The 109,934-nt window shown below is 48.4% G+C and overlaps 5 protein-coding genes and 1 long non-coding RNA gene across 11 annotated transcripts; 2 read left to right on the top strand and 4 right to left on the bottom strand.

Moving 5' to 3' along the window:
* The first annotated feature begins 2,470 nt into the window (after positions 1-2,470).
* On the top strand, positions 2,471-27,115 carry BRPF3 (bromodomain and PHD finger containing 3). 5 transcript variants are annotated; one of them, XM_048327727.1, is made up of 14 exons: positions 2,471-2,596; positions 2,722-2,777; positions 7,835-9,237; positions 10,165-10,321; positions 11,739-11,870; positions 13,817-13,945; positions 14,299-14,611; positions 15,684-15,947; positions 16,103-16,606; positions 18,187-18,280; positions 19,348-19,445; positions 20,814-20,911; positions 22,397-22,551; positions 24,919-27,115. In XM_048327727.1, exons 3-14 carry the CDS (start codon positions 7,853-7,855, stop codon positions 25,100-25,102), a joined length of 3,513 nt encoding a protein of 1,170 aa, XP_048183684.1. In that variant the 5' UTR covers positions 2,471-2,596; positions 2,722-2,777; positions 7,835-7,852; the 3' UTR covers positions 25,103-27,115. The 5 variants fall into 5 exon arrangements, with proteins under 5 accessions (XP_048183684.1, XP_048183686.1, XP_048183683.1 ...); XM_048327729.1 differs by lacking the exon at positions 2,722-2,777; XM_048327726.1 differs by lacking the exon at positions 2,471-2,596 and having other exon boundaries at positions 2,663-2,777.
* Positions 27,116-28,349: 1,234 nt separating this feature from the next.
* On the bottom strand, positions 28,350-46,631 carry TBC1D22B (TBC1 domain family member 22B). Its single transcript, XM_048327731.1, has 13 exons — positions 46,516-46,631; positions 42,606-42,662; positions 41,353-41,669; positions 40,319-40,498; positions 39,750-39,820; positions 39,222-39,350; positions 38,749-38,814; positions 37,747-37,861; positions 30,982-31,088; positions 30,559-30,634; positions 30,150-30,277; positions 29,829-29,924; positions 28,350-29,396 (listed from the first exon to the last, which is right to left on the bottom strand). Exons 1-13 carry the CDS (start codon positions 46,569-46,571, stop codon positions 29,268-29,270), a joined length of 1,527 nt encoding a protein of 508 aa, XP_048183688.1. The 5' UTR covers positions 46,572-46,631; the 3' UTR covers positions 28,350-29,267.
* Positions 46,632-59,981: 13,350 nt separating this feature from the next.
* On the bottom strand, positions 59,982-71,692 carry PHTF1 (putative homeodomain transcription factor 1). Its single transcript, XM_048328139.1, has 18 exons — positions 71,550-71,692; positions 71,429-71,485; positions 71,275-71,344; positions 70,415-70,573; positions 69,889-70,048; positions 69,467-69,592; positions 68,505-68,664; positions 67,231-67,404; positions 67,073-67,150; positions 65,921-66,130; positions 65,465-65,593; positions 64,766-65,038; positions 64,128-64,259; positions 63,919-64,005; positions 62,829-62,984; positions 62,344-62,439; positions 61,621-61,746; positions 59,982-61,273 (listed from the first exon to the last, which is right to left on the bottom strand). The coding sequence occupies exons 1-18, from the start codon at positions 71,586-71,588 to the stop codon at positions 61,253-61,255; spliced, it is 2,253 nt and encodes a 750-aa protein (XP_048184096.1). The 5' UTR covers positions 71,589-71,692; the 3' UTR covers positions 59,982-61,252.
* A 96-nt stretch (positions 71,693-71,788) lies between these two features.
* RSBN1 (round spermatid basic protein 1) lies at positions 71,789-90,615 on the bottom strand. The gene is made up of 7 exons (XM_048327999.1): positions 90,246-90,615; positions 85,991-86,661; positions 79,771-79,908; positions 79,216-79,358; positions 78,194-78,361; positions 77,179-77,287; positions 71,789-76,612 (listed from the first exon to the last, which is right to left on the bottom strand). The coding sequence occupies exons 1-7, from the start codon at positions 90,598-90,600 to the stop codon at positions 76,151-76,153; spliced, it is 2,046 nt and encodes a 681-aa protein (XP_048183956.1). The 5' UTR covers positions 90,601-90,615; the 3' UTR covers positions 71,789-76,150.
* A 130-nt stretch (positions 90,616-90,745) lies between these two features.
* On the top strand, positions 90,746-92,423 carry LOC125338108. 2 transcript variants are annotated; one of them, XR_007208191.1, is made up of 3 exons: positions 90,746-90,788; positions 91,298-91,368; positions 91,523-92,423. It is a non-coding gene; the product is annotated as an uncharacterized LOC125338108 (long non-coding RNA). The 2 variants fall into 2 exon arrangements; XR_007208190.1 differs by lacking the exon at positions 90,746-90,788 and adding an exon at positions 90,795-91,096.
* Positions 92,033-109,485, bottom strand: PTPN22 (protein tyrosine phosphatase non-receptor type 22). The gene is made up of 21 exons (XM_048328456.1): positions 109,333-109,485; positions 106,309-106,417; positions 105,233-105,309; positions 104,248-104,343; positions 103,822-103,860; positions 103,322-103,393; positions 103,188-103,247; positions 102,660-102,802; positions 101,800-101,866; positions 100,697-100,774; positions 100,082-100,174; positions 98,642-98,718; positions 96,943-97,670; positions 95,821-95,907; positions 95,546-95,676; positions 94,823-94,850; positions 94,383-94,463; positions 93,986-94,089; positions 93,344-93,374; positions 92,510-92,587; positions 92,033-92,209 (listed from the first exon to the last, which is right to left on the bottom strand). Exons 1-21 carry the CDS (start codon positions 109,417-109,419, stop codon positions 92,145-92,147), a joined length of 2,331 nt encoding a protein of 776 aa, XP_048184413.1. The 5' UTR covers positions 109,420-109,485; the 3' UTR covers positions 92,033-92,144.
* Positions 109,486-109,934: the final 449 nt, after the last annotated feature.

Below are 109,934 nucleotides of genomic sequence, written 5' to 3'. Positions count from 1 at the left end.
AATGCTAATTCACTTCCCTTTTTAAGTATGTTTTATATGCTTGAATAAACATGGGGAAAATTGTAATATGACTGAAGGTGCCCAATTCTGTTTGAGGTGTCTTGGCTGCTGCTTTCATGTGAAGCAACATCAATAATTTTGCACTTGCACCCTTTAAAAACTGGGACAGCAAAGAAATTGAATTAAGCTGTGCCTCTGGGATTTGAGAGAGGTTCAGAAGGTTTTTTTCAAATAACACATTAGTTCCACAGCTTTGATACAAAACTAAATGATGAATAACTTGTTTTGATGTTGTAACACATGGCCCCCAGTCATCAGAGATGTCTGGACATCTCTGTGCACAAGTCATCCCACTGTTCTTAATAGGGAACCTAATATGATTATAATAAGCTAATTCCAGTGCAAATTTAAGAGTATAAAGTTTCAAAACTGAGGTCAAAATGAAAGTGTTTGCAAAAGTTGGTCATATTTAAAAAAAGAAAAGTAAAAAAAAAAATTCAAGTAAAACCCAATTAAAATTCCCACATAAAAGAAGGAAAATCATAGAATGGCCTGGATTGGAAGGGATTTAAAGAACATCTGTTTGCAATTCCCTGCTGTGGGACACCTTTCACTAGAGCTGGTTCATCACAGCTCCATCCAACCTGGCCTTGAACAATTCCAGGAATGTGGTAGCCACAGCTTCCCTGGACAACCTGTTCCAGTGCCTCACCAGCCTCGAAGGGAAGAATTTTTTTCCTATTACCTAATCTGAACCTACTCTCTTTTAGTTTGAAACCATTCCCCCTTGTCCTGTCCCTACATGCTCTTGTAAAAAGTCTCTCTTCATCCTTATTGTAGGCTCCTTTCAGGTACTGTAGGGCTGCAATTAGGTCACCCCAAAGCTTCTCTTTTCCAGGCTGAACAAACCCAGTTCTCTCAGCCTTTGAAGTAGCTCATCAATTATTGAAATTATTTTATTTACTGTTTAACTAGGAAGCAAATGCATCTATAGATTGTTTTGGGTTTTGTTTTATCCTTCATGGCTAGGACCATACTCTTAAATAGCTGTTCTTTTAAGGGTGAAATCCTTTGTAAAACAGTAAGAGTATTGAGACTTTATTTCTAAATCTTGGATATGTTATTTTTAATGCAAGACAAGGATAGATTATTATTTATTTTCAAGTTTTGATATGTAAATAGTAGATTTGAAAAAAAGTATATACCATATATACACAGTATATACTTCAAAGGTGATATATGTAAAGACTGTTCAGCAGTAACACATTTTCCTTTGCTTTTAAAGCTGCAACAAGCTCTGGTCCAACCTCAGTACTTTGCGAAACAGACTGTCACAGATTGGCTGCTCTCAGATTCCATGGTTAACATACGTTAAGAGACAAAAGATCTCCAGTTGGACTATAAATGAGGGAAAACAGCATTCATTGCTTCCGTCTAAAACAGTTAATTCTATAAATTCAGATGGTGATATTATGCAATACTCTGCGCAGAGTGGGAGGTGGAACATACATATGCCCAAGTATGTGGCATGCTCTATAAAAAGTAAGTGTGGGAGCCTCTGCAATTCCTATCTCAATGCTTATCTCAGTTGCTAACTTAACTTTTTCCTTGTTCAATCCCCTCAGTTCCTCTCTCACTGTCCTTCCAGCCCATCACACCTCTGCATGTGAAGAGGCCATCTGGACGTGAAGTATTGGTCTAGAAAATAAATACAGGCTCTTGCTATTTACACCGTTTGTTTGATGTTGCTTGTTTAGGCTAACAGTGGCAGGCAAAGGTTCTCTGGGAGTGTAGCTGGGTTGGACTCTGGCACCTGGCGATGCTCCAGGGTGTTTCCTGGGACCCCATGCTTCCTACAAAAAATAGTGGGTTGCAAGACGAAGACACCCCAAATGAGCCTGGGACAAAAATCCCACATTTGCCGCGGTCTGAGGGCGCCCGTCTGTGAGGTACCGGCCTGGGATGGGCCCGCACGGCCGTACCCGAGCTCCCAAACCCCAATCCCGCGGATGATGTGGGGGGCAGGGAGGCACAGGAGTAGTAGCCCCGTCCGGCCGAGGCTCCCCGGTGCTCGCTGCCTCGTCAGCCGCGGAGGGGGGACACGGGCGGTAGCGGCCCCCGCCTAAGCCATGAGGCCAGCGCGGAGGGACCCCCCCCGCCCTCCCGTCACCACCAGCCCCCGGGGGCCTCCCGCTCGGCGCGGCCCGGGTGTGGGAAGGCACCGGGGAGGGGCGGGCGGTGCCTGCCCGCGGGGGGAGCGGAGCGCGGAGCCCCCTCCCCCGCCTGGCCGCTGGCTGCCGCCTCTCCCCGCCGCTCGACCGGCCCGCGCCGCCGCCACCGCCGCCTCCATCTTGAGCGGGTGTCCCCTGCTCCCCCCCCCGCCTCCACAGCACCGAGAGCGTCGGGGGCGCTGGAGCCCCGGGGGGGAGGTGAGGGTGGTGGGGGGCGAAGCGGCACCGGGGCCGGAGCGGCAGCGGCGGGAACAGCGGCGGGAGCAGCGGCGGCAACGGCAATGAGGAGGCGGCGCTGAGGAGGCGGCGGTAGCCGGAGCGGACGGAGCCGACATCTTGCGCCCTCCCCTCCCGCCGCCGGCTGGGTGAGCCCGTCCGCCCCAGGGGGGAGGGGAGGGGGAGGCGGAGAGAATTAAAAAAAAAAAAAAAAAAAAAAAAGGAAAAGAAAAAAAGGAAAAGAAAAACAAAAACAAAAATTCCCCCCCAAAAGGAGGCGGCGGTGGCAACGGTGGAGAAGTCGCGGCGGCGGCGCGCTAAGCCGGCCAGGTAAAGCTCTGCGCGGGAGGCCGCGACACCCTTCAGGGGTCTCTCCTCCCTCACACACCCCCGCGCCGGGGTCGCGGGAAGGTGACCGGGCGGGCGGGAAGGAGCTGGGGGAGGCCGGTGCGCCGCAGCCTGCGGGCCTTTCCCGTGTCCCCGCTCTGTCTCCGCGCGGCGAGAGCGGCCCGCGGTCCCTCGCCGAGGAGGGGACAGCGGCGGCGAGCGCCCGGGGACGGGGAACAGGCACCGCCGTGTCAGCCGGACCCCCCCATTGCCGCCATCTTGGCCCCCCCCTCTTCGCGGCGCGGCGGGGGCGCCGCCCACCTTCTCCCACGCGATTGGCCCAGGCGGGGCCGAGCGCACCCGCCTTTAGCCCCGCAGAGCCGTGCGTTGCTATTGGTGGTGGAGCTGTGATGGACGGCGGCGCCAGCCAATGGCCTTGCAGCCCTGCTGCGCTCGCGCTGCTCGCCCCCGCCCGTTCCCCCTCTCTGGGGACTGTTGCGGGTCCGCGGGGAGAGGCGCCCGTGCCTCGGCCCGGACCGGCCTTCGGTCCCGCCGTGGTTAATCGCCTTTTCCTCCCCCCCCTCCGCCCCGGGGACGGCTTCATTTTTGTCCGAGTCCTTGTTGTGCCTTGGCCCAGATCGCTGGCTGCTATTGGAGTTCCCTGCAGGGAGCCCTCGGTGCGCAGGGTAGCTCCTGAGAGGAGCTCCCGCCGGCGCCTGACAGCTGAGGGCATGTCACAGTTCCTTCAGTTGCTGCTGAGGCCGGACACAGCTCGTGGCATATCACAGTTCCCTCGGAGCGCTGCTGCTGAGGTCAGACACTGCTCATGGCACATCCCATCTGTTGCTGAGCCCAGAGAGTTTACCTGGAACTTCATCCACAGCCTGTCTCACACCCTCCCCATTCCAGAGGGAGGGCCTCTCTCGAGGCCTGCTGCATTTCCCATCATCTTGACTTGGTTACGGAAGTATCAGGGCATTGATAAAGATGAAGATCTCTGCATGTGTCAGGGCAAGCAGCTCTTTGTGACATACGTTGAGCACTGACATTTCATTGTAGGCATCAGTGCAGGTGTGAGGCGCATAAACCCTTGGCAGGTGTGTGAAGGGAGCCCATATGGGCCCATGGCAAGCACAGATGTGGCAGGAACATGAAGGGACGTTGTCGAGGGCAGCAGGAGTTTCGCTGGCATTTTGGTTGGCAAAAGGTGGAGAGGGGGCTGCAGCTGTCCCAGGTTGTTTCTTTCCTCTGGCATCCATTGCTTTTACTTTACAGATGTGTTTCTTAAATAGTTCCATGGGTGTCTGTTCCCTGTTGCACAACAGTGGGTTTTAAATCCCAGTTGCTGCATGGAACTGAGTGGCTGCTTGTGCAGGAGAGCAGTGCTGAGGAACATCTCCAGACCTTGTGTTTGGCTTGATGTCCCAAAGAGGGACAGTCTCTGTAGCCACTCAGTGGCTGTAGCCACTGCCAGTAGTCATGGTGCACCAGAATCCAACAAGAGCCATGCCGTTCCCATCTGCTGCTGGACGCCGAAGTCCAGGTGGCCTTTTTGCTGCAAGTCACTGAAGTTCTTCATTGTTGAGGGACCTAGTTTTTCGCTGGGATCACCAAGCTATCCCAAAAGAAAGGGCAAGGAAACTCCCCCAACAGCACTGCCTCGAGCTCCAGCCTTGCGTCCTCTGCACATGAGAAACCTGGTGCTGTAAAGTGAATCCTTGGTTGTTCAGCATGGGAAGGCTGGAAGGAAGGACTGCAGCATGAAGGAGAGTTGGGAAGGAGACTGCGGTCTTCTGCAGTGTGAGAAAAGGACTTGGAGATGGCCAAGGCAGCATTGCATGGGTTGAAATCATGGCCTTTCCTTTGGAGGACCCACTTGTGTTCAATAATCCAGGCTGTGCATATAATGGGGCCTGTACTGTGATGTTGTTCCATACATGTTGATCTCTTTGGTTTCTTCAGGAGAGCTTTTGTCTTCTTTGCAGTAAATTTAAGTGTCCTGATGATGGGCTTGGTTTTTTAGTCACCTATTTCAGCCCTTCCAGGCAGCTGTTGCCCACAGGTGTGAAAGCTGCTGCTCAGAATCAAACCACTCCTGAAGGAACTCCTGAGGTAGAGTTAAATTCATTCTCAGCGGCTTTATGGGTTGCAGCCACCATGTTTGCTCAGTTGTGCTCTCTAGGAGCTTCACTCCCTGCTCCCATTGTAATCCCCAGCAGAAATGGGCCATGGGAGCTTTTTAGGATGCCTTGAGCATATTGTGGCAATGGCCAAAGGATGTCTGTTTGAACTTTCTGCTTTCCTATCAGCAACCTTTGTCCATGGCAGTACAGAATCATCGTGGGCTGAAACAGCATTTAACCCCACTGATGTAGAGTATCTTTAGCATTTCAGTGTGCACAGGTGCTGTTTGCAGAGGGATTCTTTTTTATGTGTAGCTGGGAGGTGTTTTCAAGTGTGCCAAGGGAATCAAAACATTCCTGGGTTGCTGCTTAAAAGTTCCTGTTGTTGTAGACAAGGTCACAGTGCTCAGCTCAGTGTGTCTGAGTTGATTTTTTTTTGCTGCTTTCAAGGTATTTTGGAGGCGTGTCTCCTAATATCCAGGTGTATGTCTCATTCCAGGCACTCAGCTCTTGCTGGCAACAATTTCCATGCCATTTTAGATGCTTCTTCATAGTGCTAAGTAATCGTGTGTGTTACAAATGGGTTGTTTTATGGCAGCTGGTTGCTGTGGTGCAAAGCCCACTTTGGGGTAATTTTTCTAGAAATACACTGATTGTTTCACTAGAGGAACCCTGCACACTTGTTTTTTCTCATTAACAGATAAAACAGGTACTTGTTTCACTGAAATTTGCTTGTCCCTCAGCATTCCAAGCAATTGGCTATTGCCTCATTTTTCCTGAACACAATATTAATGAAGTGTGTGGTCAGCTCATAATAATTACTTTATCCTCCATATATCTTTTTACCTCCAATATCTTCTTTGCTTGTACCAGCCTGAATTGTTGCAGACCTAGTTGTAGGCAGGATTTTCTGTTTGTTGCTTTTTTTTTTTTTTTTTTTTCATTTCATGATCAAGTTGCCTTTATACCCTCCTTTTAAAATTCTTTTTTCCTGCTGATTGAAGCCATTGGAGCTCAGCTAGGATGAGTGCAGTTGGGTGTCTGCAGTGTGTGGATCAAGTGACTGATTAAAGTTTTAAGGCAAAGGTACCACCAAAATTTGTGGTACCTATATTTGCAGGTAGAAATGATGATCTTTTATTTTACATCTGAAGTAAAACTGCATTTACAGTCTCCATCATTATGGGTGTGCATACTGAAACTGGCATCTGCAGCTTATTTCTGTCGATGCAGGGAAGAGCTTGGAAACCTTCCCCAGAGCCTGTTTGTTTCGTAAGACACAGGTGGTGTCGTGGCTTAATCTCATGGTTCACAGAACCAGTAATGAAAAAAAGTATTGCTCCTGGAATTTGTTCCTTCTTTCTGGAATAAGCTTGGACTTCTTGTAGGTCCTGGTCCTGTGAGATGCTGCTTGCTGTGGCACACAGTTGAGAGTTTCTGGAACTGTGTCCTTCATAAAACACAAATACTGCATTGGCTGAGTACAGATTGTGGGTTTGTAGTGTTTCTTCTTGTCTGTGGGTCCCAAAGAAAGGAACTGAATATGTTGATTGCTTTAAATAAGGGTGAGGTGCTGGTTCAGGCCTCTGCATAGCAACAGATAAGCTCTGAGCTGGCTTATCTGCTCACAGAGAATTTACATTTGCTTTTCTTTGTCTCCTTTCCGACTTCTTTCAGCCTCAGCTCGTTTATTCCCATAAGTCATGTTCCCATCCTTGACTCTACCCTTCTCTCTTGCATTACTCACTTGGCTTCCTCTCTGCTTTCTGTCTTTGCCAGCTCCTTCCTTCACCCTCTGATCACCGAGCTGCTGCCACCATGTCTGAATCCTCCCCCAGACCACCTCCCCAGGCTTCTCCTCTGCTCCCCTCTGACAGGCACCTCCTTAATGTCAGCAGCTGACTCTCAGCTAATTATCTGGGTTGCTGATTAGCAGTTTGCGAGGGCAGAGCTGGCTGGGGCTTTTTGTTAAGGCTCTGAGCAAATGCCATTGCATGGTTCCTGGTGCTGGAAGCTGTCTTGCTGTTCTCCTGCTTGTAGCCCTGCAGAGTCTCCATAGGCAGCTGGCTCAGGTGGATGAATGGGAACTGTGGCCTAACGCCAGAGCCTGTTAGGCCATTGGGATCCATGCTGCTTGTTGCCATGTTTATTCCTCTTTGCTTCCTCGTGGAAGAGCAGAAGAGATGCACGTCTGGTCTCTGCTACATTGCTCAGCTCATTCTCTGGTTCTGCTTGTGACCCTTGAGAGAAGGAAAAGCAAAGCTGGAGGATGATTTTTCATTATGGGACTTTTTTGCATCTGCAGTGCCAGAATGGAAGGATTGGTGGAGGCAGCACTGAGCTGTGAAACTTGGAGAAGCTCCCTCCTGGACTGAGGGAGAACCACTAGTTTTCTCATCTGGGGCTGACAAAAAAAAAACATTGGAAACTGCTTTCATAAGACCTGAACAGTGCATTCCTTTTCACCTGGAAAACATCCAGGACATTCAGGGATATAGAAGAAAAGTCACAGGCAAAAGAGCAGAGAAGAACTCATTGGTTTGTGTGAGCTTAATATGTGAATGGTGCCAGCAGATGTGAACAGTGTGTGAATTTCAGGGGATCTGAATGGTTTGCTGATCTGGGTACACAGCAGACTGCTTGTATATTGTGCTGTCAAATTGAGTTTTTGTCACTGGTGGTATGGTGGAATGTATATCTGAGGTGCAAAGAGAGGAAGTTGGAAGGTGCTGTGCATTGCTCTGATACACATTGCAAGAAATGGCTGATATATCAAATACCTGCCTGTATCTAAGGTGTGGAGATTCAGTGAGCCTGAAGTTTCTGGAGTCTCTGGTAGAAATTTGCTCTGTTGCAGCATTGAGTGAGTTTTTCAGTCTGTGCTGCTTCTTGCTTGTGTCCTTGTCTTACACTGTCCTCTGTTGTGTTATGTCACAGCGTCTCTGGACCACAGGGATGAGGAAGCCCCGGAGGAGGAGCCGGCAGCACTTGGAGGGGAGGCGTTCTCCCTCACCCTACAGCCTCAAGTGCTCCCCCACCCGAGAGACGCTGACCTACGCCCAGGCCCAGCGCATCGTGGAGGTGGACATTGACGGGCGGCTCCATCGCATCAGCATCTACGACCCCCTAAAGCTCATCACTGAGGACGAGCTGACAGCCCAGGACATCAACGAGTGCAACAGCAACAAGGAGAACAGTGAGCAGCCCCTCTTCACTTCCAAATCTAAGAAAACACCTTCCAAAGGCAAGAAGAAGGAGTCCTGCTCCAAACATGCACCAGGGATGTCTCTGCACTTGCCCCAACCCAAGTTCCGTGTGGTGGACTCCTTCAGCCAGCCAGATGCCCCTCCCCTCCCTGCTGCCTACTACCAGTACATTGAAAAGCCTCCCGAGGACCTCGACGTAGAAGTGGAGTATGACATGGATGAGGAGGATCTCGCATGGCTGGAGATGGTCAACGAGAAGAGAAGGGCTGATGGTTACGGGACAGTTTCTGCTGACACTTTTGAGCTGCTGGTGGATCGGTTGGAAAAGGAGTCGTACCTTGAGAGCCGGAACAACGGGGCTCAGCAGTTCCTCATCGATGAGGATGCCTTCTGCTGTGTCTGCATGGACGATGAGTGTCACAACAGCAATGTCATCCTGTTCTGTGACATTTGCAATCTGGCCGTGCACCAGGAGTGTTACGGTGTACCCTACATCCCTGAGGGGCAGTGGCTTTGCCGCTGCTGTTTACAGTCCCCTTCTCGCCCTGTGGATTGTGTTCTTTGCCCAAACAAAGGGGGAGCCTTCAAGCAGACCAGTGATGGCCGCTGGGCCCATGTGGTCTGTGCCATCTGGATCCCAGAGGTCTGCTTTGCAAACACTGTGTTCCTGGAGCCCATCGAAGGGATCAATAACATCCCTCCAGCTCGGTGGAAGCTCACATGCTGTATCTGCAAGCAGAAGGGCATGGGAGCTGCTATCCAATGCCACAAGGTGAACTGTTACACTGCCTTCCACGTCACCTGTGCACAGAGAGCTGGTCTCTTCATGAAGATTGAACCCATGAGGGAGACCAGCATCAACGGCACGACGTTCACCGTGCGTAAGACTGCCTACTGTGAGAGTCACTCCCCGCCTGGCACGGTGAGAAGAGGGTCTCCAGCTGCTGGTGGTGATGGGCAGGAGGTCACTGTGAAGGAAGAGGAAGAGGAGGAAGCCAATTCTGGTTCTCCCAAAGGGTCTGTGAAGAAGAACCAAGTGAAATTGAAGCAAAAGATCAAAAAGGAGCCTGGTGATGTGACCAAAGGGCGTTCGTCCATGCCCGTGGTGACCGTTGCACAAATTCCCTCTTACAGGTGAGTGTTGCAGGTTTAAGGAAAGAGTTGAACAGCTGGAGCTGAACAGGGTCTGTTTTAAGGACTCAGTCCCTCTCATTGCTGACCTTGGAAACACTAAATCTTCAGTCAAGGCTTAGCAATAACTGTTCAGAGTGCTCTGTAGCATACTTCGTGGCTGGGTTTCTTCTAACTGAGTGTCACTGAGGTTTTCTGGCTTTGCTGAGCAGCCATCTCAAGCTGCATTGTGTAATGCAGACTCTGTGGTGGTCCCTAATGGCAAACACCCATATGCCATGAAGTATTTTTAAAATAGGGTAGGGGCCATCCCACTATTAAAATTTTTGAGATCTCATTTCATAGTTTCTTAATTCCTCCTTTTATTACAGAGTGTGTCAAACCTGACAGTGTTGCAAGCAGCTTTGACTTTGGCTGTATTTTTGTATTTTTTTCCTCCCAGCTCTTCCTCATGCAGAACTAGGTAGTGCTGAATTTTTATTTGGTGCCTTAGGAAGTGTGTTGATGTGTCACTGGTATTTTAACAGATAGGCTGCTAAGGCACCATGTATAATCTAAGAATGGTAAGCAAAGGTCAAAATAAGTGATATATTATTCTTGGACTCTGTAAAGTTAATTTCCCAGGCTCCAGCTTAGTAACATCAAACTTAAACAGCCCCTGGAAAGTTCTTGCTACAGGAAGTAGTTCTGAAATTAAGGCTTGGAGCTGAATTGATGATTTCATACTTCATGCTGTGGCAAGTGCTTGGTGGGACCCTCCAGTATGAAAAAGGGGCACATCTGTCTGCATGTGAGGAGATCCCAGATCGTCCCAGTTCATGTGGTTGTGCACACCTCAGAGTGTGCATTGACATAACACTGCAAAGCTTCTTCAGGAAACCCAAGGGTCTGCAAAACAGTTGGCTCCATGACACTCTCTGCTTCCTTCAGGCTGAACAAGATCTGCAGTGGGCTCTCCCTGCAGAGGAAGAACCAGTTCATGCAGAGGCTGCACAACTACTGGCTGCTGAAGCGGCAGGCGAGGAACGGGGTGCCCCTGATCCGGCGGCTGCACTCGCATCTGCAGTCCCAGAGGAACGCCGAGCAGGTACCGGCTGCTCCCCAGCTGAGCCCATGTGGGAGGACACAGAGCTTGGCTTCCAGGAGGAGATGAGCTTAACACATGGCTGGGGAGGGGAGTGAGGGTGAAAAGATCAGGTTTAGGTCTCTTTTGGTCTCCTCTTGGCATGCTCATGCCTGAAGAACTGAGTTAGTGTATTAGTGGGATATCCATGATGCCACTAAAGTTGGTGTTGGGGAGACAGCAGGTAGGAGGGAGTTTTCCCCCTGAGTCAGGAGACCCAGGGTTGTGCAAGGGTGTGATGGGCCCTTGGTGGCCTGATTTCTTAGATGAATGATAAAAATACTTCCCTTGTGAGTGAGTAAAGAAAATGGGTTTTAACTCCAGAGTTATGGCCAAATTCCAGTTCGAGTCATTCTTCCTGGAGCTTCAATTTCTGTTCATCCCAGCACATTTAGACATAATCATCAGCTCTGGACTCTTTTGCTTCCTCTTTTGAGCTGGCATCTGGAGTCACTTGATCTTGGTGCTATTAAGCAGCACAGCATTTGGCATGAGAAGTAGTTGGTGGAGTAATGAAGCAGTAGGACTCTACCCTCTTAACACAGCCTGTCAGTAGGGATTGTATACAATGTACATGTATATTTTTACTGTAGCTGGAGGAATTTATAGGCTTTTGGTTTCCAAGACTGCTTTGGGTGCTAAATAAAAAAATGATTCCCCACTCATCAGTGCAGAGCTTGGGAAAGTGCAGCGTTTCCTTGGTGTATTATGTTGGCAATTTACCATAAGTAAGTTCTTAAAAACAAATGTCCTATTAATATAAACCATGAAGATCTTGTGAAGCAATTGTCCTCTTGGCAATCATGTGAAAGTGCATGCACTTGAAGTATATTATCCAAACCATTAAAAAATCTACAGATTTAGGAGAGGAAGGTTGATTGTGTTGTGAAGCCACTGAACTGTGTCTTGGAAGGTGTGAGCTCATCTCCCAGTGTTGGCCATTCTTGGCAAACGTCTTTCCATGGCTCTATTTCTTACAGGTTACAAAGAGGATAAGAATAGTTCTTCCCTCCTCTACTTTTGGTTGCCTTCACTTTAGACTGTAAATGCTTTGGGATGCTGCTCCAATGCACAGAAAGATTTCCAGCCTCTGTGATAAACATGGATGTAAAAGCACGGAGGGTGTAAATGAGCAGGCACTGAAGTGTGTTCCCAGGGTGAAGCTGCAATATAATTTGGGGTAATTTCACAGATAAGGTAAAATCTAGAAAATCTGATGTTCTCTTTGTTAGACAGCTAAATGCTAGAGGAAGGAGGGGACATGGTCTGACAAGGGAATAAGAGGAAGACTCTGAGAGCAATTCCCAGAGGATTCCTAGAAAAAGAAGGAAGCACAGGAAGCCTGTTGTGTTTTTTATCTTGCCCCACTTTTATCTTGCAGAAGGAACAGGATGAGAAGACGAGTGCAGTAAAGGAAGAGCTGAAGTACTGGCAAAAGCTCCGGCACGACTTGGAGCGGGCTCGGCTGCTCATCGAGCTCATCCGGAAGAGGGAAAAGCTCAAACGGGAGCAGGTAGGAAACTCTGGCTTTGGAGTTCCTGCACTCAGTTTCAGTCCCATGCAAGCTCTCTGTGCTGCAGGAGGCACAGGAGGAGCATTACAGTTTTTCTTGAGCCTTTTCTTCTTTTCATCGGTTCTCACTGTTGGGTGTGCAGAGCCACCTCTCCCTGTGCCAGTCACAGGTTTGCACTGTGCAGCCTCTGCCCTCAGAACCAGGGCTGGGCTCCGGAGTGCTGGGAAAATGTATTTCCATCATTAATACTGGATTGGATTCCTGACCTACAGAAGCCCTTCTATTTCTGGGCATGGACCGAGTGTTTTGCAGAGTAGAAGTTAGGTCTCCTTTCATGATTATTTCAGGAGTTTGGTAACACCTGCTCCAGGGAGAGGTCTAAATCACAATTCAGTTCGTAATTTATAAAGCTAAAAATTCATGTAGTTTGTCCTCTAAGGACATTTTTAGAAGAAAAAGTTTTAAGATGGAGACCATTTAGTAAATTTTCCAATTTCTTCTTTGACCTATGTGCACATCTCCAAAGTTTCACTGGTTGCTTCCAATGCTTGCCAGCCTTGCCTGTCTTTGCTGTCCTTACCTCGTTGGTCGCTGCACCCACAGCTGTGCTCTCCGTCTGGAGTATCCTCCAGGGCAGCTCCAGCAAAGGCTCACTGGGCACACAGGGAGTCCATAAACATCCTCAGGCCTTGCCTGGATGCTTCCAGCCTCTCTTCAGGGAGAGGGAAAGCAGCATCCTCTGTGATCACAGCTCCACTGAGAGCAATTTTTTCATGACCAGAAACTACCCACAGCTTTTTTTGAGTCCTCTTGATGGTTCATTGACTGCATTGTCCTTGATTTACATCAGTAGCTCAGCCCTCATTGCTGCGTGAACATATTTTAGGTAGGAGGATGGAAAAAAAATCATTCTTGGGCTTTGTTTGCTTTTGATATCTTGCTATAACCTTATCACAGCTGGCTAAATCCATAAAAGCTTATGGAAACTATGGTGTGCTTTATAAAAGGATAAAATACCACAGAAAGCTGTATCTAGTTGGGCTCTATCCCAGCACAGCTTTCAGGTGAGTGAAGAAGGATTCTCCAGAATCATGCATCTCTGTTTGGCTTTTTTCCTGTTCTGGGGAAAAAGTGTGGTCTTTTTATCTGTCTGTATTCGTTCTCTCACTGATGCTGTCTTGTTGCTGAGCACATCAAATACAGTTTGCTTTGTGTAAACAGACTTGCTTACCTTTATTACTGAAGTGTTGATTTAATGACATAACAAGTGATTATAGGATCAAAGAAATGAAGATGTTAAAGGATGAATAAATACTTTTATCCTGTTCCAGTCTTCTTTGAATAGATTTTCAGTGTAAGAGATTTTCTGTGCTACAACTTGTTTGCTTAAAAACAAACACTATTGGAGACTTCCTAAAGGATAGAAGAAACTGTATTAGGCATTTGCAGACATCTAACCACTGTTGTTTGGTTTCTGCCTTGAAGTCTGAGAGCTTATGTCTTAAACTTTGTTTTTGCTCTCTAGTTTAATTATGGATGTTGTTGTTCATGTAAATGCCTGCATACTTTTAATTTTTATATAATGTTGATAATTGGCATGATAACAATATCTTGAGGCAGGGAGTTCTCCAGGATAATTTACCAGGCGTGAAAAGCCTGTTTTCATTTTTAATTGTAGTGTCCTTTAATTTCCTGGGGTTTCCTCTTGTTTTGACTTTGTGAGATTGAATAAACAGGAATTCCCCATGTGAAAGGATTGGACTATGCAGTTAGACTGGGCAATGTACATCCTGCACCTGAAGAGTGCAAGGTGTTTGCTGGAAGTTCTACAGCAATGCTGGCCTGAGGTTTCCACCACTGAGTAAAGCTGGGGGGATCATTCAGAAGAATCTGGAGGAAGACACCACTCCCAGATCCTGTCCTCATGGCTGTGTTCCCATTCCCAGGTCAAGGTACAGCAGGCTGCCATGGAGCTGCAGCTGACCCCTTTCAATGTCCTGCTACGCACAACCCTGGACCTGCTGCAGGAGAAGGATGCTGCCCAGATCTTCACAGAGCCTGTTAACCTGAACGAGGCAAGTCTCTTTCCTAGAGGTGTTTAATGGGTTGTAGATGAGATATTGCTGGGCAGAAGCACAAACCACCTTGTCCCAGGCTGCTGGTGGACTTAAGAATATCTCAAAAAGGACTCGTGATGTGTGTATCCTTCCAGGGCAAAAAAAAGGTATTTTTTTCTGGAAGTTTTAGCACATCTTGGACGAGTAATGTTTTGCAGAGCCAGGGTGTGTCTGCCTTGCCTGGGTGACACAGAAATGAACATCTGTTGCTGCCCCTTGCCAGTGGAAAGGGCATTAAGAGTTCTTGTGCTGGGTGCGCTCTGGTTGGCTAGTAAATGGTTTTTGTAATTGTACAGGTTTTATATGTTTAGGTTCCAGATTACCTGGAATTCATTTCCAACCCAATGGATTTTTCCACCATGAGGCGGAAGCTGGAGTCCCACCTGTACCGAACCTTGGATGAGTTTGAGGAAGACTTTAACCTTATAGTTGCCAACTGCATGAGGTATAATGCTAAAGACACGATTTTCCACCGAGCAGCTGTCCGGCTCCGGGACCTCGGGGGAGCGATTTTGCGTCACGCGCGGCGCCAGGCCGAAAGCATCGGCTTTGACACTGGCGTGGGGATTCACCTGCCTGAGTCGCCCAAACCCCACGACTTTTACCGCTTTTCTTGGGAGGATGGTGAGTAATGATTAATGGTTTTTTCTCTCAGGCAGATCATAGCTTTAGTTCTGAGCACGTCACTCAGCCTGCATGGAAATCCTAGCCATTCTGCATAAGAGAATTTTCCTATCCATCTGTTTACCTAGGCACATTTCTAACTCCCTTAGAACCTCAAAGAGTGGGATTTCAGGTGAGCTGGGCACTCAGAGCTAGGTGCAGCTTAGCTCCAGCTCTCCTAGTGCATGTCTGTGTTGGCACAGCCTTGTGAACTGCCCGTGCTCTTTGATTTGTGGCAGGAATGTCGTACGAACTTGCTATTTTAAAGAGCAGTGCAAAGGTGGGTCTGGGATTTTTTTGCTCTGGGGAAAGCTCATACATTTCATTGTAAACTGGCAAGATGTACAGCAGCTGGGTTAGGAGGAGCACTGAGGGCTGAAAGGGGGTGACGAGGGGTCACCTAAGCCATCCTTTTAGCTGAGACTTCCCATTCCCAACATGACCCCATCCATTCCCACAGCCTTCTTGAGATGCAGCTCCAAAGCATTGGTTGAATAACTTGGCTAAACCTAGTACAGCCATCAAACACACAGAGCTTGCAGTGTGCCATCTGGTTCCTGAATGTTGAAGCCCTCTTGGGTGCAGATGGACAGTCATTATGAAATTTGTGTTGGTGTTCAGCTGTCTGTCTTGCTCCTGCAGATGCCAGCCCTCCAGCAGAGCCAGAAGAATGGCAAACATGTTATGTTTCAGCCACTTCTGTTTGTGGTCTGATTTTGTCATTTAATCTGACAATGAGATAGGTTTCCGACAAGAGCCTTGGCCACAAGCTGTTCTGTGTGCAGTACAGACATGTCCTTTTACTGTTGCTCCTGGGGCAGTAACAGGAACTGAAGGACAGTGCAAGTTAAATCAGCTGCTTTCTATCCAAAGGAAGGAACTCCAAGCTCCAAGATTATTGACTGCTAAATCCCCAGGCTAAAGCGATTGATTCATGGATAGCATCAAAGGGAATGAGGCCTGGCACTGGCCCCAGCTGCTTCTCCAGGAAGCCTTACTCCTTTCCTTCACTGTTCCATCTCTTCTGCTGCAGTGGATAACATCCTGGTCCCGGAGAACCGGGCTCACCTGTCCCTGGAGGCGCAGCTGAAGGAGCTGCTGGAGAAGCTGGACACGGTGAGCACCATGCGGTCCAGCGGTGCCCGGACGCGGCGCATCCGGCTCCTGCGGCGCGAGATCAACTCCATCCGCCACAAACTGGCCCAGCAGCAGAGCAAGGCCCTGCCCAACGGGGACACTGTGCCACGGGAGGGGCTGGAGACAACGTCCAGGGAAGGGGATGAGGAAGGGGAGAAAGGTGAGCAGCAGGATTTTGATTCCAGGTCTCTAGTGCTCGTCAGCAGTCAAAACCTGCTGTTTCTCCTGTGACCTTAGTGAAGGCTGGGAATGCCTGTTGGTAGTTTTGGGAATAACTCCTTTTAAAATGTTCAAGCAGATTCTTTATTCCTTTAGCAGATGGTGCCAAGCTCCCGTACCCTCCAACCCTGGAGCCCACAGGACCCGCACCCACCCTCTCAGAGCTGGACTCTCTGCAGGATCCTCCAACACTCAAACCCATCAGTGAAAGCAAGTCCCTGAACCAGCTGCAGAAGAGGATGGTGTCGGACAGGGAGCTCTTTGACAAGAAGGCTCTGCAGCAGGAGAGCCAGGCTTTCCAGCGCCTGCTGTCCAACAACGGCCTCAACGGCCTGGCCCTGCCCCCTGCGGACAGCGCTGCCAGCCCCGCCCTCAGCAGCGTGGGCCGGAGGACATCTGTCCTTTTTAAAAAAGCCAAGAACGGTGTGAAGCTGCAGCGGGGTCTGGAGTGCTCCCTGGAGAACGGGGAGGAGCACCGGCAGGGCGGGCAGCGCTCACCCTCCTGCCCTGACGGGGAGCGACAGGCGCGGAAACGCTCCCAGAGCAGGAGCTGCAGTGACAGCAACGGAGAGAAATCACCCAGGCAGGCAGGACAGAGAGGTGAGGAAAGGGCTGGCTGTGACAGTGCCATGGGGTTGGGTCCTAGGTTGTACTCGATGATCTCAGAGGTATTTTCTAATTGATTCTGTAATTTCTTGGGATTTCTTTTCCTTCTGGAAACTCTGGAGGGGGAAATCCTGGGGCTTTGTAAAAACTTCTGTGTCCAAACTACACGCCTGGAAGTGACTTTATGCTTAGGGGAGAACACAGTCCTCATAACCAGATGTGCCTGGTGAAAGCTGCATCTCTTCACGTGTTCATAAATAGGGCAGACAAGACATGTCCATAATGAGTTGCACTTCTCTGCTGACTGTACACGTTGGTTTTGGTATCTTAGCTCAACTCTAGTCACCTCCATTTTAGACATTTAAAGTTACCAACATGAAGCCCAGGGCAGTCACCAGTAATTTTCCTCTTTGCCAGGCTGCTGTAAGAGGGAGTTTCCCATTTTTTGTAGGGCAAGCCAGTGTGTCCAGCTGCTTAGGAGGCTGTTGAGTGGCCTGGCTGGAGACTCTGGGCTGAGGTGTTGGCATTCCTGCCCTTGTGGAAGGGTTTGTGGTATCTTGGTCACTCTTAGGAGAGTTTCCTGTTGCAGAAATGATGCATTTGGTTGGAAGTGTTCACAGTGTAGAGTAACTGAAACATTAATTTGAAATCACTTCTGGAATTTAAATAAAATCAGTGGGAATACCAAGCAGGTTTCTTTTCAAATTAGATCTGCAAATGAGAATAAGCAGCTGAGACAAAATTTGGAAAGACAAAAGAGGAAAGGAATGTCTGAGTGACAGCACTGTAATTTCTTTTTAGTTCCTTGTGAACAGTCATTATGGGACAGTTCCCATCTGGAAGGTTTGACTTAGCCTACACCTCAAATATTATCTTATAGTTATTTGGCTATCATAAGGTTGCAAGCATATTGAGAGTGAGAGGACAGCAATGGAATGTGGGGATTGGCTTGTCAGGACAGGTTAAAGGAAACACAAATGACTTCTCCAAAGAGTGGAGGGACTTGCCATCATCATGTCCTGGTAATGAAAGCAGAAAGTTGTCATCCACACTGGATAGAGGTCAGAATGAGAGGCTGAAATTAAAAAAAAACCAGGGAAAATGAAGGCAGAGTGCTGGAAAATCACTGCTAATAGGCAGTGACATTTCTCCTCTGCTGAAACAGCACAGCTGGCTTTTTTCGGAGTTGCACCATTGCCTTTGGGATTCAGCTCCAGTTCCTTCCACAATTTCAAACACAAGTGGTTTGTCCTGACTGGAGGGAGTGTCTGGTGTGATGAGTCTGTGTTACTGCTGAAGCAGGTCAGTGTGATGGGGATTTTCACAACAAGGTGTTTCCCAGAAATGTGCTCTTTGTGACAATCCCATATTTACAGCTAGAAAAAAAACAACAGAGGCTTTGCCATGAATTTGCCCTTTGTGTGGCTGTTGGACTTGTGAGCCCATGGGAGTGTGGGTGTGCTGGGTCCATGGATTGGGGGAAGGCCACGGTCACCTGGCTTCTTGTGCTTTCTCAGGGCTTGGGGATGCTCTCAGGGGTCATTCCTTGTCATTCCTGTTTGTCTCCTCGGCAGGAGTGACCAATGGCTTTGCAAAACACGGAGAGAGTGGCTCTGACTCCGAGTGCAGCTCTGCCCTGGGCAGTGGGCTGGTGTTTGAAGCCTGCAGGTAAGTGCCCCAGGCAAAACTGGAACACCTGCTGGGTTTGGATTAATCTCTGGTTCTGTTCTTTGACTTCTTAGTTTCAAACCCAGCCCAGACTGTTACTTACTTGTGTGTTGACTATAAAAGATGAAAAGCTGCTGAGTTTTCATCCTGTCCTCTTCAGCTGCAGGTCCCAAAACCAGTGCTTGATTTTTCAAGCAAGTGGGTGTGTGTTACACTTCTCTTTCTCGGTGCATGCACATCGTCTCTGCTGAAGCATGCCTTACAGTTCTTGAGACATAAAACTGGAAAAAACTTGAATTCAGTTTTTCAGTTCAGCACTGCAAGTAAAGCTCAACTTTTACCACCTACTAAATAGCTGCTTTCTTCCTCTCAGAAGTTTAAGAGCAGAAATGGGCAGTTCAAACATGACTGAACAGACTTAAAGCAAGCACCTGACATCCTCTGATGTCTCGTGGATAACTTGTACAATTACTCTATTCAGGAACAGCTCTTTTTACTACTTTTTCTCAAGTCTTTCTTTTCCAGCACCAAAATCACTCACAATAGGTTGCTTATTACAAAACTGTGAAAGAAAAAAAAAATTACAATATGTGAAAAAATACGATTGCTCGAGGTGGAGGTGGTCCATTTTCTGAAATGTTTGTAGTAATGGGGTGAAAGGATGTTCAGGATATGGGCTGACAAAGTCCGGTGTCATACTGGAGTTGTACTGGAGGGCTGCTGTGTCATCTCTCAAGTCTATACACAACTGGTGTAGCTCATGCAAGCTCCAGGCATCATTGCATCAGCTCTCAGGTGTGAAGTCTTCCCTGGGTTTCTCCTCATGTTTACAGCTTGGTTTCTGTGAGGCCTTTTCATGGCTCCTGGGAAAGCTGGGATAATGCCCAGTGTGCTTTCACCAGAAGAGATCACATTTTGCACAAGTATTCAGTGTTCTTTTCATGTCAGTGATGCACCAGTGCAGTAACTTTCCGGCATTTTAAACAGATTTGGGGAATCCATTGTCTTTGTTGTCAAGGATAATCTGTTTTCTCCTAATGCCCTGCTTTTCCATATCTTCCTGACAGTGGTTTGATGCCTCCCAAGCGGAGTCGAGGGAAGCCGGCTCTTTCTCGGGTGCCCTTCTTGGAGGGTGTGAATGGAGACTCTGATTTCAGTGGCTCAGGTGAGAATTGCTGCCCAGCACCCCCTGCTCTGGGCCCACCTGAACAAGGGGGAGCACATCTCAGAGCACACCAGGAACCATTTCTGCACAAACTACCCAGGTTGGACCTGCCTGGGCATTATTACCTGCTTTGTTACAGATTTCGGTTATTGCATGTAACGTTTTTCCTGCTTCCACCTGTGCCCTGTGTTCTCCTTGGAGGGCTGCTTTCTGTAGGGCTCGTATGTGTAGCGTGCCTGTCACTGTTTCCTCCTGTTTTGGTACTAGTACTCTTTAATGATGCTGTAACACAAACAGGAAATCATAATTATAAGAGGGGTCTCTCTGGAGATGACTTCATAGCTGTTCCCTCTTGAATTGCTTGCAGGATCTTTGTAACGAAATTGTCTTTGTCAGGCTGTGTTGTACATCTGTAGAATTGTCACATTCCTGTAATCAAGGCACTGCACCATCTGCTCACACGACCAGACTGTTGTGTTTCATGGGGTGTGTCAGTGATAGAGTTATTGCAGGTTTATGCTGAGATCAGAATTCAGCTTTGAGGCCCTGGTACTCCTGTGCTTTTCTGTGCAGCTCCATGTGCTGGCTCTTGTCGTGGCTCTCTGAGAACCTTATCCTGGACCTTGAGTGCTCAGCAGCCTGCTCTGAGATAAGCTCACAGAGTGAGGCTGGTGCCATGAGAACTGGAATCAGTGGGACAGTTCTGGAGTTTGGAATATGATTTCATTAATGAAAGAATACATCTGGAGTGGAGTAGTGGAGAAGCACATCAGATCTGTCCTGACAGGGTGCTCAGCTGGGTTGTACTCAGCATTTTCTGGATTCAGTTTTCAATGCCAATATTTGACCATTTTCCCTAGAGCAAGCACTACGTGCTGTAAAATTTTCATCAATGAAGATTACTCCTTTTCCAGGACCAGGAGCTGGCCCATTTCATATCTGTGACCAAATCCATCTCTTGTATGGCCATTTGATTTCACTGACTCAATCAACATTCCTGTATTGAAGAGTTCATGTGAAGCCACATGCATGCACAGACACACGATTTAGGAGACTGTGGCTTTATCTTAATGCTGAACTTGACTGTACTGATAGAGCATAAAGCAGGCTGGGCATCCCCTGTGGCCAGGCTGGAGCTTGGTACATGCTGAATTTTATCATAAACACCAAGTGCACATAGATACAAACAGTAAGTGATCTTCCACTTTGTCCTGTTGAGTGTGCTTTAAGTACTACAGTAGTTCATCTGTTTTAGTTGATTGCTACTGAGACAGTGAGGCCTGGGTTAGATGACAGTGTGGTTCCTTGTGTTTTCATAACCCTCTTGCTGGTAACAGCTCCTAAGCTCTGTCTCCTGCTGTCCCTTAGGCAGGCCTCTCCTGATGTCCTTTGAGAGCCAGGCTGAGCTGGAGCCCCTGGAGCTCGTGTGGGCCAAGTGCCGTGGTTATCCCTCCTACCCTGCCTTGGTAAGTGCCCTGTGGCTCTCCCACAACCTGACCTTGCAGCTCAGGTAGCCCAGAGCACAGTGCTGTTGTGCAGTGTAACCAGAAAGAAAAAGAAAACTTCCCAAAATAATGTAATATGTGCTTTTTCCCCCCTTTCCCCTTTTGCAGGATTTTTGTGAATTTTCCCTGTGCTCATTGTTTCAGAGCTTTGCAGAGGATTTATAAAACATTGCTCTCTCATTGTCAGGGCTAGGAGCTCTTTTCACTCCCCTCTCCTCTGAGGAAAGTCATCAGTACTGTGGGGATGAGAAGACCTAAATTTTATAAATGCAGGCACCAGGCTCCACTGCCTGCACGATTTCCTGTTCAGTGAGCACAGCTCCATCTGTAGGTGCCCAGCTGGCCCTGTCATGTCTACATCCTCTTGCAACAGCCATATGTTTGATTTAAATCTGAGCATATACGCATGTGTCAGTCTCTTGAATGTTATTTCTTCCTGTTTATCTGTCTTTGGATATTTATCTATTAATGCCATCAAAAAGGGCAGATTCTGCTGGAAGTGTGACCCTCACCCCTGCTTTTACTCCAAGTGGGAACCCGGACTAGGGAACATCCATGGATCTGCTGGCCATCTTGGCCAGCCAAAGCAGTTTTAGTTCTCCACGTGGCTACAGCCTGAGTTAAACTGTGCCTTAGAATGGATTTAACCCCTGAGATTGCCTCCAAAAAAGGCTTTTTTTAAAGCAGCCTGTTGTGGTGGTAAAGTGTTTTAATAAATTCCTACAGATGGCCAATGTCAAAGCCAATCTACTTTTTCAAGCCCTTAGGAGGGGAAGAAGAACAGACTGAGTACTGCAGCCACCCTCTGCTGTTTTCTTTTCCTCCTGTGCTGACATAGCACAAATGTGGATATGGACATTTCTGCTTCATATGGGGAGAATTGATGCATCTGTTGTGACTTCAAAATTACTGTAGTCTCTGTTCCCCTGGCTTGATGCAGCCAGCACTGCTTGTCAACTCTCAAAATCTTTGGCCTGATTCTGATCTAATTCAGTGTAAATCTGAGCAATGCCACTGATGTCAACTGAGTTGCTCCAGAATGGAGCTGTTGTGAAATTGCATTTTGCCTGTGGAGTACAGCAGGAACATTACATTTATTGCATGAGTTTGGAGTGAGGGAGGGAAATCCTTTCCTGAACACACTGAGTTTGTACTGAGTTACACATTAGTGTAAATGCATTTACAGCCCCACAGAACCACACAGTTGCATCCCTTTTTCAAGATGGGGTGCCTGGCTTTTGGACTGGCTGGCTTCCCTTCCACAGGGGAAGCCTCAGGCTGACATTTTTTCGGAGGGAGACACTGAAAACAAGCAATTTTGCTTACCCACCCAAAGCAGACTTAATTTGCCTGGCTTGGATACACTGAAAGAAGAGGAAAAAAAAATGCATTCTGTTCATTGCTTGGAAGGGTTTTGTGCTAAATGTCCTCTCCCCATGTCCCCAGATTATCGACCCCAAGATGCCGCGCGAGGGTTTGCTCCACAATGGAGTCCCCATCCCTGTGCCACCCATGGATGTGCTGAAGCTGGGGGAGCAGAGGCAGACAGAGGCAGGAGAAAAGCTCTTCCTTGTCCTTTTCTTTGACAACAAAAGAACTTGGTGAGTGTGTGCAGACGGGGTCTGTGGTGAGTGTGTGCGAGAAGATTTAACATAATCTTTGGGATGTGGGAGCAAACAGGGATTATGATGGTGTTACATGTAAATTGGGGAATTTAAACACGCAGCAGTCGAGGAGTCTAAATAAAGAAGACAGCCTGCTTTTCCTGGCCCAAGAGCACAACATCTGACAGCTCCACTTCCACAGTGAACAGCCCAGCATCCTTCACCCAGAGCTCACATCACCACAAAAATACTGAGGCACATGAAGAGCCAGTTTGCAGCAAATTACAGAGAGCATTTGACTTCAGAACACCAGCAGCCTGTTCCAATGCTGCACAAAAGTTTTGTCAAAAATTTCCAGGCTAACACTTTCAGAATGCTGGGTTTATTTCATTATTTAGACTCTGCTGATTTTTCAGAGGTGCTGAGTACCAGCAGTTTAAAAATCAAGATCTTTAAGATGGAAAAGGTACGTGTAAGCACATAGGTTCAAAGCAGGAAAAATATCTCAAGGCCTTTTGTTGCTGTGCTTCAGACAGGATGAATCTGCTGATTTTAGCATTAGTTACTGACCATGCTCATATGGTAACAGTCAACCAGCCAGATATAATAAGCCATAAACCAGTGAAGGGCCTTAAAATTACCAATAAGTCTTTGAAATCTGTGTATGAAATGATGGGAAATTTGTGAAATTGGAGATTTATGCTGGAAGAGGTGACAGCTGCCTGCTGAGCCCACTGGATTATTGAACCAGCAAATACCACATGGGAACATGAACCAAGTAACCAGTGACACAGGAGGCAGGACCTGTGTGCAGCTGGGGTCACAGAAACACAGTTTATGTGGATGCTAGACTGTTGCGATGCTGTGGGAACAGAAGAGAGGTGGGCATGCCTTTTCTTCTGCCACCTCTATAAAATAACATTATCAGGAGTTTAAAAAGAAGCCTTGTGCTGTTTGAAGAGCCCTTCTTCGACAAACCCAGGGACGGGTTTGTGCTGGCATTCTAGGAAGAGCAGGGAAGCTCCAAGAGATCAGGGAAAGGCTGGAGGAAGGGGGTGAACATTGCCTGAGGGTGATGCCAGGGCTGGAGGGAAGATAGAGCAGAACCAAACACACAGTGGGGTAAAGCAGGGGGAGGAGGGTTCCCCTTTCATGTGGGGGCTGCTGCAGTGTTTTATGGGGTCTGAAGAGATGGGAACAAGGTGCAGCAAAGAAGAAGTATTTGCCATGTGCTTGGGAAGTTGGGAAGGGGATCACATTTACATCACTTGATGAGGGTGTCTGTGTCCTCTGGGTAAAAAAGGTGTCAGGAGACAAAACTCCTGAGGCTTTTTATTAGCACGCTGACTGCATTGTTCCCCTGTTCCTGATTACAGGAACCACTTGATAAAGAGCATGTTCTGCAAAGAGAGACTAATGATTTGTAGCAGAAAATCAATGGCACTGCCATGCTTCCTGTTGCTGTAGTCATTGGTTTTCAAAAACTTAAATCCAAGGTTGTAATTGAAGCTATCTTCCCAATAGAAGTAAACATTTCCTTGGCTTTGCCCTGCTCTCGTTGAATACAAGCTCTGCTGCATGTTTACACTCTTAAGAGGCCACTCAGAGCCTTGTTTGCAGTTTGTGGGAAGCTGAGGTGCCTCAGGAAAGAACTAAAATCCCCTCTTGGAGTCAGATCCAATTTTGATTGACTTCAGTGATGCTGTGGAAGGGTGACAAAGACTGAAATTGTCATCTTTGTGCTGAAGATCAGCTGAGCTGCCCTGGATTGCCCATAGTGGCTGAGTGGGAGGTGCATTGAGCTGTGCCAGCAGTGGCTGAGGTGGAGCTCCAAGGGGCTGGATGTCCTTAGGAGAGGTGGGTGACACATTTCTCAGTGTCCAGTTAACCTGGACAAATGACCACGCAATAAAAGCTTCCTACAGACAAGGCATTTGCAATTTAAGTCATTCCTTGGGGTCATGCTGGGCTTGGGATGTGTCATCCTGGTTCTAGGTGCTAACTCAGATAGTTGTACCCACCTAAACTAATGCTCACGGCTTCTTGGAACAAGACAGAGCTTTCTTGGGGATAAAAACTCACTTTCCACCATGGACATCCCTGTATTTGCTGCTCTGTGGAACAGGAATTTCCAGCTTTCCCCTGAGCTCCAAGGAGCATTGAAAGCCTTGAGTAAGGACTCCAAGGAGAGAGAAGACTGTGCTCAGAAGGTATTTTGGCTGCAGCTGGTTCTTCTATGCCAAATGCAGAGATTTAAACATTTGTACCATTGTTGTGGGGCGTTAATGATAAATAAATACATTACATGAGGGTAACTGCTCCTGGGGAGGAGGTGACAGCTCTTTGCACTCCTCTCTGCTGCAGGCAGTGGCTGCCACGGGACAAAGTCTTTCCCCTGGGCGTGGATGACACCGTGGACAAGCTGAAGATGATGGAGGGGCGCAAAACCAGCATCCGCAAGTCGGTGCAGGTGGCCTACGACCGAGCCATGATCCACCTGAGCCGAGTGCAGGGGGACAACCCCTTCATCCCGGCCACCTACCTGTGAGGGGCTGCTGGGGCCAGGCCTCCCGTTCCTCCACACCTCGAGCTCACTGCACTGCCAGAGTGCAGCATCTCCAGCAGCTGTCAGCACTCCTTGGAGTACTCTGAAATGTGCCAAAAAAACCCCCTCGTCCAGCTTCTTTCTGAATGTGTCTTGCTGAAGAGCTGGCAGGAGATGAAATGTAGTCTACAGGGAGTAAGGTAGGTGGGAAGAGCTGACAGGTGACAGGAGCCAAGGTGAGTTGCTGCAGTGAGCAGAGCACACAGCACTTGGATGTTTGGACCTCATGCACCGTCCCCTGCCCCTGCCTCTCCTGTACTGCCAGGGTTTTGAGTCGTCAGCCAGTCCCAGGTAATTCCTGGGAACCTGGCACCCCCAGGACTCTTTACAGATATCCCAACTGGACTTTCTTGTGCCAAATTTACCCTAACCATCATTGGCCTTTTCATTTTTCTTTAAATGACATTGTCCTATCGCATAAAAACCCCACAAAATCGTAGCTGGGAGCTGTGATTGTGATTTCCCTGCCTGCGTTACATTGTGTTTTCATGTTTAGATTTCTCTCACTGCATTTAGAAAAGCTTCAGATTTTGGTAACCTTCCCCCCCTGCACAGTTACATGCACAGATGCACAGAGCTTTAAAGATGAAAGTCAAATTACCTGATCTGTGTCTATATGTATGTCTAGAAATTTATTTTGTTGTTTCATGTTTGAGTTCTGATTTCTGTGACTCTGCTTGTTGCAGTAACATTTCATATCATAACTTAGCACAGTATCTAAGGAAAGAAAACTTCCTTTTTTAAGAAGTAATTTTGGAGGTGTCTAATGAGCTGGAGCAGCTCTGCAGGCACTGAGGTTGATCAGGGTTGGAGGGAGATGCATCTTTTGTGTTGGTTTATGCACATTTGGTGTAAGGCTCCTCTTCCTTTCCCCCCCCCTTTTTCTGTCTCTCTGTTTTCCTCTGATGCATTTTGGACTGAAACCAAGCACTGACCAGAGCACACAACCCTTCTGCTGTTCACCTTCTCCCACACGTGCACATCCTTCCCTGGTGTGTGGGTCTCCAGTGTTGTCATCCAAGTAAACCCAGACAATCCCTGTTGGTTTGGGTTTGCATTGCAAAAAACGGGGACAAACTGATGTTTGGAAACTTGGTGACTAAATCTTTTCTATTAGCCAAGGACTTAATGATTTCTCTGATCTCTTCTGTTGCATATCCCTCTTTGCTTTCCCATTTTAAAGAGCCAAAGGTGCAAAGCAAGATTGTAGATTGAATATCATCATTTTGTTTTTTAACTCAGTATTTTTTTATTATTTTTAACTTTTTCATACTGAAGAGAATGTGGAGTCAAAATAATAATAATAACTAATGATAATGAATAGTAGGGAGTAATCACTGCCATTTCTACTTGCTCTACTTTTTTAAAATACCACTTCTTATACATTGGGGCATGGAACTGCATTTGAAGGAATTTTAAGATTCCTGTAACATACAGAGATGGGGCATAGGAGTTTGTAAAAATATTAATAGTGATAATAATGCCCATGGAGTGTGGCTAGGGAAGGATGTTGTGTATATAGCTGTAAAATGTTCTAAATTATTTAGACCTATTGTCACCATTCTTGAAGTCCTCAGTTGTGTTGCTGGGTCTTTTATATGCACACAGTGTAATTTATTTAAAGGAACATACACTTTTCCAGGTGGTAGCTCAGCTGTGGACTAGTGACCTGTGTATATGTTTTAAGGTCTTGGGAGTTGGTCTTTTTTTTTTTTTTTTTCCCTCTGTTTTGTTTGGTTTTTAAATGATTTTAGAATTTGGATTGGCTGATACCCTGTTGTTGCTACAGAACCTAAATGTTACTGTGAGTCTGCTGTAAAGCACAGATTGCTCTATTTATTGTAGAAAGTGAGTTTATTTGCTTTCTAGAATTGTTTATATCAGATGGTATAAGAGAAGTAATAAGAAAATCTATGCTTGTAAAGAAAAAAAAAAAGCTAATTTTACCTACTATAATCTGACTGTCTGAGACTATATTTTCTCTCTGAGAAATAAATGTTCTAATGTATGAAAAAAAAAAAAAACCAAAACAACAAAACAGCACCCTCAGACAGAGTTCTTCCTTGCTAATGTTGTCCTGAAATCCAGAACTTACCGTGATGGCTTTTAATCATCCCAGTGGTCCCAGGTGCAGGTGGGAAGAGCAATGACAGGGACGTGACACAGGGAGGGGTTTCTGGTCCTGCCTCCACTGTGTCCCAGGGGTGAGGCTGTTCCCCGTGCCGTGGGTGACACAACTGGGTGCTGCGTGGAGAGGTCCCACCTTGTGCTGGTTTTGTTTGTTGGGTTTTTTTGTTTGTTTAGAGTTTTTTTTAATTATTTCTTTTTTTAATTGATGTTAAACTAAGGACCACCAGGTCTGTCTCTCAGAAAGACAGCAAAAGTCCAAATGCCTGAGAAAAACAACTCCACCTTAGGAAAGAGATTTCTTGAGATACTGTTTGGAGTTTTATTGGCAACAAGGTTCTGCCTGTCACATGCTTGGCCCCGGCCTCACTGCCTGCTGTGTTCTCCCCACTGCCAACAGAAAGGGAAAGGGGAAGAGACTGGGAGCCTCCAGCCCCTGCCAGGAAAGCCCTGGTGGCCCAGCAGGAGTGTTGGGAGAAACCCAGGGTGGCCCAGATTCCCTCATACTCTCCCCAATCCAGCCCTTGGCCCACACCAGGTGTTCTGCCCACGGAAGGAAAGGGCCCATGAAAACACCCACAGCTGGTTTGAGTTCACAGCACCCACGGCAGGGCCAGCCAGGGCCTGGCCACAGGGATGCTGTGGGGGACAGCTCCAGGGAGCTGCACTGCCTGCTGGGGACAGCCACTCCTGGATCCAGGATTGTTCCTCCCCGGAGTGCTGCCGGCAGCCCCGGCACAGCCCCGCCCTGCAGGGCCCGGGGAGGCACCTGCCAGCACTGCAGACCCTGTCTCCAACAACAGGCTCTCCCCTGCTTCCACTGGGAGCTCCCATCTCCACTGCCCAAACCCTTCCTGCAAGGGATGCCTTGAGATGTGTTTCTGTCACACCTCGGGCAGAGCCAACACTGCAAGAACATGTCGGGGCAGAAATACCTGCAGCTCTGGAAAACCCCCCACCTCCAGAAGGGGTCAAAACCCTACAACACCACAGCCAGGCATCCTTCTTGGGTGTGGAGAGGATGGGGAGAACAAGGGGTTCATGTTATAAATATAAAATCTGCTACAAAGAGAAGACATATATTGTACATCTTTGACCCATATACACAAGAACACAATATACACAGAACGCCTCGGAGGAGCGGGGACGCTGTCAGGAGGTTTTGAGAGATGTTGCTCCCCTACCAACACCCCCTCCGTGCCTTCCCCACACGCTGGATGGGGCTGTACTCACAGAACATCAGTCACCAAAAGTTCCACCAAGCTGGCACGTGTCATTCCAAGTGTGTGTGGATGGAGTGGAAGTGGCCCCCGTGGTGCCTGCCCCGCTGCCCTGGGGGAGAGGTAGGCGAAGAGGATGGAGAGAAGGAGGGAGGGCAGGCACGAGGGACTCTCTTGTGAACCCACAAAGTGCTTGGGGGGTCTCTGGACCCTCGGAGCGAAGGTAGGCCCTGAGAGAAACTTCTTGCCCTGCCACCCTCGTGGGGAAGGATTCTGCGGCCAGGCAGGTCTCTGATAAGGCATTTTCATCTGGGAGTTGGCGCAAACAGTGTCAGAAGAGAGGAAGGAGCAGATGGGGCAGCGCACGTGGTGCAGGTCAACAGGAGGCAGCGAAGCCAAAGTGGTCCCAGCCAGACAAGCCCAGGACTGGGAGTGCAGAGGACAGGAGGGCTTCGTCTCTGGCTCAGTTTGTCTGTAAAGCTTCTCCCATGTTCTCCTTCAGCCCCTTGAAGCCTCCCTTCCTGGTGTGAGCCATCAGCACGGAGTGAAATACTGAGAGTCGTCAAAATGGCACATCCAGGCGCATGGAGTGGCAGACAGGCACACGTTCAGAGTTAAGACAAGAGTCCAGGTGAGCTTTGTACAGCAAGGAGCAGCTCCTGGCTGGAGTGTCCGAGGATTTGGGATGACAAAAATGCCACAGTGATCAGATCGGGCGAGGACAAGGGGCGGGCATGGGAGAGAGGAGCCAGTCTGGGCACCTATCGGCGGTAATGGTTTGGGGCATCTGCAAACATGTACTTGAGTCTGTAGGCTTCAGCCAGCAGCAGCCCAATCTCTTCGTTACCCCAGTGTATCGTGGGCAGGTTTTGGAGCAACATCAAAAGGCCCTGGAAGAGGGGAAGATGTTTAGTTTAGAGAGGGTGAAGGCAGAGCACAGATCCAGCGCAGGCTTGGGGCCAGCCTGACCAGTGGCAGCAGCACTCAGTAACACAGGTCTGAAAGGCTCATTAAGATGTGCTTGTGTCTAGATCTGAACCAGTGAAGCACCCCAAGCCCCTTGAAATAAAGGATGCTATTCCAGGGTTACAGCTGGACACAGGAGGGCAAACACTGTGATCAGAGCTGGAATGGGATGTTTGAACCCTCCAACAGCTCAGTTCTCTGTCATCACCAAGGCAAGTTACTTCTAGGCAAAGCTCCTGAGACCAGATGTTCTTGGGGCCAGCTCTGACAGTTGTCTGTGTCCACACTGGGCTCCCAACCAGAGCAATTCCCTCCCCTCCACACCCAGGGAATCACCCCCAACTTCAGGCTCTTACTTGGAAGTCTTCCTCATCCAGGATCTCTTTCCGCCACTTTATCAAGAAGGCAGCGCAGACGTACAGGTGGAAATGGGAGAATCCTTCTGGCTCTGACTGTGGACAGCAAAACTCTGAGTGAGCTCCTGCAGCTCAGCTGGAGAACAACTTCCCCAGACACAGATGTCCTACTGGGTCACCCATCACCCAGCTGGCTGTAAACATCCTGGGGCCACACTGCTTTGTGCCCCTCAGCTGGTGCCAGGAAACCTCTGTCCCCATGGGGACAGGGACACAAGTGACAGTGACAAGCCAGGCAGGGGGTCAGTGGAGCCTGCATACCTGGTAGGTGTCCCAGAGGCGGATGGTGCAGCGGAGGGGCAGCTCCCTCATGAGCAGGTTGTTCATCCAGCGAAAGGCAAACTGCAGGTACTCGACCTCGTACTTCCTAAAGTGATTATGTACCTGCTCTGAAACAGCACATTTCACTTACACACCTGGGGCTCACAGTGCCCCAGCTCCAGCACACTGCTCACAGCACAGTGGCTTTCACACACTTTCAGGCTGAGACCTTTTTGTCCTGAATTCCTCCTCTCCTCACCCTGTGCTGTCACCAGGAGGTTTCTGGCTGACCCTGCCCTGCCCTGGTTCCATGAGTGTTGTAAGAAGTGTCTACCCCTGCCCCGAGAGTTCTCACGAAAGAGTCCTCCCTCTGTTGTGCCAAACCTGACCAGATTCCTGTGTCACCTACCATCGATCCTGCTGACCAGCTCCTCCAGGGCTTTGACTTTCTTCTGGATCCCTGGCTGTGCAAAGGTGTAGTTGTCCTGTGGGGAGAGGCCCTGAGTCAGAAGCAGCAGCTTTAACAACAGCTAGAAATGATCAAACCCAGATCAGCAGTTGGACAGGGAGATGAGATTATCATGAGCCAAGGAGACAGAGCTCTTGGGAACCAGGATCGTCTGCCTGCTGTGCATTCCCTGGTCAGGACAGGGCCATCTGGACAGCCACAGCACCCATCTCCCCAGGAGTTCACTAACACATTCAGCTCAGGGAAGGAGCAAAATCTCCCTAATGCTGGAGCATGCAGAATACTCACCCAGACAGGGAGAGGAGACAACCACACTGCTCCCCCAGCAAGGGCAAAGAAACTCCCGTGGCCCCAGAGGCTCACCTGTATCCCATCCAGCAGCTTGCTCATGCACCAAAAGCTGTCGGCTTCGATGCTCCGTAAAACATCCTGGGACAGGTTTGTCACGTCAAAGTTTTCCACATCCTCCTCTGCAAAAGGGAGAGGGAAGAGCATCAGGGAGATGGGGGACACCAGGGACATGGGACAAACCCAGGGGCTTTATCAGGCCAAAGCTTTGCAAGAGGCACTGCAAGACTCCCTGTGTGTTAGGGGTGTGCCTGGCACAGTCACAGCACCCATGCACTCACCTACTCCTCCAACTCAGCTGAAGAACCCCAAAAGACTTGCTGGCCATGCCCTGAACCCAGTCCAGCTCCCCAGGGAACCACAGGAGGGATCCCACAGTACTTTTGTCATCCTTCTGGGACAAGGGCTGTGCAGGGACAAAGCTCTGGCACATTGGAACCCCTTGGCACACCTGCCGTGGGGGACAGCAGGTCTCTGCCAGCTGGGAGCACCACAGGGAGAACTGGGAAAGGGGAAACCTTCACTGCAGCCAGAAACCAGAGAAGGAAACTCGCTTGGGGCAGCACAAGGGAGCTGCCAGTTGCCACTCCCAGCTGGATTCTTCACCAAAGCACAACAGAGGCACCCAGCCTGGAGGCTGCCAGCTTTGAGGACCCAGGAGAAAGAACTGCCAAAGCTTCAGGAACCTCTGTAGGGAGAGCAGGACCCTCAGGCATAGCTGCAAGGACCCAGAAGCATGCAAAGATCTTCCTGGGCAGTAAAAAGGCACTGAGTTGAATCCAGCACAGGGACAGCTGGGCCACGTGGCACAGAGAAGACTCAGCTTCGTGGGGTTTCTCCCTCTCCTGGAGCCTGGCTGGCAGGAGAGCTCCAGCAAACAGAAGCTGCCCCATGCATGGCAGAGCCTCGGTGTGGGGGAAGCAGAGATTTGTGCAAGTTTGTTTTTTAAAACCCAAGGGGAGTCTGACAGTGCAAGGGTCAGCGGCAGCTCTGTCCCCAAAGGATTCTCAGAGAGTGAAAAAGGCTCCTTGCTTTTAGATGGGCTTGTGAACCCCCAGGGAGTGTAAGGGAGAGATGCCTCGAGGAGGCAATGACAGTGGTGCTGGCTGAGTTTGGAGCAGAATCGCCTGCTCCAAGCCAGGCTCACCTTAACCTGGTGGCTGGAGAGGGAAACAGGCATGGGAAAGCAGTGGGACCGAGGTGGGGAGACAGTCAGGAGACACAGGTCTGGGCCCTCCTGGCTTGACTGACCCAGCAGTTCCCTCCCTCTTCTCCATGGGAAGAGAGCACCCACCACGCTGCTGTCACGCCACTGAATCAGATCAACAAATAACAGGGCTCAACTGGTCCTGTTCCAAGTTCAGAGGCTCAGAAATCTTTGGGAAAAAACAAGAGAAGGAGAAGATGGGGCTCGGGGCTGGAGCCAGGCCACCCTCTTGGCTCAGATACACTGCAGGGCACTGCCACAGGCTGGTGAAAACCAACACCAACAGGTCCTGCCTGAAGGAGGAAGGGCAGGACAGTCAGCGACTCCAACACTGCTCCCACCTCTGCTTCTCCTCTGGGGCACAGCTCAGCTCCAGAGCAAACTGCCACCAGGAGCTCTAGGGACAAACAAGAGCTGGTCAAGCACTAATCTCACTATCTTCTACTGCAGAAAGAGCAGCAACGCTGTTTTCCAGCTGCACATCATCATCACCATCCAAAACTGTCACTCTTCTGCTGCCTTCTCTATAGACACTCTCAAAGGGTCCAGGCAGGGAGACAGGCAAGCAGAATCTGTTTAGTGTCCATCTCCTTCCCGAGGTCTCACAGAGAGGAAGGTGGATGGGCAGGCAAAGGAGCAGGACATGTGGACACCCAGGACTGGTGGCAGAGGCAGGCTCAGCCCTGAGGGAATGAGCCCTGTGCAAAGACCTGCCCATGGATGGAGGACCACGATGGAGAAGGAGACATGGTGACCTGCCCAGGTGATGGGGAACACCCTGCTCCTTGCACCAGCATGGGGACAGGAGGAGCAGCTCTGCCAGCACCCCCGTGTTAAAGCAGAACAGTGGCAGGAGATCCCCAGCAGGAGGCAACACACACTGCAAGAGGCTGTGAACCGAACCCCAGGTCTCTGGAGTGTGGCTCAGCACAAAGATCTGCTTAGCAGCAGCACTAAAGAGGCCTCATGGAAAGGAGATACCAACATATGGCTGTGACAGGGACTGAAAGGAAGCCACTGGCTTGGTGACAGCCACCTACAGCAGTGCCACACGGAGCCCAGGGACAACAAGAGCTCAACAAAAGCAAAGTTCTGTGAGTGACGTTTCAAAAGGGCTCAAGGAAGACACAGGAGAAGGGAAAGACCAGAGAAGCCAGGGCTCTGTGCACCCACATCCCTGCTTTCCATAGGGAGGCTTTAATGACTCCCCATATTCTGGGGAGCAGAGGGGGCTCAGGGCAGGACTGGACAGCTGGAGGAGAGTTAAGCCCAGCCTCAGCTCACAAATTCCCACAGCTCTGGGCAAGTCTGCACTGCATGCAGTGAGCCCCAGGCCCAGGACAAAACTGGAGGTCAGGAGAGGCTGATGAGTGGTGACACAAGTGTCCCCATTCCCATCACCCAAGTTTCTGCTCTTACGTGCAGGGAAAGAGTGTCTTCATTGGACTGCAATTAGGATTTAGTGACAAAGCCAGTTAGAGGCAAATAAGATCAATATTCCCATGGCACTGCTCCCCTCTACAGCCCTGGTGTGGTGCCAGACAGGTCTCAAAGCTGGGACAACCTCTTATGCAAGGCCTGGAATCAGGGATGGAAGTGGTGTCACACAGGCAGAGAGCACTGGGAGAGGCTGCAGGGCCAGCACTGACACAACCTGGGGATGCTGAACTCACTTGAGCTTTGTCACTGCCATCCTAAATCCAAACACAAGCCCTGAGAGCTGGGAGTGACTCAGCAGAGGGGCTGCAGGACCTGAGCTGGGAGGGACTGAAACCTCAGTGCCTGTGCTTGTTATGCCCTCTCTGATCACCTGGAAAAATGGGGGTATGGTTTCCTCCAGGAGGTGCTGAGGTGTCATTCCTGCCCCAATTCCTCAGCTGCCAGAACATCTCTCTACATCCCCATCCTCCCCAGAGGTCCTGGGAGCTTGTGCCCATCCAGAAGGCACCACCAACAAGCTCAGCTGCTCCTGCACCTTCAACACCTCCCTCAAGCTCTTCCTCAGCAGCACCTGCAGCAGAAGCCATCAGTCAGGAGGAAGAATCACTCCAGCTTTGGATTGCTCAGTGGCAGGGGCCCAAAGCTTCTGTGCTTACTGCCAAGTAGCTGAGGCAGTGGTGTCCATGCAGGAGGCAGGGAGAGCATCACAAGAGGTGAGCCAGCTTGCCATGTTGGGGGAAAGGAGAAAACACAGCAGTTAAACCTATCCCACCTGCCAAGGGTGCACTGCAGTCCGCCCACCACCTGCAAGAAGCAGGAGGTTTGGATCCAGACTGGGTGGATGCAAGTGTGGGAAAAGCAACTGGTCCCAACTGGCAGAAGGGGTCAGGGGAGTTCAGATAAGGACTGGAAAACTCTGGGGATGAGCTTCTCCCTGCCTCAGCCTAGCTGGTGTTTTCTGAAGCTGGTCAAAGGAGCGCACACACCCGGGATTCAAGGCATTGCTCAGAAGGAAGAGGCAAACAGTGTCAGTGGGATGCCTTCAGGCAGGCTCGGGAGATGCAGGTTAATAAAGGGGTCATCCAGGCCCCAGAGCATCCAGGGCAGCTAGAAGAACCAGAAGAAACAGCTTCCTGTGGATGTTTTCCCCTCAGTTCCCCTCCTTCAGGACCTGGAGAGGCCCACATCCTTCCGGCACCTTCCATGGCGATGATGGAAAGGCATCAAGACAAAGGCACTGCAGTGTGGCCAAACTGCTCTCACCACTGCCCAAGCCAGCTGTATTTAATGCCTCTGCACACAAGGGCTGGAGTTTGTTGGGTAACTGCTGACTGTTCCATTGTTTGTGTCAACTTCAAACAAAGGAAGCTGCTGAACTGTTCCCTGGAAGTGACTGATAAGCTACAAACCATTCCCTGCCTAAACCACACTCCTTTTCCCCATTCCCATTTTCCCTTTCCAGCCCTTGCAGGAGATGCCAGACAAGTCCAGTGAAGGATGTTTCAGGCCTTGGGTTGATAAAATGTAGAGTGCAGACATTATCAACCAGACACATTAATCAGCTGCTGAGCTCCAAGGAGAGATTTTAACTGATCTGCAGAAAAGAGGATTTGTTGTCTGCAAATGCAATACCTGCCCAAATCACGGGATGATGGATCAGAAGCCTACAATGAACTTGGCCGTGGGGACCAGCCTGTGAGACTGCTTCATGAGAAGCCCCTGGATTGGACAGTAGAAGATCAGGGTGTCATCCTGGCCTTGTGTTTCACAGCTAAACATCACCAACTTGTGATCTCCCACCTCTGGCTGTCAGCTCTGAGTCACATGGGCACCCCACGATCCCCAGAGAGCTGCAGTGGTCCTGGCTGTGGGGGACAGCCCTTCAGAAGCTCTGATGCAAACATCCCAGGGGACATGGTGGGCAGCCAAGCAGAGGAGCCAGCTGGCAGCACAGTGGGTTCCTTCGAGGATCTTGTGGTCAACAAAACACCTGCTCTGAAAGGAGAGCAGGAGCAGCAAACCCAAGAGATTTGAGGATGGAGCCAGGGCTGGTGCCAACTTCCCAGAGCAAGGGAAAATGCAAGGGGAAATTTTCCAGGCCAGTTGTACACCCACCTGTGAGCATGGGAATACCTGCAGGTGACACACAGCTGTGTGAGCCCTCAGTGGCTCTGTGGGCAGGGGGTGCCTGAGCCATACAGGCTGTTCCCTTTCCCAAGGAAGATACAGCTGGGAAAATACAGGGAGAATTTCCCTTGAGCAAGAGACTTCCCACAGAAAGGTGAGCTGTCCCTTGGTACGTGCTGCACAAGGATTACCAAACTGTGCAAGGCCTCTCCGGCTGCAAGAACTTGGGTGCAGCACAGACTCAGCTGATCCAGGCTCCAAGGATCCTGAAAATTAATGATCCAGCATGGAGAGCCCTCAGCCCTGCCCTGCCCAGCTCCTCAGGGGCCTGACTGCAAAGGCAGCTGTAGAGAGGAGGCTCCAAACCAACTACTTAAATCCTGTTGCAGAGGGGTTACGAGGGACTGACCACTGCCAGCTCTTTCCCACGGACATTAAAGGTAATTATTGATTTGTCTTTTAATTCTGACTGCTACACCAGGGAGCAGGTAGGCACCACAACAGCTTGTGACCTAAAGGCTGGCTTTCAATCCCAGGCTCTGGAGACAAAAGGGTTGTTGTTGCTTGGCCAAATTCAGCTCAACTGGTCCTGCAGAGGAATTTTTCCCTCCAACCCAAGTTTCAGAGAGAACTGGAAACAGCAAGGCCACATCCAGAGAGGAAGCTTCAATCAGGAGTGAAAACAGCCCTGAAGGATGGTGAGAAGTACAAACCCAGCACAGAGCCTGACAGGGCGAATGCAGCATGAACTCTGCTGCCACATGCAGGGCGAGCTGAGCCCTGGCACCCACCAGGGTACAGGACTGCAGAAGTCACACCACGTACCCACAGGCAGCTCTGATGCTTCACACCAGCTCCCTTCTTGCCTGGGTCACTCACTGAGCACAGCTCTACTTCTAACCCAATAAATCAATCCTGAGCAAGTGGCCTCTGCCAGGACTAAATGCCATGGATGCTGCTCAGGCCACAGGAGAAGCCTCTCACAGGGAACCTGCTCAGATCTGACCTGCTCTTCCCACAGAAGGGAATTCACTCCAGCTGCCATCAGAGACACATTTGGTGCTTTCTCCTTCAGGCTGTGAGGAGCAACAGCACTGCCCAGGGATCAACCCTGAGCACACTGGCTGTCTCAGTGGTAAGCAAGGTGGCTCAGCTCTTCACAAGGCCCTCAGCAGAGGTAGATCAGCACTAGTTTACAAAGCCTCAGCTTGATAGTGGAAGGCTTTCACTCACTTCAACACTTCAACTTTTGGATAAAACCTTAAAAATATTTATTCAACAGGATTTCTGTCACTAATACAGTCTTATAAATTCGTTTTTCCTTCTATTTACAGTGAAAACTAAGAGCCTTTAAACATAGGGATTATGACATCCCAGCATTAATGTCAACTCCAAAACACAGCTAGAGCCAGAGAAAGAATGATGGGTGGAAAGGACTTGATCTCCAGGTAAAAGCAAGCGGCTGACAAGAAATCCAGAAGCAGCAGGGAGAAGTCAGTTTGCTTTCTGAAACTCTCAGTTTGAGAAATACACCTGTACTAGCAGCAATGGAGGGAATCTGTATTTAAATAGTTTATTTCACATTCTTGGCAGGGTCTTTATATTTCACTTATTCCTCCTAGAGCAGGAACTGTCTCCCAAGTCCAAGCTTTGAGAGCAAGACCCTCCTCCCAACTCCACATATCAGGGCTTTGCCTGAACTCCCTCAGTGCCTAAAAGATCCCATTGCCCTCCAAGCTGAGAGGTTGTTAAGTACACTGAAATGCAAACCCACCCTTAGCACTTAACCTTCTGTGGGGCTCAGCAAGATTATGAAACTGAAGTCAATTCAGCCAGGGAGCAGAGATACAGCAAGAGGTCAAAATACAACTCCAGCCTGGCCCAGGCACTCTGAAGGAGGAGTACATCATCCCCTTCTCCAGCAAAGCAAGTTTTCCTCATGCCAGCATTTCACACCATTTCAAACCCCGTGGTCAGGAGTGCTTGGAGCAGCAAGTGTCACTTACCAACGTGCTCAGAGAGGAACACGACAAAGAACGGGGTGACCAGGTCATTGATGCCCTGCACATAGCCGCTGGCTGGGTGGCGAATGGCCCAGATAAACAGGATTCTCTCAAAAATCTAAGGAAGAATGAGGGAAAGCAGGTACCTGCATTAGCCATGCACAAAGGGAAGGCAGAAAAGCATAACTGCTAAGCTCAGGGAGTACAGACCATGCACTGGCAGGCTTTTCTGTAGCAGTAAGGTAATGTTAGAAGCATAAAAGTCCTAGGAGAAACTCCTGTGTGATCCACAGATCCCACACAGGCCAGCCCACTCTTCAGACAAGACAGTCCAGGCTCCTCATCAAAACCTCTGCCTGAAGAAAGGCAGACCCAACTTTTCAAGACCCAGATAGCTTAATATCCACAGGACAGGGCTGCCTCTTGGCAGAGCAGTGTCCTTGGCTGAACATCAGGTGTGAAGATGAGGTATCAGCACAGTACTCCCAGAAAAACACAGATCAGGACAGTTCCCAATAGAGCAGCCTCCCTCACAACAACCAGCGTTCCCAGACTGCCCCAACCCCCTGGACACCATGCTCTGACACACCACAGACACCCACTGAGCTTGTTTCCAGAGAGGACAGGTGCCCCCACCTCCTGGCCACCTCTCAAACCCATCCCTGCCCAGTCGCTCCCATAAAAAAGGTTTTGAAGCAAAACAGAACTACCCTGTGTTCTGGTTCAAATGCCTTCTATTTGTCTCAAAACAAAAGCTTCAGGTTTTTTACCAGCTCTTGGCTCCATCTTGCCAAAGAAGAGATTACCTCATAACCCCCAAGCTCCAAGTTTGATGTCTTCCAGAAACATGGGACAAGACCAGACAGTTCCAGGAGGTATTTGCATTGGGAGCTGTCAGGCAGGGAAGTTTCCTCACAAAGTTAACTCACTAGGAGCAGTGCTGGCCTCACTCCACACACACATCCCATGGCAAATGTAGGGCAGGAGCTTCACCCCCCCCCTTACCTCCTGGACGAGTGGCTGCTGGAAGAGGGGAATGAGTGGGTTGGTCCTTGGAATGTCAATGTGGATCTGGAAAAGAAGGTGGGTTACACACACCAGCTGTGCTTTCCAGGGGCACAGTAACTCATCACAGGCTAACAGAGGGGAATCCACCATCAGTGTTCCCCCAGGCAAGAGCTGACAAGCACAGTGAGGGCTACCTATGACAACTGTACTGATAAAATAATGTACAGGTATCTGCAGTGTGCTCTGCTCACATGCAGGCAGGTAGTTCAGAGCTGAAATTTAGTATTAGATCAATTTAGGAAAAGCTTAAACTAACAAGGACAGAACCATGGTGCCTCTTCCCCAAAGAGAAGTCTCCTCCCAGCTACAGCTAGAGCAAGTCCTGGCATGACCCTACCCACGGGGAGAAGCAGCAGCAAGAGAGAGGGAAGGGCTATACCCAAAGCAGAAAGGCAGAGGAGGGTTCCTACCTGTCTGTAGGTGTCCTGGTGGTGCTCCTCGTTCCGGGAGTCGTAGTACTGCTGGATGAAGCCAAAGTACTCCTCCCTTTTCCGCTGCAGGGTCAGCTTCCGGCGCTCCGAGTTGGCGGGGAGATAGCCCTGAATTGGGAAAACTCAGCTCAGGGCAGACCCTCTTTCCTCATCAGCCCTTGAAATCCTGCCAGCTGTGCACCCAGAAACATCAGGCACACAACTCAGGAGCTGGGGAAAGAGCTTTCATGGAATTTGGCCTTCCCAGTCCCTGATCTTGGAGAAACCCAACTTCATCAGGTTCAGTTTCCCAAAAGAGCGTGAACCACCCAGTCCCCACACCAGTCTGAGCTTTGAGCTCAAAGAGGATGCAGCAAATGACACTCCCTGACCAAAAAACCCTACAGCTCACCTGTAAGCTGGGCACTGGGAACACACAAGCAAAGCTGGCTGTGGGACACATGGAGCACATGTCCCTGACGTGGCACAGTCCCCCCAGACTGCGGGGTCACAGCTCCCAGTACTTACTGAGAGCAGTCTCCACGTCACAGGCCGGACCTCTCTGGGCACACCAGGCCAGCTGCATTTTCTCAGCTCATCTGCAAACGGACAGTGGTGGCAATGGATTAGATCTTAGGCACGTCCAGGCACCACTACACCTAGAAGGAGAGGAAAGCCCAGTCTGCTCCTGCAGGCTCTGGAGACAATGAGCCTCCAGGAAGGCTCCCACACTAGCAATGACTGGGGATGTGGGTCTACTGCAAGGAGAGTAGAGATGATTTCAGCCCAGCTTGGGCACAGAACTGGGAGCTGCAGGGTCACCAATGTGCCAGGACCTCAGTTCTCATGCAGAGCCCAACAGCCCCCAGTGATCCCAACCACCATGTGAAAGATGGAGAATGATTAGGGACAGATAGGAAGTGGTTGGAGGACATCATCATCTGCCAACAGAGAGTTTGCAGATTCTTGCAAACATCCCACCTGGTACAACTGCAGGCAGTAATTTTTTCCACCCTGAAGCAGACCTGATGCAGGCAGCAGGCCCCCTTCTGCCTTCCCCTGCCCACCCAGAAGCACCTTCATTCTGCGCCACTCACCCAGGTCGGTGTTGTGGCTGGAAAGGAGCTGCCGGAACTTCTCCAGGCGCGTTTTCTCCCTCACAGTCATGGGGGGAGCCCCAGAGGCATTTTGGTCAGAGATTCGAGCCACAAGTGGAATGACAGGCCGGAGGGGAAGGGACTGCTGCTTCTGCAGGGGACTCCGCACACAGGCCTCCTCTGCAAGGACCAGACGCTGCACTGAGCTGGGGAAGGAGGTTCCACCTCTCCAACCCCACCTCGCTCTTCCAGCCACTGTCAGACACTGCAGATTTCACCCTTCTGTTCCTCAGCACCACGGAACAGCATCACTGGCCCACTCCAATGGATCAGCAGTTCACAGGCATCTGTTGTAGCTCTTCCATCACTTCCCCCCATTTCTGCCTCTCTTTCTTCCACCTGCATCCAGACACCTGGCTGCAAGTGGATCAGACTTCCCTCTGCACAGGGGAAGCCATGGGTAGGACACAAGAGACAAGGCAGAACTGACCTTCAGATCCCTCTGCTCTCCAGTGATCCAAACACCAATCAAGCTAATTGCTAGTGCAGAGAGAGGAGCTGGTGGGCTGCCAGTGCCACCTCCTGGGGTACTCTCACTGCACAGGCAGACAAGGCAGAGCGAGCAGGAGCTGCTGCTGCCAAATTCCCTGCCCAAGCTGTGTCAACAGGACCTCACCCAGACCTTTGCTAAACGCAGCACACCAAGCCACAGAGGAAGCAGACAGTGAGCAAATCTCAGCAAGAACTTAACAGATCTCAAAACTGACTTAGCACCCAGAACATGGAATACTCTGGGACAGACAGACATGCCTGTATGCAGGATGTTGAGCAGCTGAGGGCACAAGCATTAAAGCCAGGCCTCTGAAAATGGCTCCTTGGAGTACAGGATACTAAAAGGAAGAAAAAGCCTCTCTTGTGCTTACGGGCTGTGTCACAGCCTCTTGCCCACACTATGAGTAGCAACAAGCAGTTGAATTCAGTGGCCAAGCGGGAAAGCACTGGAGCAGGAGGCTGCTCCTGAAGATGGCTCTTACCAGAGGTCCTGGAGAGCTGGGCCTCGCTGCTGGACTTGATGACCTTGCAGTTGGTGGGCAGGTCACCGAGGGCAGGCTGGCACCGCTCAGGCTTCACCCGTAGCTTGCTGTGGTTCTCCAAAACCTGCGCTGCCGTGGCCTTGGCCACTTTAGAGTTCAGAGTTTGCAAAGAAGATGAGGAGGAGGAGGAGAAGTCCTCATCTTCGTCATCCCCAATGTCCCAGGCATCGCTGGTACTGCGGGCAAACTCGTGGAAGCTGGAGGCCTTCTTGCTTTTCATGGGCAGCCCACTGGCCTTGGAGCGGTCCTTGATGAAGCTGCAAGCCAGAGAGGAACAGGATCAGAGCTGTGCTGTTGGATGAGTTCATTTTCTTTCCTTTCTCCACGCCCTCACTCCAATCAGCCAATCCCCTTGTCCAGTTTCCCTGTTCCTCCTCCCAGACCTAAGGAATATGTTAAGTCTCTCTGGGCTGCCCACTGCCAGGAGTGGCTGTCACAGGCTGCTGTGACAGCAGTCACAGAAGCCACAGTGGCAGCACACAGCTGGAGAGGTGCCAGGCTTCTTGGCTCGGAAGGGCAAAGGGAAGACAGGTACAATTCCTCCAGCTCTGCCTTCCCCCACCCTACACAAAAAAGGTAGATTAACATCCAAAAATAGGTTTTGCAACCTGGAGAGAGGCATGTCAGAAGTCAGACACAGCAGGTCTCCTTCCATGGACACTCCCAAAACAGCTGCACTTGTTCCCAGCAGCCAGACCAGCCTGGGTCTTTCCTCAGGCACAGAAGGAATTTACTCTTAAGCTACAGGAGCCAAAGTCCACCACCTGAAGCAGGGAACTTTTACCACTACACAGCACGAGACAGGGACAAGGAGGCAGTTCAGATCCAGAATTCTGCCTTTTTCTGCTGCAGTTCTCCAGCCTCGTAGCTGCTGGGCAGCTTTACCTCCCTCTCCCTTAATTCCTCCAGCTCCAAAGAGGAGCTGAAGGATCAGACACCACTACTAAAAAAAAAAAAAGTCTGTTTCCTTTGATGTGGGTGTTACTGTATGGATTTCTGGCCATAAAGGGCACCAGCAGATAAGCTCTCCCTGCAAGCTTTCGTAGAGCTCAAGGCAGCACCACATCCCACTGCTGTCCTTCTTTGTTGCAGTATCACAGTGCCAGGGATGCTGGAGATCTCCACCTACTGCAGAACTGAGCCCCGAACCTGCCAGGCCTTGTGGCCTGCATCTCCAGGAGACAAACACTTACTTTTTGGTGAGCCGGGAATCCAGTGGAGGATGCTGTGCTCCATAGACAGGTTGAATGCTGCAGGAAGGGGAAAAGAAAAAAAACCCAAGGTGCTGTAAAAAGAGGTCCTACAAATAATCTCAGCCTAAACTTGGGTCACACTTCTTGCCTGCTATTGAGAGCTGAATGAAAGACCAAAAGCAGCTTTAAAAACCTTCTAACTTAAAAGCCTTAGATGCAAAATGACACATTCAGATGAAGACTTGTTCTCTGCAGCAGCAAAGAGAAACCTTCTTTAAACTCTTAGGCCCTGTCCCACCTGTGCTGGGATTTGAGATCTGCTCTTTTCTGCACCACCAGCTCACTCCAAGCAACCACGTGTCTCAATCTACCTGCTGCATACACTGAGTTCATTCTCTTTTCCAGCAAGGGGACTTCCAGTTTTGGGAGTTCACCCTTCCAGGCACTGTGGGACAGGGAAGGACTCCAGGCAGTGACACTGGGACTCCTCTGTAAATGTACTTTAGGGTTTGAACCCCATGCTGGCTCCAGGATCACAGCCAATGCCACGGAGAAGGAATGTCTGGTACAGTATGTGGTTTGACTCGGGTCCAAATCCTGGTTTAATCAACTACTTCCTATGTGGCCTGAAATGAGTCACCACATCTCAGTTCTTTCGGTTCCTTGGGACAAGGAGCCTGAGGGCTCCAGACCCTACATGGGGAGCATCACCTCAGAGAGGAGCCACTAAAAACACACTCATCGCTGGTTTTGCAGAGTCTGGAGGTGAGACAGGGATCCTGAGTTATCACCTGCATTTGAGGAACTATTCACAGCCACCCCACCCTGGAAAACAACCTCTGGAAAACAAGTCCTGCAATGCCATGGCAGAGACAAAGGCCCATTCAGAGCTGGCACACAAGGAACAAGCTTCTCTTGGGTCAATAGAGCTGGCCTGGTTTCTAATAGCTGCAGATGGTGCCCGGCAGTAAAACCAGCAGAGCCCAGCCATGGAGGAGAGGGATGGCAGCCTGGTGCAGCTGGAAAGCACACTGGGAACAAGCTGAGGATGCAGAAGCAACAGGTCCAGCTGGCAGGGAAGAGATGCAGAGAGCCAGGGCAGAGGCTGGAAACAACCACAACACAGAGAGATCCTGGTGGAGCAGCCCAACAAGGGGTGGGCTCACCACTGCAGTGGTTGTCCCTCGTGGCTGGAAGGGCTCACTGTGTTTATCCATCGAGGATTAAGCCTAGGACAGCGTGTGATGACTAATGAGTACCTGGAAGTCAGGGCAGCAATTAAGCAGAGGTACCTCCACGGGTGGACATAGCAAAAAGATGATGAATAAGAAGAACAAGCCCTCCACATCAGCACTGCTTCCCAATGACTTGTGGCAGCTCCCTGCAGGACAGGAGCCAGCAGAGCCTCTCCCATACCCAGTACCAAACTCACACTGTCCCATGATAGCCAGCACAAAGCTGCTCCTTTTTGTCAGGGACCCACAGGCTGCCAGTGGGGAACTGCTTTGATCCACCTGTGAAGGCCTGGACTTCACAAGAGCAATGAAGTGTGTGTGTAAGAGAGAGGAGGGGATGTGGCAGCCAGTGCTGGGGGAGAAAACCCTTTCCTGGGGTTCTGAATCAATGTTTGATAAAATGGCAGAGGGTCCCACCTGCACACAGCTCTTTTTAAAGTCCTACAACCCAGACATTCCCAAACAAAGAATCTCAAGCTGATCTAAGCTGTGCTCCCAGCCTGACTGGACAAGTCCCCTGTTCTGTCCCAGTTTAAACTCTTTGGGACAGGCATTTCCTGTTACCTGGATGTTAAGTGTAGGGCACAAGGGGTGACCAATGGTGTGAGGTACAATGTCTGTGCTCCCCGTGTGACACCTCACAGGATCATCACAGGGTGTGGGTTATTGACACTGCAGCAGAGCGTAGCCATGAAACGTCACTGCCCCTCTGGACACTGAACATATTTACTTCCAGCAGGCTGTTTCTCCCCTTTTAAAATGGCATTTAAATAACCCCACCAGACCCTGGCTGCCCATCTCTCTGAAGAGCAGGGAATAAACAACACATTGCAGAGGACAACACACCAGAGCACTCTGTCAACACATCCCTAGAAAATTATCAGGCAGAAAATTCCCAGTGCAAAAAACCACAAGACAGCACTGGAAAAATAAAACACTGTTTACCAGTTCTAAACCTACACCAAAAATCCACCCTAAATCTACAGGGACCAAAAGGTAATAAACTTTATTAGCAAATAAAAGCTAATACAACTAAGTGACCAAGCACACAAAGTGTCATGGAAAAGGAAGCTAACACAGTATCCAAGTCCCTACAAAGCCTCCTTCTGCCAGATTGTCAGGGGAAAGAAAGGAGAGAGCCAAGAATCTGTACAGGAGGGTCTCTCAAAGCTCAGACAAAAAAGAAGAAAGGGGGGTTCATGTCTAGCGACCACGGATGCAGCACATCACACCTCCACCTTCTGAGTCAGGTTGCTGAAGGCCTGTTGGTGACTGTCCCTGGAAACCACCAGCACACAGGAGGTAACAAGACTCCTGGATCCAGGATATCTGCCAAGCAGGCAGTTAGGAGCAGGAGAGAACACTGCCAAAATCTTCACGATGCAGAGTATCACAGGCAGGACCAGCTGCCGGCCAGACCGGTTCACCTGGTTTGGGGTTTCCAAGGCAAAGCTCAAAAGTCACCAAATGCAGAAGAGAGGTGGTGTCCAGGACCACCAGCTGAGAGCACGGCTGAGACCTTCACGTAAGGGACAGGAGCAGTTGGGAAATAACCCAGGGAAAGCACAGGATTTTCCTCCCACAGGAGCAGCAGAGGAGGAACAGAGAGCTCCTTGCTCTCCCTTTGCTTACTGCAGACATGGATTGTCCAGCCAACTGAAGGAGCTGCACAGTGACAAGCAGATGAGTGAAAGCGCATTAGAAAGAGATATTTAACTGGCCCAGCAGGATTTAAAGCCAACTAAGCATTTCAGACTGCACCTGTACCCCAGGAGGCGAAGGGCAGGGTTCAGATAAGGCAAATGAGAGCAAAAGTAAGGAGCACAAGGCAGGAAAAACACTTGAGAGAGCCTCCCCAGAGAGGTGGATGCCCTCTTTCCATGTGAGCCTTGCTCCCAAGGCATTGTAGGGAGCCTCTCCTTCATTAATACCAGCCTCTTCTTCCTAAATACCATGTCCATCACACATTTCACTTGTTTCTCCCATCCCCGAGTGAGTAGAGATGCCTTGACAGGAAGCAGAACATCACAGCCAGAAGAACTGAGGCACAAGAGCTACAAACAGAGCCCTCACAGTCCCTCCTCTTGAGCAGAGGGGGACCAGGAGCGACATCCCACACCAGAGAGGATAATGGGGGGTTCCATGCATTATCAGGGACACCCCTGTGGGACAGAGCTGCTGCCACCCAAGGCGACACCTCTAAGGACTTCGGGAAAGGATGTTCTCTTCAGTATCTGTGGAAAAGAAGATAGTACAGCCCTGGCTCTGAGACTACCCCAAAGAGGCCTCCAAGGCACCCGGATCCCTCCATCCTGCTCCCCATTGGGGGCACACAGGGGGTCCCCGCAGCCCCCACACAGCCTGCCTTGTCCTACAGATGAGGGAGCTGCTCTGACCCTACCCTTGACCCTTATACATGAAGCCTTCCACCAGCAAAATTCCCGTCCCATAGCCTGGCGTGGCCCTGGCATCGCCCCTATTCCAGGGAGGAACCCCGGGGCCCCCAACCAGCTTCTCAGCCCCGCAGCCAGGACAGATCCGCCTGGTATCCCTCGAGGTACCCTCAGCCCCAGAGCCAGGGTGGGTGACAGCCCCTTCCCCAGGCAGAGCGACGGCTCCAGCCCTCAGCCGGAGCGCCGGGGGCGCGGCCCTCGCACCCCTTCCCCGGGGCTCACCTGCCCGGCAGCTTGGCGCTCCGCTTCCAGAACTGCCTGCCGCTCTCGGCCGCCATGGCGGAGGGCGGGGCGGGCCCGGCGGGCCGGCCAGCCCGCGAGCGGGGAGCGGGGACCCCCGGCCGGCCGGCCCCCGGCGCGGCGCGGGGCGCGGAGCAAGGCGCGGCCCCCGCAGCCGCCTCACGGCCGCCCGCCCGCAGCCCGCGGCGCCGCCATCTTTGCTCCGGGCGGGCCCAGCGCCGCCATTGGCCGCTGCGCGCGAGGCGTCGCGGATCGGCCAATCGCAGGCGGGCACGGCCGTGGCGCGCGCGGGGGGCGGGGCCTGCTGCGCTGGAGGGGCGGGAGAGACCATGGGGGGGCGCGGGGGGGGCGCGGGGCGGCACCACCCGGCTCCTGCCGGGGCGGCCAAATGACATTTTCTGGGTTTTGGGGATTTCTGGTTTTCCAGGGAATTCGCGGCGCGGTTTCATCCCTGCCCTGGACCCCGCTCGCCTTTCGTGTGGCGTTTTAGATCCGGTGAAGTGCGTGCTTCAGTCTGATACGGGAGCTGTTTCTGTTCAGACTTTTAGAATTAAATAAATTAAATAAATTAAAAATTGCCTCCAGGCAGCATGGCATTTTCTGCACCAGACGCTATTATTTCTCTTCTTTTTATTTATAGTGCATAAAGCCCATAAACAGTGCTCCAGATTGGAGTAACACCTCTCATATTATTACTATTATTCTCCAGCCCACTTACTCCCATATGGAGCACTGAAAAATAATTAATAATAAGTACTTATGCAAATATTCTATTGCATATGCAAATTAGGGCCCAAATTTTTTTCCACTGCCGCCCCATAACCAACACCAAACACCTGCAGCACAAAGAACTGCAAAAAAAGCAAAAATAAATGAAACACACACACACAAAAATGGCATAAAAAGGGTCAAAAACCAAACCACAGTAAAAAAATTAAAAAGCCGGCAACAGCTCCAGGACCGTCGAGAATAAACCGGAAACAAAGAGTCCCAGCCTGGAACTGGCTCCTTCCACTTTTTAGGTATCTGTGGTCTGGGTGTCCATGGTCTATCAATCTCACTAATATCTACTTTCTATTCCTCTCTCTATTTATAGTTTCAGTGTCTGTTTTTTATTGTCTACTTTCTATCCAGTTTGATTTTCATCTTTCTAGTACCTCCCTCCAATTCTTTTCATTCATGTTTCTGGTATGTACATTTTATTACACTTTTTAATATCTTTCAATTCACCTTGCTGTTGATCTTTCAAGTATCTACTTTCTACTCACCTTGATAATTACCTTTCTAGTCTAACTTGTTAGGGTTAGACTTAGGATTGGTATTAGGGCTAAGGTTAGGGTTGGGTTTAAGGGTTAGGGGTTAGGATTTATGATTTAGTCTTTGGTTTAAGGTTAGGGTTAGGGTTAGGTTTTAGGGTTAGGGATAGGTTTATGGTTAGTGGATAGGGTTAGGTGATTTATGTTAGGCTTAGGTGCTAGAATATAAGGTTGGGGTAAGGGGAAGGGTTAGGATTTGAGTTAACTTTAGGTTTAGTGGTTATTGTTAGGATTAGGTTTAGGTTTACTGGCCGTTGTTTTCAATTGGAAGAAAACACCATTGACCCAGTGTCTTCGGAGCAGCTGTGGGATGACCCCTGGAAGGCCAAGTCCAGCCAGAGCCGTTGTTCCTGGCAGCTTTTTTCTGAGAGCAATCCTTGGACATTGACAATTTTAGGAGTTGGAAACCAACATTTGTCCTAAAATTGCTCCCAGATAAAGGTTGCTGGGACTGCTGGGTGTGGCTGGCCCTGGCCTTTCCATGGTGGCCTCCGTGCTGCTCCCAAATCTCTGTGGTGCTGGGCTTTCCTTCCTGAGGAGAATAACCACCCTTCATGGCCAGGTGCCTGTGGCTGATGGTGAGATTCCACCCCTAAAATGGCAAACATCCCAGGATTTCTCCCAGACCAAGGCCACCAGGGCTGTCAGGTCTGGCTGGCCTTGGACTCCCTGGGCCGCCTCTCATCAGCACCGGAATCACTGGGGCTACCCTCTTCCCTTCCCATGGAAAGGGGCTGCCATTCTCCACAAGGGCTGGGGCTGAAATTTCGATGCTCCCTCTGAAATTGAATACAGCCAAGGATGGCTCCCAGACAAAAGCTGTCCCTGGGCCACCTCTCATCTGCACCTGAAACACTGGGGACACGTGTTGCTTCCCAATTAAGTGCAAATTTGGGTTTATTTTCTTCCTGGATTGGGACCATAGAGTCCAAACCTAGGATTTACATGATACCTCCAAGACCACAGACAAACCAAAGCCATGGATTGAGAACCTGAAACTAATGAGTGATAATCCATGACCAGAAAGGCTAAACCAGAGACAAAGTCTCCAAAGGTTCAGCTGATGGCTGATTCCTCCAACCCCACAGAGATTAACCCATAACCACAGGGTCTGACCATGGCACTGACCCCTGCTAGCTCAGTTCCTGAGGCAATCCCTCGGCTGGAGGCTCAATACCAGAAATAGGAACTGCACATTTCGGTGGTGGGCATCTGAAAGAGTGCCATGTTTTTTTTCCACGGGAAGGACAGCAGCCATCCCCTGTCACAGGCTGCCAGGGGAGCTCAAGGCCAGCCAGACCTTTCTGTACTGATCCTTTCCGTGCCTGAAATGGAAAACTGCATTATTTGTGGCAAAACCAACAGCTCCAGAGCACTCCGGGGCCACACGGGCTCACTCATCCCTGTGCAGGTGTGACCCATCGCCTTCCCGTGTTTTCCTTCAGGCACAGCCCCCTGGAGCTGGCACGGCCGTGCTGCTGGGTCGGTGTCTCCATTCACTCCCAGGGAAACGTCCCTCATTCTTTGCAGGTTTTTCCTGTACGAGCAGTGCCACCCTTTGGAGCAGGAGAGGAGGGGCAGCTCCCAGCTCTGCTCTCCGTGACAGGGACAGCACCCAGGGAAGGGCTGGAGCTGTGCCAGGGGGATTTAGGTTGGGTATCAAGGAAAGGTTCTTCCCCCAGAGGGTGCGGGGCACTGCCCAGGCTCCCCAGGGAATGGGCACTGCCCCAGGGCTGCCAGAGCTCCAGGAGCGTTTGGACAGCGCTGCCAGGGATTGTTGGGGTGTCTGTGCAGGGCCAGGAGTTGGACTGGATGATCCTTTTTGGGTCCCTTCCAGCTCAGGATATTCCCTGATTCTCTGACTGTGGCAGCTCTGGGTGTGTTTGATGCTTCTGTGACGTGCACAGGGTGGGATTCTTGAGGCTGCCCTGTGAAGAGCCAGGAGCTGGATTTTGGTCCCTATGGATCTCTTCCCACTCAGGATACTCCATGATTCCATGAATGCTGATGGTGTTGCTGTGCCTTTTCTTGGCTCATCAAGGCTGGCCAGAGTGGGAAGCTGAGGGTGGGTGACTGAATCTTGGCCAGTGCATAGTGGAGCTCTCCCATGACAGCATCCTGCAGCTCATCAGGGACATGGGCACTGTGGTGACCCTCACAGTGGTGGCTGGGGAAGGCAAGGAAGGTGCCACCACACTGCCAGAGTCTCACGTTTGTCACTGCTGACGTTTATTTGCTTCAATGGAGTATTTGATGATGTTCAAAATCAAAGAGAGTGAATCCCAGAATAACCTGAGCTGGGTGGCACCCACAGAGATCATCAGCTCCTGGTAGGTGAATGAGTTGGGAGCTCATTCCTCTGGAAGAGCTGAAGGCAGGTGGGGCAGAGAGAGGCACCTGCCAAGGGGGTTGTGCCCAAAAAGAAGATACAAGAATTAACAGCACGGTGTGAAATGAGGGAAATTCCCATGTGTGAGGGAGAGAAAGTGCTGCTGATATAGAAACAGGTCCTGTCCAGATCTTGTATCCTCCAGCCAGGGAGAAACAACCCCTCCTGAGTGGGCTGCAGCACCATGGGATGATGCTCAGTGAGAAAATCTTCTCAGGGCCTGGCTCTGGTGCTGCTGGAGCTGCCAGGGCTTTGTTCCCCATGGGGTCGGTGCTCCCTGGGTGCTCCTGCTCTCCAAACCTCCCCATTTAAACCCTGAGTTTTTCCTTTCTTCCCTGTCAAACACACAAATTCCCCAAAGCTGCATCCCTGGGATACAACAGAAACATCTTGTGGTTCTGTCCGCCAAAACTTCCCCTTGGAAAAGGGTCACAATTGTTTTTTGTGGGAAAAACCCTTGACAGTGTTTTCCTGCAAATCTTTCACCTGCAAACCCTGCTGTGTCACCTGAGCTGCAAAGTGAGAACTGGGGACTGCCCAGTCCCATCTTCAGCCTGGGATTGAAGGACAGCTCCCACACAGCCCTGTTGTGTTTCTAAACAAAAATGCAAACATGTAAAATCCAATAATTTGGAGAGAAAAGCTGTTTTCCAACCCTGCATTTTTCTGGATTGCTGCTTATGGGTTTAATTAAACTCTCGACAATTATTTTGTCAAAAAGTTGGCTTTTTTCACCTTTTAAATAATAAATACCTAAAGCCAGACTGTGACTAAAGCCAGCTGATTCTCTAATTTCACATTCATTTCAAATACTTAACATGCCATCTCAGCCTGCTACACAGAATTTCAAAGGCTTAACATTCCTTTTTGTTAATGCTTGAAGCAAAGAGAACTCTGTAAATTGTTATTTTTCTATTAAGATTTTTATTTTTATCAAATCTGATTCATTCCAGTTTGAAGGGCCACACTTCAAAGCAGTTGCCCAGGGTGATTATAAAGCTGCTGAAGTCTGAGTTGGTTAAATTAGATCTGTTTCTCTGCAGCTTTTAATCTTCGAATCCCAGACTGGTTTGGGTTGGAAGGACCTTAAAGCTCATTTCATTCCACCCCTGCCGTGGGCAGGGACACCTTCCACTTGTTTCCAAGACAGGTTTTCTGAATATCATGTTTCTGGCCATTATTTGTGCACGGCTTTACCTGAGCTCTGTGTAAAACCCTTTCCCACTGCCTCAGTTACAGACTTGGAGCTGAAGTGTAGAGATAAAACCCAAACCTGGGGGCACTCAACAAAGAGAGGGAATAAAACTCCCTCAGTAGCAGGTGGTAAAACCAGAGTGAAGATCAGTCAGAAAAAAATCTGTGGCTCAGGGGAGCTGGAGTGTTTCAGACATAAAGAATTTTGTGATGGCAAAGGAGAAAGGAGCAGGACTAAATCTCCATTTTAAAATTCCCCTGGGTGCAGCTGCAGGAGCAGAGTGTGCAATCCAGAGTGGGTGTGGGTGAGTCAGGGAGAGCTGAGCCTCCCAGGGCTGCTCCACCCCCGGGAAAATCCCGGATGCAGCTTCCAAAAATCCAGAATGCCCTTTCTGCTGGGAGCTGTTGAGCCTCACCAGGCACAAAGCCTGGCAGAGTTGGTGCTTTGCCCTCTGAGCCTGGCAATAAATCCTGTGCCTGCTCCCCTTCCCTCCCCCCCCAGCACTGGGATCTTTGCTTTTCCTGGGAATAAATGAATCCCCTTCATGTGCCAGAAGAGATTTTTTAGCATTTTTCACGAAAGCAGGAGCCTGTCAGCTCTTGTCCTGTGTCGGCTGGGAACACCCGGGAGCAGGGCTGCAGGATTCCTACCAACAGATGGCATTTCCTTGCCTGCGCTTCTGAATTAAAAATCTGAGGGTGAACCGGGAGTAAAAGTTGACATTTTTGTCTCCAGAGGAAAACCTCTTTAAGGATGTCACAGGATGGGCACCAAGCAGTGCTGTGGAGGGCTTGGGACGCCTCACATACCTGAGAAATTCAGTTTAATAGACTTCACATTTCCCTTCCCTTGAGCACTTTTTATATTTTAATAGAATTTGTTTGTTCTTAATTAAGAAATGCAGTAATGTGCTGCACCCAACAGGGCTGGAACAGCTTTAGTTTTGGTGCTTGGGATCATTTTTTTTAACCCTTTCAGGAAAAGGAGTTTATCAGTTTATAATTCAGCACAAAAGTCCATCTTGGGGCAGTATTTCCATTCAGGTTCTACCTAAGAGGCAACTTTTTGAACAGACTGTGGTTCCTTATTCTTAACTGGCAGTGTCATTTGATATCCCAAAACCTGGTTTTCTTCCATAAATTGACTGGATTTATTGTAATGTGCACAATAAAATTATTTTCTGTGGTGGGGAAAGTAATATGAAGCTATTTTAAATGGTTTTATTAAAATGCTGTTATCTTTAGTTTTTACTTGGCTTTTGGGAGAAGAAAAAACAATTTAAAATTCCTGTCAGTGAACTCATTGCCCCAGTGTGGCTCTGGGACCAGTTCCTCACCTTTCCTGGAGCTGGGCAGTGGAAAACTCAGTTGTGCCTTAAATAATTTGGTAATTTCCCTCTGGTTTTGGGGCCTTCAAATCCCCATTGCCTCTGCAGGTCCTCATTCCCTTCCCTTTCCAGAGGGATATTTCTCAAATGGCCATGGTTCTTTATGTCTCACAAAATTTTAATAAACTGAATATCTGAACCAATTTCATGGATCTGACCAGCCCTGATCCCTTCTGACTTTTATCAGCTTCCAAACAGGCTAAAACCCTTCTGTTCCTGTCAGGATACATAAAATTGTGTTGCTTTTTCTGAGGAAAAGCAGAATAAAAGCAGAAAAGCTGTCATTCCCAGGGACAGGAACCCATCCAGAGGGTGTGGAGATGTGGGGAACTCTCACCCCTCAAGGCACTGCCAGGGAGTTCTCAAAAGTAGAACATTAAAACCTTTCCCTGTTGGACACAGGTAGAAAACCTGGGTGTAAAAATGCACGAAATTGTCTCACAGAATGTTTTTGCTGATGTTTTCAATCTGATTATCTCCTTACGACAGTTGAACACTCATTGTAGTTATGAAAGAAGCAGAAAATGCTGTAATGGAGCTGTTACAGACCCTCTGGCAAAGTTTCTTAAAGAGTTTTGTGCATATCTCGGAACCAGAAGAAAAAATGTCCTGAATGTTTCCTCAGAACCAAACAGTTACCCTGAGTCACCCCTGAGCTGGGATGAATTCGGTTTAAATTCTCAAAATACAGAAATATTGGAAGGTTTTTCTGGAAAAATGGGATTTTGAATCTGCCTTCAGGTCCTCATCTCTTTTTTTGTGAGCAGCAGCTGCCTGGGGGCACTTTAGGAGCCCCAACAGGAGGAGATTGCACAGTGGAGCAGAGAGCTGGAGGAGAATCACTGCCCAAGTCAGGGAGTTTTTAGGCAATATTTGTGTGTACATTGTGCTGTTGCTCTTCTCTGCCATCTCTGGAGATGCAAACCGATTTTTTTTTCCCCAAAATATGATGCTAATTCTTATCTTTGTGTAAGGAATTCAGTCTTGGATATTGCAGGAAAAGCAAAACACATGGGTACAACGGAAAGAATGATGATGGGTGGGGCTCTGTGGCTGCTGCCCAGAGCTGGATTTTCGGAGCCAGGTGCCCATGAGATGCCATCTCCCGCAGTCCTGGTGCTTCCCTGCCTCTGGCACACGGCTCTGCCTCTCTTTGTGCTGCATTTGCAGGCTGGGGCTGACACAGATCCTGGCTGGGAGGCTGAATTGGATGTGGAATTCTTGGTATTGTTAACTCCTCTTATCCCATTCTTCACAGTAATTAGCTTTTTTCCGTCGTGCTGGAGAGACTCCACGAGGGGAGCGGTCAGTGCTGATATTTTCTCTCGTTTTCCTCCTCCGAGTGCTTCCAGGGCTTCGTTTTTTATGAGCAAGGCAACCCAAAGGTTCAGGTGGAGGAGAGGAGACCTCAACAGGGTCTGGAGCTCCTCCCGAGGGACAGGACCGGGGACAGGACCCAGGGAAGGGCTGGAGCTGTGTCAGGGGGGTTGGGATGGATATCGGGGAAAGGCTGGATCTCAGGGAAAGGTTGGATATCAGGAAAGGTGATGTGGTGGGCACTGACCAGGCTCCCCAGGGAATGGGCACGGCCCCAGCCCGGAGCTCGCCCAGCCCGGGGTTATTCACACTTCTCCTTTCTCCTCATCCGGACGCGGTGTCACTTTTGGCTGGACTTTGACACCGTGAGGAGGAATTTCTCACCCGGCTGGTGGCAGCTGAGCTGTCCCGGAGTGTCCCTGTCCCGGGCTGTCCATGAGGAGCCAGCAGTGACTCCCCTGGGCAGAGTTTTGGCAAAGCCCAGCAGCCTCTTTAAGCTGCTCCTGTCACCCTCCAGTGACATCCCTGGGCTGCTCCGGGCAGTGCCAAACAGGCTCCCGCTCCCTTTTTCCTATTTCCCTTCCCAATTTCCCCAAACAGACGCCGCTTTTTGGGGGATGCTATTCCAGCCCCTTCCCGGCAGCCTGGCAGGTTGGTGTGAGCTGGAATTCCCTGCCCGCTACCTCCGGGAGTCCTGAATTGGCTCAGAGACCTCAGCGCTGCTCTGTCCAGCCGGGAATGGGAATTCCTGTCCCTCCGTCCGGGCTCAGCTCTGCTCTGGGTGCGGGGACCGTGCCGTGCCCTCCCCGGGACAAGGTGACCTCAGGCAGGTTGTGGCGCGGCTCACCCATATATTTACTATTTATATGTAAATAAATATTTACTACTCGTTTGTAAATCATTAGGAAACGTGGTTAAATTCCCTGGAATCTTTTCCCGAGCACACGCCCTGTGTGCACCTCTGAACCCCCTGAGCCTGGGCTCACATCCTGCTCTTTATCCCGGGAATTGTGCCACCATTGCCCTCTGGATTTTAGCACGAGAGGGAAAACAGAAGGATCTGCCTGTATTATTTTTTTTTTCCCTAAATTAAAAATCAGTTCACCGTGTCAGAGATTCCCAAAGACTGACCCGCTGCTCTCTCCTCCTCGGGTTGGTGAGCAGATTGTGGGAATCCATGGAGAACCCACCCAAGGAATGTCTCACACAGGAACCACTGAGCTGATTCAGGCTGGAGGGAACAAAATTCTGCTGCTGCTGAGCCCAGGGTCTGGACTGAGACCAGACCACATAAATTTGGCCGTTTGGTTTTGAGGCTCCAAGGCAGGACAGAAAAGTGGGATTAGGAGGTTCTGGTGCTTGTTCACTGCAGCAGCTGGCAGTTCCCTTAGTGAGAGCTGTCCAGGTGTTTATTTATTATTGAATTAAATTTAAAATGAAAATATAAAAAATTGAAAATAGAAAATATTTACTTTGCAATATAAGGAATATTTTTGGTAGAATTGACACATGACAAGTACGTAGGAATATTGCACAGTGTGAAATTATCCCATATTTGTAATGAGTTTCCCAGCTCTGCCCAAGCTAATCAAGTTTTTCTATAAAAATGTGCTGATTAACTCTGATTGCCATTTAAATTACAATTCTCTGTGCTCCAGTGCTCAGTTCAAAATGCCTCTATTGTTAAAATATTATTTCTGTACAGATTTACTTCTGTTTTTAGTTTCTAAATTACAGAATTCTTTGTTTTTCAAAGCCAAAACTTCAGGAAGCAGGAAAGGGACAACTTTGCTCTCCAAAGGGACTCAGTTTGATTAAAGGTGATCTCTGCATCTATGGCAGCAAAGCACAACTTTGCAGGCAAAAAGAAAAAAGGAAGGACAGCAAAGCAAATGTTTGCAGGAGCCACAGAGCTCAGAACAGATGATTTTGGGTCAAACTCAGCCCCAAAACTGCAAATCAAGGACTTGTGGCAGTGGCAGCATTTTAAAACAAAGAGCACTTTATTTCCTAATACGCATTTTAGTCTTTTAACCCCCGATGCTGACACCAAGGTGATGATGATTAAACTTCTAAACTGTAGGGTCACTTTTTCTGATGAGGAGTTTTCACTGACAGTGACCAGCCCTGAGTTTATCCTTCCAAAATCCCAAACTACCAAACGCTTTGTGCGTTCACTCACCTCCTGGAGTTCACTCAAGAGGTAAAATGTGCTCAGAACTGTCTCCATTTCTTTCCTCCTGGGAGATGGAAAAGGGTCCTGAGCATCACTCCTGGTCCTGCTGGTCACAGAAACCTCTTGAGATGAGGGAGAAACAGAACCACACAAAAAGGAGCCTCTGGAGCACATCCAAACTCCTTCAGGTTTGGCTCCTTCCAGCCTCTGTCTCTACGTGGAACCTGAGCAACATTAAGGGTTGCTTAAAGCAACTTCCAGTGGACTTGGGTTTCATCTCTTCCTATCATTAAAGTGCAAAGCTATGAATAACCCCAACTTCTCACAGTTTCATTTTTTTTTTTTTTTTTAGCATTACAGTCCCAGTTCGTTTGGTTTTATTAAACAATGTAGGTCAGGGAATTTCTATTTTGCAATTTTGCTGTGTAGGCTCTAAAATAGTTTTGGTCCCAGGCCGTGTCAGTCCTGCAGGGATCCAGCATTCTGAGCACCAGGGTTTTTTTTCCAAAATCGTATTCTCAGGGTTGTTGTAGGTTTTAGAACAACACAGTACAGAAACCTGGCTAAATAAGGCCTTGAGAATATGCCACTCCATAATGTTTTTAAATTGAACTCAGTCTTTGCTGCTGAGGTTCTGAAATATTTAGCAATTATTACTTTTTGTGCAGTTATTCAGTGAAATCTCTCGCTGTTCACTTCCAGGTGGTTGGGATAGCTACAGTTCAGCTTCAGCAAATGTAATATATGAACAGTCACCATTATCTTCATCTTCCCATTCTGCTTCCCCATCTGCAGCTTTACCAGAGTTCAGCTGTCTGAGGTAGTGGAACAAGCAGAGAACTGTGCCTGACAAGATAAACCTCAGGATAAATTCCCCAGGGAACACAGAACAGATGGGAATGTCCCTCCAGCCCTGGGTCTGGAATCACTAAAGGTAGTTTGGAAGCAGGGACCAGAGGGGACAGATCTGCCAGTCCAGCAAAGCCAGGGCTGCTGAGGGTCACCCCCACATGGGATTCCACAGCCCCAGGAATGAGGGTCCTGAAAAAAACCACATAAATCTGACACTTCCAAGAGTGAGAGCAAAAACCACAGAAACCATGACAAAAAAGCATTCCATGGAAATGGAGGAAGGTCAGCCAGTCCCCAAAGGCATCTCAGCAAGCCAGGAAGTGCAGAAACAGTGGGAAGGATCCGAGGTAGAACACCTGGTGGTGATAAGGTGACTCTGGAGCAGATGAAAGGTGGGAGTGGGAAACTGGGAGTCACCAGGAGAGACAAGAAGCAGAAAATCCCAGGAAAGGCAGAAGGGTGCTCTGCAGAGTGTCACTACCCAGTGTTTGATGGGAATAACCTTCCCTTCAGGAGCTCCAGGAGAAAAACCTCTGAGGATGATTCATTAACCAGTTCCAGCTCTGAAAAGGCAGATTCCAGCACATTCAAAATCTCCAGCCCTTCCAGCATCCCACTGCCTTCCATGGAGAAACACAGGAGGGTGCAAACACAGGAGGCTGACAGGGGACAGATACCACGGAGAGGGACACGAGGAGCTGCCCAAGGAAACCAGAGGTGGAACTTTCCAGCCTGAGGGGAATTCTCCTGCGAGGAAAACACCAGTAATTCCTGGGCCATGGAGGGTCCCCAGTGGCTGTAAGGGCACCCCAGCAGCCGGAGTGGGTGGGAAATGGGTGTCACTGACTGACACTGATTTCTAGAACATGTTCTAATCAATTTTCCAATAAGGGTCATTTGAAGCATTGGTTCTTTTCACACAGTTGTCTTTTTTTCTCAGAAACTGGGAAAAGTATTTGATTTGTCCTTATCTCAGCTGCATGAAGGGCCTTGTGGATGGCTGCAGGGACACTCTGCCATAAGCTGCTGTCCCCGTGTCCCTCTGCAGGCCGTGTCTGCTGCTCCAGGGCTGCACTGCTGCCACTTCTCTGAGTGCTGTGGCTTCTGAACAAAGTTATTTAATGCCTCTCTTGCCAGTGTGATCCTGACTCACTTCCTGCTCTTGTGCCAAGCTATCTCCTGCATTCAGTCCTTCTAATCCTTCCCACGTGGGTTCCAGCCACAGACAAGGCAGGTTTGGGCTCAAGTGGGGCTTTTCTCCAGAGCTTGGTGCATGTTTACATCAGGAATCCCTCCTGTTCCTGCTGGGCCAGGGAGAACAGGAGAAACTTGGTTCTGTCAGTCCCAGGGCAGCAAATAAGCCACTGATGCTGCTCCATTGATGTGTTTCCTGGGATTTTTATATCCAATACAATACCCCAGAGCTAAATATGATATTTGACCTAATTCTGTGATTTTTCTTTTTCTGAACACAGCACGATCACTTCAGTTCCTTGATTCACGGGGATTTGGTTTGCAAACATCTGTGTGAGGAGAGAAAACTCCGGGTTCTGTTCAATAACACAACTCCTTTGGTTTCACTTGTGGCATCCTCAGCCTGGGTGGGGAGCTGAGACCCAAGCCCCATCTTTAATTATTTATTGCTAATTAGGAATTGGATTTTTTATCTCTGTAGAGGTAAAAGTTGACCTGAGGGCAGAGTCAGCTGCCAGAGCAGCTTCTTCAGCGTAGCTCTTGCTGTGTAAGAGCTCTATTTCCTCTGAATGTGTGGTCAGGGAGCGTTGATGGCACACAGGGTACAGGAGACTCACGCCAGTGGTTTGGGCTGGCAGGGATATTTTACAGAGGGATGTTACCCCCAGAGCTCACTGCCACATCAGTCCCATGGCTGTCAGAACAGCAGACTGAAGGGGTTTATTTTATTCATAGTTTAGTGATGATTTCCTGACATCTGAGGTGTTTAATGACTGCAGAAAAGTGGGAAAAGGAGCCCACTGGTTCAGTTTGCAGGAGGAGGAAGGAGTAAAAGATTGAGCTTCACTTACTCAAAATTCAAACTGATAGGATTTGCTCTTTGAAAGTAAGAGGATATCTCATTCTGGCTTTGAAACTTTGAATGTTTTTGAAGGCTAATGAAGCACAGTGAGGCAGTTGTGAGCAGAACTCTTCACAACGACAGCTGACTGCCCAAACAGCTTTTAAAACAACAACTTTGGGAATTCAAAGGGCTTTAAAGCAGCTCTGAACTGTGCTCAGCTGCTGGGTGATCCACTGAGGTTTGCTGTGGAGCAGAACACATACAAATCCTCTCTGGCTGGAGTAGGGCTGTGAAATATTTAATACTCTGAGTATATTCCTGTGTTCTTCCCCCGAGGCTGGGTTATGCTGTGTGCCCTCATCCTGACCACTGAGGATAGTGACAAATCCAGACCTTTAATTCCAGAGGAATTGGCAGCACTGAAATTATTTCCCTGCCATCACTTCCCTCTGTTTTTCTGTGTTAATGTGACCTGATAATGTCCTACCTGTGTGGGATTTCCCCTTCCCTAGACCTTTATCTGTGCTTCCTGCATCCACGTGGCCTTGGAATGTTACACAATGGATGGATGAGCTGGATGTAAATGTCTATATATTGTACAGCACCTTCACACAGACTTCTGAGGTTCTGACTAGAAACAGACCTGTAAATCACTCATTATTTTTATGTAGATCTTAAAACCCAATTCCACTTCATGGCCTGTTGGTTCTGCACTAAACCAAGCTCCTGGTTGGTTTTCAGGGGTGTGATCCAGGTTTTAGCCACAAACATGCTGCTCTTCTGGAAAAAAAATTCATTTTATTATTGGATGTTTCCTTGACCCCCCATTCCGGTAACAGATGTCCAAAAAGATGGTACAAAAATCATCAAGTGCTGTAGAAACCGTTGGTAATGATGAAGTGCTAGTCCTGCAGGTTTATTTGCACATTTTGCTATGTAAAACTGTCACCTCCTTTTACATCTCACAACTGTTCCTTGTACAGAAAATAGCTGTAAACAATTCACTACCAAAAATTCTTCTGCCATTTTACCCTCCTGTGAAAGAATGAGAAGTTCCTCAGTTTTTGTTCTTTTCACTACCAATAAATAGAAACCACTGGAGCCAGTGAAGGGAAATGTTACAGAAACTTTCAAATATTTTCTTGCTTTCTAAACATGAACCTAAGGAAGTCTTTGTCAAAGCTGTTTCCCCCACCAGCTTTCCTCCCCAGGTGTTCAGGGTGAGGCTCTATTGCAGTGCTGGGCTGCAACAGCTGCTCACCCCATGGAGCAGAGCTGGTGTCACAGCCAGGACAGGATGGAGCTGAGTATTCCAGGGAACAGACGTGGCAAAACATTCTCCAGCCCATGAACACTTTGCCTGTAGCGTGTGTTGAAAGGTTCTTCTCCTGTAACCACTGTCCTCAAAAAATACTGATCATTTCTTTGCAGCAGCCCCAGCACAAGCCACCAGCAGGATTTGGGTGTTGCTGGACTGGCAGCAGGAAGGGGGAATTCACCTGGTGCATCCTGGGGTGGTTCAGGATAGAGGCAGAGCCTTGAGCACACAGAGCTTTAAGGAAGGAAATGCTCTTCAGCACAGCCAGGTAAGTGCAGCAAAGGATTGTCAACCTGGAATATTTCAGTGCAGCCCCAGGAAGGCTCACTGGGCCAGGAGAGCTGAGTCCCTCCTTGTCACATGCCCAGAGTGCAGGTTTTAAGAAACGTGGCCTCAGTCACAGCCATTGGTGTCCCTCCAGCTGCAGCTCTTGTATGGCTTTAGTGTTTGATGTCCCACACCAGCCCCTGCTGGTTCAGTGTCAGCTGCCAGCATTTGGCCCCATTAATCCAGTGTTTCTGTGCATGCCATGGGATGACATCACTGATGAGACCAGTTCATTCTGGATGTTGCAGAGCAGTAAAGCAGAAAGAAAACTTCTGATACATACACTGGGAATCTGTTTAAAAATTGCTATTACAGATTTCTGTCAGTTTTCTTCTTTCTGCCTACACTGCTGGTTCTCTTCTCTGGTGTCTGGTGGAGATGCCCAGGGCTGATGTTCTGCCAGTTCATGGTTTAATTTTCCATAACTGCAAAGAGACAAGAAAGGGAGTTTGTGTCTAACAGGAATGTTCTTCATCTACAGGTAACACTCTGTGTCTCTTGCCCATCCTGCTCTGCTCAGTGAGCTCCAGTTTCAGGATGAGCCACAGGAGGACTGGGATAAAGGGAAGGAACCCTGGATTCTCACAGCTTGACCTGAAGGGAACTGAAGCTGAAGTGAGCCCTGTCCTTCCCCCCAAAACTGGCTCAGGGAGGTGGGGACTCACCCAGTTCTGGTGTCTGGGTTCCCAGTGCAGACCCACGGTCTCTCTCGGGGCTGTGACCCCAGAAGTGGCCCCAGAGCTGTTCTGTTGGTTGGGACAGGGACACTTACTCTGATATTGAATCCTAGCAGGTCACTGATCACTCCTGAAACAGCAGAGAGGATGACAACCCTTGTGATGTTGTAGATCAATGGGTTCATGGTCAGTCCATACAGCCTGAAGGGACTATCCAATTCCTGCAGTGAAAGGACAAGGAAAAGAGTCCATCAGCACCCACCAATACCAAAGAATTCATCCTCTGACTTTTAGCTCAGCACTGGCACTCCAACAGCCTGTGCTGCCCTGGGCTGCCTCTGTCTCCTTTCTTAAATACATGCACAGGAATTGCCAGTGTTCCAGAGACATCTGCTGAATCCAAAGGCTCTGCAGCAACACCAGCTGCACCAGAGCCTGACACTCCAGGCTGCAGAATTACCCAGCCTAATCTGTGTGACTCCCAGACTCTGCTCACTCCTTCCCAAGTCTCTCCCTGCTGCTGGCAGTGAGCTCCAGCATCAGAGCTGCTGATGGAAAATGAGACTGGAGCAGTCATGAGATGCTGTGTTCACACCAGCCTCTCCTCCCACTGAGTTAAACCACTGCTCATCAAAAGTTCACAGCACTAATTACCCACACTGGCCTTGTACTGCTCCCTCTCCTGTCACAGCTGCAGGAGCACGGAAACCCCCCCTTGTGAGCACTAACTTCAAGGGCCATGGGAAGGGCAGGGCCACATGGCATTGCCAGAAGTCACTGATTCCATAAAATCCAGCCATTCAGGCAGAGCACCTTACCTTCAGCAGCTTTGTGGACAGTTTCAGCACATTGTTCACCAGAGACAGCTGCTCCTTCTTGTTCGGCTTCTTCTCCATCTTCAGGTACAAGTTTATCTGTGACAGACACCACAGGCCAGGGGTTGATATTCCAGTACCAGCCCCCAACTGATTCCTTACTAAGGGAAATTGGAGCCATTTTTGCAGTCTGCTGTCACTCCTGAAGCAGTGAATATAGCACTGATAACATATTTTTTTCCAATTGTTTTGGCTAACACACATTAACCCAGAGACCAAAATCAGCTAGAACTTTGGAGTTTGAGTCTGTCCCAACAGGACCAGCTCATCCCCCCCATGTTGACCAGTGCTTTGTTGCCCTCTGGCCAACACAAGGGTTGATTCCCAAGTTTTAAAGTTTGATTCCAGTATTTAAGCTGGTTTGAAATACAATCATTATTTCCAAACAAACCACAAAGCCCAGGGGAGAACAAGCTAAATGGAGCTACCTGCTCAGTGAGCAGGATGGAAATGTTGCTGTATTTCTTGTTGGTCTCAGAGCCCAGAGATGCCAGACGTAGCAGAAAGAGGAGCAGTGCTGCCTCCCACATCAGGAACTCCCAGTTATAAGCTGCACTCAGAAAGGTTTTGTGACCCTTAAGAACCTGTATGGAGAAAAAACAAAGCACCAAATGTTAATGCCAAGGTGCCTGTTCTTGGGACAAGTGCACAAGCACTGCCCCTGCTCCTCCTCTGCCCAGCCCCGTGTGCTCTACAGCCCCTGACAGCTCTTCCCATGCAGTGTAAATCATTCCTGTGATGGGGTTACAGTGAAAGGTCTCATTTCTAACCTGGCTTTAGCTTGGAATTGGGTATTTTTTCCTTTTGCTCAGCAAAGGAGCCTTGTTCCTCCTCTCCCCTTCCCCTGTCCAACTAATAGGCAATGAAGTGCCTTTCCTTGTCCCACTGGCAGCCTCAGAAGGGCTAAGCTGCTCTTGCCTTTCCCAGTATGGACTCACACAGCAGGATTGGGATTGTCCTTCCTCCCTCTGGACACCTGTGGCTTACAAGAACAGTCACAGCAGTGACAGTATCTACAAACCACCAGCCTCTGCTACCACAGCTGCCCCTTCAGGGGGATCAAGAACCTGCCTGAACACACCACTGACCAAGAAAACAGCTCCAGCATTGGCACTGCTGCCTGTACCAGGTTTAGTGAAGGGTTAAAAGGTTCCAGTAATAGTTCTTGACCTGCTTTTCCACATGGTGGTTACAGAGGATGCTGCAATCAGCCCTCTGGAATAAATATCCTGTGAACACCTGGGGTCCTTGGGCAGAGTCTCCTCTCCTTTATGCCCAAATGGCCATGTCCTGAAATTTTCCTAATGATTGTAAAACCCCAGACCTTGCTCTGCAAGCACAGAATGAACCTCTTTTTCCAACTAAAAGTGATAAAACTCTTAAAAAATGCAACACTCTCTACATTACTCTGGGCTCAAACAGCTCCAGTTCAAGCTTTTTGTAGGCTGGTGAAAGAAAAGCCTCCAGCACTTGGGAGGGTTTCCCTTACTTTATAAACCACAAAGGTTAAAATCTCACCTGGGCACAGCAGATAAAAGCAATTGAAAGAGCCAGTAAAAAGACTGAGGACACAACAACATCCACAGACCTCTGGGGGCCTCGTCTCTGCAGAAACAAGGACAGGGGGTCAGGGCTGAGCTGGGGTGTGCAGCCAAAACTCACCACAGACTGTGACAGCTGCCACCATCACACCCTCTGCAATAACCAAATCCTAGATCAGAACTCACCTTCAGATAGGAGCGAAGGGATAACCAGATCTTGATGTTCTCCACCTTTTTGAGCCTGAAGTGAGGGATTTCATATTTCCTGGCTTTCCGAGCAGATGTAATGTGGCTGAAGAGCTTGGCAAACAAAAACCTCTGCAAGTTAAAAACAGAACCATAAATTAGTGTAAAACAGAACAGAGTGCTTAATACCCTGGCAAAAATGGTCACTGGGGAAGCAGACCTGGGTGCTCAATCTCTCTGGCAGCAGTTGTTTTCATAGAATTCCAGGCTGGTTTGTATTGGGGGGGACCTTAAAGCTCATCTTTTTCCAGCCCTTGTCATGGGCAGGGACACCTTCCACTCTCCCAGGTTGCTCTAAGCCCTGTCCTAGCCTTGAACACTTCCACGGATGGGGCAGCCACAGCTGCTCTGGGCAACAGAAAGGGGGCAGAGTAAGACTTTGGGAACAGGTAAGGGGGAGAACAGGGGTGCCAGGAATGGTATTGACAGGTATAATTTGTGACTGATCAATAAAAGCCTTCCCAGACTCCCCTCCCTGACCTTGGCAAGGGCTGGAATGAGATGAGCTTTGAAGTCATCATCCCATTTTTATTTCTGCTTCCCAGGCTCCTGAAAGGCACCAGTACCTTTACACTCACCTGTTTGTAGGTTCTCTCAGCAACACACATCATGAAGAAAAACATCCAAGTCAAGCACAGCCTTTCCAGGAAGTTGATGGCAGACAGGATGAGCACAGGGGTGCTGGCAGGGGCTCCACAGAAGATGTGCAGAAGCTCCATCAGAGAAATGGAGCAGAGCTGCTCCAGGTTATCCGTGCGGAACAGTCTGTAGAGGAACGGCAGGAAGGCCAATCCGATGGTGATGATGTTTCCCAGCATTTGATACCCCACTCCTTGCTGGTGGGCATTAACCTGGCAAGCAGGAATAACAAATGGGACGATTACCTGGGATTTGCCTCAAGGAAAAGGCCTATTGCTGTGATAGCATCAATTCGGGCAAGCAGTCAGTTCCCCTTCCCTTCACAGGACAGAGCCTAAAATACGTCCACCCATTTCAGTCCAAACCCCCCAAAAATCAAGCCAAATTATCAAACCCCCACCTTCAGCACCCTGCAGAGACAATCAGCAATAATCAGCACTTGTCAGTCTTCAACAGACCTCCTACATTGAGGGTTAGGCAACTTTTCAGTAAGAACATGAGGGACAACTGTCTTTGCAGCTGGGGAGGGACCAGTTTCATACTGCCCCTAATATTTGCATGTGTAGCTGTTTCCAGGGGTTTGGTGGCCGTTATCTAAAGTGTGAGGGAGAGGTTGCAATGCCACACAGCCCCCTTACCCTGCTCATGATAATCCCACTGATCTCCAGCACGGACATGTCCACCTTCTTGCAGTCATTCCCTTCCCAGATCAGAGCACTCACTTTGGCAGATGCTGGGCTTGTGTTCTGCAGCCAAAACAGATGGTTCTAGAAGAGAGAGAGGAGTGCAAAACATGGGTCAGCTCTTTCTGTCCTGCTGTAAGTAATGCCTTTGCCTAGAATGCATTTGGATTGAGGGGGGAATTCCATTTTGGGTGAAATACTTTGTTTTGGGATAAGCAGTGGTGCAGAGGGGAGGGATGGACTTGATCATTGAATCATTGATATGGTTTACAGCATTCCAGATTTCCATGTGATTTGGCTTCATGCAGGTTGCTCACCTTATACCAACAGCATCCCCACGTGCCATTTACATTTGGGAAGACAGGGGGAAGAAGGGGAAGCATTCCCAGCTCCTGGATGGAAATCACCAACCTGCTGGAAGACGTCTTCCTTCAGGTCGCGGCGGGAGTCCCTGGCGGAGCGCTCCTCGCTGTCGCTGGTGCCGGAGGAGCGGCACTCGGGGCCGTGCAGGAGATCGTCCCACAGCATGTCCTCGGTCTCCGAGTCCTGCCGGGTGCTCTCCGAGTCCCGCCGGCTCACGCTGCAGCTCCGGGGCCCCACGCTCAGGCACGACCTGGGGTCCTGCAAGAACAGCAAAGTTCACACGGCACAGCCCCACGCACGGTTTGTAAAAGCAACTCCTCTTCCTCTTCTTCTTCCTCCTCTTTCCCCACAGCTTCCCAGGGATTTGAGTGCTCCCAGTTGTACCCACATGGTGGAAATGGTTTAAGACAATGTTTGGGGAAAAAGCATTTCTACACCAGAACTCATACAGACCCCATTAGTTCCCCACCTCCATTCCCAACCTACAAAATAAAAATTGATGTACTCATTCTAATACAAAAATGTCCTTTTTTATGCCTTTTGCACAATCTGTTTTAATATTACATTTGCATTTTGTATTAATTTATGTTTTCATACTTGTAACTTGATATTCACATATTTTATTTATATTTTATTTTCAGGTAGAGGGAGTGGCAGGGGCAAAAACCGAAGTAATGAAGGGACTGAGTATGTCTCACAGAATGGATTTATTCTTTGATTACAGGAACTGGACTTGATCCTTGTGGGTCCCTTCAAACTCAGGGTAGTCTGTGATTTTAAAGTCAAAATGTATTAGCTTAAAAGCTGCAAGCACAGCACTGCCTCCCAACCACAAGAGCAATTGCAGCAATTCCACAGGAGCAATTAGAGGCAGCTTGGACTGTCCTTTGCTGCCAACAGTTATTTGTTTGTTTGTTGTTTGGGGTTTGTTTAATAAAGCAGCACAATCAGGACTGTGAACATTGTGAAAGTTTACAAAGCTGCCAAGGAGCAAGAAGGAAGGAGGTCACACCTTGCACCTGAGGATTCTGATCGTCAACAATCTGAATCAATTCTGATTCTGACAATCATTTCATAACGTTCTGTTCTGATGGAGGGGGGTTGGAACAAGATGAACTTTAAGGTCCCTTCTAGCCCAACCAATTTTCTGATTCTGTGAACAGCCTGGGAAAGCTCCTTCTCCTGACTTTATGACCATACCTGCCTGTATAATGTGGATTCCAGTTCAGACTCCACAACACTGTCAGAGTCTCTGGCACCTTTCAGGACTTGCTTGACCTGCCAAGACCAAAGGAAAACCACCTCATTATCCATAGCAAAACAAGGCGTGGAAAACAGCACAAATCCCACCTGGGTACCTGTGAGACAGCCTGGTTCAGAGAAACCAGAGGCCTCTTCTTCTTCTCCTCATAGCTGTTGTCACTGGAAGCCCCTTCCATGCTGTGGCGTAACAGGATCCTTTGTGCCACGGCCTCGGCATCCTCCTCGCTCGACAGCTCGTCAGAAACACCGTCCCTGTTGGTGCCATCATCCTACAAAGGCATGGCCAAAGCCCCCACAGAGGACCAGCCTGAGTCCCATCAAAGGCTCAGAGGCAGAGCTGCCCCCAGCACAGCCCTCACTGCCTGCAGAGCCAGCCCATGCTCCCCACAGAACACTCAGAATTCTCTCGGCATCACAGAGACTTCACAGATTTTAACTCCTTCCCCCGGCTCCTGTCTTGCCCCAGAGGTAATGAGAGGGAATTTTGGGTGGGTGGAGTTGGAACTGAGGCAAAGGCAGGAAGAGGAGGAGGCAGCAGCAGCTCTTGGCTGTGCCTTACCAGCAGTCTCAAGCCCAGAAGAGATGTATCTACAAGCTGGGGGGTAACAGACCCAAAATCCTGAGCTATGCCCCTACACTGAGCTCTGCCCCTCTCCAAACACCTTCACAGAGAGGAGCTGGGACAGCACAGTACAACAGAATTCCACACAGGATCTATTCCAAGTCCTTCATGTGGAATTAACATACCACTGACCCAGAGGAGACTCAAGAGTAATTCCCCAAATCTTTATGTTTCAAAGCTTCCAACAGAGTTCATGATGCTTTAGCTCTTTCTCTCTCCCCAAGGGATGTCTCAGTCTTGCAAGACAAAATATTTTACAGAATTGCTTTTGAAAATGGCCAATTTATTTAGTCATTATCAGCACTCCCCCTTAACTGAACACCTTGTGATTAGAAATCTCCACAATTAAACGAGCACTTTGGTAAAACAGACATTTCCAGCACTGTCAGTGTTTGACCATACTTGGTCAGGACGGAGAGGGCTTGGAGCAACCTGGGATAGTGGAAGGTGTCCCTGCCCATGGCAGGGGGTAGAATGAGATGAGCTTTAAGATTCCTTCCAACCCAAACTGTTCTGGGATTCTATTCTGTGATTATGAAAAGATGCTGACAGCAAAGTACCAGCACCTTTTCAGCTGCTCAGTGAGAGGCAGAAAGGGGTTTTTAGATTCCCTAATGCAGGCAAAGATCAGCAGAAGGAGGGAGTATCTTGTGTTAGATAAACCATACAGTTAAATACCAACACACTTCTGGGCACACAGAGAATACACTGAAACGGTGATTTCAAAGGGATCTCCCCTGGCACTACCTGATGGCTCTTCTCCCCATCAGAAAGTTTACTTTTCTCTTTGGAGTGCAGCAGCCTGTGTTCAGATCTGGCCTGTCTGGGTTTGATGCCATCACCCACAGCATTCACACCACTTTCTGTCTCGGTCCCTTTCTCAGCTACCAGCCTTACTCTTCTATTCCTAGGAGAGAAAATACAATTAAGTGCTTTTATGTCAGGGAAAAACTCTTGGGGGTAAAACATCCTGGTCTTCCCTTGTCACATAGGTGCAGCATCAAACAAGATACCCAAGGGATAAATAATTGTCTTTGGCTGACGGGCTTTGTGTGCTGAGTCTGTTAAAGATATTTATATCTGCTTCACCTTCACTCGACACTTCTTTTGTAACTCTAATAGTGTCTTAAAACTTCTAAACCAAGGGGAATTTTTTCATTATTTTTATTTAAAAAAAAAAAAAAAAAAAAAGCAATTCAGAAGACAGAAAGTCCTCGTGAAGAGAAAGCACTGTGAGCTGGAAACTCACCAGGAAATTCACCTGGGAAAACAGGAGAAAACAATGAAATATTATCCCATACAATCTCCCCTCCTTTCCCTTGAGTTGCTTTTAGAGAAGGAAGATGCCAAGATCCGAACCAGAAGCCACAACTGCTTTTGGAAATCAGGTAAAAGAGAAATATAATCTGAGCACTCACTCAAACAAGGTCACTTATCTGATAAATAAACTCCACCACATGCTACAGCTCATCTAACGCTTGGTTTCACATGATCTAATCTTATACAATCTAATTTTATATGATCTAATAAAGACATACTAAATATTCCTGAGGAATCAGCTTCCCACATTACCGAGAAAGTTTTAATTCAAAAGGGACTGACAGGCTGTGGGGATGTCAGTGACAGCACACGCTGTGCCTTCATTCTCCAGGTGCCAAATTGCTCCCAGTGTCACGCCAAGCAGCACAAACCCAGCAGGGATCACCTACCTCCTCTGGAAGAGCAGACTGGATAAATTGGTCAGCAGAGATGGAGAGCCAGACTGCTCTTCCTTGCTGGTTCTGTCAGGAGACAACCAACTGTTCCCATCCACGCCCACGGATTTGCGTAACTTCCTGAGTTTTAAGACAAGGAGAATTAAATTTGTGTAAGAAGCTACTTTTCTTAAAAGATCCGAATGAGATTTGAACAGCTTTTTGGATGTCATTTTTCTGAAGTCATGCAAACAGAATGCTGACTTCCAAATAAAAAAGTTCTGCCTACACCCCCAGCACATCAGGGCATCACTGGGAAAGGTACACCAGACAAAATCCAGACAGAATCTTTGCTGCAGCAACCTAAAAGGGGGAAACCTCAATGCCCCCCCACCATATCCAGCTGTGATCCCACCAAGGGCCCCGCTGGCGCTCACCTGCGGCGCCGGCTGAGCCCGTTGTTCCCTGCAGGTCTGTTCACCTGGGTGGACACGATCTGGCAGTGAACTGTCCCCAGGAGCAGCATAAGGCACAGGGGTCCCATCACTTCACTGGCACTCACAACAGGCACCATGAAGTACAGCACCACTGCTACGACTGGAGAGGGGGAAATGGCACCAACGCAAAAATTAAGACTCTGTCTCAACTATTTGTTTTTGTTCTGCCTTATTGTATTATTATTTAATTTCTGCAATTACTAGTGCCACACACCTTAAAATGTACATTAAGTAGGTTCCAGACAAGATCCTCACGCTTTAGATTATGGACTACAAAACCTCAACTACAAAACCTAGATTATAGACTCGCTAAGCTTGGAAAAGCCCTCTGAGACCATCGAGTCCAACCGCTCCCCCAGCACTGCCACGTCCACCCCCAACCCATTTCCCCAAGAGCCACATCCATACATTCTTTGATGTCCCATTCCTTGCAGGAGAAGGTTTATGGCACAGCCTGTTCACTCACCTTGCATAATGTAGAGCACCAAGAGCCACATAAAAATACGCTGGGAAGTGACCTGTATCCACCACTGGCTGAACAAGGGGAAAAACACCACTCTCACAATTCCCTTCCGCGTCAGTGATGTCCAGGGAATTTCAGGCTTGGCTTTGGCAAAGGTAGAGCCTTGGAATCAAAGGGGAAACAAGCCATCATTAACTGTGAATCACAAGAACTCCCTTGCTGGAGTTCCCCTTTGGGCTGCCCCAGACCTGCCACAGGGCTGAGCAGGGGCTGACAGCAGCCCAGCTTCAGGCACCAGTCACAGCTACACAGCCCCAGCAGGGAGAGCTAAAGCAGCTCCTCGTCTTCTCTCATAGCTCTGGCTCTGACCCTTCCCTTCCCTGCCCACCCAACCCTGCTCCCACCGACCACTTCTGCAGAGCCACACCGAATTCCTCCTGCTCTGCTCTCAGGTTTTCAGTGCTCCTTTTGCCCCAGTGCTCACGAGCAGGGGCTCCCCCGGCAGCAGGGTAGGCTCTGCTTCTCCCACCCTGCACAAAGCTGTGAGGCATCTACAGAATCATGGAATATCCTGAGCTGGAAGAGACCCACAGGGATCACCAAGTCCAACTCCTGGCTTTGCACAGACACCACAACAATCCCACCCTGGGCATCCTTGAGAGCGTTGTCCAAACGCTCCTGGAGCTCTGGCAGCCCTGGGGCCGTGCCCATTCATTCCCTGGGGAGCCTGGGCAGTGCCCAGCACCCTCTGGGGGAAGAACCTTTCCCTGATACCCAACCTAACCCTCCCTGGCACAGCTCCAGCCGCTCTCTCGGTACCATCCCTGTCTCAGGGAGGAACGAACAGACCGAACACCGCTCACCGCTGATCAGATCCACGTCGATCAGATCGGGCTGGATGTGCCCCTTTTTCTTCGGTTTGTTCTTGAAGCCCTGCCGGGCGGAACGCACAGCCGGGTTAGCGGCGAGGGGAGCGGGGCCTGCCCCCCCTCCCCCCCCCCCCCCCGCCGCCGGTACCTTCATCTGGGTCTGCTCCACGGCCTTCTCCCATATCTGCTGGTCGTAGGCCCCGATCTGCGAGGAGAGGAGGCTGAGGGCACGGCCGGGCCCGCGCCCGCCCGCGCCGCGCCGCACTCACCTTCTTCTGGTACCATGAAATGGCATCGCGACAGGCCATGGGGGGCGGCGGGACCGGCCCCGGTACCGACCCCAGCCCGGGACCGACCCCGGGAGCGACCCCGCTCCCGTTACCCTGGAAACCGCCCGGCGCTCGACTGGCTCCGCCTGCCACCCCCTCCACCCCCCCCGCCCCAGGCAGCGCCAGCCGAGCGCCGAGCGCCACCCCCCCACCCCAGCGGAAAGAAGCGCCCAGGCAGGTAAAGGACAAAATCAGACTTTTGTTTATTAAAAAAATACTTTACAGGAAAAAAATTCTATGCATTCCGCAGGACTATTTTACAAAGAAATAGCTTAACAGTTTGACACTGGTGTACAGTCAGCTACCGACAGCGCGGGGGGGCGCGGGGCCGCCCCCGCACACGCGCGAATGTCAATAAATACACTAAGGCCGCACAAAGCAAACAGTCGTCCAGGCAATTGTACACGTCCTCTGGAGGCAGAGACCTTAGATAAATTAAAACCACAGAAAAATAATCGTAGCTGCCAATCAAATCAAATTAAATCACGAAACAGCAATACAGGAGTCGGTATCTTTACATGTTGTACAGAGAAATCAGGAGAAAGTGGGTGTTTGTCTGAATGCTAGGGGTGCCCTGGACACTGCTCAGACCCCGCAGGAAGGTACAGAACAGGCTCTGGGGGAGAGGAAACGACCCCTCCACTCCTCTCCCACCCCCTCAGCCAGCACAGGCCTGCCAAGGCTCAGCACTCCTCGGGAACTACAATTCCAGAGTTCATCACTCAGGTGATTCACACCCCAAATGGGTGTGGAGGGGGTCACGTCCCATGAAGGACGTGGGGAAAGCTCTGACAATTTGCCTTGTCCGGGGGAACCTGGCAGAGCACAGCAGAGCCCCTGTGCTGCACCTGTGGAAAGCGTTCCTCATGAATCCCCTGGGAACACCGCGTGGGTGTTCCCCCTTTACTGGAAGAGAACGTGGCAGGTACCTGCACAAAGTGGCTTGGAGTTTGTCTAGAGGAGAGAGGAAACCAAAGCCAACTGGTATTTCAGCTTTACGCTGCCTTTGCTAGTCCATTTCTAGCACAGCTGAGCCACTTGCCTTTATCCCTGGGATAAGCTTTGTTTTAGTCACCAGCACTTGATTTAAAGTAGAGCCTAAGCCTCAGTTCTGTGTTTCACAGCCGATCCCTCCACGGACAGAGCACTTGGCCAGTGACAGCTGTCTCCAGCATTAAGCAGGAGTATTTTCTACCTGACATCACAGACCAGATCCTCATAAATGGAGAACTGAGGTTTTACAGTAACTGACCAGCACGTTCGTATTTAGGACCTGTTCTGTACCTATCTGCTTTTTCTGAGAATAACAGAATGTTAAGGTGTTGGAATGGACCTTAAAATCATCCAGTCCCAACTCCCTGCCATGTGCAGGGACACCTCTCACTGGGCCAGGTTGCTCAACCTGGCTTTATAAAATTCCAGGGTTGGGGCATCCACAACCTCCCTGGGCAACCAGATCCTCAAAACCCATCAAATTTCTTCCTAATCTCTAACCTAACCTAAATTTCTTCTCTTTTGATTTGTACCCATTCCCCCTTGTGCTGTCACTTGAGTTCCTAATGAACAGCCCCTCTCCAGCTTCCCTGTAGCCCCTGCAGATCCTGGAAGGAGCTGTGAGGTGTCCACACTGAACAGCCCCAACTTTCTCAGCCTTAGAACAAGCTATCAAATGTGCCAAAGTTTGATTGCCTCATTAAGGAGCCTGCTTTATGAATTCTTAGAGAAATTAAAATAGCAGCTATTTAACATGAGATATTCAGAAATATTTACTTGATTTGTTCTGCTCAAACACTAAGTGGCTTGAACTCGTTACTTCCTCTCTAAATGGCTCTAGCTCGTAAAAAATCAGTGTTCTACAGGTCTTGGTCTGGAAAACATTTGCATCTGCCCATCAAGGCTTTGTTCTGGGCAACTGAAGCAATGGCTGAACAGTGAGCAGCTTCCCAAGCAATCCCCCTCACACTTTACATCCAGAGTTGAGGTGGAACTTGAAAGTCTGCCAGCTTGGTTAAAGCACAGCAAAGCTGAGCATGGATTTAGTAAGAGATTCTCAAACAGCTTGTTCCTCTCTCCCTCAGTCTTCCAAACTAGAATAGCATCAGCAACATTCAGGTCATTCAAAGATATCTTTATTTATGTGCATTTAAATCTGACATTAGGTTTTAAGTTAGTAACTGAGCAGAGCATAAAGAGCATGATGCTATTGGTCATGTCCCTCCATCCAAGAGGAAGTCAGAGCATTTTCTAGGTATTTCAGGCTGTTGTCACAGATTTCACTAAAGCTACAGCTTGGAAAGTAGCACAAACCACCCTAGTCTTCCTTCATCCATTTGAAAACGTGCTATTAGAATTTACAGAGGACTTCCAAATGGATTGCCCCTTCATTCCATTTCAATTTTCCCAAGAAACAGACAGGTTGGTGCACGGGGGCTCTTACTCTGTTTATTCTGCCTTTGCAGTTCAGCTTGCAGGCTCACTGTGGCCTCTGCAGGTGTGTCAGTTCCTGAGTGATCAGTGCTGGCCACCAGGGAAGGAAGGGCCACCTCGGGGATGGCCCTGCACTGCCAGGGCCAGGGAGCAGCACGGGAGAGGCGCGCAACGGGCACTTGGAAGACTCGCAGACTTGGTCAAAAGGAAAGAACACCCTGGGAAATCTTTCAATGTGAAGGATGAACTGAAACCACTATTGCCTGTGAGGAATTTTACTTTGCACAACCCTTAAAGCTATGAAATTCCTCTCAACATAAAAAGTGGAAAAAACCCACCAGAGAACTGACGGCTCATTTCTGAGCCGCGCTGAGTCATCTAGAATTTCTGCTAAGATTAAATTACACCCCTGCATGAATCACATTACTTCTCATCATAAAAGCTTTCCATTCTAACACCTTATTTACACAGATTACTAAACGAGTCACTACCACTTCAATCTGTAAATTAGTTTTAAATTGAAATATTTCCTAGTCCTCATTTTTGTACCGAAGACAATACATACATACACATAAGGAGTAATACAGGTTCTAACTAATCACTGCAGTATCTTCTGAGGATTATTTCTCTATCAGTTTAAAATAGTGACCTCTACACTGAGGTGCTAATATGTATATAAAAGCCTACACAAACAATATTGCACAAAGTAAGATTTATAATAGAGTAACATATTTTAGAGACCCTTATAAAGAGAAGAGTAATAATTGATATTAAAAAGATGCATCCAGAACTAACACAGCATCTTTGCTTTTGTCTAGTCTAACATAGTGTTTCAAATCTTTCCTACCCCAGTGAGGATTAGAACAAATAAAGTTATCTGGAGACAGCGTAAGTTGCACCAAACCCCAACTTGTACTCTAAATGTGGGGAGGGGAGAGGGAGAGGGAAAAGGGACTTTTCCTTTTGATGACTGAAAAGGGCAGTAATAAATGGGGTGAGTGAAAGTCAAATACAGATTACACATTAACATCCAGAAATATTGAAAGATTGTTTAAAAACTGTTGATAGCTGACACTCTACACATTGAGCACGTGCTGCTGATTTTTCCACAGTAACTGGGCACCCAGGAGCTACACATGGAAAAAGCAGTCCAATGCCAAAATACTTTTTATTGTGAAATACTAATACAGAACTTACACAGTAAGGCTGTCCTTATTCTAAAAAGTCAGGTATCAGCTCAATGCTTATTCTATTAAGTGCATCAGGTACAAGGGAAAGTGTGGATCCATTGGACACGTTACGACCCGATCAAAACAAGCTGCCAAGTTGGTTAAGTATTTTAAAGCCTTAAAGTGCTCAAAGATAGCAGTTTCCTCCACAAGACTACCAAGAGGTTCTCTAATTTTGACACTAGCATTTATCACGTTCAGGGAAGATGTATTTTGGAAGCAAAAACCCTCACACCAAACAACATAAGCAGTGCTATGAGAAGTGTTAGGTCAGTAAGTCATTGCATTTCAACAGGAATCAGACACTTGCTTCAGTTCTTTTTACAGGTCACCCTTGTAGGAATTGTAAGAAACATCAATTTCTATAGCTTGTATATAAACCAACATGTCAAGAACAGACATACCAAAAATTCCACAAATCATCAAAAGTGCTGTGCTTTCTCTATTTTTTTTCTTTTTTTTTTTACTTTTTTAAGCAATTAAAATGAGATGGGGAAGTCACTTTGCAGGTCTTCTACAAAAGCATCACTTTCTGGTGAAGATTAGAGAGAAAGTAAAAGTAGGGATATAACACTGACCAATGGAGTTCAATCATTTTGTGTTCCTGGAGGAATTTCAATCTGACTTTGAGAAGATATTCAACATCTCTTTACTTAAACAGAAAGAAGTGGTAGACCACTGTTACAGGTTGTACTAAGGGGTTAAAATACAACTTGAATTTTGCATAATCTGTGTAAAAAAGATATGCTTGACATTTTGGAATGTCACCTTTCTTTATAGAATTATAGGCAAGATTTCTCCAATAAAACATAAGCCAGTTATAAAACTATAACTTCACATCAAAATTTTAAAAAGTTGTTTAAAAAATGTTTGATTATATACATATCACACAGAAGAGCCTGCATGATCCTGTGGATTGTGTTGCTGATCAGACTCTATTTTAAAACCTGGAAGGGGCTGGGCCACCTGATCTGGTTGCACAAGTCCTGATATTGAAGAAACAGAGGAGGAGAGCACCCCTGGGGTAAGCTGAATTTCTGTACCTGGTTCTTCAGACTCTATTTTTACACTCACACCTTGGGGTTCACCTTCTGCCTCTGTGTTTCCAGGAACATTACTGTTCAGGCTTGAATTGCTTTCTGCTTTAGGAGAAGTCTCCCCCACGGGGTGATACTGTTTGAGTCTGATGTGCCAGGCTAAGCTGCAGACTGCTGACACTGTTTTGAACTGATGAATGACATTTCTAGGGATGAAGTAGATGTCATTGTCACACAACTGAATCCTAGCATAGCGAATGCCTTCCCGTCTCATTTGGTTTAGTTTGGCTTCGTCCACCCATTGAACACACTGGGAGAAGGAGAGATGGGAAAGTTAGTGGTAAACTCTTCAAACAATTCAGCATCCTCCTGTTTTCAAGTTAATTCATGTCTAAATCAGAATGTTTCCATTTCATGGGTAAAACTTCAAATTTAAATGAGAACTAGACTTCTAAAACACAATTTCTCTGATGTGCACATCTTGAGAGAGGAGAATGAAGAGGTTTCTACAATTATGGTTAAAAACAACAAGTGGTGACATGGGCTGCATTGTTTGAGCTGACAGGACTGAGTTTAGATGCCTCCACATCAGATTTTGGAAAAAGCAGGAACAGGCACACATGACTTAATCAACAGATTGTTTCTACAGCACACCCTGTGACTCACAGCATGAACCCGGGGGAAAGGGAAAGAAAAAGAAAAAGGTCCCTTCCAACTGAACTATTTTATGCTGAAACACAAGGAAATTGCCCCAGAGAGCTGAGAACTGAGGGCCACTGGGGATAGAAAAGGGCTGCCTTTAGGGAAAAGCTGGGATCTGTCAGAAACTACTCCCAAAACACCAGGAATGAGCTGTCACGAGGGCACGTTTGATACCTGTGACACTGGAGGTTCATGCAGGTCCAGCTGAAGTCTCTGCACAACATCAGTGAAGTCTTCAGCATGAAAACAAACCACATCTTTGGTTATACGAGGCTGGTCACTCCTAGAAAAAGATGAGAATTCCAAGAATTTTTGAAGTATTTGAACTACAGAGCATTACAGCTCTTCCCAGCAGAAAGCTTCATTGAACCAATGACCTACTTCAGTGTTACACTGTGCACAACGTCTCAATACTTCTCAATAGTGTATTATTTTGAAAAAGAGGAATAATTCATAGATTTCTCTTTTTTCTTTCTCCGTTTTTGCTGCATTCACAACAGCAGTGATGTTTTCATGGACATACTGAAATGCCTGAGAACCAGGTTCAAACTGCCACTATCAAAGTTCTCTGTGTTCTAGGAACCACAATTTGCCTCAATTCCTCCATTCTATAATTGGACAGAATAATTCCACATTAAGGGAAAAATGTAAAATTACAAAGTAACACTGAAGTTGAAGCAGCGAGGAGTTTTATTCAACAGCTGTGAACCAGAGTGAAGGAAATCCTGGCATTTTCATTCTTATGATATTGCTAATGATGCTATCCAATTTCTCCTGTAATTTCTAGCTATTACAATGATGCAAGTCTAGTTTCTCTGCAAGGTCAACAGCAATATCCTGGGTACATGACCTGAGAAGGCACTGCAGCTGTGAAATTAATTACACTGAGCTCTCAGACTACTGTTACAAAAGCTAGAATTAATATACCTGCTCAGGAAAAGAATAATCAAAGATGATGGTCCAGGTTTAAGGCTTTTGTGTATCACTAAAACATTCTGCAAGCTGCTGTTACAAATTTTTTACTGCCTCAAGAGGGAAAAATAGCAGGTATATAACTTGAAGTTTCCAGCTCTGGGCAACTTTTGTCTCTTTATAGGGTTTAAACCATTTCTGATTCGGTTTGTTTTCCAACAAATTATTTAAAAAAAAAAAAAAAAAAGAAGAATAGCTGCATTCCAGCAGCACTTACCATTCTCCAAACTGCACAGCCTTGAGCACCCCGACAGCAGCTGTGCTCTGCCAGTCAAAGCCCTGCCCCACGTGGTCAGCGTGAGCTCTCGTCCTGTCCTCGAACAGGACCTCTCGGGGCTCGCTGGTCCGAGGTAGGTACTGCAGGTTCTTGATCTCGTTCATGGACCTGCAACGGGATAAAATCACACACTAAAAATGTCCCAGACTGCTCAAAAAGAAGCAGTTGTATTGAAATAATCTTAAAATGCTGGGTGCTACAGGCTTCAGAGGAATAAAGCACTTCCCTCTGATTTTTTCTAGGTGTTTGTTCGGTGAAAGACTGAAACAAAACCAGCAAAGTACAAGTCATGTTATGAGATCAAACTTTACAAAACAAATCAAATCACATACTTTTTGTGGTTTAGTACTTGTGCTGAAAGACTTCCTCCAAGAATGTATTGGTATGTAAAACAGAGCTATCTTACAGAACCTGAGCTTCAGTTATTTAGGAATATGTCCAAAAATTCTTCTTGAAACAGCAATTAAAATATGCTTCCAAATCTCCTGAAATTTGTCTTAGAGCACTCTTTCAGAGACAGAAAGCAAGAATACACAATAATTCCTGAGCAGACAGGCAGTGTTACAAATGCTTTAGTACCGACATTAGAATGCAGCACAAGCAGTAAAAGGATCTCTGCTGTTTTACAGCATCCACCTGCCCTCACCACCAAATTGGTTCTTGCCACAGAAATAAGATTAATTAAGTCTCCTGAAGGATAATAACAAGAGGTTTTAATCTTAAAGCACTGATCTAGGATATGTGAGAAGTACTGAAAGATACTGAGTAGTGAAATAAAATAACCATCACAGGTAACATTAGCTTTATCAGCTGAGCCACTTTGAAACAGAAGTGAAACTTAAATCTGAATTAGTCCTCTGCAGAGCCAATTACACATCAAATACTTTGCTTTTGTTCTCAAATCTGACACAGACTTAACTGCAATGTTTTACCTCCAGTACAAAAGGAAACCCAAACCTTACCGGCGCCGTTTGAAGGGCGATTTTGGCATATCAGCTGTGGGGATCATCTGCTCTCCCGGCCTCACCCACATGATGGGCCCATCATCACTCTGGGACCTGCACTGCAGTCTGAGACTGGAAAGAGTCCCCCAGGGCAAAGTCATCTAAAAGAAAATAGGAACAAAACAACCCACAAAACACACATAACACAAAACACTGGGTGAAATAGAAAAATTAAATGATGCCTTTGGTAAAACTGGTTCAAATCTGCTGTCAAAAGAATTGCATAGAAACGAAGTAAGTTTGAGAGGTAAAAGATATTCCAAGCTAATTTTATCAAGCATAGTCTTTAGGGAAGTAGAGGCACATGTAGTACATGTATATATAATAAATTCGATTTTTTTAAATCAGCCACCTAATTCCATGCCTTTCAATTGGACACAGGAAAGAATGAACCTCAGTAGCCCAAATGAGCACATCAATAAAGAAAATACCTAACAATTTCTAATCACTTGGAAACCTAACAATTGCTTAAATATCTACAGTGCTCTGAACACACCACAAGTTACTGCTTACTCTAAGAAATGGAGATTCTTCCAACATATCCAGGAATTCTGGGAAGTAGTCCCCAACTTCTTCATCCACTGCTCCAACCAGGCTGATCTGGCGCATGGGTCCTGCTCTGTAGGTGCCACAGCAGTACGTCCGATTGACCTGACAGGAGACACACCACCACCACCGCTTTAGTTCTGTTACAGGAGGATAAAACTGACTGATCTAACACGGCTGGGATTAATCTTGCACTCATCTACATCTGTTTCAGTAGATGTGCCTCTGGGAATATGCACAGGGACTGTTTAGAACAGAAGAGAAAGAAAGGACTCCTGCCTGTACTCCTGACAGGAAATCCTTCTGAAGTTTGAAAAACAGCAAGTGAATATTTAACTAATTCAGGAACAATTCAACACTTCCAGGCTGACTTGAGAAAACAACCACACAAGGTTTCATTGTGACTCAGTCTTTCACCAGCAAGCTTCAACTCTCTGCTGGTTCGTGCAGAACACTGTTGCTTCTACATTTCAAACCGGATGCTCCTGGGATATGCACATGCCTCATTTCAGTCCTGTCCCTGAGGTCCTTCCCCTGAGACAGCAGTGAAAAACCTCAGTGTCCTTCATGCAGTGGTTCTAGTGATGTTGTTATAGTAGACACAGAAAATTGGACAAAAAGCAGAGGAAACAAGAGGTTTAGCTGGAAAGCCAGTGCTCATGGAGAGAATTTTAGGATAACCATTTGCAGTAGAACCTCCTGTCAGTGCTGGGGCCAGAAATACTTTAATGTCACAGCTCATGGACATCCTCTAGAACACAGACTGTCCCACGTTCCAGGGTCATCTGGAAACTTTTCTTGCTGATTTCCTGTTCCCAGAGGAGAGGCACTGGCAAGACTCCAGTGTTCTGTAGCCTCATCCTATGGACTGCAGCTGGAACATGCCATATGGCCACAGAGGAGGTTCTATGTAGATACCACTAACTGATGCTACAGACCACAAGTTCTGCCATAATTAGTCTGTTCTGCACACTCAGTTGTGTCTGAGCCCCAGCCTTCCATCACCCTTCAGTGTGTGTGTTCTAGGGGTGAAAAACTACAGCTGTTCTCCATGGCTGAGTGCTGGGACAGTACCGACAATTACTGGTAAATTTGCAGTTTAACAGTCATGTTCACAAAGTGTAATGCCTTTTATAACTCCACTTATAGATATGTGGATGCAGCAGCTTAGCTTTAAGTTTAGTTTCAGTTTTGCATGTTTAGTCAACAAACCAGATGTCATTAGACTACTCCATGCAGTTGTTAAAGGTAAATTAGGAGAGACTAATAAAGGAAGAATAGTTACTGCTGCAATTTTATCCTCCAGCAGCAGTCATAGATACTTCACTTCTTTAATTACAGGAGTTTAGCTCACTCTATTTGCTGAATGCAGTTCAGAGCAGGAGCACTGGAATGCTGCAGCAATATTTTAGTTCTGTGCACCTACAGCAAAACCAAGGACTGAAGCGCTCTGCTCCTTATCCAGTGAAGTTTAACTGCCTGGCACTATTTATGTAAGTGGAGACAGACTACTTCCAGATGAGTTCTATGCTATTGAAACCACCTGGTGAGAGTTGCTAGCATTTTACAGGTGTTTGTCATGAGTTAAAATGAATTATAACTCCATATGCAGTTTTTCCTTGTAATGTTTTCAAAGGAAATGAAAAATGAGAAACTTCAACTTTGGGGTTTTTTTTAATGCACTGGAACAATGAAAAAATAGACAAGAACTCAGGAGTTATAAAGGAAACAGTAGAAGTACTTTAGGGAAATATTGGATTTCAACACTTTGCTAGTTTTTAATAGAAATTAAAGGAATATACACACTTGAGAATTAAACCCAGGACATGTTTACACTGAAAACATGCACCAACTCATGGCAATCCCCAGCAGGCTGTAGTATTCATCTCAAGCACCTCAATCACAGGGGATGTAGTCTACTAGCTTAATATGCCATAAAAAAAAACATCTTCACAGCTTCTCTCTTATTCTTAATTCCTTCTGAGCAGCAAACACCAACACCACTGGTTAGGCCAGTGGTCTCAAGAATATGATGTAATGAACATCTAAAAGAACAGGCATCTTGCCCTCTCTTTACAACTGGGTGATCTAGTGTCCCATGAGTAAGCACCCTGCTTGCTGCACTGAAAACTGCTTTAGCCTTTCATTCACCAAGTGCTCCAGATTCCCTCTTCCCAGCGCTATTCACTCCACAGCCACCTGCGTGCACCCCTCATTGCAGGGAAGAAAGCTGAGATGATGAAATAGCTGCAGTCCCTTCGTTATATCCATTAGGACCTCTCTCAGTGTTTTTTATTTTTGTTTAAAGTTCAACTCTTGTTTAGGAATTTAGCTAGGGTCACTCCAGTTCACACGGCTGCCAGAAGTCAGTGACTTATTACCACAGCCCCTCCCTTGCTATAATTTGTTCCCTGTGCTTCTTTAAAAGCAGCAGTGGATCATGAGCAGTAACTGCCACTGTTTTTACTGCTGCAAAAGGACAATGGAGTCAGTAAGGCCACTCAGGCAGCCTGTGCCCTTTCAAATGCCACACAGCCATCACTGCCATGTGCATCCCCCACTCCACACACCCCACACTGACACCGAGTTACGGGCATGGTTAAAATTAGCTCCTGAGTGCTCATGGAGACATTTTCTCTCAGCTGCACCATGTGCCTATCAGTGTTTCCCACACTTGGGTGAGAACAGAAGCAGACAGAGGCAGTGTTTCCTGTCAGAGGCACAGAGCTGGTGTTTATTTGCATGTTCCTGAGCCACCCCAGCCTCACCACGGGTTAAGTGAGCAGCACAGGGTGAGAAGAGGACACACAGATGAGGCATCAGCTGGAGACAAATGAGGTTAAGTCTCAGAAGTTTCTCTCCAGTTGCAAGAGAAGCATGAATCAGTTGACAGCAACAATATTTCAGCATGCCAAGTCAGCTATAAAACCAACCACACAAACACTTGGCTACAAGGAAGAAAGCAAAAGCACAAGGCTGGTTACTAGTGAAGGACAAGGCAGTGACATGCCAGCACAGCAAGGGTGACACGTTTGACTAAAATCTGACATAGTGCAGGACCATTGGGCATTGTTTATATGGCTTCAGTGACAAACCAAATGAAGTTTACAGTACAGATGCACAACTTCTCCATTTCATACTTTGGTAGTTACTGCTAAAAAAAGAAATTGCCCTTCCAGAATCAGAGAAGTTCACATGGAGCAGACAACCAAACTCTGACGTGGTTCATTAACCAAAGCCCTCAGGGATAGGGTAACCTGTTCAGAACAGCAGGAGTAAGAAAACTTACCCAGTTATCATCTGTTGGCTGCTTCTCCCAGAAGGAACAGCAGCTTATGCAAAACCTACTTCCCCAATTCTCTTTCCTGGCCTCTTCCCAGAACCCCCACACACCCTCTGTGAGTCTAACTGTTCTTTGGATCAGAGAGAGAATTCATCAGGCAGTTGATCAGTTGGGGAAAAAAGCAGAAGTGGTTTTTTCAACTCTAAATATATTCCCATTCACTGAGTGGAACTAGAAGCAGTTGTACTGAAACAAATGATAAGGAAAATAAGAGTTCATTCTAGCTGCACAGCTAAGAGCTTTCAAATTAAAGTGTGCCCTTATGTGAGGAAAGCTTACAAATTACTGCTCAGTGATTTGAGTCTTGAAAGCTCTCAGCCCAAGTGAACAGCTCCAAACTAAAGCTGAGCTCCAGCACTGAAGTATTAGAACCAAAGAGAGCCAATGCAAGCAAAAAATCCAGAGGAAACTGAAACTTAATTATTTTAAGATACTGAAACCAAACATTTATGTAACAAATACACATTGGAGTGCTTTGCTATAAACTCACTGCCCTGAGAACAAAGGAATTCACCTTGCAAGGCAGTTAATTATCACTAGACTTTTACCAAGTCTTTCAGATTGAAGTCCTTATTTTGAATACTGTAATTCAGTTTCTCTGAAAACACAAAATAGCTGAATGTCATGCAAGCCAAAGGTCACATTAACTTGCAGTTTACAGATCAAGTTTTGATTTCTTGACACTGGATCTCCAGGATTCAAGACTCCCTAGTGCTCCAAATCCCCTTGGCACAGGTCAGTGCAGCAAAAATTCATGCACAGAGAAGGAACTCAGAATGGAGGTGACTTAACTGAGTGTTTTCAATTATAAATAATCAGTGTAGAGCACACAATAGCACAACATGCTTAATCTACAAAAGCACAACTATGAAGCAGTTCTGGACTGTACAATTCTCATACAGAAGGGTCAAAAGCGAAGCTTGGCCAATCTGTTCCTCCCTCATCAGGGCTGCCAAGGAACAGCAGCACAAGAGTAAGGTTCATCACCCCAGGCCCTCGAGCAGGGCATTGCAACCTTCTCCATTTCAAGACAAGCTAGTTTGCCAAACTTGGGTGAAACCACCACTGATTTCAATGTTTCCTTCAGCTTTTCCATCATCTGCATTCTCTGAAGAGCCCTGCTTCAGCTGCCTGTGACAGCTCCCCTGCTCTGTTTGCTCAGGGAGAACTGCACTAACACACTTCAGCCAGAGAGGATTAACCAGGTCATGCTGGAGCTGGGTTTAGAGAAGTGGTTTAGACCAACTGAACCTTATGTCATGACTCAATCAAGTTTAGACAGTACTTAAAATAGAATTAATTGAAGTACCAGCAGACTATAACCCAGCAAAGCCTCTTATTTATTACCACACATTCCTCACGTGTATTTATAGTGCCAGTATTTGTGTTCACAGGACATTCACCAACAAAAAATGCAATTGTTAAATACTCCAGAGGCTCTGTTTAGCCATTTCAGGGGTCATCACATGTACTCGAGCCAGAACGCAATCAGGACACTAAAAAACACAGATAAATCACTAATACAGAAGATTTAAAGCCTGACTTGTGGACACATTTCACATTTGCAGGACACAGGTGTGTGCTGTGCAGAAGTGCTATTGCCCACAGCAGTGGTTTATATGCTCAGAGACTGGTTTTGGGGTACTCTGCACCCAGGCACAGCTCTGTCAGCACAAAGAATTATTTAAACCAAGAAACAGAAGCTGGTTAAAATAAGTGCTACAGCAGCTAATCATCGTCAAACAAAAAGCCAAGTGTCAGAATTATTAATTTAATGCTATTCAAAGACTCCACAGCGACCATGCAGGAACTTTCTGTAAAGCAATAATTGTTTTTCCAATGCAAATCTTGCTTATAAGCATTTGGCAAACCCTGCAGAGATCCAAATAGCCCATCCACACAAGCACTAACACTCCAAAATCTGTTGTTAAAGGTGTGTTCTTATAGTACTGAATTGCACTCCACCACAGTTTCAGATTTATCCTTCCAACAAGTGAACTAGTAAATGTAATTAATGTCTGGAGTAAAGACCTTAAAGGTAATCAGCAGTTTGGATCCATTCTCAGACTAAACAGAAAGAAGCTTTATTCCATCAAAAAGAAATTTATCCAAACTGTAATCTTGTTGTATAGATACTTCTGAGTTTGATTACAGGACTAAAATCCAAGGGACTTTCATATGGGAATCTAGGAATTAACTTAGTTTTTACTGTTGCATCCATTTAAGTTACACAGAGATACAGTTTCTAAATTAGCTTAAGCCTACTAGGGAAACCAAGGGAGTAAATAAAATGAAACTCCTTTTCCATGGCAATTAAGAAGACTCTCTAACCACCTTCAAGTTACGAAGCTTAAACAGCGTAAGGTATTGAGGGAATTAAGATGTTAAAAAAAAGCTGTGAATCAGATATACTGAAACATGAAAAGTAATATCATTGCAAAAAAAATCAAAACCCCAAGACCCCAAAACCAACAAACCCCAGCTCTATTGACTTGAAAAGCAGTGTTAGTATTTGCAGCCTATGCAACTCTTGGCACAGACTTGGCTGTTATCTTGCACTATCTCAGTGTTTTCCCAAGTTTAGAAGAAAAAGATGATCAGTGCAGATCTTTCCTCAGACACAGATAGTGTCTGAGGTGTGATTCACCAGCTACCAGGGAGCACAGAAAAGCTTTAAGCAGAAACAGGAATAAAACAGAGTAGTGAAGTCCCAACACTACCTTTTTTCATCTGCTTAGAAAATAAATTTGTGACTTGCCTATTTTAAATCATGCCTGCTCTGGGTTAATGAGATTAATCAAATCTAGGTATTGTGCAACTTTTATGCTTTTGAACAGTTCTTACCTGAGAGTGAAAATTTGAAATTGTTGTTGTTTCAATGTCCTTCTTGCCCAAAATTTCCATTTTCACTGGAGTGTTTGGAAAGTTAAAAGCAAAGTAATCCAGGAAGTCTGGTAAATAAGCAGCTGCTCCGTGCACTATGGCTAAAGCATAGTAAGCTGCATTTTTATCATTTTCACTGAATGACAACGCAAGAAACTCTTCTGCAAATCTCTCCATCTCCACTGGAGACAAAAATGAGAGTTCATCCATGTAAGCGTGCAGGACCAGGGCACCTCCATTGGACTGATGTTCCTCGTGAATGAAGTTACTGAATTTAGTGCCAGTCTTCAGGAAGCTGCTGCGGACAGAGTGCTCCTGGTGTGTCACAAACGGGGTTTGTACTCCCTGGGGTATCCGATATTCCTGCATGCCCAAGTTCAGCCTGCACAGCTGCTCATCCTTCAGGTACCTGAAGGATTCCTTGTTCACTTCCAGGTTGTCACACTGTCCTTGAGACAGAGTCTCCTTGTCAATGCGAGTGAGCCCAGCACACACTGTCTGCACCTCTTTGTTGTACATCTTCAGGCGTTTTCCCCGCACATCTTCCCGGTGTTTCTTTTTCTTTTTTTTCTTTATCTTCTTCATAATAAGACTGTCAGCTCGCTGGGTTTTGCCATTTTCATCTGGAGTTTCTGGCAGCAACAATAAAGAGAAGATTAGAGTTCTGCAGTTGCAGCATATTCACCCCAACAGAATTCAGGCCTCTCACTTGCTGAAGGGATCTATTCCCAGGGAGACTGACCAATTGTAAAACACTGCATTTTTGGTTTTATAACTAAGTCAAAAGTCATGGTAGCTACGATTATACAAATAACGCCTTGAATTAAGGAAAACTTCCAAACTCTTGCTTAATATTTTAGAAATATTTCCAGTTTTAACAGATTTATTAGAATACCTTTAAAGGGAGTTTGTATTTCAGAACATCTATAATTAAGTACATTAATAACTTCTGACATTTAAGGCAGTGCCATACAGGGGAAGAGGATAAACAAGTATGTGTAACATTTAAACTTTAGGACTTTCATTACAGAACACTTCCCTGATTTTGAACACATGATACAGAAGCAAAACACAGCTGAGCTGAAGAGGTACAAGCTTTACCTACACTTAGAGGTAAAAATACTTAAGTAAATCTTAGACTACTGATCTTTTAAAATTAAAGACCCAAATCATCGCATCAACAGCTTCAGTCTTACAGTTAACTATTCAGTTAATGGAGAGAAGGAAATTAAGAGGCAGCTTTGGTTGTTTGGGGGTTTTTTTGAGGTTAATCAGCCTCTAAAAGACTGAGAAATAAAATGTAAAGAAGGAGTTCTGTCAAGCCAAATGGAACCGTTTAAGTTGTTCTTCTTTCAAGAATAAAAACGAATTCAAATAACATTTAATGAGAGACAAAGGTAATTAGAAAACTTGATGCTCCAGCTGTCAAAAACTCAATTGCCAAGACAAGATTTTAATGCGCCTGAATCAAAGAACCATTTCATCCAACAATGCCCATAAATCTCCAGGAGCTGTGTTACCAGGATAGCCATGGGGATGAGAACAACCTGCTGCTGAAGGCAACATCTGACCAAAGATGCAGTAACTAAAGTTTTACAGTTTCCCCTCAGCATAAGGCTTTGTCCTAATAAAATTTCCTTTCTTTGGCTGCACATTGCTATTCCCTCTTTATTCTCTTAGAGCATTTAATTTAAAGAAAAAAACCATGTTACACTGTTTTATGAGAAAGGGTGTAGTGATAAATACAGGCAGCTCCAGGTTCTTTCATGTAACCAGTGTTTAACTGGATCATTACTGGTTTGGTCTCGGAGCTCATTACTGGAGAGGGCTGACCTTCATAACAGCCTGGTGTAAGCAACAGAGTTACTCATGGAGCAAAGAAAGAGCCGATTGCTTAATCCTCACTTCATACAATAGTCTTAGGACCTGAAATACAAGTTTTCACCGTGCTGCTGCAGCCCTTACAAACAGCAAAGGCCCTGATCTTTCTATTCAAGGGAAAGCAGGAAAAGCAGGGTGGTATCACTTGTTTTGGGAAGTCAGCTGAAACGGATCTTGGAATGAGGTTTTCTGCAAGACTCGCATGTGAGGAGTGCACGAGTTTGTTCAGTCACTGGGCTCTCAAGTACAGACACTGCTTTACTCACTGAGTGAACGTGCAATTCACACACCAGATATTTGTCCTGGTGGAACCAGAGATCCCAAGCTGGAACTAAACAAGAATTTCATGCCACCACTGAGCTGTTGGGAATACTTCCCTATGCACGTTTCCAAGAACATTTAGTTGTTGAAGGTCTCTTATTTTAAGCACATCTGATTTTAGGTATAGTTTTAAAACCTCACACATTTTAATTCAGAGTATCTTCCTGTTTGAAGCCATATCCTAGTAACAGACAGAGGAATCCTTGCATTTGGGAGCTTCTAGTGAACACTTGTCTGTTTTCAGGATAAAAGCTGCCCTGGCTGCTGCTGGATGCACTGAACACAACAGAGTCCCACTACTACAGTGAGTAACTGCTATATTCAGTGCAGCTAAACAGTGACATTATAGCAATGCCTGGCAATCTTGAAGGAAATATAGTTTTAATTATTCCTTTAAATAAACAGAAAGCCTCCAGCACCTCAAACACAATAAAGCTGTGGACAGGTCACTAAACGATGGGCTCAGCAGTGAGGCAGAATGACAGCAGTGCCAATAACTCAGCTACTCTAAAATGATCACACATCCCACAACAGAACCAGAACCACTATTAAACAGCAAAAACAGTAGGGATGTTCACTGTCACCTGGGGCCACAGATAAGTATGGTACACTCAATGTAACAGGTAATTTAATTAGATTATATATCAAAATAAAAACCCATAGTCAGGACAAGAAATACAGCCCCATCCCAACAGGCACTACCCGTACAGCTGAGGACAGGCAGTGAAGAGCTTCAGATTAGCAAACAGCTTTTCTTTGCAAATCTGGAATTTTGATGCTCATTTTTGTGCTGTTTAAGCCTTCATTAAGAGGCCTTATTTAATTCTGGGTTAGAACTGACACAGTGACACTCCAATCTACAAAGATACACTGCTCCAAACGTTTACTTGATAAACACTGTAAACCTCTGCAGTTTTATCAATCAGCAGCCTTTATAATCGTTATTCAAGCACAGTGGTGTGGAAGCATTAACCAGCGGAAAAAAGCCTCCCCTAGTAATAGTTTTGTCTGTCCTTAAGACAGTCTTATCTAGAGTTTACTCTACAGACACTTGACTTCTGTAAGCAAGTGCATCTTTGGTTTCTTTGGCACAAAACCTGCCCATACACTCCTCAAGCATAATTCACCACATTGTATTTTTAATTACAGCAGCTTCTGCAGTTATTTTTTATCTATGTTGCTCTCTCCAAGAAGCTTTTTACTATAACAAATCTCTGAGCAGAACCAAAACAATCACTCGGTACTGTTAAAATAAAAATAAACAAAAACACACACAGCGCACACCAAAATCCAGAGATATTTTGGCATTTCTAATTAAAGGAAAAACAGAATAATTCGGGTTGGAAGGGACCTCTGGAGATTATCCAGTGCAACCCCCCTACCAAGGCAGGGTCACCTGGAGCAGGTGACACAAGTTTGGGTTTGGAATATCTTCAGACAGGGATTCTCCAGGACCTCCCTAGGCACCTGTTCCAGTGTTCAGACACCCTTCATTGAAAGAAATTCTTCTTCGTGTTGAGGAGGAACTTTTGTGTTTTAGTGCATGGCTACTGCGCCTTGTCCTGTTGCTGGGCACCCCTGAAAAGAATCTGGCACCATCCTCTGACACCCACCTTGGAAATACTCGTACGGAATCATGAGAACCCTTCTCAGGGCACTTACCAAAACCAAGAAAATAAAATTTAAAAAAAACCCCAGCAGCTCCTCACACGTTAATGCAAGCATTGAGGGAAGAAAGCTTCACTCCCACAGCACCTGCAGTCGAACCTGCGATGAGGGCGATTCTGACAGCAGCAGGAGCAGCGCGGCCACCCCGCGCTCCGTCCCCGGGGCAGCACCGCCGTGCCCGCTACGACACGGCCGGACCAGGGCCGCCGAGCCCGCAGCGCTGCCGCCGCCCGCGCCCCTCCACAGGTGCGCCCGGGGCTCCCAGCGCGGCGCTGCCGCCGCTCCCGCCCGCCCGCCCGAGCCCGCCGGGGGCACCCGCCGGCCCCGCGCTCCCCCCGCCGCTCACCTCGCTGGCTGGGCCGCCCCGCCGCGCCGTCCGCGGGGCTGCCGCGCCTCGCCTTGTGGCCCATGGGCTCGGCGTGGTGCCGGTGGTGGTGTCGGCGCTCCCCGGGCGGCGGGAGGCTGAGCGGGGAGAACGTGAACAGCCCCGCGGCGGCGGGGAGGGCGGGCGGGGGCAGCGGCTCCGCCGGGCCGGGCCCCGCCAGCAACGGCTGGCTCGGCCGGGCCCGCTTAGCGGCCGGCGGCTCGCCGGGTGCCGCCCGCCGGCGGCGGGGCCCGCGGGGCCGGGCGGGCCGGTCCGCTGAGGGCGGCGGCGGCGGCTCCTCCGGGGCCCGCGGCACCGCGGCGACCTGCGCGGCCATTTCAGGGGCTCCCTCACACACATTTAAATGGCCCGAGCGCCGGGCGCCGCCGCGCACGCGCCGCCGCGGGGCACCCTGGGACGTGTAGTTCGGGAGCGGGGGGCGCGTGCGCGCGGCGCGGGTCACGTGAGGGGCGGGGGGCGGGTGGGAAGGTGCTGAGGGAAGCGGGAGCCGGGCAGCGGGGAAGGGTAAAAAGCTTTATTTTCACGGCGTTGTCGCTTGTTCTAAAGTGCTTCGTCCATTAAACACCGGCCGCGGGGTGCTGCGGAGGCTTTTCCCGCGAGGGAGATGATGTGGAGCTGTTGCAGCGAGCCTAAGAAGGCCATTCCTGCCCGTGGCAAGGGGATGGAATAAATTCATTGAATCATAAAATCTTAAGGGTTGGGAGGGAACTGAAAAATCTCGTTTCACCCCCTGCCATGGGCTGGGGCACCTTCCGCTACACGAGGTTGCTCCGAACTCCGTCCAGCCTGGGAGAAACAGGAATATAATTTGGGTAAAGGCTTTCACTGTTTTCTGCTGTTAAGAAAACCCATGACTTCAGTAATAAAAAAGGCAATATCGGCTATTCCTCCAACTTTAAGCCAGCTGAGTTTTCCATTCCAGCAGTGGTCAGCAGATTCCTCTTGACCAAATTCCCCAAATCCCACCTTTTTTTGTTTGTGGTTTTTTTTGTTTTTGTTTTCTGTCTTTACAGGAAAACGATCATATAAAGCAATTTTCAGCATCTTTATCCCTCCCCACTGATGGAAACAGCAGTGGAATCTGGTGAGGAATCTCGCGACAAATCTCGTCTTCCCTGTTCCCACCTGAAATTCTGTGCTGGAGGATCATAAATCCTTAAGAACAGCATTGTTTTTAAAATACAATACTATTTTGCTTGCTGTCGTGGTAATTTGGGATTTTTTTTTTTTTTTCCCAGATGGAAGAGCAGCTGGGTCAGCCAATTGTGCAGTCCAGTTACAACAGTGTAGTTTCTATGGGATCAATCACCATCTTAAGACTTACTGCCCAAAAATCCAGACAAATGCTCTGATTCACTCAGATGAAAGAAACAAAAAGCTTATGTTATTTCTAAAATCTGCAATGCTAATTCCTTCTTAGTCCAAGTAATGTAAACATCTCAGTGTCTTTGATTACAGTAGACTACAAATGTGAGTAAGGGTCTTGATCCACCTCACTCTGCTCCATTGGCTTTCCAGATCATTCCATAGTCTTCATCATCATCAAAAACCATTTGAGTTTATGCTCAAATCCATCCTTCTGAAGTGATTACATTCCAAAACACAAAAATATGTCCCTCCTTAGGATAAAACTTGTATTCCAAGGCTTGCCTTCCATCCCATTGTGAATTAACTGAAGGCTGCTGGTACTTCTATATTCTTTACTTTTAAACTCCAGTGAATGTGCAAGTAGTGCCTGAGCTGCCAACACCGTGAAACAGCTTTTGATGTGTTTATTTGGATGGAAGCCTCACTGGGATGGGCATTCCAAGTATTTCAGGAGGACTTGCAAATCTGCAATGCCGAGTCTATAAAATGCATCTAAATCTTCCATGCTGGGGGTGGATTTCTTGGTCCTTTAGGTTTTGAAAATCGATTTGCAAAGCCTAGGAAGAAATTATATATATATTTTTAATGCAACAAATTCTGTATGTTATAAATGCTGATTATGTAATCCCTTAAAATAACACGGGATTTGAAAATACTTGTAGTTTCAGATCTTTCCTAAGCTTTAAGATATGACAGAAAAGCAACATCCTGTAGCTGCGAATAAAGTTGTAAATGTGTAAAAACTAAATGTGTAAAAACCAATGAGCATTATCTGCAGTGTTTGTAAGTGTTCTGCCTGGCATTTAGATTTCCAAGAACCAGGTTCTTCCTACCAAAACACAAAGAGGAAAACATACCAAAGTTAAGGAAAGACCTCGGAGAGTTTGTTGGGGCAGGTTCTGATGATTTTGTCAGTGAAGATGGACTGCAGATGCCTAGAAATAAAAAATGAGACCGGAGCAGTTGGTCACTGGTACTTCCAGAGCTGAACTTATGGAATCACGGAATTCTTTAGGTTGGAAAAGGCCTCTAAGATCATCCAGTCCAACCACCAAACCAGCACCAAGCCCCATCCAGCCTGGCCTTGGACACTGCCAGGGATCCAGGGGCAGCCACAGCTTCTCTGGGCACCCTGTGCCAGGGCCTCCCCACCCTCCCAGGGAACAATTCCATCCTTAATTTGTGCAATCCCATATTTACAGAGAGTGGATTTACTACTGCAGCAAGTAGTAAATTTTTCTGCTGAGAAAACGTTTGTTCAGAAGTACTTTAAACGCTTTTTAGCAGTCCTGTTTTCAAGGTAAGCCTTTTAATTTTAGACCAAAGGGATTGTAGTGAGAGATTCCTTATTTGTGCTCCAAATAGACTGGTCAGAATCCAGGTTGGGGCTCACATTCTCCCAGCACCCATATCTCCCATTTGTAGGGTCCTGCAACACAGGTTTGAACGACCTGAAGAATTTGGTAATTTGTCCCCAAGGCACCTGAAGGTCAGCACATCATCCTTATGACATTCCTACAACAGCTACAGCTCTCCAGGTGAGAAGGTGCTCAGCTGGCACAGCTCTGTGTGTCCTGCTCCAAAGTGTGGGGAATTTCACACTGGAAAAGTTCAGGTTCTTGATATTTCCATGCCACACATTTAAATACTTGCTCAAATCCATTGGGAAGATACTAGCCTGAAAGACTTACTTTTTCTCATATTTTTCAATATTTTCAAGCTCTGTTAAAAAAAAAAAATAGAAAAAGGCTAGTTGGAAAAAAAATGTAGGAAGCAGTGGATCAGTTACTGTGGTAAAGGGAATTCACTGGTAAATGTACAAGTACACATCTCATAAAAGCAAACTTTGTGCCACTCTCTTTGGCTTTTTCCTTGTCAGCCCAAATGCCTCCAGTCTGTATTTTTCTTGCTGTTTTCCTCAAATGCTTTTCTGTTCCACCATAACACCCCAAAGTACAAGCTCACGAGGATAATTAACAGGAGCCTCAAGAAGAGGAGGCTGGTGATGGTTCTGTCCTTGTAGGACAGACTCAGACTCCACTGGAGCAACTTTTTCCCAGAGGAATTGGCACTCAGGTGGATGGAGTGCTGGGGCATAACCCCTGCCCTGGGCAGGGCTGCATTACCCTGTTCCCAGTGCAGACAGGGCAGGTGTTTGCACTTCTACATCAGAATATTTTTATTATTCTTCTTTTCTTGCCATAAACACGAGCAGTCTCGAAGCAGGGCCCTGTTCCCCCAGTTAGCAGTGAGAGGGTAGCAGCAGCAGCAGCTGTGCCAGAGCCAGCCCTTCTCTCACCCTCTCCCTTTTCCACACCTTTTGTTTCTTTTACCTTGCTCCTCCTGAAGCATTTCATGAGTTCTTTGGATGATGTTTCGGAGCCCTTGTTCTCCAAACCTGCAGGACTCGAGGAATTTCTTGCAGCAGGCTGCAGACCTGGGAACATACATCATACATACATTTTCAGTGGTCATTCGTAAATCCTCCTGTTTTTTTCCAAGTGCTTTGTTGTTGCTTTTCGTCTCCTCTAATGCAGCACTTCTAGAAATTTTATGCAGGTTCCCTAGTTGTGTTTATTTTCATTGTATTTGCTGAACTCTCCTGCAGGGAAGTGCTGAAGCACTACACTGTAATGCTTTGAACAAGTGGGCCATGCTCTCAGAAACCTACAGGTTTAGGTGTGAGTGTAAAACCTCAGTTACATCCCGAGAAAAGAGCTCAGCACTTACTTGCTGCCTCAGCGAGAACAAACGACTCCGGGGTTCTTTCAGGAAGCGGAGGAGGAGAATTAGAGCCATCCTGGGTTGTCTCTGAGAAAGCAAAAATAAAAGACTTGGTTACCTAGCTTTAAAATAATATATATATATATAAATTATTACCAACCATCTTATCTCAGTTGTCTCAAAGGAAACACACAACATGCAGACAAAGAGGAGCCTGCAAGGAACATCCTCATGTACAGGATGAGGCAGGAGCTGATTAGGAAATATAAAACTACCAGTTCATTTGGTTGCAGAACTGTTCTGGTTAGAACTATTTAGCTGCAGAACTATTTAGCAACAATTTCCGTTGCACTGAGCACGGACCTTAAACACATTTACTAAATAAAGCAGTTTCAGAAAAAAAGCAGGTCTTAATTACAAAGATTATCCCAGTGTTAAACTTATACCTGTTCGTGGGCTCCAAAGCTTCACACTCTGGAAACAAAAAACAAGGCAGGTATTTAAAATTCCCACATCCAAATGTTGTTTTCTTGCACACAAGGAAGCCAGAGAAGATGAGGAAAGGATGTGATGTGCAAACACCCTCCCACACACACCTCCACGCTCATGTAAAGGAAGACAGACTTGTGCCTTATTCTTCTAGTTCACAGAGCTGTCACTCAGCTATGGGATGATCAAGAGATGCCTAAATTTTGTTCAGCTCCTGTTGGTTCCACAGGGCTGTGTGAAGCTCAGCAGAACACTAATGTCCTGTCTTCATTATCCTTCTCTAAATGAGGGGCAATATGTTTGTTACCCTGTACTGGTCTTAGAATCCCAAAAAATTATGTTTGGAGTAAAGTAGATGTTGATAGGAAGGGGCTGGACTGAGGCCATGTCTTCTTCCCAATCCTGAGCCCTGAAATCCCTGGAAGTGTTCAAAGTCAGGTTCGACAGGGCTTGGAGCAACCTGGTCTAGTGGAAGGTGTCCCTGCCCATGGCAGGGGGTGGAATGGGATCATCTTAAGAGTCCCTTCCAACCCAGACCATTCCATGATTCTGTGATTCTATGAAATAATTTATGGCAAGTACAAAGTGCCAAAACTAGAGTCTTTCTCATAGAAGGAAATGTGATAAGGAGATTGGCATAGAAATAATGCCAGAAAAGAGGTAAAAAGCCACTTACTTACCTTACATGGTCTCAATCTCACAGGGTCAGGAAACCCCTCTGAGTGAGACTCACCACTCCACTCCCAGGAGGTTCCGATATTTGGATTTCTGTCTGGAAGCTGGAAATCTGAAGTGGCCAGAGGAAATTGTCCTAGAAGCAATTGAACACCAGAGAGATCATTTCTCACCCCAGGCAGCCAGAGCACAGACACTGCCGGATGCTACGGGACCACACCGATGTCAGGTGAGCCTTCAGTGCTTCTCAGACCCTTATTTAATGTTGTTAATCACTTACCCAACTCACTGGCCACAATGAAGGACTCGGGGGTGCGCTGGGGCAGGGGTGGAGCATCATCATCATCATCTGGCTGTGGCAGGGGGGCTGATTGGAGAGACACAGGTTACTGGCATGGCAGGACATGAGGGGGACCACAGGCCTGTATAGAGGAAAGGGCTGCTCCTGCCCTGCCACGCACCAGACATTAAGGTTAAACACCTCTAAACTTTTGGTTAAACGTCCAAATAGCTCTCAGCACCAATTGCACAAGGAAAATGAGCATAACCCAACACAGCCAGGCACACAGCTGGTGGTTCTGCTGCTCCTTGGCTTGGGCTGCAACTCGCATAACTTCCTAAGGGCACCGGGATAACGAGCATGTCTTTGTGACCGTGAATGCTGAGGGACCTGGGCAGGGCAAAGTGGAGCAAGTGCCAAAGCTGTGGACAACAGGAAATGTCCAGCTGGACCAGGACTAACCAGATCAAGGAATAATTCCACCTTCCTCGTATGACAGGTGATGGATTTAAGGATACAGATCTGGGCAAAATACTTGTGTTGAATCATGGAATCATAGAATGGGTTGGGTTGGAAGGGACCTTAAAAACCATTTAGATCCAACAAGCCCACCATGGGCAGGGGTGTCACCCAGTAGATCAGGTAGCTCAGGGCCCCTGAAGTCCTGGATCTCTCAATCTCAGTGAGATTTCAGTGTCCCCCACATGACACTTTGAAGCAAAGAGTGAGTAGGGTTTGGCCTGAAAATAAGATCCTCAGAAAAAAACATTTCTGGGAGCTTTCTGAATGCTTTTTGGAGCACCTTGCTGTAAGAATTGGTCAGCACCAGTCCCTGACACCCTGTGAGAGCTGCTCTGAGGTGACACAGGGGTTCAGAGCAGCTGTGTAACTCAAACACGAAAATCATGCTGTTCTAAAAGTGCTTGTGGAAAAAAATTAAGGCAGGATGAAAAGAGTGCGAGGATGAAACCAGTTACTCCCTCAGCTCCCATGAGAACCCAGTCCTGAGGAGCAGCCACAGCCCTCCCTGGACACCAGATGACCACACTGACCACTCCCTCCAGCACGCCCCAGTCCAGAGAGACCTTGTCCCATGTGTCCCCTTGTCCCAGTAGCACTCACCCAAGGGGAACATCCTCTCCTCGTTCAGGGGAGTGTGGTGAGACGATGGGGAGCTGGCTGTGGTGGGCTGTAGTGGGGCACTGGCAGAGCAAGAACGGAGGAGCTCATCCTGCCCCTCCAGAAAGGGAAACACGGGGGACACGGGGTTGTCTGGAGAGAGTGATGAGAAGTAGGAGTCTTCTGCTGAGCACAGGTAAGGGTGAGGGTATTGCCCCTGGTGCCTCTGGCCTGGGAGGGCGTCTGCTGCTCGTCTGGAGGTGTTTGGGTCTACAGGGGAAAATCCATCCTGGAAGCTTGAGGGACTGGCTTTTGGCCCCTGTGGACTCCAAACAGGCTTGGCATCCCCTGCATCCCGTTCCCAGTCTTCTCCCTGCTGCCCCAGGGCTAGAGGGGTCGATACAGTCCATGCCAGAGGTGCTTTGGCACCAGGCCCCCTCCCGCCTGCTCCCTTTGGCTCCAGGTCCAGCTCCCAGCTGCGGTGTTTCTGAGGCGCATCCCCAGCACCCCTGGGCTCGCCGGCAGCCGCCTTCCTGCGGCTGACGAAGTTCAAAGCACCGAAGGAGATGGCCTGTCTGATGGGGGGCACACCCTGGGCAGAGCTGTGCTGTGCTGCCGTGGCACACGGCGAGGGCAGGGACGCTTTGCTCTGTGCCGCAGGACGGAGACGTTGGTGCTCCTCCTGCTGCGGAGGCAGGTGTTGGTGTGCAGCCTGCTCCTCTTGCTCTGAGCTGCAGTAAAGCACAAAAAAGTGGTGTGGAGTCAAGGCCATCGAGGGCTCAGAAAATGTTAGCCCACTAACGGGGCCCACAGCACTGCTCCCAGCAGCAATTCCCTCGGGAACGCAGAGCCCAACTCGGCCTCAAGCCAGGAGCACAGGGAAGGACTGTGCTCCACTTCGACACCAGTAAATGGTGAACAGAGGAGGCCCCTTTATGCCAGCAAACTGAATGAAAAAGCAAAATTATTTACAGAAAGAGGACACTGCAATCCCAAACAGTGCCCACAGAGAGATCCCACCACCCTTGGAAGCTGCTGGTACTGGGAAGTTGGATCCTCAGGACTGCTATTCCTGCAGCAAGGGGCACTGGAGTGGAATGTGCAGATGGAAGATGGGACCACTGGGGGGACATTCCGTGCCAGGCAGAGGGCTGGGATAACCCAGCCCTTGGTGTCTCCATGTGCATGAGACTGTTTTTATACTGTTTCATACTCTTCTCAGTTCATATGTGAAACACTGCGTGAAACAAAGCCCAGGGCAGAAGAAGGGGACTGATAATGACACACAGGGAAGAGGCTGAGACACATCAGTGAGAAGAGCAGGAATTATTAGGAAATTAAGAAAAATTTCTTCACTGAGGGGGTGATCAGGCATTGGAACAGGCTGCCCAAGGAAGTGGTGGAAACACCATCTGTGGAAGTATTCAAAAAACACGTGGATGTGGCACTTGGGGACACGGCTTAGTGTTGGACCTGGCAGTGCTGGGTTAATGGTTGTGCCCGGTGGTCTTAGAAGACTTTTCCAACCCTTATGATTCTATGAATTTTGTTAGGAAAAACATGAGGGTCAAAGTGGGACTCAAGGGAGGCAGCAGATCCTGAGAGCTAAAGTGTTCCAAAGCACACATCAAAAAGTTCACCTCTCTGAAATTGTGTGGGTGACTGCAAATACCGACCAGGGATACTTGTGCTGAGGCCTTACCAGGTGAGTAAACTCAGGCCATAAATGTCTTCCACTGGAGTCAGGACCGGCTTGGCTGCAGGATGCCCTGCTCCTTCCTAGGGAAAGGAAATGTTGGCAAACAAGGGTGAGGAGGCAGAATGCAAACACCAACGTGCTGCTTCAGGAGTCGGAATTTTTGCCAACTACTTCTAATTACTAAAGCACTTGGGAAATGATCAGCAGCAACTTGAAAACACCAAGGTGGAGCTGAAAACTGCAGACAGAACTTCCTGAAGAACAACTCCTGCCAGCACCTTTCTGAATCGAGAGCACAGAGAGCCCTACAACCATCCAGCTGTGCCAAACAGCTGGCAGGCAGCCTGTGCAGACACTCTGCCTTCAGGAGCCCACACTGGGCAAGCTGGGTGCTGGTTTTGTTTGTGACACCAGCTCATGGCCATCCCCATGCTCTGCACAGTGTCCTCAGAGGAGAGGGAGGTTTAGGGGGGCGAGAGTTTTGGGCAAGAGCTACAAAACCACATCCTGACTTGAAGCGTCCTCTGCATTTTGTGTCAGCCCAGCTCTGTGTGACCTTTGCTCACAGACTGTCCTTAACCAGGCCGAAAAGGCTTTTCCCAGTTCTTTTCTCACTCAGCTCTGGCTTGGAACATCCTGCAAATCCTATGGCAAAACTGAGGCACGAGTCCCATTGCAGGATCCTCTTCCCAATTCTTTAGATAAAAGTTTCTGACAAAATGAGCTCACTGTGACCTTCCAGGCTTTGCTGTGATGCATTTACTTTCCTGGATTTGATCCAGTGAGGCTCATGTTGGCAGTCACAGAACAGCAAGAGCAAAGAAAACCTCAAGCAGAGATGTTTTGGCTCTTCATGTTAATGTGCAACTTCACACCAAGATCACATTATTTTTCCTCAGAGGTGTAACAGATTTGTGAGACTTTGCCATGTTTTTTCACAAGATATTTCCCCCTATGTCCTCCCAAAGACACTTCCCTGTGGTGCTGATTCCCTCACTAGCACACGAGGTAACACTTTCAGCCTCACTGCCTCGTGATCCCAAGCTTCCCAACCTGGACCTTCCCAACCTGATCTAAAAATCCCTCAGCTGCTTCCAAGAACTCCATGAAGACAAGTTTCTCTGGAACATCCCCATGGAAATCAGTCCCTCCTGTAGAAAGTTCGTGCTTTTCTATTCACTCATGTCATTAAACAACCATAAATATATATAGAAAATAGAAAATGGTTTTGAGACGGAAGAAAATCTAGGTCTTGTTTGTGATAAGCATTGCACATTTAGGGGAAGAGCTGGATTCTCATGGGTTAACTTCAAAAGAGACTCAGTTTGGGTATCAAGGGGAGCAGAAAATATGGGAATTCATCCCAAGTCTGCAGCAGGAACTGAGGTTAGAGCTGGAGTGCCCAGGCTGCAAGAGGCAGGGTGGTTGTCCTGGGACTTTTACCTGTGAAGTAGCAAAATCTTTCTGGGCATCGAGTGCTTGAATCTGCCTTTTGAAGAGCTCAATCACCGCGTCGTAAACCAGCTCATACTGCTCCTGCATTCCAGACAGAAAAAACGTGACAGCCAGCACCGGTGGGACCTGTAAATGGCACCTCTTCCCAATCAAGTAGCACCCCTGAGAGAAGCTGCCTTTCCTGTCCAGTGGCAGGGTGTGAATTCTGAGAAGAGGCAGAAGCCACGACTCTCACAGGGTTCACACCGAAGCATTTGGGGGGTTTTTGGGTGTGCAAACAATGCTGTTCTGCATTCAGCTTCCTCTTCAGTCTGTTGCAGCTGAGAAAAGTTCCCACTTCATTGCCTGGACAGTTCCTGGTTTCCAGCACAAGCGTTCGATAAATCACACTGTGAGTGCTGTCCCAGCTGTCCACAAGGAAACGCTCAGCTACCAAATTAATTTCTGCAAAATCATTGTTCTGTTCAGAAAAGGGACTTTGCACAACATCTCCACACCCCAGCTCCCACCAGCACTGCTCCTCTGGGTTTCCCTGCTGTGAACCCTCCTGGGGAAAAGGTGAGGTCCCGGCATGGACCAGTTGGTGACATTCCCCAAACCTACCTTGGTCTGCACTATGCAAGGTCTTTGTGTGCGCATTTCCTGGATCAGACTGAACACACTGAAGTTCACTGGAACAATCTGGCAAGAAAGGGAAAAGACAAAATGGTTTCAAACTAAAAGAGAAGAGATTTAGATTAGATATTGGGAAGGAATTGTTCCCTGTGAGGGTGGGCAGGCCCTGGCACAGGGTGCCCAGAGCAGCTGTGGCTGCCCCATCCCTGGCAGTGTCCAAGGCCAGGTTGGATGGGGCTGGGAGCAACCTGGGACAGTGGAAGGTGTCCCTGCCCATGGCAGGGGGCTGGAAAGAGAGGATCTTTAAGGTCCCTCCAACCCAAGTCTTTCCATGTTTTCTATGATTTCTCTGATAAAAATTACAGACAGGCCTAATTCCACGAAGCTTCCAAGTCATGATGCAGTTCAGAGCACTGTCTGAAATCCAGGCCTGCTACTGCAAGAATTTTTAACAAAGAGCCTGCTTTAAGTGCTGTTTTATTTATTACAAACCACCCTCCTCCCTCCTCCTGTCTCACACTCCACAGAGTGTTAGAGTGTTAGTTATTAAGCTGTGGGCAGCACAGAGGACGTGACACTGATTTCCCTGTTGGATGGGTTCAGGGAACGGTAGAACAGAAGACATCAGGCTCTCCTCTGAGTCCCAGCAACCTGCCCTGAGGCCAGGGATTACTGCCTGTGCCACCGTTATTGGAGAGTCAGAGTAAAGCAAGGTGGTGGTTTGGAAATGCTGAGTATCTGATGTGTAAGTGCGGAGAGACAAATACAGATAGTAAAGATGTATTGAAGAGTGAAGGTCGGCACAGGGCCGTGTGCTGTGAGCTGAAGGCCTGGCCAGAGGGAGCAGTGGAGGGGGGGATTCTGCCCCACTGCTGTGATGCTGTCAGTGTCTAGAGAGAGAGGAGTGGCACAAACTGGGGGATGGGGAATCAGCGCTTTGTTCACCAGCGTTCTCCAGTCAGGCCATGGGGAGCTCCCATCCACCTGAAATCCACCTGAGTGCAGTCAGAGGAGGTGAAAGGGAGAGGGAAGGTTGGGGAGGGACAGAGGGGTGCAGGTGCCATCGAAGGCAGTGAGGGGTTGGCACTCACCCCATCCTTCAGCAGCTTCTGGGTGTAGTCGATGGCACAGATGACGCCGGTTCTGCCGCAGCCAGCGCTGCAATGACAGCCACAGCAGGGTTGCCAGCACAGCTCAGAAGGTGGGCACACTGTGTTTTCTGACAAGGATATTTGGAGAAGACCCACAGCCACCTGTCCCTTCCACACAGCAGAAGGTGCAGACCCGCATGATGCTGCAGCTTCAGCCCACGCAGGGCTCTGCTGCACAGGGTTGGGAGGCACAGCTCATCCCCTGAGAACTGCTCTCAGTCCTCCTGTGCTGACCAGCCACACACAGACATGCCCAGTGGTGGTGATCTCTGACCCAGACCTTCTCACTCTCTACAACTCCCTGGCCAGGTGCTGGTCTCTTCTCCCAACTAACAAGGGACAGGACAAGAGGAAATGGCCTCAGGTTGCCCCAGGGGAGGTTTAGATTGGATATCAGGAAAAATTTCTACACCAAAAGCATTGTCAAGCACTGGCACAGGCTGTCCAGGGCAGTGGTGAAGTCACCATTGAGAAAACGTGTAGATGTGGCACTTGAGGACGTGGTTTAGTGGTGGCCTTGGCAGTGCTGGGCAGATGGTTGGACTCGACCATCTTAAAGGACTTTTCCAACCTAAGCAATTCCATGATTCTGTGATTGTGTTGCTGGGCTGCTGCTGCCTCCTTCCCTGCCCCCTGGCCATGCTGTCTGTCCTCAGAGGAGCCCTTTGCCTTAGGGCTCCCTACAAGAGGAGCTTGGCTGTGGGCTTGGCCATCTTCCCTGCTTTGTGACCCCTCGGGATGTGGGAGCACAGGGGTCTGGGGGCCAGCAGCCCTTCCCTGCTGGCAGCCAGGTTACCCACCTGCAGTGGATGCAGACAGGGACCCTGTCATCGGGCTGGTAGCAGCGAACGTCCCTGACAAGCTCCAGGATGGGCTCGATGGATGAGGGGATGTGGTGGTCCGGCCAGTTTTTGTAGTGGAAGTGGTAGATGGTGCGGGTTGCCTGCAGAGGAAGAGCAGTGGCAGGGTCTGGGATGTCCGCATGGCAAGGGAAGCTGGATTTCTGCTCCATCTCCAACTCCCTTCTGCATCAGCAGGCAAAGGGCAGAGGAACAGTTTGCAGCTGGTTTTGCTGCAGGAGCTGTTTTATGACATTCTTGGCCTCACTTACCCGGAGTCTGATTTGCCATGACTGACAAACACCTTCAGAAACTGAGGTCTGACTTAATGAATTTTTTACTTTCTTTGTTCCCTCAACTGCTGTCAAATCTAATTCAGCAGCCTGAGCAGTCTAAACTTTTCTGCACAAAATGTACCATATTTCAATATATTATTTATATAACAAAGCCAGCCCGGGTGCATTTTCTGCCTTGACCTTTCCTCCTTACCTCATTCAGGGTCACCTTTAAAGTTCTAATCACATACTCATTCCTCTTCTCCTCAGCCTCCTGCAGAAGAAGTCAGAGTCAAATTTTCCATGGGTGCCCTGGGAGGGTCAGGGTGCTGGGGTGGCTGCACTCACACAGGTGATGGCGAAGGGGCCACAGTGCAGGGGGGAGCCGTCCACCTCCGCCCAGTACCGCTCACACTTCTTCTGTTGGGACAAGCAGGATGTGTTTGGTTATTCCCCACTGGCCCAGCTGTGCTGTCTCCTCTTTCACTTTTCAGGACAAAATTCACGCTGGGAAGAGGCTCAGCTCTTGCTGCTGTCCAGCTCCAGCCTCCCCTTCCTTGCAGCTGCCACTGCTGGTTTTGCCTTTCCAGAGAGATTCTCTATGCTACCGGAAATGGCTAAAGAATTTCATGGAATCCCAGACTGGTTTGGTTGGAAGGGACCTTAAAGATATCTCATTTCACCCCCTGCCATGGGCAGGGACATCTCCCATGGGACCATTTGTAGTTGGAGACTCAGAAAACAGCTCATATCAAACAGAAACTCGCTGTCACTAATGGGATTTAATAAAAATCTGCATCTCTCACCCTGCCCTGGCACTCAGAGGCCATCTGTGACACACTACTCACCTTCCCCATTTCAAACTCCATACAAGCCATGACCAAGACCTGCAGGAAGAAAGTTCATTAGAAAAGTCTGAGCACAAGTTTCTTATCCAGGCAGCAAAATTAAACTCAGCTCTTGCGGGTACTTATCAGTGACAAGGAAACTCTGTGGGCTGCCTTCCCCCGAGCCCCGACTGCCAGACAAGTCACACTGGGACATCACCCACAGCCTGGCACAAGGACCTCCCCAGCCACCACCCAAAGGCAGGGACAGCCACCAGCAGACTCCTGCCTTGGCACGAGTGGGAGGAGGCTGATGGTAGAGATGTGGGACACACACAACATCTGGAGTGAAACCCTGGCTCACAAAGGACTTCAGGATGTAAGGACAACTTTTCTTAAAAAAAAGGACATAAAAACTTTATATTTAGATATAAATCTGCACCTTACCAGGACTTCATACTCCCAAATCATCCTCCAAAAGTCAATGACAGTAGTGGGGAGAGGACCCTGGGTTGCAATGTATGCTCTTGGCCCGTAGACACCCTGGAACATTCAAACCAGACATGGACACATCTGTGCATAGTTCACCAGCAGAAATAAAGTCATTCCTCTCTCTGAATTTACTTCTATCAGCAAGCCCATTAAGAATTTAGAAGGACTTTCATATAGCTGAATTTTGGACACATACATTAACTCGAGCAGTGATGTGCAAAGAAAAGGCAGGGCCGAGCTGGGGAGCTGGGGTTGAGCTGAGGCCAGCACCAGTTCTTACAGTGCTCTGGGAGCTTGAAGGTGATGTGGCCACAGAATGAACAATGATCCTGTTGGGAAGGTCTTTTCTCCTGCAGAAGAGCCCTGGGTCACTGTCATGGAGAATGAAGGGAACCAACCAACCATCTATCTATCTATCTATCCATCTATCCATCTATCCATCTGTCAATCAGAGAAGGGTTGTAGGCCCAGGACAGTCCCAAAACACGTGGAGCTGCTGATGGAGCACTGCCCCACATTGACGTGCCCCGTTGCTCGCCCCAGCAGCGGGTCCCAGCCGTGTAAGCACTGCAAGGTTTCCTGCCTCTGCACTGGTTGCAGCCCAGGTGACTCTGGCCACAGGCAATTTTGCACCACTGTCACCCACCAAAGGCAGCAACAGTGACAAGGAAGTTGGGGCTGTGAACCACAAACTGTTCCACCCGTGGCCCCGGCACGAGTGTGTCCCCTGCCCTGTAGCCTGGTGCCTCTGTGCTGCACAGAGGGTTTCTGCAGGGCTCACTGGTTGTACACATTTTCTTACATCAGTCATCCTTGAGCACAGCCCAGAAATTACTGCAGAGCCCTTTGGTTCACCAGAGCCCCTGACCTGCTCCTCTTGGCACAAGAGGTGGCAAGACCAACACCTTTGCAGGACAAAACAGCACAAAAGAGGCCATACCTTGATGAAGTTGGCATTGATGTAATGAGAATCTGTGTCAGATGTAATCAGGGACAACTCCACTCTGGTGTGGTCAACTGCAAAAGCAGGAGAAGCAGCAGTCAGTGTCTGTCTTTCACGGTCACTGAGTCCTTGGAGGGCAGCACAAGGTGCTTTGGGGGAGCACTCACATCAGAGAGCTCATCCAGGGCAGGTGGGTGGCTGTGCAAGCAGCTGATGTCCCTCCCACACCTCCCACATCTCCCACAGCCCTGCTCAGAAGTGCCTCTGCCTACACACACAGGGGGTGGACGAGATCCTTTCGGAGAGTTGGGGAGGCTTTAGGGGAGAGCTGCAGGAGCTGCCACTGCCCCAGTGCAACGCTGATCCCCTCTGACCATGCAGAAAGCCAAGCCCAAAACCACCTAAATGCACTCCAGGCTCAAACCAGGTCTGTGGTGTTAGATACAAAGGTTTGAAAGCTGGACTCAATCTTGGAGGTCTTTTCCAACCTCAATTATTCTGTGATTTACTTTCTTTTCCAAGTTGGAATGGATGAAAGAGACAGTCTGCTCTGATCCTGGGACAGACTGTCCTTTGGAGACCACTGCATCAAGCCAGGACAAGCCACAGCAGGTTTTGCCTGTTGTCTGCTTTGTACATCACGGAGACATAGTTGTCCAAAGGCCTTTGGATGCAAGGGATTGCAATGCTACCCGGGAAGCTTGCAAGGATGATCACTGGAGGATGTGTTTCCTAGTGAATAGGAGTCCTTCTGTCTCTAGAAAATATCACAGAATCACGGAATATCCTGGGTTGGAAAGGATCCACAAGGATCATCGAGTCCAACTCCCGTCCCTGCACAGGACATCCCCAGAATTCCACCATGTGCCTGAGGGCGTTGATATGTGCCAAAGTCCCCCAGAGCAGGCACAGCAGCAGCCAAAGCCCTGCATCTGAACAGCAGGACTCAAAGCCAACAAACAGCAGTGAGATGCTCACACACAACAACTGTGCAGGCAGGCACCAGAGGATGAGAACAAGAAAAGCAAGAAAAACAAAAGGCTGAGTAGGAACATGTGCCATTTCCAACCTACAAGGTAAGATGTCCTTGTATCTGTTCTTCTTGACATTCTCTGGCTGCTCAGACACTGCTGCAGGGTAGATTTTATCCGATCTGTACTTTGTTGACTGTCTCTTCAGCTTCTGTGAAAAAAGAGTGGAACAAATTACAGCAGACGTGCTACAGCCAGCGCACTACTAGAGAGCACATGAAGGTCTCGAGGGGTCGTGTTTGCTACCACAAAGCAAGGTCGGCACCATTAATTCTTTCCTGAGTGGCTTTTCTCAGAGCAAGAATAGACAGAACAACCTGAGAGCCCCAGCACAGCTTCTGAAGAATGGAAAGTGTGTGCTGAGGCAGTGCCCACACGTCGGCTTGTGAAGTGACACAAAGCATCGCCCTCACAAGTGAGTGAGACCCGGGGGAATTACTGTCAGTACAAAAGGCACCCAGATCAGAGGAGTGACAGTGTCAAAGCACCTTTAACAAATGATACCAGAAAGGACAGGTAAATCTATTGATTTTTCTCACTTTGGTAGAGGTGCTCCTGTCCGTAGCTGGAAGCAGCGATGCTAAAGCCACTAAGGGAGCACAAGCAACTGGAGCAGAGTGGCTCCATGGACTGATGAAAGGGAAGAGAGGAGTCCTGGGACAGACATTTAGGGCTGAAAATCTCTCATCTCTTTCATTTTCAGGATAAAGCTGCAGCACTCACAGAGAGTTAAAGCATCTTTCTCCTGGCAAAGCATAGAATTTTATTTCACTGCCACCAGCTTCTAAATAACACATACTGTTTGTTACCATCAGCTTCTGAAGCACCAGCCCCACTGTATTTTTTCTTTCATATTTTTGTGTCCGGGTTGTTGGTTTTTAATATTAAACTGCAGTTTTAAACCACAAAATTCAGCCACAATACCCTAGGAGTTAAATCTCAGAGATCTGATGGAATGAGTCAGGGAGGAGGCACAGGAGGCTCGGGACAGTCCATGTGTCCAGCCTCTATTAATTAAGAACGTGGGGCAGACACAGTAGGACAGAAATTGTGGGAGCAGGATGGGTTTTGTGGCCTCCACATCCCTGTAGCCTTCTGAGCAATTCTGGTTTTGGTCACATCCTCCCCTGCCTCCTTTCAGTACACCCCCAGCTTCCAGGGAAAGCTTTCATGGAAGGGGCATGACTCCATACTGAAGTCAGTCTTCTCAGAGCCAAGGCCCTGAATCATCTGACTTTTCTGTCCCTGAATAATCTGACATTAAACTGTGTGGGCAATGCCTAGGTATGAAAAAGCAAGTGGGAATCACAGAATCATGGAATATCCTGGGCTGGAAGGGACCCACAAGAATAATTGAGTCCAGCTTCTGGTCTTGCACAGACATTCCAAAATCCCACCCTGTGCCTCAGAGCATTGTCCAAATGCTCCTGGAGCTCTGGCAGCCTTGGGGCCGTGCCCATTCCTTGGGGAGCCTGGGCAGTGTGCAGCTTTGAGGCTGCACAGACAGAAAAAGGGGACTCCAACAAACCCACTGCCATTTACAGTAACATCACCACAACTTGCACGTACAAATGCTCGGTCCCACAAGGAGAGGGCAGGAATTAGGGGAGGAATGGCACTGAATATTTCTGTCACATTTGGAAACACAAGCCAGCACAACGGCCTGGTGAGGCCACTGCCTTGCCCAAGTGGCCACAAATCAGGTCACTCTAAGAAGATCTTATCCCATACAAGAGGAAATGCAGCCTTGACCATTTCCGCCTGCCATTTTGATCAGAAATGAACACATTAGGCTTCTGGAGCCAGCCTGAGCAGCAGGGCTCAGAGCCCACTGCCTCGCACGCACAGACACCCCGGCAGAGAGAGGGGAAACTCAGCAGGCTGTGACAGCGCTTTGTTCCATGGAACAACAGACTGTCACTGCAGGCTCAGATTAATCACTTCCCTCCACCCCAGACACCTGGAAACCAAACACTCAGCTTTCCCCAAGTGTTTGAAGTGTCAGATTTCACTGGTATGACAGAGCAGGGCTGGAGCTTGTGGGGACCCCTCAGTAACCCAGAGCCAGAGATTGGTCCAGTGTTTGGCACATCTCAGATCTCACAGAGGTACCAGTTTTACCCTTCCCTTTGTTTGTTAAAGCTGGGCAATGTCACTGCCTCCCAGAGCAGCCCAGGCAGCCTGTCAGAGCCACCTGCCTCCAGCTGATACACCAAGAGCCATTTCCAGCCACCAGCTTTAGCCATGAGATGGTGCGTTGGCATCTGAGCCTCATCCCTGGCACCCAAACCAAAAAACGTGTCGGAGAGCTCACAAATTCAGGGCAATGCAGAACTCACGGGGTGGTGGGAGCCATTAGCATTTTTTGCAGCTATTGCCTTGAGGGAACAAGAAAGTAGTTTCCAGGAGGGGCCAGGAGCACTGCTGGATGTAGAGCACACAGATCCCAGGTCCCAGAATGGTTTGGGTGGGAACGGACCTTAAAGCTCATCTCATTCCACCCTGTGCCATGGGCAGGGACACCTTCCACTGTCCCAGGGTGCTCCAAGCCCCGTCCAACCTGGCCTTGAACACTTCCAGGGATGGGGTAGCCACAGTTTCTCTGGGCAACCTGTGCTCCATGGAAACAAGGACAAGCTAAGTCAAGGAGAAACCGGAGATCCCTGGTAGGAACTCGTGTGCCACAGGTCTAACAGATTGCAATGGCGAGAAGGGGCAGAGGCTCCATATTCCTCCCTGTATCCTCAGTTGTGTCACCAGGGCCAGAAGCTCCATATTCCTCCCTGTCCCCCTGGTTCTGTTACCAGGCAAAGTGAAACCGCGTCCCGACAAGTGCATTCGGCAAGCAGAAAACAGGAAGCACTCGGGTAATTAGCTAAAAAGCAAACAGTTCAAATGCAAACCATTACATTCCTCTCATGTCTTTACATCCCTCTTAGCCCAGTTAACTCCTGGGTGTCTATTAAAAAACTCTTAGAAAGTCTCACTGTCATGTGTTTGAGAAGTGACCGAGCAATTCCCTCCGACATGAGCTGAAACACTGAGCTGAGCCTTGAGTGAACTCACCAAAAACTCCTCTGCAAACTCTCCTCGGCTGAGCTTCTTGCCTTGGACCCTTTCCAGGTTCTGTAGCAGGATCTCCCTTTGGTCCATGGTGCCGGAGCCGGAGCGTGCCTGGCCTGGCCCTCCTGGGAAGGGACATGTCAAGTGATCCGCAGCGGAAGGCACCGCGGGGAGCGCTGGCTGTGGTTTTCTGACTTCATCACAGCCCGAAAGGAAATTAGTGCGTAGCAGATAATCCTGGTCAGACAACACAACAGAACACACAGCACGGGGCCCTCGTGCCCTCCTTTCAAACCACCCCTACTTGGCACGGGGTGGGCAGCACCGAGGGCAGGGGTGGGGACATGCTGGACACCAGTCCGAGCCCCCCATCACCCCAATTCCTCCAGCACCATGTCCAGCCATCACTGCCAGGGGTACCCAGGGGTGAGCACAGGGAGCAGCTGGGGAGCATTCATGTCCCAAGGGGCTGTGATCCACCAGGAGGGCTTCAAACCTGGAATGTGACTGGAAGAGTCCATAAAACAGCATGGGAAATCTACAGTTCCCCTTCACACTTTTAATGTAGGATCCAGAATGGTTTGGGTTGGAAGGGACCTTAAAAC

This window comes from Corvus hawaiiensis, chromosome 24, assembly GCF_020740725.1.
Source record: "Corvus hawaiiensis isolate bCorHaw1 chromosome 24, bCorHaw1.pri.cur, whole genome shotgun sequence".
NCBI classification, from domain to species: Eukaryota; Metazoa; Chordata; class Aves; order Passeriformes; family Corvidae; genus Corvus; species Corvus hawaiiensis.
The sequence above is the reverse complement of the archived record's forward strand: the minus strand, read 5'-3'. Positions and strand labels throughout refer to the sequence as shown.

Bases quoted from the DNA above. Each gene is read 5' to 3' on its own strand.
- PHTF1 (XM_048328139.1), bottom strand. From the start codon at position 71,588: ATGGCCTGTCGCGATGCCATTTCATGGTACCAGAAGAAG. The intron at 69,593-69,888 runs GTGAGCGCCAGC...CTTAAAACTCAG, and splicing joins GGGCTCAGCCGGCGCCGCAG to GAAGTTACGCAAATCCGTGG. The intron at 67,151-67,230 runs GTACCCAGGTGG...TGGTCTTGGCAG, and splicing joins TGAACCAGGCTGTCTCACAG to GTCAAGCAAGTCCTGAAAGG.
- PTPN22 (XM_048328456.1), bottom strand. From the start codon at position 109,419: ATGGACCAAAGGGAGATCCTGCTACAGAACCTGGAAAGGGTCCAAGGC. The intron at 103,861-104,247 runs GTAAGGTGCAGA...TTCTTCCTGCAG, and splicing joins TTTGGGAGTATGAAGTCCTG to GTCTTGGTCATGGCTTGTAT. The intron at 93,375-93,985 runs GTAAAAGAAACA...TTTTTTTAACAG, and splicing joins AATGCTTCAGGAGGAGCAAG to AGCTTGAAAATATTGAAAAA.
- TBC1D22B (XM_048327731.1), bottom strand. From the start codon at position 46,571: ATGGCGGCCGAGAGCGGCAGGCAGTTCTGGAAGCGGAGCGCCAAGCTG. The intron at 39,351-39,749 runs GTAAGTACTGGG...TTCCCAATTCAG, and splicing joins TGACGTGGAGACTGCTCTCA to GGCTATCTCCCCGCCAACTC. The intron at 29,925-30,149 runs GTATGCAGGCTC...TGCTGTCCACAG, and splicing joins GCCTCTGGGACACCTACCAG to TCAGAGCCAGAAGGATTCTC.
- BRPF3 (XM_048327729.1), top strand. From the start codon at position 7,853: ATGAGGAAGCCCCGGAGGAGGAGCCGGCAGCACTTGGAGGGGAGGCGT. The intron at 11,871-13,816 runs GTAGGAAACTCT...TCCCATTCCCAG, and splicing joins AAAAGCTCAAACGGGAGCAG to GTCAAGGTACAGCAGGCTGC. The intron at 15,948-16,102 runs GTGAGCAGCAGG...TTATTCCTTTAG, and splicing joins GGATGAGGAAGGGGAGAAAG to CAGATGGTGCCAAGCTCCCG.
- RSBN1 (XM_048327999.1), bottom strand. From the start codon at position 90,600: ATGGCCGCGCAGGTCGCCGCGGTGCCGCGGGCCCCGGAGGAGCCGCCG. The intron at 86,662-90,245 runs GTGAGCGGCGGG...TGTTGCTGCCAG, and splicing joins GGGGCGGCCCAGCCAGCGAG to AAACTCCAGATGAAAATGGC. The intron at 78,362-79,215 runs GTAAGGTTTGGG...ATCCCGTTGCAG, and splicing joins TCGCCCTTCAAACGGCGCCG to GTCCATGAACGAGATCAAGA.